This window comes from Salmo salar, chromosome 16, assembly GCF_965601325.2.
Source record: "Salmo salar chromosome 16, fSalSal1, whole genome shotgun sequence".
Lineage (NCBI taxonomy): Eukaryota > Metazoa > Chordata > Actinopteri > Salmoniformes > Salmonidae > Salmo > Salmo salar.
Window position 1 is genome coordinate 75,844,263 of NC_138306.1, and position 144,179 is coordinate 75,988,441.

General features: G+C 45.4%; 1 protein-coding gene and 1 pseudogene across 1 annotated transcript; one reads left to right on the plus strand and one right to left on the minus strand.

Moving 5' to 3' along the window:
- Positions 1-8,051: 8,051 nt before the first annotated feature.
- LOC145861051 (uncharacterized) lies at positions 8,052-73,214 on the minus strand (annotated as a pseudogene).
- A 50,804-nt stretch (positions 73,215-124,018) lies between these two features.
- On the plus strand, positions 124,019-127,382 carry LOC106574593 (transcription factor Sox-1a-like). Its single transcript, XM_014150569.3, has 2 exons — positions 124,019-125,432; positions 126,769-127,382. The coding sequence occupies exons 1-2, from the start codon at positions 124,446-124,448 to the stop codon at positions 126,796-126,798; spliced, it is 1,017 nt and encodes a 338-aa protein (XP_014006044.1). The 5' UTR covers positions 124,019-124,445; the 3' UTR covers positions 126,799-127,382.
- The last annotated feature ends 16,797 nt before the right edge of the window (positions 127,383-144,179 follow it).

Sequence of the window (144,179 nt, forward strand, 5' to 3'; positions counted from 1 at the left end):
GGCGGGGGAATCTATCAAATAGCGCACCTCTAACTTTGATTTGACTAAATTCATTAGTACTGTTCAATCACACTACGAAACGCTACCAAATAAACCACAATTCATTCATAATACTGTGAATATATATTGTTTTACAGACATATTGCTGCATTTTTTTCTGTTTTGTGCAAAATCGTTAAGAATAATATAAAACCAGTCTGCACACCACCAAGGTGAATTGGTTTAGTCTTGACTCTTGGTTAACAGTGTTGGGGGATGGGTAATGTATTGATGCTTGAGTGCCGAATCAACACAAATGTGTTTCTATTTGTCTTGTTACTTCTTTTTGATATTCATGAGTCTTATTTTTGTATATATATTTGTATATATTTTGTTGGTGGGGGTCTGTTTACTGATGGTCTATGTGTGATGGTCTGTTTACTGATGGTCTATGTGTGATGGTCTGTTTACTGATGGTCTGTGTACTGATGGTCTATGTGTGATGGTCTGTTTACTGATGGTCTGTTTACTGATGGTCTGTTTACTGATGGTCTATGTGTGATGGTCTGTTTACTGATGGTCTGTTTACTGATGGTCTATGTGTGATGGTCTGTTTACTGATGGTCTGTTTGCTGATGGTCTATGTGTGATGGTCTGTGTACTGATGGTCTATGTGTGATAGTCTGTTTACTGATGGTCTGTTTCCTGATGGTCTGTTTCCTGATGGTCTGTTTACTGATGGTCTATGTGTGATGGTCTGTTTACTGATGGTCTATGTGTGATGGTCTGTTTACTGATGGTCTGTTTACTGATGGTCTGTTTACTGATGGTCTATGTGTGATGGTCTGTTTACTGATGGTCTATGTGTGATGGTTTGTTTACTGATGGTATGTTTACTGATGGTCTATGTGTGATGATCTGTTTACTGATGGTCTATGTGTGATGGTCTATGTGTGATGGTCTGTTTACTGATGGTCTATGTGTGATGGTCTGTGTACTGATGGTCTATGTGTGATGGTCTGTTTACTGATGGTCTGTTTACTGATGGTCTATGTGTGATGGTCTGTTTACTGATGGTCTATGTGTGATGGTCTGTTTACTGATGGTCTATGTGTGATGGTCTGTTTACTGATGGTCTATGTGTGATGGTTTGTTTACTGATGGTTTGTTTGCTGATGGTCTATGTGTGATGGTCTGTTTACTGATGGTCTATGTGTGATGGTATGTTTACTGATGGTCTGTGTACTGATGGTCTATGTGTGATGGTCTGTTTACTGATGGTCTGTTTACTGATGGTCTGTTTACTGATGGTCTATGTGTGATGGTCTGTTTACTGATGGTCTATGTGTGATGGTCTGTTTACTGATGGTCTGTTTACTGATGGTCTATGTGTGATGGTCTGTTTACTGATGGTCTATGTGTGATGGTCTGTTTACTGATGGTCTGTTTACTGATGGTCTGTTTACTGATGGTCTATGTGTGATGGTCTGTTTACTGATGGTCTATGTGTGATGGTCTGTTTACTGATGGTCTGTTTACTGATGGTCTATGTGTGATGGTCTGTTTACTGATGGTCTGTTTGCTGATGGTCTATGTGTGATGGTCTGTGTACTGATGGTCTATGTGTGATAGTCTGTTTACTGATGGTATGTTTACTGATGGTCTATGTGTGATGGTCTGTTTACTGATGGTCTATGTGTGATGGTCTGTTTACTGATGGTCTATGTGTGATGGTCTGTTTACTGATGGTCTATGTGTGATGGTCTGTTTACTGATGGTCTATGTGTGATGTTCTGTTTACTGATGGTCTATGTGTGATGGTATGTTTACTGATGGTCTATGTGTAATGGTCTGTGTACTGATGGTCTATGTGTGATGTTCTGTTTACTGATGGTCTATGTGTGATGGTCTGTTTACTGATGGTCTGTTTACTGATGGTCTATGTGTGATGGTCTGTGTACTGATGGTCTATGTGTGATGGTCTGTGTACTGATGGTCTATGTGTGATGGTCTGTTTACTGATGGTCTATGTGTGATGGTCTGTTTGCTGATGGTCTATGTGTGATGGTCTGTTTACTGATGGTCTATGTGTGATGGTTTGTTTACTGATGGTATGTTTACTGATGGTCTATGTGTGATGGTCTGTTTACTGATGGTCTATGTGTGATGGTATGTTTACTGATGGTCTATGTGTAATGGTCTGTGTACTGATGGTCTATGTGTGATGTTCTGTTTACTGATGGTCTATGTGTGATGGTCTGTTTACTGATGGTCTGTTTACTGATGGTCTATGTGTGATGGTCTGTGTACTGATGGTCTATGTGTGATGGTCTGTGTACTGATGGTCTATGTGTGATGGTCTGTTTACTGATGGTCTATGTGTGATGGTCTGTTTGCTGATGGTCTATGTGTGATGGTCTGTTTACTGATGGTCTATGTGTGATGGTTTGTTTACTGATGGTCTATGTGTGATGTTCTGTTTACTGATGGTCTATGTGTGATGGTCTGTTTACTGATGGTCTGTTTACTGATGGTCTATGTGTGATGGTCTGTGTACTGATGGTCTATGTGTGATGGTCTGTGTACTGATGGTCTATGTGTGATGGTCTGTTTACTGATGGTCTATGTGTGATGGTCTGTTTGCTGATGGTCTATGTGTGATGGTCTGTTTACTGATGGTCTATGTGTGATGGTCTGTTTACTGGTGGTCTATGTGTGATGGTCTGTTTACTGATGGTCTATGTGTGATGGTTTGTTTACTGATGGTTTGTTTGCTGATGGTCTATGTGTGATGGTCTGTTTACTGATGGTCTGTTTACTGATGGTCTATGTGTGATGGTCTGTTTACTGATGGTCTATGTGTGATGGTCCGTTTACTGATGGTCTGTTTACTGATGGTCTATGTGTGATGGTCTGTTTACTGATGGTCTATGTGTGATGGTTTGTTTACTGATGGTCTGTTTACTGATGGTCTATGTGTGATGGTCTGTTTACTGATGGTCTATGTGTGATGGTTTGTTTACTGATGGTCTATGTGTGATGGTCTGTTTACTGATGGTCTATGTGTGATGGTCCGTTTACTGATGGTCTGTTTACTGATGGTCTATGTGTGATGGTCTGTTTACTGATGGTCTGTTTACTGATGGTCTATGTGTGATGGTCTGTGTACTGATGGTCTATGTGTGATGGTCTGTTTACTGATGGTCTATGTGTGATGGTCTGTTTACTGATCTTCTATGTGTGATGGTCTGTTTACTGATGGTGTCTGTGTACTGATGGTCTATGTGTGATGGTCTGTTTACTGATGGTCTATGTGTGATGGTTTGTTTACTGATGGTCTGTTTACTGATGGTCTATGTGTGATGGTCTGTTTACTGATGGTCTATGTGTGATGGTCTGTTTACTGATGGTCTATGTGTGATGGTCTGTTTACTGATGGTCTATGTGTGATGGTTTGTTTACTGATGGTCTGTTTACTGATGGTCTATGTGTGATGGTCTGTTTACTGATGGTCTGTTTACTGATGGTCTGTTTACTGATGGTCTATGTGTGATGGTCTGTTTACTGATGGTCTATGTGTGATGGTCTGTTTACTGATGGTCTGTTTACTGATGGTCTATGTGTGATGGTCTGTTTACTGATGGTCTGTTTACTGATGGTCTATGTGTGATGGTCTGTTTACTGATGGTCTATGTGTGATAATCTGTTTACTGATGGTCTATGTGTGGTAGTCTGTTTACTGATGGTCTATGTGTGATGGTCTGTTTACTGATGGTCTATGTATGATGTGGTGTTTTTGTTTCATGTCTATTTATTTTTGTATTGTGTGAGGCTCAGGTGAATTTGGTAACTTGATTCCACCAGCACTCTGGGCTTTTGTTCATAGTCCAGGAAGGATTTCGTATTTTTCATCCATATTTTGAGTACAAGACCTGATGTTCATGCACAAAAAATGATCACAAAAAGTAAAGAATAAAATGTAAAGACCACTTTCCCGATGCTGGCTTGGCACGCTCCCTCGTCAGAGGCCAACCTGGGAGTGGAGGGGCTGTTTGTCGCTAGCTAGCCTGGAACACATGGCCAGATGACAATTACATCTAGTCCTGAACAATCCACATAGCCTAACAGCACAGAGCCTCACAGACCTAACAGCACAGAGCCTCACAGACCTAACAGCACAGAGCCTCACAGACCTAACAGCACAGAGCCTCACAGACCTAACAGCACAGAGCCTCACAGAGCCTAACAGCACAGAGCCTAACAGCACAGAGCCTAACAGCACAGAGCCTCACAGAGCTTCACAGCACAGAACCTCACAGCACAGAGCCTCACAGAGCCTCACAGCACAGAGCCTCACAGAGCCTCACAGCACAGAGCCTCACAGAGCCTCACAGCACAGAGCCTCACAGAGTCTCACAGCACAGAGCCTCACAGAGCCTCACAGTACAGAGCCTCACAGAGCCTCACAGCACAGAGCCTCACAGAGCCTCACAGTACAGAGCCTCACAGCACAGAGCCTCACAGCACAGAGCCTCACAGCACAGAGCCTAACAGCACAGAGCCTAACAGCACAGAGCCTAACAGCACAGAGCCTCGCAGCACAGAGCCTCGCAGCACAGAGCCTCGCAGCACAGAGCCTCGCAGCACAGAGCCTCGCAGCACAGAGCCTCACAGAGCGTAACAGCTCAGAGCCCCACAGAGCATAACAGCCGAGCATAACAGCTCTCAGAGCATAACAGCTTAGAGCCTCACAGAGCATAACAGCTCAGAGCCTCACAGAGCATAACAGCCGAGCATAACAGCTCTCAGAGCATAACAGCTCAGAGCCTCACAGAGCATAACAGCTCAAAGCATAACAGCACAGAGCCTAAAAGAGCCTAACAGCTCAGAGCCTAACAGATCCTAACAGAACCTAACAGAGCCTAACAGCTTAGAGCCTAACAGAGCCTAACAGCATAGAGCCTACAGCTCAGAGATTAACAGCTCAGAGTCTAACAGCTCAGAGTCTAACATCCGAGAGCCTAACAGAGTCTAACAGCTCAGTCTAACATCCCAGAGCCTAACAGCTCAGAGATTAACAGCTCAGAGATTAACAGCTCAGAGATTAACAGCTCAGAGATTAACAGCTCAGAGATTAACAGCTCAGAGTCGAACAGCTCAGAGTCTAACAGCTCAGAGTCTAACAGCTCAGTCTAACATCCGAGAGTCTAACAGCTCAGTCTAACATCCCAGAGCCTAACAGCTCAGAGCCTAACAGAGTCTAACAGCTCAATCTAACATCCCAGAGCGTAACAGAGCCTAACAGCTCGGAGCCTAACAGAGACTAACAGCTCGGAGCCTAACAGAGACTGACAGCTCAGAGCCTAACAGAGACTAACAGCTCGGAGCCTAACAAAGACTAACAGCTCGGAGCCTAACAGAGACTAACCGCTCGGAGCCTAACAGAGACTAACCGCTCGGAGCCTAACAGAGACTAACAGCTCGGAGCCTAACAGAGACTAACAGCTCGGAGCCTAACAGAGCCTAACAGCTCGGAGCCTAACAGAGACTAACAGCTCGGAGCCTAACAGAGACTAACAGCTCGGAGCCTAACAGAGACTAACAGCTCGGAGCCTAACAGAGACTAACAGCTCGGAGCCTAACAGAGACTAACAGCTCGGAGCCTAACAGAGACTAACAGCTCGGAGCCTAACAGAGACTAACAGCTCAGAGTGTAACAATTCAAAGCCTAACAGAGCCTAACAGCTCAGAGCTTAACAGAGTCTAACAGCTCAGAGTCTAACAGCTCAGAGTCTAACAGCTCAGAGTCTAACAGCTCAGAGACCAACAGCTCAGAGACCAACAGCTCAGAGACCAACAGCTCAGAGACCAACAGCTCAGAGACCAACAGCTCAGAGACCAACAGCTCAGAGTGTAACAGCTCAGAGTGTAACAGCTCAGAGACCAACAGCTCAGAGTCTAACAGAGCCTAACAGCTCGGAGTTTAACAGAGCCTAACAGCTCGGAGCCTAACAGAGACTAACAGCTCGGAGCCTAACAGAGACTTACAGCTCAGAGACTAACAGCTCGGAGCCTAACAGAGACTAACAGCTCGGAGCCTAACAGAGTCTAACAGCTCAGAGTGTAACAATTCAAAGCCTAACAGAGCCTAACAGCTCAGAGCTTAACAGAGTCTAACAGCTCAGAGTCTAACAGCTCAGAGTCTAACAGCTCAAGTCTAACAGCTCAGAGTCTAACAGCTCAGAGTCTAACAGCTCAGAGCCTAACAGAGACAAACAGCTCAGAGTCTAACATCCCAGAGCCTAACAGTTCAGAGCCTTGCTATGTTTAACAGCTCACAGTCTAACAGCTCAGAGCTTAACAGAGACTAACAGCTCAGAGCTTAACAGAGACTAACAGCTCAGAGCCTAACCGAGTCTAACATCTCAGAGTCTAACATCTCAGAGTCTAACATCTCAGAGTCTAACATCTCAGAGCTTAACATCTCAGAGCCTAACATCTCAGAGCCTAACAGAGCCTAAAGCTTAGAGCCTAACAGCTCAGAGTCTTACAGCTCAGAGTTTAACAGCTCAGAGAAATAACATCCCAGAGCCTAACAGTTCAGAGCCTTACAGAGTTTAACAGCTCAGAGTCTAACATCTCAAAGCCTAACAGAGTTTAACAGCTCAGCGTTTAACAGCTCAGAGCCTAACAGAGCCTAACAGCTCAGAGACCAACAGCTCAGAGACCAACAGCTCAGAGACCAACAGCTCAGAGACCAACAGCTCAGAGACCAACAGCTCAGAGACCAACAGCTCAGAGACCAACAGCTCAGAGTGTAACAGCTCAGAGTGTAACAGCTCAGAGACCAACAGCTCAGAGTCTAACAGAGCCTAACAGCTCGGAGTTTAACAGAGCCTAACAGCTCGGAGCCTAACAGAGACTAACAGCTCGGAGCCTAACAGAGACTTACAGCTCAGAGACTAACAGCTCGGAGCCTAACAGAGACTAACAGCTCGGAGCCTAACAGAGTCTAACAGCTCAGAGTGTAACAATTCAAAGCCTAACAGAGCCCAACAGCTCAGAGTCTAACAGAGCCTAACAGCTCGGAGTCTAACAGAGCCTAACAGCTCGGAGTTTAACAGAGCCTAACAGCTCGGAGCGTAACAGAGTCTAACAGCTCGGAGCCTAACAGAGACTTACAGCTCAGAGACTAACAGCTCGGAGCCTAACAGAGACTAACAGCTCGGAGCCTAACAGAGTCTAACAGCTCAGAGTGTAACAATTCAAAGCCTAACAGAGCCTAACAGCTCAGAGCTTAACAGAGTCTAACAGCTCAGAGTCTAACAGCTCAGAGTCTAACAGCTCAGAGTCTAACAGCTCAGAGCCTAACAGCTCAGAGCCTAACAGAGACTAACAGCTCAGAGCCTAACAGAGACTAACAGCTCAGAGCCTAACAGAGTCTAACAGCTCAGAATCTAACAGCTCAGAATCTAACAGCTCAGAGTCTAACAGCTCAGTCTACCAGCTCAGAGCCTAACAGCTCAAAGCATAACAGAGCCTTACTGCTAAAAGCCTAACAGAGACTAACAGCTCAGAGCCAAACAGAGTCGAACAGGTCGGAGTCGAACAGGTCGGAGTCGAACAGCTCAGAGTCTCACAGCTCAGACTCTAACAGCTCAGATTTTAGCAGCTCAGAGCCTAACAGCTCAGAGTCTAACAGAGACAAACAGCTCAGAGTCTAACATCCCAGAGCCTAACAGCTCAGAGCCTAACAGAGACTACCAGCTCAGACCCTAACAGAGTCTAACAGCTCAGACCCTAACAGAGTCTAACAGCTCAGAGCCTAACAGAGACTAACAGCTCGGAGCCTAACAGCTCAGAGTTTAACAGACCCTAACAGCTCAGAGCCTAACAGAGACAAACAGCTCGGAGCCTACAGAGACTAACAGCTCGGAGTTTAACAGCTCAGATTTTAACATCTCAAAGCCTAACAGAGCCTAACAACTCAGAGTCTGGCATCTCAGAGCCTAACAGCTCAGAGTCTAACAGCTCAGAATGTAACATCTCAAAGCCAAACAGAGCCTAACAGCTCAGAGCTTAACAGAGTCTAACTGCTCAGAGTCTAACTGCTCAGAGTCTAACTGCTCAGAGTCTAACTGCTCAGAGTCTAACTGCTCAGAGTCTAACTGCTCAGAGTCTAACTGCTCAGAGTCTAACAGCTTAGAGTCTAACAGCTCAGAGTCTAACATCTCAAAGTCTAAGAGGTTAACAGCTCAGAGTCTAATAGAGACTAACAGCTCAGAGCCTAAAAGAGTCTAACAGCTCAGAGTCTAACAGCTCAGAGTCTAACAGCTCAGAGTCTAACAGCTCAGAGTCTAACAGCTCAGAGTCTAACAGCTCAGAGTCTAACAGCTCAGAGCCTAACAGAGCCTAACAGCTCAGAGCCTAACAGAGACTAACAGCTCAGAGCCTAACAGAGACTAACAGCTCAGAGCCTAACAGAGTCTAACAGCTCAGAATCTAACAGCTCAGAATCTAACAGCTCAGAGTCTAACAGCTCAGTCTACCAGCTCAGAGCCTAACAGCTCAAAGCATAACAGAGCCTTACTGCTAAAAGCCTAACAGAGACTAACAGCTCAGAGCCAAACAGAGTCGAACAGGTCGGAGTCGAACAGGTCGGATTCGAACAGCTCAGAGTCTCACAGCTCAGACTCTAACAGCTCAGATTTTAGCAGCTCAGAGTTTAACATCTCAAAGCCTAACAGAGCCTAACAGCTCAGAGCCTAACAGCTCAGAGCCTAACAGCTCAGAGCCTAACAGCTCAGAGTCTAACAGCTCAGAGTCTCACAGCTCAGAGTCTCACAGCTCAGAGTCTCACAGCTCAGAGTCTCACAGCTCAGAGTCTCACAGCTCAGAGTCTCACAGCTCAGAGTCTCACAGCTCAGAGTCTAACATCTCGAAGCCTAACTGAGTCTAACAGCTTAGAGCCTAACAGATAACCTGCTGGCTACCCGCGGACGTCCAGATCAGGGTCTGTCGGTTCCATCCCCCAGCACCACCGCTCCGACTCCCATGGAGCTGGGAGGTGCTGCGCTTAGGGAGAACGGAGGAATTTCCGCTTCATGCACCATCTGTGGCTGCAGAGGGCACACTGCTGGTCGGTGCTGGGGAGGTTCCTCTAGGAGTCGAGGCAGCAGGCAGGGCGCTCTCGCGTCACCCCAGGTGAGCCGGCACCATGCTCACTCAGAGCTCTCTGTTGCCCACATGTTTGAACGTTACTTTTCCTGAGTTTTCCCCGCATTCCCAGCACAAGGCGCTCGTCGATTCAGGCGCAGCTGGGAATTTCATTGACAGATCATTTGCCCATAGATTAGGGATCCCCATTGTTCCAGTGGATATGCCATTCCCAGTTAACGCCCTAGACAGTCGACCATTAGGGTCTGGGTTGATTAGGGAGGTCACCGCGCCCCTGGGCATGGTGACGCAGGAGGGTCATAAGGAGAGAATAAGTCTCTTCCTTATTGATTCTCCTGCGTTTCCCGTGGTGCTAGGCCTACCCTGGTTAGTCTGTCATGATCCCACTGTTTCGTGGCAACGGAGGGCTCTCACGGGGTGGTCACGAGAGTGCTCGGGGAGGTGTTTAGGGGTTTCCATTGGTGCTACTACGGTGGAAAGTCCAGACCAGGTCTCCACCGTGCGCATTCCCCCCGAATATGCCGATTTGGCTCTCGCCTTCTCCAAAAAGAAGGCAGCTCAATTACCACCCAATCGACGGGGGGATTGTGCGATAAATCTCCTGGTGGACGCTGCACTTCCCAGGAGTCACGTGTATCCCCTGTCGCAAGCGGAGACGGAGGCTATGGAGACATATGTCTCTGAATCTCTGCGTCAGGGGTACATTCGGTCCTCCTCTTCACCCGCCTCCTCGAGTTTCTTTTTTGTGAAGAAGAAGGAGGGAGGTCTGCGCCCATGTATTGACTATCGAGGTCTCAATCAAATCACGGTGAGGTACAGTTACCCGCTACCTCTCATCGCCACGGCGATTGAGTCAATGCACAGGGCGCGCTTCTTCACTAAACTGGATTTCAGGAGCGTGTACAACCTGGTGCTTATCCGGGAGGGAAACGGCGTTTAGTATCACCTCAGAGCATTATGAGTACCTCGTCATGCCGTATGGGTTGATGAATGCTCCATCAGTCTTCCAATCCTTTGTAGACGATATTTTCAGGGACCTGCACGGGCAGGGTGTAGTGGTGTATATTGATGACATTCTGATATACTCCGCTACACGCGCCGAGCATGTGTCCCTGGTGCGCAGGATACTTGGACAACTGTTGGAGCATGACCTGTACGTCAAGGCTGAGAAATGCCTGTTCTTTCAGCAGGTTGTCTCCTTCCTTGGGTATCGCATTTCCACATCAGGGGTGGAGATGGAGAGTGACCGCATTTCAGCCGTGCGTAATTGGCCGAATCCCACCACGGTAAAGGAGGTTTAATGGTTTTTAGGGATTGCCAATTACTACCGGAGATTTATCCGGGGGTTTGGCCAGGTGGCTGCTCCCATTACCTCACTGCTGAAGGGGGGTCCTGTACGTTTGCAGTGCTCGGCTGAGGTGGACAGAGATTTTGGGCACCTAAGGGCTCTGTTTACCTCGGCTCCCGTGCTGGCCCATCCGGATCCCTCTTTGGCGTTCATAGTGGAGGTGGACCCATCCAAGGCTGGAATAGGAGCCGTGCTCTCTCAACGCTTGGGCACGCCACCGAAGCTCCGCCCCTGTGCTTTCTTCTCGAAGAAGCTCAGCCCGGCAGAGTGGAACTATGATGTGGGGGACCGGGAGCTGTTGGCTGTGGTTAAAGCCTCGAAGGTGTGGAGATATTGGCTTGAGGGGGCTAAACACCCTTTCCTCATCTGGACTGACCACCGCAACCTGTAGTACATCCGGGCAGCAAGGAGACTGAATCCTCATCAGGTAAGGTGGGCCATGTTCTTTACCTGTTTTCTGTTTACTCTGTCCTACAAACCAGGTTCCCAAAATGTAAAGGCAGACGCACTGTCCCTGCTGTATGACACAGAGGAGCGGCCCATGGATCAGACTCCAATACTCCCGACCTCCTGCCTGGTAGCGCCGGTCGTGTGGGAGCTGGACGCGGACATTGAGCAGGTGTTACGTACAGAGCCCGCTCCCCTCCAGTGTCCAGCTGGGCGTCTGTACGTTCCGTCTGCTGTCCGCAACCGGCTGATCTATTGGGCCCACACATCACCCTCCTCTGGTCATCCTGGTATCGGTCAGACTGTGCGCTGTCTTAGTGGGAAGTACTGGTGGCCCACTTTGGCTAAGGACGTGAGGGTTTATGTTTCCTCCTGCTCGGTGTGCGCCCAGTGCAAGGCTCCTAGGCACCTGCCCAGAGGGAAGTTACAACCCTTACCCGTTCCACAACGGCCGTGGTCGCACCTGTCGGAAGATTTCCTGACCGATCTTCCTCCCTTACAGGGTAACACCACGATCCTGGTCGTTGTGGATCGTTTTTCTAAGTCCTGTCGTCTCCTCCCTTTGCTCGGTCTCCCTACAGCCCTACAGACTGCGGAGGCTCTGTTTACACACATCTTCCGGCACTACGGGGTGCCTGAGGATATAGTCTCTGATCGGGGCCCCCAGTTCACGTCGGGGGTCTGGAGGGCGTTCATGGAACGTCTGGGGTCTCGGTCAGCCTTACCTCGGGTTTTCTGAGGTCTTATTGCCAGGACCTGCCGAGGGAGTGGGCGGCGTTCGTGTCCTGGGCAGAGATGGCCCAGAACTCGCTTCGCCACTCCTCCAGTAACCTCTCCCCCTTCCAGTGCGTACTAGGGTACCAGCCGGTTCTGGCGCATTGGCATCAGAGCCAGATCGAGGCTCCTGTGGTGGACAACTGGTTCAGGCGCGCGGAGGAGACATGGGACGCCGCTCATGTTCACCTTCAGCGGGCCGTGCTGAGCCAGAAATCCAGCGCAGACCGTCACCGCAGTGAGGCTCCGGTGTTCGCACCGGGGGGACCGGGTCTGGCTCTCAACCCGAAACCTGCCCCTCCGCCTGCCCTGCCGGAAGCTGGGTCCGCGGTTTGTGGGGTCATTTAAAGTCCTGAGGAGACTGAACGAGGTATGTTACAGGTTACAGCTTCCCCCGATTACCATATTAACCCCTCGTTCCATGTGTCTCTCCTCAGGCCGGTGGTGGCTGGTCCGCTCCAGGAGTCTGAGGTGCGAGAGATTCCTCCGCCCCCTCTGGAGGGGGCCCTCTCGAGGGGGCCCCAGCGTATTCAGTTCGATCTATACTGGACTCAAGGCGTCGGGCAAGGGGCCTTCAGTACCTCGTGGAGTGGGAGGGGTACGGTCCAGAGGAGAGATGCTGGGTTCCGGTGGAGGACGTGTTGGACCCTTCAATGCTGTGGGAGTTCCACCGTCTCCGTCCAGATTGCCCTGCGCCTCGCCCTCCGGGTCATCCCCGATGCCAGCGTCGGCGCGCTGCTGGAGCTGCGCGTCAAGGGGGGGGTACTGTCATGACTTCCGCCGAAGTCGGTTCCTCTCCTTGTTCGGGCGGCGCGCGGCAGTCGACGTCGCCGGTCTTCTAGCCATCGCCGATCCACTTTTCATTTTCCATTGGTTTTGTCTATGTTTCCCACACACCTGGTTTTAATTTCCCAATTACTGGTCATGTATTTAACCTTTTATGGCTAGGGGTTCCGCTTGCGGAACGTTTCGACAACATCCGGGGAAATGGCAGAGCGCGAAATTCCCCAAAAATTATTCGAAATATTTAACTTTCATACATTCAGAAGTGCAATACACCAAATTAAAGCTTAACTTCTTGTTAATCTAGCCACCATGTTAGATTTGAAAAAGGCTTTATGGCGAAAGCAAACCATGCTATTATCTGAGGACAGCACCCCATCAAACAAACACATGACAATCATAATTAAACCCGCCAGGTGCGACACAAAACTCAGAAATAACGATATAATTCATGTCTTACCTTTGAAGATCTTCTTCTGTTGGCACTCCAATATGTCCCATAAACATCATAAATGGTCCTTTTTGTTCGATAAATTCCGTCATTATATCTCCAAAATGTCAATTTATTTGGCGCTGTCACGATTGTGTGTAGGAACGGACCAAGGCGCAGCGTGAATATCGTTCCACATCTTTTATTTGAATGTGAAACTTTGCAAGACAAACAATAAACTATAAAGAAAACACAAACCGTGACGACAGAGGTGCAACATGCACTAACTCAAAAATAATCTCCCACAAACACAAGTGGGAAAAACAACTACTTAAATATGATCCCCAATTAGAGACAACGATGACCAGCTGCCTCTAATTGGGAATCATACAAAAACCCCAACATACAAAAAAGAAACTAGAACACAACATAGAAAAAATAAACTACATAAAAAACCCCAGTCACGCCCTGACCTACTCTACCATAGAAAATAAGAGCACTCCATGGTCAGGACGTGACAGTACCCCCCCCCAAAGGTGCGGACTCCGGCCGCAAAACCTGAAATCAAAAGGGAGGGTTGGGGGGTGTCTGGTGTTGGTGGCGGCTCTGGTGCAGGACGAAGAACCCTCTCATCCTGCAAATCCGCCAGCATCGGTGGAGGCTCTGGACCGCCGACCATTGCTGGAGGCTCCGGGCCGCCGGCCGTCGCTGGAGGCTCCGGGCCGCCGGCCGTCGCTGGAGGCTCCGGGCCGCCGGCCGTCGCTGGAGGCTGCGGGCCGCCGGCCGTCGCTGGAGGCTCCGGACTGTGGACCGTCGTTGGAGGTTCCGGACTGTGAACCGTTGTTGGAGGTTCCGGACTGTGGACCGTCGTTGGAGGTTCCGGACAGTGGACCGTCGTTGGAGGTTCCGGACTGTGGACCGTCGTTGGAGGTTCCGGACTGTGGACCGTCGTTGGAGGTTCCGGACTGTGGACCGTCGTTGGAAGTTCCGGACTGTGGACCGCCGTTGGAGGTTCCGGACTGTGGACCGTCGCTGGAGGTTCCGGACTGTGGACCGTCGCTGGAAGCTCTGGACTGGGAACTGTCGCCGGAAGCTCTGGAACGGGAAGGCGCACTGGAGGCCTGATGCGTGGTGCAGGCACAGGTGGCGCCAGACTGGTAACACGCACCTCAGGGCGAGTGTGGAGAGCAGGCACAGGACGTACCTGACTAAGGACATGCACTTCAGGGAGAGTGCGAGGAGGAGGCACAGGACGTACCTGACTGAGGACACGCACTCCAGGGAGAGTGCGAGGAGGAGGCACAGGACGTACTGGGCTGTGGAGGGGCACTGGAGACCTGGTGTGTAGAACCGGTGCAGGATATACTGGACCGTGGAGGCGCACTGGAGGTCTGGAGCGTAGAGCTGGCACAGCCCTTCCTGGCTGAATGTTCACTTTAGCCCGGCAAGTGCGGGGCGCAGGCACAGGACGCACTGGGCTGTGAAGGCACACTGGCGACACAGTGCGTAGAGCCGGTGCAGGATATCCTGAACCGAGGAGACGCACCGGAGACCAGGAGCACTGAGCCGGCACAACCCATCCTGGCTGAATGCTCACTTTAGCCCGGCAAATGCGGGGAGCCGGCAACGAGCGCACCGGGCTGTGAATGCGCACTGGGGATACAGTGCGCATCACCGCATAACACGGTGCCTGACTGATCACACGCTCCCCACGGTAAGCACAGGGAGTTGGCTCAGGTCTAAACCCTGACTCTGCCAATCTCCTCGTGTGCACCCCCAAATTTTGGGGGTGAGCTGCCTCTCGTGCTTCCGTCGTTGCCGTGCTAATTCATTGTATCGTCGCTGTTCCTCTCTCGCTGTTTCCGCCTGCTTCCATGGCAGGGTCTTGTCCCCTGCCATTACCTCCTCCCAGGTCCAGGATGTCCTCCACTCCCTTTTCTTCCGGGCCCAGGATCCCTGCTCCTCCTGGGCACACTGCTTGGTCCTTTGGTGGTGGGAGATTCTGTCACGATTGCATGTAGGACCGGACCAAGGCGCAGCGTGAGTATCGTTCCACATCTTTTATTTGAATGTGAAACTTTGCAAGACATACAATAAACTATAAACAAAACACAAACCGTGACGACAGAGGTGCAACATGCACTAACTCAAAAATAATCTCCCACAAACACAAGTGGGAAAAACAACTACTTAAATATGATCCCCAATTAGAGACAACGATGACCAGCTGCCTCTAATTGGGAATCATACAAAAACCCTAACATAGAAAAAAGAAACTAGAACACAACATAGAAAAAAGAAACTAGATAAAACCCCCCAGTCACACCCTGACCTACTCTACCATAGAAAATAAGAGCATTCCATGGTCAGGACGTGACAGGCGCGTTTGAGTCAGAAAAACACTGGTTCCAACTCGCGCAACATGACTACAAAATATCTAATAAGTTACCTGTAATCTTGATCCAAACATTTCAAACAACTTTCCTAATACAACTTTAGGTATTTTTTTTACGTAAATAATCAATAAAATTTAAGACGGGATAAACTGTGTTCAATACCGGACGAAAACAAAGTGGAGCGAGCTTTCAGGTCGCGCGCCCCAACCACAACAGTACACTAGACTCGACCCTCGTTCTGAACAGCCATACTTCTTTATTACTCAAAAGAAAAACATCAACCAATTTCTAAAGACTGTTGACATCCAGTGGAAGCGATAGGAATTGCAAGCAAGTGCCTTAGAAATCTAGAGCCACATAGAAACGCCATTGAAAACACTGTCAACTCAACAACAACAAAAAATCCTGGATGTTTGTCCTCAGGGTTTCACCTGCCAAATAAGTTATGTTATACTCACAGACATCATTTTAACGGTTTTAGAAACTTTAGTGTTTCCTATCCGAATCTACCAATTATATGCATATCCTAGCTTCTGGGCCTGAGTAGCAGGCAGTTTACTTTGAGCATGCTTTCATCCAAAATTCCGAATGCTGCCCCCTATCCTAAAAAATTAACCCTCTGTTTCCATGTCTTTGTGTGTGTTTGTTTACTGTTAGGGTCGGTACGTTTCCGGCTGGTTTGTTCCGGGTGCTGTGTTCACCCATGTTGTATGGCAACCATTACTGTTCGCACATTGGTTTTGTTACTTTGTGCTATTTTCTGTAGTAAAGTGCTTGTTCACTCATCTCTGCTCTCCTGAGCCTGACTTCATGCACCAGCTACACCCACCGCCTGACACTCAGAGTCTAGCAGCTCAGAGTCTAGCAGCTCAGAGTCTAGCAGCTCAGAGTCTAACATCTCAAAGCCTAACAGAGCCTAACAGCTCAGAGCCTAACAAAGCCTAACAGAGTCTAACAGCTCAGAGTCCAACAGCTCAGAGTCCAACAGCTCAGAGTCCAACAGCTCAGAGTCCAACAGCTCAGAGTCCAACAGAGCCTAACAGCTCAGAGCCTAACAGAGCCGAACAGTCTAACAGCCCAGAGTCTAACAGCCCAGAGTCTAACAGCCCAGAGTCTAACAGCCCAGAGTCTAACAGCCCAGAGTCTAACAGCCCAGAGTCTAACAGCCCAGAGTCTAGCAGCTCAGAGTCTAGCAGCTCAGAGTCTAGCAGCTCAGAGTCTAGCAGCTCAGAGTCTAGCAGCTCAGAGTCTAACAGCTCAGTTTAACAGCTCCCTCCATACTGCCTGGGTATATTTATCCCTCCAGTGGCTCTTGCCAAGGGGATTTTGGATCACTCCGGAGCGAACATATAACTAAAACCCTGAAAATCCCCCAGAATGTTCTAGTCACCCCAATTACAAATCTCCTCACCATCGTAGTCATCAAAGGCCTAAGATGTTGAAGGGTTTGGGTTTTAAGTTGGGAAGAAGAGATGATCTCCCTGCACACAGTGATATGTCACATACAGATGTATTGGGATATACATCCATGCATGCATATTGTGTGTGTGTGTGTGTGTGTGTGTGTGTGTGTGTGTGTGTGTGTGTGTGTGTGTGTGTGTGTGTGTGTGTGTGTGTGTGTGTGTGTGTGTGTGTGTGTGTGTGTGTGTGTGTGTGTGTGTGTGTGTGTGTGTGGTGTGTGTGTGTGTTATTCTGCATCCATTTGCAACATTTTCATAGCAACACTTCTGAAACTGAATACAGAAAAATATTAACAACATTTTTTTTCATAACTTAAGGGGACTTGAACAAGTGTATAATGTTTTTCTGGCAGATTGACAGAAGTGCAATATTAGCTGAGCTGTACTTTGTGGGGGGTCTGCATTAGTAGAGAGCTGTACTCTGTAACCTCTCTGGTCCACAGGACTCCTCACCAAACCTTTTAGCTTAAATGTTGTTTTAGAGAAATGTCACTCACCGCAGGGTCTCTGAACATTCTATAGAACCACAACACTGTCACCCAGTATTATCATGTTCATTCCAGGTGTTTTTAAAACACCATTGAAAAGCACTTCATACCTGTAGTGCTTACATTCATTTTACATATACAGATGTAGGATTTTAATTTGACTAGTTTCTCACAGCAGGAAAATACATTATAATTAATAGATGTTTTTGTAGGGGTTAATAAAATATTTTGTGGGCAAATCAAGTCTGAAATGTTAAATTGGAAATTACAAACTTTTTAAACCAAGTTGTGCATTTCCTGCTGTGCTATTGACTAGTAAAGAGTTAGCTAAGTAGGCTATATTCTCTCTCTGGTCAAAAACATTTATCCATGTAATGTAGGGTTAGGATACTTTTCTTAGTGACATGGGAGAGTAAATATGACAGTTTTACGAGTGCCCTTTTTTATAAAACATGGCATAAATAAATACATTAATTGGGCATGTCAACTTTGATGGCAGAAACCCCCCCCCCCCACCCTCATTTTTCTAAAAGCTGTTTGTCACCCGTCCTCTGTCTGAATGGCCCTGCTAACTGTTCTTTAATCGACTGGTGTCAGCGTGAACTGCTGTGGTGGGGTGAGGTCTCGTGGGAGAAAGAGAGAGGGAAGTGGGGGGGGTATGTGGGGCGGACACTGCTCCCAGGGGGGTTCCCTATAAAGCTAACTTGGGTGGCCATTTTGGGAGGGGGACGGGGGGTTTGTGGGGGACGGAGGGCAGTTGGAATTCTGTGAATCTCCCGTCGGCAGGCAAGTCCATGAATACCAGTCCCACTACATTGTTGCGACTTGTATTGACTTAAAGAGAGCCAAACAATTCCCTTTTCAGAGTACACCTCATTGTCCTCCCACAGCGCTGGCTATGAATATTATCAATCCCTTAAATATTACCCTCTTTGTATCCAACGGCAATGGAGAGGTAGATGGCCATAAGAAAGTATAAATTAAATCTCTGTGGGCCTTTGTGAAGCAATAGAGAGAGGGGTGAGAGCGGGACTGGGCGGCTATTGAATGGGAGTGAATGATAGGGGCGTTTTGGGAAAATTACCCATCAGGCAACACAGTATCATCAACACAATTCCACTGGGGCCAGGTTGCCAGGTTTGGAAGATTGACACCAGCGGCGAACAGGGGCCGAGCGACTACGTCTCCTCTCACACGCAGGCAGCAGGCAGCTTGGGAAAATGAAGATGTTCATTAAAACAGGAAGGATTAGTCTTGGCTTAAATCATTATTATGGTAATACACGGGCTGGGAGAACAGATAAATGGAGACTCACCTTATCAAAACAAACAGCTTTAAGTGCAGGTCCTTCTGTGGGAAGGAAGGAACCTCCAGACTGCAGCCTTGTTGTTTTCTAGTCTTCTCCTCCCCAACACAACACGGCTGGCTCAGGGAGGAAGGGAGAACGATGGATGTTGTTTTCATATTGATGTATTTTCTTTCTATCTAGAATGGCTTTTTCTCTCCTCTGACTCTGTTTTAAAACAGGGTGTTGTATTCTAGGGAAGCTCCTCTTCATCTCAATGGGATTTTCTTGTTATGTAAAGGTTAAATGAAATAAAACGGTAATTGCGTAACAATTATTTAGTAATTACTTTTTGTTTTCTTGGTGATCACTATGTGGTACAAGGTAGTTACCAAACATATTGAATTTCTTGCAAGCTATACCACGTTAACTCCAGCTGAAATAAGATTTACCAAATAAATCCTTCCAGATAAAATGTATTTAATCTGTGTTTAGTTATCCCTCGCTAAATCCAGGCATCTAAAGTTTGTAATTTCCACTTTAAGATGTCAGACTTGATTTGCCCTTATGAAAAATGTATCAACCCCTACAAAAAAAATTGCCATTAATTATAATCCACATAATAATTCACATTTCCTGTTGCTGCAGGATTATTTTCCCGCTGTAGCAAAGTGGCTCAAATTAAGATCCTACATCCGTAGTTATACTAGAATGGTCACTCAGTTCAGTTGTCACTCCGATTCACTTAGGGAAGATTATCAAGAGGATGGAAGAAGTGTACTGGAGCAGAGTGAAAACCATGTGTCTGAACATTGTGTAGGTGTTGTATCCATCCAAGGCCTCCGGCATAAAGACGAACCACTCTCACATCAGCCTCCATAAAGCCTGCTGTTAGCGGAGGAGAGCGTCTGCACTCAGCTTTTGTGTTCCCTGACGTTTTCTGTTCTTTCCTCGGCGAGGTAGATGCATGGACTGTTGGGCTACTGCTGCAATGTTGTTTCCTACCTTAGAGTCTTAGACTGTGTCTTAGACACACACACACAAACACACACATTTCGTGTGCCCGGGCAGTGACAGAGAGATAACTTCCAACTTTGTTTTGACAATTTTGATTAAGCAGCGGAAAGGAACACCTGTACAGCAGTGGGAACAATACGCTGGGCCTTTAGAGAGATTGATTTTCTACATTAAAAAGGGCCCTTTGTCTAAAACCCAGGGCTGCTTTGTTATGCTAAAGAGAGATGGAAGATTTCCAATTCAATTTCACCTGAGCGCTGGTCAGCTATACGCTCCTCTTTTGTCCCGTCCCTCGAGCACGGTTCCTGTCTTTTAAACCGCAATTTAGCTGCCGTGGTGGACAGAGGGGAAATTGACAGGCGGAAGAGGGGTACTATCCCTCGCTCTTTCTCTCTCTGTCTGTCTGTCTCTCTCACATCATGATGGAAACATTATGGCCGCCATTCAGCCTAAGTAGAGAGAGAGAGAGATGTGACATAGTCAGATCCAACACCCCCATCCCCAACAGCCAGATTACTGAACTAATAACATTTACTACAGGGGGAAAACAAATTCTGTTAACTCTGTGATGAGTGAACCCCTTTTCAGGTGTGACAGTGTCACCCAGCCGTAGAGTCCTGATGTTCCTCATAGCCTCAGCCTCACAATGGCAATTAAATAGCAATCTCACAGAGTGGGCATATCTGACTGGACTTTCCAATCAAAAAGCGCAGCGCTACGTCTACCTGACAATCTACGTTAATGAGGTTTGAGAGTGAAGATTAAAAAAAGACATCTTCTGCGTATGAACTTTTTCAAGCTGCTTTGCCGTGACTGGTGGGTTACGGTGGGTATTGTTTGTTGGCTGTAGTGGCAGTGCTTGCTGGTGATGCTATTGAGCATGGCAGATCATGTATGGCTTGACCTTAGACTGGACACGCATAACCAACAAGACGCACGCTCACACTCACACACACACACACACACACACACACACACAAATATGATTCAACATATCCCAGCCTCTTGCTAGACTGTCATTGTAAGTAAGAATTTGTTCTTTATTGACTTGCCTGGTTAAATAAAGATACACACTACATGACCAAAGGTATGTGGACACCTGCTCGTCGAACATCTCATTCCAAAATCATGGGCATTAATATAGAGTTGGTCCCCCCATTGCTACTATACCAGCCTCCACTCTCCTGGGAAGGCTTTCCACTAGATGATGGAAAATTGCGGCAGGGACTTGATTCCAATCAGCCACAAGAGCATTGAGGTCGGGCACTGATGTTGGGCTATTAGGCCTGGCTCGCAGTCGGCGAGTCTGTATGTTGGCAGCAGCCTCTCTATGTTAGTGATGGCTGTTTAACAGTCTGATGGCCTTGAGATAGAAGCTGTTTTTCAGTCTCTCGGTTCCAGCTTTGATGCACCTGTACTGACCTCGCCTTCTGGAAGGACCCGGGGTGAACAGCCAGTAGCTCGTTGTGGCTCGTTAAGCAGACCGCACTACCCTCTGGAGAGCCTTGTGGTTGAGGGCGGTGCAATTGCCGTACCAGGCGGTGATACAGCCTGACAGGATGCTCTCGATTGTGCATCTGTAAAGGTTTGTGAGTGTTTTATATGACAAGCCAAATTTCTTCAGCCTCCTGAGATTGAAGAGGCGCTGTTGCGTCTGTGTGGGTGGACCATTTCAGTTTGTCCGCGATTGGTTGGCAATCAGGCCTACAACTGTAGTGTGCAAACTTGATGATTGAGTTGGAGGTGTGCATGGCCACGCAGTCATGGGTGAACAGGGAGCACAGGAGAGAGCTGAGAACACACCCTTGTGGGGCCCCAGTGTTGAGGATCAGCCGGGAAGAGATGTTGTTTCCTACCTTCACCACCTTGGGGCGTCCCGTCAGAAAGTCCAGGACCCAGTTGCACAGGGCGGGGTCGAGACCAAGGGTCTCGAGCTTAATGACGAGTTTGGAGGGTTCTATGGTGTTAAATGCTGAGCTGTAGTCAATGAACAGCATTCTTACATAGGTATTCCTGTTAACACAACGTGCCATTGGAACACAGGAGTGATGGTTGCTGATAATGGGTCTCTGTACGCCTATGTAGATATTCCATTCAAAATCAGCCGTTTCCAGCTACAATAGTCATTTACAACATTAACAATGTCTACACAGTATTTCTAACCAATTTGATGTTATTTTAATGGACAAAAAATGTGCTTTTCTTTCAAAAACAAGGACAAGGTCTAAGTGACCCCAAACTTTTGAACGGTAGGGTAGGGACCATACAGGTACCCACCTGCCTTTTCCTTATACAAAATGAAGACTATGTAGAGTGAGAGAGAATCTCAAGGACCTTAGCCAGTCTTTCTAGCTATCACTTCAAAACAGAGCCGTGTGGTTGTAATGCACGTAGTTTCTCCCCATCATTTCACTGTTTCTCTCTCTCTCTCTCTCGCTCTCGCTCTCTCTCATCAGCATGATCCCTCACTCTCTCTGTCGGCCAAGTATTAGTATTCTGCTTGTCTCTGCGCCCAGAGAGAATTAAGGAACAGCAAGAGGAGAATTTGAACGGCTTCCATAAAGTCTTAACTCTTTCAGAATCAGGAGAAAAAAGAGAGGAGGAATTAAAAGGAGGGAGGCGGAGGATGAAAAAGAAATAGTCATATCATCAGAAATGTTTATAAAAGTGTTGGATGAGAGGAAGGAGGAGAGGTTTCTGTGATTATGGTTTTAGGGGTGGGGGGGGGGGGGGATTTGATCATCCTAATCGTTGCCTAGGGTGACAGCGTTGTTGGATTCACACTAAGGGAAGACTGGGAACCGGACCAGGGAAAGCTTGTTCCGGTGTGGAGACGAGACAGACAGACAGTCAGATAGGGAATCAGACAGACAGACAGACAGACAGACAGACAGACAGACAGACAGACAGACAGACAGACAGACAGACAGACAGACAGACAGACAGACAGACAGACAGACAGACAGACAGACAGACAGACAGACAGACAGACAGACAGACAGACAGACAGACAGACAGACAGGAAATCAGAGTCAATGTTGGAAAATAGACAGTGACTCCTTGGCCTCCCATTGATTAATTAGGGAGGAGCAGAGAGGATGAGTATAGAGGAGGAATGGGAAGGAGAAGAACAGAGGAGAATTGGGAAGTGGAAGAAGAGTTGAGAGCAGGGTTGCGGTTAATTCCACAAATGTAATTCTCATTCATTTCTATTTCCCTGTAAATTCCATTTAATTCAATTCAAATTTCAGGTCAGTCTTTGAATTCAGGGATAATTCAATTCCTCTAAATTCCAATGTTAGGTAAATTCCAAGAATTGAATTCCCAATTCAATTGTATCCCCAATAATTCCACAAATTAAAATTAAATTCCCTCAGGCATTCAGGCTGATCATGCCAATATTCAAACAGCCTACAGATGTAGGATCTTAATTTGATCAGTCTTTTGTTGCTGAGGCTTTTCCTGCATAGCAGGAAATGCAAACTTGTGGAGTATTCTATGTTTAAAAATGCTTCTAAAGTTTGTAATTTCCACTTTAAAATGTTAGACTTGATTTTCCCTAATGGAAAATGCATCAACCCAAAAAATGTCCATTAATTATAATCCACATAATCATTCACATTTCCAGTTGCTGCAGGATTATTTTTCTGCTGTAGCAAACTGTCAAATGAAGATCCTACATCTGTAGTTATACTGGAAATGTAAAAAGTTCAAATGATTTAAAACAAATCATGCAGTACATTTTATATTAACTGCATTCATTCCAAATGTACAAATATTGAATTCCAATTCCAATTTTTTTTTTTTACAATTCCAATGAATTTTCAATTCAAACGGTCCATACAGTCTAATTGCAATTCCATAACTTGAAAACTTTTAAATTCAAATTTAATTCTCCACTTCATGAGTGAATAATTTTTTTACATTTCAAATTAAATTGGAATTGACCTGAAGCCTGGTTGAGATACAAATCAATGCACACCTATAAGTGTTGCAAACGTACATTTGCATAATGTCCATAAAAACATTAATAATATCCATATTGATATCCCCATACGTGTTAAAAAAATAATAATAAATGATGCCATTATTTAGAGGGCAACGCTACAAGTTAGTGAGTCATTGAGATCCTGTGTGTCCATGGCTACAGCCCAGAGGGAGTGGTGACCAGAGCAGCCTGGCTGCAGAACTGTTCTTTTCAAACGTTGGTGACAATGGTGACAAAAGCCTGGCCCTGGGTGACACTAGGGAAACCCCTTTCACTCTTTGGGAGCTCTGTGTTTGTGTGTGGCTTCGATATTACACATGTTTAACTGTGTTGGTACCTGTTATGGACAAAATAGGAGATCACTTTATACAGTAGTAGGCCTAAATACTGCCCCAGCCTCATGAACATATTGAGTACTATTTTCCTGCAATTAATAGAACGGAACAAATCCAATAACTGGTCCAGGTAATTTAAAGGTTGTGGAACTGACATTCTGCTGGGGGAAGAAACAACAACAACTACTCATTATTCTCCATGCAAGGGTTAGCGTTCACGGTATTTCTCCAACGGAGCTTTTCTCATTTTCCATTTAGCAACAAATTGACTGACAAATCCAGCAACAATGTGGATGGCGAACCCTGGAATCCCTCCCTGGATTTGTCGGTCCCCAACATGATCTGGGTGCTGTTTACCTCAGAGATGGGCTGCTTTATCCCTCTACAGTTACAGTATCTAATCTGGATAGAAACAAAACTAGCGCTAACGATAACTAGCACAACGCTAATACTAGCCCGGTTCTTCTGCATGTGACAGGCCCACTAATAGGATTTAATGGGGTCCATTTGCATGTCAGGGTTTTTGATTTTCTGAAGGAAAGAATGAAAGAAAAAGAAAGGAGGGAGGGAGGGGAAAAGGGGAGGAGGGGGAATTAAACGCTAAATGCACACTGCAGCACCAATTGGTTTCAAGAAGACAGTTTTCTGACAATCGTTGAAGCCCAATTATATTGGACTGGCTGTGTCTTTACTGAGTGGTATGCTACACCGAGCCTCCATTTTGAACAACAAACGTCTCTCATGCCAACCTTGTCAACTCTCGTATCCCACACATCTGTCTCCTTCAGAGAAGTGGAGCTTCTTCCTTTTGTGCTCCAGCTCTCGTTCGGTATGAAAGTTCTGAAATCCATACTCATGTACTGTCTTACTTTGACAGTAACAGGTAGGCTATTAATCAGATGGAAGCACGGCTCGGCAGCGCAGTAAAGATACTGCCACTTTAATGTGCCAATTTTCTAATAACTACTCTGGGACACATACCTGAATCAATCATCTCTACTTTGAGAGTCTACTGAGTCTACTGAGCTTTTGAATGGTTTTCTACTGTCTGTATTAACTGTTCAAACAGTGTAGGGCGTCTGTGTGTGTTTGTAGAGCGAGGATGACGTGACAGTCAGTCAGTGTAGCTGGATCTCATATTACTGTGTACCGTGAGAGGAACAAGTCTATGTCTCTTCCCGAACCACATCCTATTCCCTATATAGCACACTACTTTTGACCAGGACCCATAGTGACTCAATGTTCAATTCATATGCCTTGGTAGTTAATTGTCTGGTTGACAAGGCCAGTCTGGAGAGCCTGGTAAAGTGTTTTTTACGGCACATTGACATTACTAGATACAGAGTACTCATTGTTAGGCAGCATCTAAGATCTTGGTCAACATATGCACTTGATTTATCTTCAGCTCAGCAATTTTGGGGCTGTTCCATTTATTTAATTGTGGAAAAATAAACCAATTACAGCCCAAGTATTTGACATGTATGTGTTTGACCCAGGTCTGCAATACACTGTAAGTCCCAGTTGACTTAGTGTCCAGTCAACCAACAGTCGCCTAGTGAGTTATGTATCAGATTCCTTTTGGTCCTTTTTAAGAAGTTAAGAAGCTAGAAAGAGTGGTTTCCTAGAAGCTATATATTTACACACTGAGTTTTTATCGTGACAGTAATATCTAGCACTCTTCTTCACTATTCACTGTAGGACTGTCTTTGTAATGCGCCTCCCAAGCTTATCTGAACTCACAACTAGGAGGAGAAAAAGTTCTATTGTCTCCACATTCGTTTGAAGACCATAACTCAGACAACCATGAATTATTTCAAATACAACACTATAAGAAATGCCTAATGAATTAATATGTGTGCAGAGAAATGCCATTCACTCTGATATCAAAATGTAGCATAAAGCTATCCATTACCATAGTATATATATTTTTTTTATAGTTTGCGTTATTAATTTCATATTCTGATTTTAATTGGTTTGAATTTTCAATTAATAATCATATTCACAGAATAATCAGTTCACTGTGTGTGTGGGCTTACTGAACCGGAGTAGCTCAAATCAAGAAGTTGATGAAAGTTGAACAAACAAATCTATACGCTATTGTCATTTTTGTGTGTGTGTGTGTGTGTGTGTGTGTGTGTGTGTGTGTGTGTGTGTGTGTGTGTGTGTGTGTGTGTGTGTGTGTGTGTGTGTGTGTGTGTGTGTGTGTGTGTGTGTGTGTGTGTGTAGGCCCTCTCAGGTCAGGGCAGTGGGTAGGCAGTCATGCTTTGAGGCGGTGGTGGGCAGCCCCTCTCCTCGGGGGGTTCTATCTCTGTGTGGATGATTAGATGGCTTGGGTTGGATTCCTGATTCCTGAGCCAGAGCCAAGCTCTCCTACAGCCCAGAGGGATGAAGAGAGACTGGAAGAGAGAGAGAGAGAGAGGAAGCGATAGTGAGAGGGACAGAGAGAGAAGCTATAGCTCTATAGCTGTACCAGTAATCCCCCTGCTCTCTCAGGCTCAGTCCCCGGCCTGGGAGCCGCTGTTTATTGGCGTGTAATGGGATCAGGATGTGGCGTAGTCAATATCAGAGCAAACATCGGCGAGTAAAGTGGCTGATCCGGGGGGAGATGAGAGGACTAATCCCTCTACAGCCCTGAGGAGATGCTCTCCCTCTCCTCCTCTCTCCTCTCTCCTCTTCTCCATGGCTTTATTATCCCCCCGATTGGCTTACTCTGCAGGCAAACATGGGGAGTTGTGGCCGAGTGGGATGAGGAGAGGGGGGCACAGCCTGTGTGTGTGTGTGTGCGCCGTGGTAGATGCTTTAGATTTATCTGCTTAGTTGCCGAGAGATTAAACCTGATAATCCCCTTCCTAAACCAAGAACCTCCCCACTGGCGTCTCCTTTGGAATGACTTGAAGTGGCTGGATGTTTGAAATATAAGAAGCTCCACTCATTTTTGCCTTCTGCCGTTGTGCTTCGGTGATCAGAAAGAGAATTGATGCCCTTCTTATTGTCATAAATCTCAAATCTTTTCTTATCGTTCTGCTGTCATGCCCCCAAGGAGTGAGGTAATTGATTGGTGGGATTACTGTGGTAACATTTAATTTATTGTGTTTTTAATGCATGTATCTTTTCTAATCATCTTGTTGGCGGTAGGCGATGATAAGATGAATATACTGTAGGAGTTGACTTGGATAGGAGAGCTCTTAGAGTTTGTCCTTCAGTTGATTGACTGTCAGTACCTTTCAGTACTCAGAAAACAATTTCAATGTTGTCTGTAAGAAAAGGTGTGAACTATAATTGAAGGTCATTGAAAGCTAGATACCTAGAAACTCAGACAGCCATCTGAAAATTGCTGTTGATACTTTGAGAAGGAAGTTTATCACTCTGACTTTAAGTCAGACATGCGTGGGTTGTGCATATTGTGTATTTTTTTTAAAGTTCAGTTTGAGCTGATTCGAAGAAAGCCTTGAGTAAGATATTATTTAAAAAACTGCTCTCTGTATGAAGGCCTACAGCAGGGATCATCAACTAGGTTCAGCCTAGTGCTGATTTCTTTCTTGAGTGGATGGTCAGGAGGCCAGAACATCATTACAAATTGACTGTGAGAAACCCAAACCGATCAGCGGCGGTCAAATGTAAACATTGCTTACATTCACATTTCTCTCTATTATGTGAGGGAATAATTTGGAACAGATTTCTCCCAATTTCTTTTTTTTTACCTTGTCAGCTCAGGGATTTGATCCAGCAACCTTTCAGTTACTGGCTAAACACTCTAACCACTAGGCTACCTGCTGGTTACTGGCCCAGCGCTCTAACCACTAGGCTACCACTAGGCTAACACTAGGCTACCTGTTGGTTACTGGCCCAGCACTCTAACCACTAGGCTACCACTAGGCTACCTGCTGGTTACTGGCCCAGAACTCTAACCACTAGGCTACCACTAGGCTACCTGCTGGTTACTGGCCCAGATCTCTAACCACTAGGCTACCTGCTGGTTACTGGCCCAGCGCTCTAACCACTAGGCTACCACTAGGCTACCTGCTGGTTACTGGTCCAGCCCTCTAACCACTAGGCTACCTGCTGGTTACTGGCCCAGCACTCTAACCACTAGGCTACCTGCTGGTTACTGACCCAGCGCTCTAACCACTAGGCTACCACTAGGCTACCTGGAACTGATTTGCTGGTGTTTTTACAGCCTTTTTATGCCCAACAATAAAAAAATATGTATAAAAAATGGGGGTCAAATAAAATCACCCACGGCCGCAAGTTGACCTGACCTACGGTATGAGACTGAAGGTTACATTAAGATGTTTCAGGAAGAGTCCTTGTTACAGGAATGTCTGATGTCAACAGTCCTTAAGCATCACAATTCAACACAGAATGACTTTACTATCCCCCTCAGTGGGCAATTTACCATCGAAGACATTATTCAGGAACACAAGAACAATTACTGTACATCTAAATACATCCTTAGTACATGTAGAACAAATAAAGGAAGGGAAGCAGTGTTAGGGTACACACTAGTAGGTCTCTGTAGATAGAAGGTGCTCTTTGGTTAAAGGGGTTAATTAGCCTTTAAAAAGCAAGGAGGACCAAGGCACTCGTCACAGAATTCAAATACCTTTTATTTGTGAGTCATGTTCGATGGAACAAAGACTTTAAAACTCTGACGCGTTTCGGCAGCATGGCCTTCGTCAGGGAGTACAATACATTTTAATTATATGAAAAGGGACTTGTTCATCCTTACTACATGGTACACTTATGTGCTTTACCTGGTAACTTACCTTACCTGCAGTTACTATCAACAGAGTCATTCCATTTTAGTTACCAGATGACATATAGAGTTGCACTGTTTGGGCTGGGCGTAATGGCAGATGTCGCCAGGAACCTTTCCAACCATAATGTACCCAGTATGTTATGCACTGTATTCACACACACTGCATGTGGTACTCCTGGGCTCTGAGAGTCTTTGTATTGGTGTAGTTTGTTTACCTACTCCTGTGGGTTTATTTACCGAGCGTTTGCATGTGAAGACCTTGAATTACGAGCCACCCCACACATCGCCCAGGCGCCAAACATGCCATCTTCTCCCCACCCCGCTGCTCACAATTTCATGTCTTTTTTTTAACTCGCCTCAGCATGGTAATTTCTTTCATCCCTTTTTCTCTCTCCCTCCTCCTCCCTAATTTCTTTCTCTTTTTCTCCAGTTTGAGAAATACTTAGTGTTTACCTTTGGTGGTGACATACTAAACGAATCATAAAGGTGATTGTCCTTCTCTTTGTAGTTTATTAGAGACTGGTCCTGTATTTTATCACATGAAAATCATATAGACAATTTACAATTTCAAATGATCCAGTAGGTATACAATACCTTTTTGGTTTCTTTGGAATTCATTGAAACAAGCACCGCTGTGTACCCTTTGGTGCTAGGTACCAATTTGATGCTTTGTAAAATTGTGGAATTGTGGAAATCTTTGAATAGGAACAAAAATCAGACACTCTTTACCACAGTTTCTCTGTGTGTACCAGGGGAAATAGGTCTGTAAAGCAAAGCGTTCAGTGGGTTTTCACCAACAACCAATTCAGCAGGAAAAGTTCCGCCTCCATTCATTTTCAACGAGGGCACGCAGAGAAATGTGCGGGGGATTGTGGGAAGGCGAGCGGCGAGAACCCTGCTAGCGGAGGGGTAGAACAAGTTGAGCTCTGCTCTCCTTTATGAAAATTTAAAGTGGAGCGATGCGTTGGAGAGGAACGTTGTCAAGAGGAGGCACCGCCTCTAGTCAAAACCCACTGTAACTGTTCCCTACAGTAGCCTTCTCTCTCCCTTCAGTAGCCTACTGCAAATCAAAGCATTCCCTACCGTAGTCGCTCCCTACAGTACTGTAAACCAAAGCGTTCACTACAGTAGTGTAAACTAAAGTGTTCCCTACAGTACTGTAAATCCAAGCATTCCCTACAGTAGTGTAAACCCAAGCATTCCCTACAGTAGTGTAAACCAAAGTGTTCACTACAGTAGTGTAAACCCAAGCATTCCCTACAGTAGTGTAAACCCAAGCATTCCCTACAGTAGTGTAAACCAAAGTGTTCCCTACAGTAGTGTAAACCAAAGTGTTCACTACAGTAGTGTAAACCCAAGCATTCCCTACAGTAGTGTAAACCCAAGCATTCCCTACAGTAGTGTAAACCCAAGCATTCCCTACAGTAGTGTAAACCAAAGTGTTCCCTACAGTAGTGTAAACCAAAGTGTTCCCTACAGTACTGTAAACCAAAGTGTTCCCTACAGTAGTGTAAACCAAAGTGTTCCCTACAGTAGTGTAAACAAAAGTGTTCCCTACAGTAGTGTAAACCAAAGTGTTCCCTACAGTAGTGTAAACCCAAGCATTCCCTACAGTAGTGTAAATCCAAGCATTCCCTACAGTAGTGTAAACCAAAGTGTTCCCTACAGTAGTGTAAACCAAAGTGTTCCCTACAGTAGTGTAAATCCAAGCGTTCCCTACAGTAGTGTAAACCCAAGCATTCCCTACAGTAGTGTAAACCAAAGTGTTCCCTACAGTAGTGTAAACCCAAGCATTCCCAACAGTAGTGTAAACCCAAGCATTCCCTACAGTAGTGTCAACCAAAGTGTTCCCTACAGTAGTGTAAACCCAAGCATTCCCTACAGTAGTGTAAACCAAAGCGTTCCCTACAGTAGTGTAAACCAAAGTGTTCCCTACAGTAGTGTAAACCAAAGTGTTCCCTACAGTAGTGTAAACCAAAGTGTTCCCTACAGTAGTGTAAACCAAAGTGTTCCCTACAGTAGTGTAAACCAAAGTGTTCCCTACAGTAGTGTAAACCCAAGCATTCCCTACAGTAGTGTAAATCCAAGCATTCCCTACAGTAGTGTAAACCCAAGCATTCCCTACAGTAGTGTAAACCAAAGTGTTCCCTACAGTACTGTAAATCCAAGCATTCCCTACAGTAGTGTAAACCCAAGCATTCCCTACAGTAGTGTAAACCAAAGTGTTCACTACAGTACTGTAAACCCAAGCATTCCCTACAGTAGTGTAAACCCAAGCATTCCCTACAGTAGTGTAAACCAAAGTGTTCCCTACAGTAGTGTAAACCAAAGTGTTCACTACAGTAGTGTAAACCCAAGCATTCCCTACAGTAGTGTAAACCCAAGCATTCCCTACAGTAGTGTAAACCCAAGCATTCCCTACAGTAGTGTAAACCAAAGTGTTCACTACAGTACTGTAAACCAAAGTGTTCCCTACAGTAGTGTAAACCAAAGTGTTCCCTACAGTACTGTAAACCAAAGTGTTCCCTACAGTAGTGTAAACCAAAGTGTTCCCTACAGTAGTGTAAATCCAAGCGTTCCCTACAGTAGTGTAAACCCAAGCATTCCCTACAGTAGTGTAAACCAAAGTGTTCCCTACAGTAGTGTAAATCCAAGCATTCCCTACAGTAGTGTAAACCAAAGTGTTCCCTACAGTAGTGTAAACCAAAGTGTTCCCTACAGTAGTGTAAACCCAAGCATTCCCTACAGTAGTGTAAACCAAAGTGTTCCCTACAGTAGTGTAAACCCAAGCATTCCCTACAGTAGTGTAAACCAAAGCGTTCCCTACAGTAGTGTAAACCAAAGTGTTCCCTACAGTAGTGTAAACCAAAGTGTTCCCTACAGTAGTGTAAACCAAAGTGTTCCCTACAGTAGTGTAAACCAAAGTGTTCCCTACAGTAGTGTAAACCCAAGACAGTACTCCTGTCTCTAGCTCAGTGTCTCAGCAGGGTCTTCAACGGAGATGTCAGTGTTTAATGCACCCCCTGATTAGTTTACCTTCCTATGATTGGAAATTAATTAAACTGATTAAAACGGATCCCGCCAGAGGGGCCACACTCTGAGACACAGCTCAGTCCCCCGGAGGGGCCACACTCTGAGACACAGCTCAGTCCCTCGAGAGAACGAGAGAGAGAGCAAGGGAAAGAGGGGTAGAGAGCGAGAGTAAAATGAGAGGGAGAGAGAGAAAAATTGAGTGTGGAAGAGAAAGAGAGATCGAGAGAGAGGGCTTGAAGAGGAGAGAGGCTCATTTGAGTCCCGACAGAATGCAATCAGCTCTCCTGCGGCATCCTAATGAAATCAATAAGAGATGGGAGATGTTTGCGTTAACAAGGCAGCTCTCTGGTCTCACCCTCCTATCTGTTTAGACAATAGACTGAGTCTTGTTAGATCCATCAGCATCATTCAGGACTGCTCATCTAGGTGACCAGTGAGACAGGACAACAGATGAGTTTGGCAAAACATTGTTAGCGAGTTCAGTATGGACACTATTTCCCCCCAATTTGCAGCTGAGGCCCTCTGTCCTTCCGTCAAGCCCGTTCCCACTGACGACATCTCATTTAGACACAGGGGAACTATGTGCTGGCTACAATTTTTTTGCTTTGGGTAACCCGGTAATACATTTACATTTTAGTCATTAAGCATGTCTGCGCCGGGCTCCTAAAACTTCCCCCCACTGCCCTCTCCTCCTCTCGTCCAGGTGAATATTATTGGAGAGAGAGAGAGAGAGAGAGAGAGAGAGAGAGAGAACACACGGAGGTTTAGGGGGCAGAGAGATTATTAGGGAGGGGTTTCCATAGTGATGAGGCCCTAGCTCTCTGAGTGCTTCTTCCCAGAAGGCTAATTGGTATGCGTCTCTCGGCCAGCCTTCTCCCTCTTCCTAACCACAACCCCCTGCCTCTAACAACGTACACTACTGGAGACTCCTCTCCTCTTTGTTTCTACCCTTTCTTTTTTCTCTCTCTCTTTTACACACCCTCCTTCTGGTGCAGGCATGGACCCAGACACTGTACATCTAGAAGTGATTGACGAGTGACTGGCAGTGGCAGAAGATGTTCAGTGGTACTGTGGCAAGGCGGAGATTGTAGTAAAGGAGTTGTGCCTGTCTATGGATGGAGGCTGGCTGCTTGACTGGAAGATGCCTGGGTAGATGGTACCACAGCAGTTAGACACGTGGGGTCTCTGCCACCTGCTGCACAGAGCTATAGGACAGAAATGAGGACACCTCATGGGACAAACAACAACAACAGAAAACTACCAACGTTCAAATATGTTACAACGTGGCATTTCTTCAATTAGACAACCAGGAAACTAAAAAGAAAGAAATGAATGGAACCTGTGAAGGTTTAGCCACACCATCTTCCACCCATGCATGTTACTGTATAATAATCTCCCCATGTGGAGTCGTTTCACACTCTCCCAGGCAGGCACAAAATTCTTAACAGGTCGCCTCACACCCGCGTCTTCTCTGCTTGTAACCAGTTGATTTAATGTGCCTCCCACATCCAGCCAGGCGAGCATGTAAAAGACTAATTGACAAATGCTTTAAATCATTTCTAATTAGCACAAGTGCAATAATAATTGGCCGGGTAATGGGAGTGCTAATTAGCGGTAGCAGTGTGTGTGGGAGTTGTGTGTGGTTGAGTGAGCCCTGCAGGGGTGCAGATGGAACAGGGCCACTCGAGAAGAGGGGGCTCTTGTAGGGCCAAGGGGCCAGACAGAGAGGCCCTTTGTTCCCATGGCTGTCTTGCGGGTGGCCCCCCATCTCCGCCTGGGAGGAGAAGGACCAGGGGTTTTTGTCTCGCTGCTGCTAATTGAATCTGTAACCAGCCTCTGGACGCGGCCGGGCTGTGTTTTGGAGGAGCGTTGTCGACTGACTCGTCTCGCCATTTTTCTTTAAATATCACCTGCTGGAGAACATACGAGAAAAAGCTCTCACTGTGGCCACAGGAAACTGTAGTCTGTCTGTTGCCACTGCTTTCTCTGCTGAAAGAGGAAATCTCAGTGGACAATGGATTTGGAGGCTTACTTACATTACGGAAACCCAAACTACTCATTCCTTCATTGCTTTGTGTTGACATTTGATACCATGAAGGCGAATCCTGACTAGCTTGTGTAACTTGAAATTGTTCTTATCTGCCATTGATTCAGCTCAGGGTTTGACCATTTGGGACTATTCCATTGGTTCCATTGAACTGGGCAAACATAATGCATCTCATAATTTGATACCATTGAGTCTTGTAGAAATGCATATTTCATTTATAAAATATCCGTCTCAAAGGGCCACTTTTGGAATATGTGTTTGACCCAGGTGTGAAGCTGACTGTGATTGACATGTCTGTACTCTGTTACATACTCCCATCATTGATCACATGCAGTCTAACAGTTGGCTCTAATTGCTGTCTAATCATATGCTACATAGTGGATTGGAGACTAATTCCCTGCTAATAAGCACTTCATTAAGGTGTTTTACCACCTTGTCCCGGTCGCCAAATTATCCTAGAAATTAGCTGCTAACTGCTATGAGTATTTCAGTACTGATTTACTTTACAGTTTTGTTTCAGATGGTATTAACATAGACTTTAACGGTGGCTACCTGGTACCAAATTATATTTAGCTATATTTTTCCAAGAATCCCAAACTAAAAGTATTACTAAGTAGTAATGATGTCATTATTCTAATTAGATCTGTTCTATGTGCTCATACTATTGATAACATGTTAATGTACTTTTCAGCAGTCCACAAAGATGGAATATAGTGTAATAGCACTCCAGTTTTTGCTACCTAAAACATTGACATTTCCTCGCTATCTATGCTCTTCATTTGGTTGCTAATGTTGCATATCGCATCTTGTGCTAATTGGCTAATTGCAAATCCTTAAAGGGAAACTTCACCGCTAAACAATATGTGGGGTGTTTTTCCAGTCTCCCTACATACTTATGAGTGATGAGGTGTTTCAGACATAATTATGAACCATAGCAATATTTTAGAATTTTTGCACCGGGAGAGTTCAGCCAATGACATCATTGATTGAGCCTGCTGTCTGATCTTAAATGAAGTGAGTCATGTTTTGTAGCAATTATTGCGGCCTTTGTGTTTCGCCAATTGCACGATCACGCTAGTAGCGAGTAGATATTGTTGTCCTTGTTCATTAGAGCCATTGGCCACGACATTGCAGGATATCTCGGGTATTTGGGCTACTTCTAAATTGCACTGCGACCACCATAGCGTTTCTCTTAAAAATATATATATACAGACCAGTCAAAAGTTTGGACGCACCTACTCATTCCAGGGTTTTTCTTTATTTTTACTATTTTCTACATTGTAGAATAATAGTGAAGACATCAAAACTATGAAATAACACATATGGAATCATGTAGTAACCAAATATTTTATATTTGAGATTCTTCAAAGTAGACACCCTTTGCTTGATGACAGCTTTGCACACTCTTGGCATTCTCTCAATCAGCTTCACCTGGAATGCTTTTCCAACAGTCTTGAAGGAGTTCCCACATATGCTGAGCACTTGTTGGCTGCTTTCCCTTCACTCTGCGGTCCAACTCATCCCAAACCATCTCAATTGGGTTGAGGTCGGGTGATTGTGGAGTCCAGGTCATCTGATGCAGCACTCCATCACTCTCCTTCTTGGTCAAATAGCCCTTACACAGCCTGGAGGTGTGTTTTGGGTCATTATCTTGTTGAAAAACAATGGAGAGTCCCACTAAGTGCAAACCAGATGGGATGGCGCATCGCTGGAACCTCCCAGATCAACTGGCAGCGGCACCCTAGACCAGCGAGACCAGGAGGGCAAATGTTTTGCTGTCAGTAACTAGCTGGCAATATAAGCTCTCTTTTCACACGAGGCAGTGTTGTTCAGTACAGTATAGTTTTGTGATTGATTCGGCCATAGCGGCGCTTACTAGCCAAACTAGCCAAGTTGAGCTAGCTAGCTTTGTTTGCTATACCCAAAATGTACTGTAGCCTAATGCTATAGCTAGCAAGCTAACATTAGCTAGCTAGCCTAGCTAGCTTAAGTGCATCTTATTAGGAGAAAAACTGGAGAAATGTTTTGATGAAGAAGAGTAAAGGAATGACTTTGGCTTTATAACTCATATTAGTGTTTGAGTAACTATAACTTGTAATTAGCTAGCTAACATGTGACTGTGTGATATTCTGCATTGTGCTGCTACAGTAGGAATACAGACAGTACACAACGATTGCTCATGAAAGTCTTATAGCGTTTTTGTCATTCTCTTACAGACAATACTGTTTGGTGGCCTACAGATTATTTTTGGAGTTTGTTCTATGTGGGGAGAAGCTAGGAACCGAATCCCCTTGCCTGCGTGTGTTGTTGGGGCCATTTGAGCAATTTATCCCTCACATGATGGACAGTATGTTGGCTACAAATATGTTGATGACTCGAGAAGATGTGAAAGGTCCATAACAACAATCTCCCCTTTTATCAAAGTGATTGCAAACACCTCATTTCACCCACCAAAAACATCATATGCAAGTATTGCCTTTGTAGAACTGCAGTATTTATTATAGGTGTAGTAGTATATTTTTCTTCTACTATATATATGTGATACATTGCCATAACTGTTCCTGCATACTACTGTGTAAACACACCTCGGTCTCCAGAGCAATTCAACTTTGTCTTAATACAGTCTACCGTAAATTCCGGACTATAAGCCGCAACTTTTTTCCCAGCTTTGAACCTCGCGGCTTAAACAATGACGCGGCTAATATATGGATTTTTCCCGCTTTCAATTTTTTTTTCTCCAAAAAAACACATTCTGTGAAGTGCTCAGTTTTTTGGCGGCATGAAGCTTTCATTAGACCAATGAAATTGCCGAACGGGTTAAGGTCAAACAACTTTTTTGTTTACTGTTTAGATTAAATCGAGCGCTCTCAAACTTCCCATCATTCTGATTACGGTAGTCATTTTGTCACCCTCATCATGGCAAAGACACGGAGAAATGCATATGATGCAGCTTTCAAGTTGAAGGCGATTGATCTGGCTGTTGGAAAAGGAAATAGAGCTGCTGCACGGGAGCTTGGTCTTGATGAGTCGATGATAAGACGTTGGAAACAGCAGCGTGAGGAATTGACTCAGTGCAAAAAGACAACTAACTACTGCAAATTTTTTATTTTTTGTTACAAGCCGCGTTTCGTTAAAGCCTATTTATTTTTGTTACAAGCCGTGTTTCGTTAAAGCCTGTGTAAAGTTCATTTGTTTCAATGTACCGGTAGGCACCTGCGGCTTATAGACATGTTATTTATGTTTTATTATGTTCAAAATAATTTAAAAAAATTAAATTCAGTGGGTACGGCTTATATTCAGGTGCGCTTAATAGTCCGGAAATTACGGTATGTCTACTTATTTGCTACATTGACAGACTAATCTACTGTTTTATTGAAACATGTTTACTTGCCAACTTGCCAAGTTGAAATGATACACCAACTCCCTGCATCATTTGTTTTAGCAGTAAGATTGTAGCTAGTTACTTCTAAATGCATTTCATGAATATCACAATGAATTGATACAGAAGTTGAAGTCAACACTTTATTGGTTTCTGATGCAGCTGGGACCATTAGTCACTTGTCAGTACACTTGTGAACAATATAATATAGAATATTTGATCAAATACACCATTATATACATACACTGAGTACTCCAAACATTAGGGACACCCTCCTAATATTGAGTTATACCCCCGCCTTTTGCCCTCAGAACAGCCTCAATTCATTGGTTCATGGACTCCACAAGGTGTCGAAAGGGTTCCACAGGGATGTTGGCCCATGTTGACTCATTGTAGTTCTTGACACAAACCGGTGTGCCTGGCACCTACTACCATACCCCGTTCAAAGGCACTTAAATCTTTTGTCTTTCCAATTCAGCCTCTGACTGGCACACATACACAATCCATGTCTCAATTGTCTCAAGGCTTAACAATCCTTTTTTAGCCTTTGACCTGTGAACCTCCCCTTCATCTACACTGATTGAAGTAGATTTACCTGGATTCACCTGATCAGCCTATGTTATGGAAAGAGCAGGTGCTCTTAATGTTTTGTATTCTCGATGTATGTACAACAGCTAGCAATATCTAGACCACAATGCAGTTGTGAGCATACAAGGCATTCTATATTATACTACAACATCATAACTAAATATGGATCTTGTGTTTGCTGAATGTTCCAGGCAGGGTCCTGAAGGTTCTTCTGCTGGTGAACTTCGTCTTGTGTTGAGCAATGGCAGCTGGTCTGGCAGAACTTCATGAGCTCCATGACCTTGGACTAATAGACTATACACTTTGGCACTTGCCGGCCCTGTGCAGTCGTTTCCTCTTCCGAGTCAGATGATGTTGAGCTTGAGCTTGTCCCCGGCTCAAAGCTTTCATCCAGTAGGTCTACAGAATCTGTATTACTGAAGCTGGTGTCAAGGTCATCATCAGAAGCAGGATTAGTCTGTAGGACACACACTAGTCAGTGATTAGCCAACATTTTACTACTTTGTCCCCATCAATACATACTCAAACAATGTACTATATCCACCCATCCCCCCTGTGTCAATAGATCATGCATACTAACCTTCACACACAATACCCACCCCAACAGACACCAGTCAGTCACCCACACCATCCCCTCCTTACTAATAACTCTGCTTTTCTTCAATTTAGACTTCAAGCTTTGCATATACAATCAACTAAGCCTCCATAATACAGAGAAAACTACAGTAGAAGTTATAGCTTACTTATAAACACACCAACTATGACAACAAGACACAGACCAGGTTGATGCCTAGCTCCAGTATATGTATTTGCTCATCATGGAGTCATGGAAAGATTTAGAAAAGGTGACTTACACTAGTTCCTGGTGCTGAGCTTGATGTCGATGCTGCTGCAGATGTTGATGGGATCGGACTCTGTAAATAGAACACGTAAACCAGTCAAGTTAGCCTCTGCGGTAATTACTCTCACTCTCTGTCTCTCTCTCTCTCTCTCTGTCCCTCTCTGTCCCTCTCTCTCTCTGTCTCTCTCTCTCTCTCTCTCTCTCTGTCCCTCTCTGTCCCTCTCTCTCTCTCTCTCTCTCTCTCGCTCTCTCTCTTTCTCTCACTCACTCGCTCTCTCTGTCTCACTCTCTCACTCTCTCTGTCTCTCTCTCTGTCCCTCTCTGTCCCTCTCTGTCCCTCTCTCTCTCTCTCTCTCTCTCTCTCTTTCTCTCACTCTCACTCACTCGCTCTCTCTGTCTCACTCACTCTCTCTCTCTCTCTCTCTCTCTGTCTCACTCACTCTCTCTCTCTTTTTCACTCACTCTCTCTCTTGCTCTCTCTCTCACACTCTCTTGGTTTCTCTCTGTTTCTCTCCCTCTCTGTTTATCTCTCTCTTTGTCTCTCTCTGTCTCCCTCCTTCACCCCTCCCTCATCAATCACCACATATATTTGGCATGTCATTCAATTAGTTCGCCCCCCCCCCAAAAAATCTATTATGTCATTATTTTGCTTCAGCTCCCAATTTGATCTATACCTGTTCCACCACTATATGCTGTAGTCACAGCTAATAGCCCATCTCTCCCTGAGCTGACTGACCCATAATGGTTGGCATTGATTTTCAGACAAACTCTTGATAACAGACGTATATAACTTAAATCACAGTCAGAAATACACTAGTCATTACATACTACTTTACTACTACAAATGCATACTAGTGTCACAATGAGAACATGTACATTCTCTATGTACATTCTCTTAACAAACAGCATGTTTAAGAGATTGTATAATCCTTGAAACCATGGTTGACAAGTTACAAGTTATATTTATCTCTTCTGCTGAATGTAATGCATTGGTGCTTGGACTATCTGTGATCATTGGTTTTTAATCGGAGATGATGTCATGATGTCTGTCTCTGCCGATCGATGAGTTTGACAAGGCATCTGTCTACCTGCGTGGTGGCCAGGCAAATCACAGAGAGAGATGAGAGAATTGTCCTGTCGCAGCCTGTCTGTAAAATATGCCAACATATATAAAGATACGGTTTGGTCCCGTGGCCTTTCACTGACATTTAGAGCGTCTGGGCAAGGACATGCCCTTTTCTCTTTCTCCCCTGTTTCTCTGGGATAATCAGGTGGTTTGAAAGGAAGACCGATAAGGGCTTTGTTTGCGTTGACAATGTCCTGATGATATGGCCTGGGAAGATCACAGGCAAGACTCCCCTCTTTCTAAAGGAGGGAGCCACCGGAGAGAACTCATTACTTTAGTGCATCTGGGTTAATTAGCTCAGTCCCTCCTCAAGATTGAATGGAAGAATCACACCAGGATTTCTCCTAGAGGGATATTTAGACTTACGGCCAAATAGAAAATGTCGCAGAATTTCCTTAAGCCCCCAGAAATGTTTTGAAAGCAATAGTACCAGTGGAAATCATTTGAATCAAACCTGTGAAAAAATATTGATATTTACATTTTCATCTGTAAAATGTCAATATGGTTTAATAAAAAATGTACTGTAACTTGACCACATTTGGAATTAAGATATTGATTGTGACGTAAACGTACCTGGCCTAACATGATCCTGTCTCCTGTTCTTAGCACAATCGCTCTCATTTTGCTCACATTGATTTTCCCCCTTCTCTCCGTTTGGGTTTTCATGACAGTCTTTTGATCCTATTCTGTTTCAGAATCTGGAGCTTCAACCAGGTGCTCTCCCTCACCTCCATTTTACACTATAGATTACATTTATGTCAAGTTGTCTCTCCAAGTGCAGTAAGAAAAGATAAAAGCATTTTTTTAAATGCTCTCTGTGTTATTTCTAAGTGTGGAACTACAGTCCTACCACACTTAATAGCCTTTCAACCTGGTGGTTCTGCCACTCTTTGAATGAGGCATGTTGTTGTGTGGGGAAGTCTGTGAGCAGATGAAGTACATGGTGATGTGGTACTGAGGGCTTCAGTTCAGCTCTGGTTCTGCCTGTGATATCTGGAAGCACTAGGAGATCTGAAGGATACATATTTACTGAAAAGAATTAATAATTGCGGGACACTTAGAAATGCCCTTGTTTTTTTTAAAGAAAAGCACATTTTTTTGTCCATTAAAATAACATCAAATTGATCAGAAGTACAGTGTAGACATTGTTAATGTTGTAAATGACTATTGTAGCTGGAAACGGCTGATTTTTAATGGAATATCTACATAGGCGTACAGAGGCCCATTATCAGCAACCATCACTCCTGTGTTCCAATGGCACGTTGTGTTAGCTAATCCAAGTTTATAATTTTAAAAGTCTAATTGATCATTAGACAACCCTTTTGCAATTATGTTAGCACAGCTGAAAACTGTTAGGCTGATTAAAGAAGCAATAAAACTGGCCGTCTTTAGACTAGTTGAGTATCTGGAGCATCATTTCTTTTTCAACAGGACAATGACCCAACAAACCTCCAGGCTGTGTAAGGGCTATATGACCAAGAAGGAGAGTGATGGATTGAGATGGTTTGGGATGAGTTGGACCGCAGAGTGAAGGGAAAGCATCCAACAAGTGCTCAGCATATGTGGGAACTCCTTCAAGACTGTTGGAAAAGCATTCCAGGTGAAGCTGATTGAGAGAATGCCAAGAGTGTGCAAAGCTGTCATCAAGCAAAGGGTGGCTACTTTGAAGAATCTCAAATATAAAATATATTTTGATTTGTTTAACACTTTTTTGGTTACTACATGATTCCATATGTGTTAGTTCATAGTTTTGATGTCTTCACGAATATTCTACAATGTATAAAATAGTTAAAATAAAGAAAAACCCTTGAATGAGTAGGTGTGTTCAAACTTTTGACTGGTATTGTAAGTATTCAGTCCCTTTGCTATGAGACTCCATTGATCATCCTTGAGATGTTTCTACAATTTGATTGGAGTCCACCTGTGGTAAATTGAATTGATTGGACATGATTTGGAAAGGCACACTCCTGCCTATATAAGGTCCCACAGTTGACAGTGCATGTCAAAGCAAAAACCAAGCCATGAGGTCGAAGGAATTGTCTGTAGAGCTTCGAGACAGGATTGTGTCGAAGCACAGAGCTGGGGAATGGTACCAAAAAATGTTTGCAGCATTGAAGGTCCCCAAGAACACAGTGGCCTCCATCATTCTTAAATGGAAGAAGTTTGGAACCACCAAGACTCTTTCTAGAGCTGGCCGCCCAGCCAAACTGAGCAATTGGGGGAGAAGGCCCTTGGTCAGGGAGGTGACCAAGAACCGATGGTCACTCTGACAGAGCTCCAGAGTTCCTCTGTGGAAATGTGAGAGCCTTCCAGAAGGACAACAATCTCTGCAGCACACCATGACTCCATCTTGTTGCTCCCCTCCTATAGGCAGAAACTAAAACAGGAAGCGCCCGTGTTTAGGTCTATCCAACATTGGTCTGACCAATCGGACTCCACGCTTCAAGATTGCTTTGATCACGCATACTGGGATATGTTCTGGGTAGCCTCAGACAATAACATCAACGTATACGCTGACTCGTTGAGTGAGTTTATTAGGAAGGGCACTAGAAATGTTGTACCCACTGTGACTATTAAAACCTTCCCTAACCAGAAACCGTGGATTGATGGCAGCATTTGCGCAAAACTGAAAGCGTGAACCACCGCATTTAATCATGGCAAGGCGACTGGAAACATGACCAAATACAAACAGTGTAGTTATTCCCTCCGCAAGGCAATCAAACAAGCAAAGCGTCAGTATAGAGACAAAGTAGAGTCGCAATTCAACGGCTCAAACACGAGACGTATGTGGAAGGGTCTACAGGCAATCACAGATTACAAAAAGAAAACCAGCCCCATTGCGGACGTCAACGTCTTGCTCCCAGACAAATTAAACAACTTCTTTGTGCGCTTTGAGGACAATACGGTGCCACTGACATAACCCGCTACCAAAGACTGTGGGCTCTCCTTCTCCGTGGCCGACGTGAGTAAAACATTTAAACGTGTTAACCCTTGCAAGGCTTCCGGCCCAGACTGCATCCGTAGCCGCGTCCTCAGAGCATTACGCAGGCCAGCTGGCTGGTGTGTTTACGGACATAATCAATCAATCCCTATCCCAGTCTGCTGTCCCCACATGCTTCAAGATGAACACCATTGTTCCTGTTTCCAAGAAAGCTAAGGTAACTGAACTAAATGACTAGCACACGGTAGCACTCACTTCTGTCATCATGAAGTGCTTTGAGAGACTAGTCAAGGATCATATCACCTCCACCCCACCTGATACCCTAGACCCTCTCCAATTTGCTTACCGCCCCAATAGGTCCACGGATGATGCAATCGCCATCACACTGCACACTGCACATGGCACACTGCCCTATCCCATCTGGACAAGTGGAATACCTATGTAAGAATGCTGTTCATTGACTACAGCTCAGCATTCAACACCCTAGTACCCTCCAAAATCATTAAGCTTGAGACCCTGAGTCTTGACCCTGCCCTGTGCACTGGGTCCAGGACTTTCTGAAGGGCCGCCCCCAGGTGGTGAAGGTAGGAAACAACATCTCCACCCCGCTGATCCTCAACACTGGGGTCTCACTCAACATCAACAAAACAAAGGAGATGATCGTTGACTTCAGGAAACAGCAGAGGGAGCATCCCCTATCCACATCGACGGGACAGTAGTGGAGAAGGTGTAAAGTTTTAAGTTCCTCAGCGTACACATCATGGACAAACTGAAATGGTCCACCCACACAGACAGTGTGGTGAAGAAGGCACAACAGCACCTCTTCAAACTCAGGAGGCTGAAGAAACTTGGCTTGTCACCCAAAACCCTTACAAACTTTTACAGATGCACAATCGAGAGCATCCTGTCAGGCTGTATCACCGCCTGGTAAGGCAACTGCACCACCCTCAACTGCAAGGCTCTCCAGAGGGTAGTACGGTCTGCTCAATGCATCACCGGGGGAAAACTACCTGCCCTCCAGGACACCTACAGCACCCGATGTCACAGGAACGCCAAAAAGATCATCAAGGACAACATCCACCCGAGCCTCTGCCTGTTCACCCCGTTATCATCCAGAAGGCGAGGTCAGTACAGGTGCATCAAAGCTGGGACCGAGAGACCGAAAAACAGCTTCTATCTCAAGGCCATCAGACTGTTAAACAGCCATCACTAACATAGAGAGGCTGCTGCCAACATACAGACTCAAATCACTGGCCACTTTAATAATTGGATTTAATAAAGGTATCACTAGTCACATTAAATAATGCCACTTTAATAATGCTTACATATCCTACGTTACTCATCTCATATGTATATACTGTATTTTATACCATCTATGCTGCGCGGCCATCGCGCATCCATATGTTTATATGTACATATTCTTATTCCATCCCCTTACATTTGTGTGTATAAGGTTGTCGTTGTGAATTTGTTAGATTACTTGTTAGATGTTACTGCACTGTCGGAACTAGAAGCACAAGCATTTCGCTACACTCGCATTAACATCTGCTAACCATGTGTATGTGACCAATAAAATGTCATTTGATTTGATGAAAACCTTCAGGACCTCAGACAGGGGCCAAAGGTTCACCTTCCAGCAGGACAACAACCCTAAGCACACAGCCAAGACAACGCAGGAGTGGCTTTGGGACAAGTCTCTGAACGTCCTTGAGTGGCCCAGCCAGAGCCCGAACTTGAACCCGATCGAACATCTCTGGAGAGACCTGAAAATAGCTGTGCAGTGACGTTCCCCATCCAACCTGCCAAATCATGAGAGGATATGCAGAGAAGAATGGGAGAAACTCCCCAAATACAAGTGTGCCAAGCTTTCATTAGGCCCTAATCTATGGATTTCACATGATCGGGAATACAGATATACATCTGTTGGTCACAGATACCTTAAAAAATAAGTTAGGGGCATGGATCAGAAAACCAGTCAGTATCTGGTGTGACCACCATTTTGCCTCATGCAGCACGACATCTCCTTCACATACAGTTGATCAGGCTGTGGCTTTTGGAATGTTGTTTCACTACTTTTCAATGGCTGTGTGAAGTTTCTGGATATTAGCTGGCACTGGAACACACTGTCGTACACATCAATCCAGAGCATCCCAAACATGCTCAATGGATGACATGTCTGGTGAGTATACAGGCCAGAACTGCAGGTCAGAACTGGAAGAACTGGGACATTTTCAGCTTCTAAGGACTGTGTACAGATCATTGAGACATGTGGCTGTGCATTATAATTCTGAAACATGAGGTGATGGCAGCGGATGAATGGCATGACATTGGGCCTCAGGATTTCGTCACAGTATCTCTGTGCATTCAAATTGCCAATGATAAAATGCAATTGTGTTCGTTGTCCGTAGCTTATGCCTGCCCATATCATAACCCCACCGCCACTATGGGGCACTCTGTTCACAACATTGACATACATGCCATACATATGGTCTGCAGTTGTGAGGCTGGATGGACGTACCGCCAAATTATCTAAAACGATGTTGGTAGAGAAATTAACATAGAATTATCTGGCGACACCTCTGGTGGACATTCCTGCAGTCAGCATGCCAATTGCAAGCTCCCTCAAAACTTGAGACATCTGCAGCATTGTGTTGTGGGACAAAACTGCACATTTTAGAGTGGCCTTTTATTATCGCCAGCACAAGGTGCACCTGTGTAATGATCATGCTGTTTAATCATCTTGATTATGCCATATATGTCAGGTGGATGGATTATCTTGGCTAAGGAGAAATGCTCACTACCTGGGATGTTAACAAATTTGTGCACAACATTTGAGAGAAATAAGCTTTGTGTGCATATGGAACATTTCTGGGATCTTTTATTTCAGCTCATGAAACATGGGACCAACACTTTACATGTTGCGTTTATATTTTTGTTCAGTGTAGTTTCTGTCTCTGTTTCTCTCTCTCTCTTCTCTCTTTCTCTCATTTCTCTCTCTGTCTTTATCTCTCTCACTTCATCTCTATCACCCTATCCCCAGCTCTTCCATTCTTCTCTTGATTTTCTCTCATCATTTCAAGTATAGTATTTGAATGATATCGGCATTGATTGAAACAGCATTACACACGTAATTGTCAGTTGTGTTGAACTCTTCCCAACAGTAAGTCCCTAAAGGTGCCGATTGTTGGCACATCCTTCCTCAATAAATAGCAAGTTAAAAAGTGGGAGTAAGAAATAGGACTGTAAAAGATAAAGCATTGTGCATTGTGATCAGATTTCCATCACACTGTACTGTAGGCCATATGTAATGTGTGGGATGGGATAGAGCCTAAACAACAGAGGCAGCAGCAGCAGAAGCAGGTTCATCTGTGTGGTGTGTTGTCTTTGTTCAGAGGCTATGTCATAAAAACTTCATCCCAGGGTAATGTAGGTGGCTACACAGCCATCTAGCCTAGAGGGGAAAGCAAGACTAATCTTTTCTTCAGTCGGGCCTTTCTGTTCAGACTGTCAGTCAGTGTCTCAGCGAGTGGGGGAATTCGTCAAAGGACGAGCGACAGAGTGTGATCTGAGTAGCAGCAGTGTGTCAGTGTTTGAACTGAAGCTCAGCTCGCTGTAATCTGTCTTTTTACTCCGGGTGAATATGCTCCTGCCATGGGATCAGTCATCTGTTAATCTGTAATCTCCTCTGTTGAGGGAATGTAGGACTCACTTTAGGAGGGTTTACTTTAGAGGAAACCCCAACATATTCCCTCCCTCCTAGACACGAAAAGAATAAAATAAGATTATCAACGTGAGAAATACTCCGGGAGAAATGTGAAGTTTTCAATCTCTTATATTCTTCCTAATTCTGCACATAAGTGATATTTGAATGCTTCTGAGTATATGGCAAAGCCATATTTAAATGACGGAATATTCAATTGTTAAGAGGCCGTTAGAGACCAAAATTTGCCACATTTTAGGGATAATGCCATTGCTTTCCAAAAGGAACAGCGGCAAAATGCTATGGTATTTCATTTCCTGTCTTGAGAAATTAGAAGCAGAACACCATTTGGGAATGTGTTTCTCTACCTTTGATGCATTACATTCCAAAAAGCAAAGAAAAGCGATATGTTAACCCCGATCTATAACGTATTCAAATGAGTGAGGATGTCACTTAAAGTAGTGGGCCCAGTAATTGTAGCTCCAAATTTGTGTCATATTTCCGTTCTCGGTTGCTTTTAAAGGCTCCATCACACCGATGTATAATGCATTTTGAAATATATCAATTTCGTCTAGGAATCCCCCAACGTATTGGCAACACACATAATGATTCACTTTAAAGGGCTTGGTCGGACTTCTAACCTATGTAAATAGTACACTCTGAGATGACTCTAATACCTGATAAGAGGGTGAAAATGCCATCACATTACAACCCTCCATCAGAGAGAGAGAGAGAGAGAGAGAGGAACTGGAGCTGGACCCGCATATTAGAACCACTTTGGATGATTACCAGGGCTCTGATTGGTCAGAGGAGTCAGGAGGCGGGGTCAGGAAGAGGGGTGTGGGAGGGCGTGGTTCTGTTAGAAGTGCTGATGATGGCTGTGTAGCTGTAACATTCTCTGTCCCAGCTCGCTAATATCTGTTGAACTGACGCGTTTTTAGACATGTGGCGTCGGTTTGAAAGTGTGTTGCTAGATCCAGATAGATGGGTTACAGACATTCACATGAGCTGGACATAATATATCAAGCTACACATTTTATTCTTATTTTACCGGTTATGTTTTCTTTACACCTAGCAAATGTCTTGTTCATTTCAGTTCGAATACTTTTTTTCCCTTTGTCTTTTCCACGTATTATCAAGTGATTAGAACATTTCACATCAATAGATTGCCCCTTGATACTTGTCTTATTCACATCAGATCTTTGTGTCAGTGTTCCTGAGTATTTTTAAAAGATGTCATGATTGTAATAAGCCATATCAATGATATGGAACCATATCTCTAGGACTTCTACTACATCACAACTCGATCCTTCAGAATATTATCTTGAATATTACTATCCTTAAACCTCTACCATTTTATGTTGTTTTTTATATATATGTAGATAATATATTATATATATTTGGCACTTCTGCATACTGCTTTCTGTATTTATTGTGTAAGGATTTTGCCTCAGAGCATATTTGAAGTGTTTTATTCTCACATAGAATCTATTTGTCATGCTTGCTCAAGAAATTACTAAAAAAGCAAGGGATTGCCAGTTGTGATATTGTGCTGTATTCTTCATACGACTGTGAAAATTGGCAAACATTCATATCCCTGTGAATACACTGTTTAGATTATATTTACAAACAATATTTGTTTAGTCCTTATTATTTTCATTTAGGGAAATATTACACTTTTTTTGCTGGCTCATTTATTTGAAATAGCAGACTGTTATGATAGCAGAAAACCATTAACGTCACAATGCTTTTTATCTTCAAATGAGCCATTTAAATATCATTAAATAGACACACACTAACTGTTCAAATCCGTTTCTCCATTTTTACTTCTTTAGAAAAAGAATTACTAGCATTTTTGCTGTCAGAATAATAGCAAATATCCCATTTAAAATATTGTTAGGACACACAAATGCTGGATGGTCTTTTCATGTAATTCAGTTTTATTCATCCAGTGTAAACAGGCCAGATGATAATTAGGCTCCAGTCTGTTTAGCTGAATATCAAAATATCAGCCATTTATACCCTCCATTGACTAGCATTTCTTTTTTTATATTGAAAGTCATTTCATGATTTGAAAACTATAAATGATAGCTGAACATTGTTTGCTGGTTTGTGCTATTAACTATTAAATGAATGAATTGATTAACCATTCCAAGTTATAATTATTTATTGGAGGTGATTGATTGGGAATTGGAAAATTGATGCTATACATTTACGGTATCCATGTCTCTTTGGTTATGGCTCCCGAGGCAGGGAGAAAAGCTAAAGGGAGAAATAGCATTGAAAGGAAAGCCATTATGTCAGAGTAGAGCAGAAACAGAGAGAGAGAGGAGAGAGTGTCTGGGAGCAGAGCTAGGCATTAAAGTGGAAGCCTCTCTCTCTCCTCTTCAGTGTCAGTGACTTGGCTAGATGAGCAAGGAGCAGCACTTACAGTATAACGTCGGTAATTTAGGAATGCTTTATTGCTGGGTTTGTCTCTCCTGAAATGACAACGCTACTGTCATTGTGTAGTCGTGTGTAATTGTGTTGTTTCCTACTCTGTGATTGAGCTGAAATAGAGGCAGCCTTTCTCTCTCCTCTCTCCCCCCTCTCTCTTTCTCCTATTTCTGTCTCTCTCTCTCCTCTGTCTCACTCTCTCTCGCTCCTCTCTCTATATCTCTCTGTCTGTCGCTCTCTCTCTCTCCTCTGAATTAAATTTCAATTTTCTATTTAAGGGCTTTATTGGCATGGAAAACATATGTTTACATTGCCAAAGCAAGTGAAATAGATAATAATAATAAAACAATAAAAAAATTCAACTCTGTCTCTCTCGGTCTCTCTCTCTCCTCGCTCTCTTCTCTCTGTCTCTCCCTCTCTGTCTCCCTCTCCTCTCTCTCTCCTCTCCTTTCTCCTCTCTGTCTCTCTCTCCTCTCTGTCTCTCTCCTCTCTGTCTCTCCTCTCTCCTCTCTCTCCTCTCTGTCTCTCTCCTCTCTCTCTACAGTATCTTAGAGGTAATTGCAGCTGCTTCTGCACTGCTCTTTATTTCGTCTTTCCTTTCATAAGGAAGGAGTGGTTGAAAGAACAGCTGACAGAACACATGCTTGTTAATATACTAGAGAGCTGTATCACTCCCTTGGCCAGGGTGATAATAGTGCACCAAAACGTTGTTTTTGTTATAATATTATAGAAGAATTAAATATGACGATAAAACAGAGTAATACACATGGTAATATTCATTGAATGATAATTGATGATTCGTTGATGCAATAAAAAAATGCTTCTATGCATAATTCATCTACAATAAATGCTGAGTTTTTTCCTGGAAACACTCAGATGCTGACATACATGACAAGATGGCACCAGACTGTTACGGCCCTGGCTCAAGGTTTTTAACAGGCTAAAACAAATAGCTTTCCTTTGTACCATGGAGACCACGGGGCCTGTGTTCTTGGTTTCTCTGGTAACCAAAGTCTTTCTCTATTGGTTTAGGTACTCAACTCCCTGCTAGAGACAAAATGAGGTCTCTGTTGGTTTAGGTACTCAACTCCCTGCTAGAGACAAAATGAGGTCTCTGTTGGTTTAGGTACTCAACTCCCTGCTAGAGACAAAATTAGGTCTCTGCTGGTTTAGGTACTCAACTCCCTGCTAGAGACTAAATGAGGTCTCTGTTGGTTTAGGTACTCAACTCCCTGCTAGAGACAAAATGAGGTCTCTATTGGTTTAGATATTGAACTCCCTGCTAGAGACAAAATTAGGTCTCTATTGGTTTAGATATTGAACTCCCTGCTAGAGACAAAATGAGGTCTCTATTGGTTTAGGTACTCAACTCCCTGCTAGAGACAAAATGAGGTCTCTATTGGTTTAGATATTGAACTCCCTGCTAGAGACAAAATGAGGTCTCTATTGGTTTAGATATTGAACTCCCTGCTAGAGACAAAATGAGGTCTCTATTGGTTTAGATATTGAACTCCCTGCTAGAGACAGGGTCCTGCGCTAGTAATTTCTTATCAGAAAATCACATTCAGCCTCCCAACCCCTCAGAGTAGAGGAGAGTAGAGAAGAGATGGGGGAGGAGTTAAAGGGGAGGAGAGAAGAGTAGGGGGAGGAGTTAGGGGGAGGTGAGAGGAGTAGAGGGGAGGAGAGGAGTTAGAGGAGAGGAGAGTTGGGGGAGGAGTTAGAGGGGAGGAGAGAAAAGTAGGGGGAGGAGTTAGGGGGGAGGAGAGAGGAGTAGGTAGAGGAGTAGGTGGAGGAGTAGAGGGGAGGAGAGAAGGGTAGGGGGAGGAGTTAGAGGGGAGGAGAGAAGAGTAGGGGGAGGAATTAGAGGGGAGGAGAGAAGGGTAGGGGGAGGAGAGAAGAGTAGGGGGAGGAGTTAGAGGGTAGGAGAGAAGAGTTGGGGGAGGAGTAGAGGGGAAGAGAGAAGAGTAGGGGGAGGAGTTAGAGGGGAGGAGAGAAGAGTAGGGGGAGGGGTAGAGGGGAGGAGAGTAGAGTAGGGGAGGAGTAGAGGGGAGGAGAGTAGAGTAGGGGGAGGAGTAGAGGAGAGTAGAGAAGAGTAGGGGAGGAGTTAGAGGGGAGGAGAGAAGAGTAGGGGGAGGAGTTAGGGGGGAGGAGAGAGGAGGGGAGGGGAGGAGAGAAGGGTAGGGGGAGGAGTTAGAGGGGAGGAGAGAAGAATAGGGGGAGGAGTTAGAGGGAAGGAGAGAAGAATAGGGGGAGGAGTTAGAGGGGAGGAGAGAAGAATAGGGGGAGGAGTTAGAGGGGAGGAGAGAAAAGTAAGGGGAGAAGTAGAGGGGAGGAGAGAAGAGTAGGGGGAGGAGTTAGAGTGGAGGAGAGGAGAGTAGGGGAGGAGTTAGAGGGGAGAAGAGAAGAGTAGGAGGAGTTAGAGGGGAGGAGAGTAGAGTAGGGGGAGGAGTAGAGGGGAGGAGGGAATAGTAGGGGGAGGAGTAGAAGAGAGGAGAGAAGAGTAGGGGGATGAGGAGAGGAGAGTATGGGGGAGGCGAAGAGGAGAGGGGAGCAGAGGAGAGTGAGGGAGGAATAGAGGGAAGGAAAGGAGAGTAGGGGAGGGGAGTAGAGGAGAGGGGGAGAGGGGGGAGAGTAGGGAGGGGAGAGTGGGGGAGAGGAGAGGGGAGGAGAGGGGGAGGGGAGAGTAGGGGAGAGGAGAGGGGAGTGGTGTAGAGGAGAGGGGAGTGGTGTAGAGGAGAGGGGGGGAGGGGAGAGGGGGGGAGAGTAGGGGAGAGGAGAGGGGAGTGGTGTAGAGGAGAGGGGGGAGGGGAGAGGGGGGGAGAGTAGGGGAGAGGAGAGGGGAGTGGTGTAGAGGAGAGGGGAGGAGAGGAGAGTATGGGGGAGAATAGAGGAGAGGGGAGTGGTGTAGAGGAGAGGAGAGGGGGAGGGGAGAGGGGGAGGGGAGAGTAGGGGAGAGGAGAGGGGGGTGGTGTAGAGGAGAGGGGGAGGGGAGAGGGGGAGGGGAGAGTAGGGGAGAGGAGAGGGGGGTGGTGTAGAGGAGAGGGGAGGGGAGTATGGGGGAGGAGTAGAGTAGACGAGAGGACAGGGGAATAGGGCCTCTCAGTAGGGTCTGGAAGTGTGTGGGTCTGAGGAGTGGAGGGACCCCCTTCTTACTTTTTTCTCTGAAATAATCTTTGTTAAAATGGCAAATGGAATAATTGAAGGAAATCCAGTACTTAGAGATTTTGCAATAGTAACAATTGTGGCATAGTGTCTGGAAGGACAGGTATTATATCATCCAGGAACATCCACCCCACAGAAACACAATGTTGTCTTAACGGGTAAACCAATCTCCTGATTAAATAAAATAAATGTTACTGGGTAACGAACGACAAATCCTTATTAAAAACTGATTTTTCATTTTGTTTTACATATGCCTTGGGGAAAATGTGTTTGTGTAAAATTCATTCTTGCACATGCAGTATGTGAAATACTCAAAATAAATCTACCAGTAAATTGATCTGTGAAGAATTAAATCTACCAAATCACCAATGCTGTTCCTGGAGAGCTACAGGATGTGCAGGCTTTTATTCCATCCCAGCACTAACGCATCGGATTTAACTAATCAACTGGTCATCAAGACCTTGTTCAGTTGAATCGGCTCTCCAGGGTCGGGTTTAGTGACTACTGATCTACTGCCGTGGGTTTGGTCAGTTCCCCTTTAAGACGTTGCTTTTATCTCAAAGCTAAACCACTGGGTGTCACTGTGCTCTCTGGGCCTGGTTGGAAACAAGGCTTACTGATACTGTGTTACATCAAGTAAATTAGGGGGGGACGAACTCAATATACTTTAAAATGACTAAAACCATTTGAAACTGTGTAGAAATGATAATGGCCCTTCCAGTTTGTTGATTATGTCCAGCTTGCCAATAATCAGCTAAATTAAAACTAAACACTCAGGGGCTACCGTAAATTCCCCAAAACGATGGATAGAGGACTATCTGTTACAAATGTTGATGCCGAGGAAATATAACACATTTTCAGTGCGGTCTTCCTGACCTCGTTGATGACCGAATGTGTCTCCTTGGGGGAAATGATTTCACACCCCTGATATAGACAAACACAGTTTCCATCAGTAACAAAATAGAAAAGAAAATAATACTTCCAATGTCCTCCAGGAACAAATGCTTTTCACACAGGTCTCTCTCATACATCACACACACACCCAGTTACTGTTGACCTTGGTAAGACTGAATGTTCTGAATTCAAATGTGATAATGCCTGAATCAATGTTGAAAATGTGTCAATGGCAACACCTACAGTAAATGCTGGAATCTGAAAGATGTTTTGGGTCTTTATATGATTGGTAAGTTTTGTGTCCTCACAATGTCTCTCCACAAAGAGGAGGACTTTCAATGAAGTGGTACAGATGTAGGATCTTATTTTGATCACCCTGTTGCAGGAAATGTTTAACTTTTAGTGTACTTAAGGTTTAAAGAGGCTTCTGAAGTTTGTAATTTCCCTTATAAAATATATCAACCCCTACAAAAATGTCCATTAATTATAATCCACATAATAATTCACATTTCCTGTTGCTGCCATATTGTTTTCCTGATGTAGCAGAACTGTCTCAAGTTAACACCTTTAAACTACGTGAGACTGATTTCAGGAGAGGAACAAGAAAATAAAAACATGGGGTTGTGCAACGTAATACAAATAGTTGCTATACATAGTGATTGCTAGGGAAAAATATGAACTGTAGTGTTCTGTAGTGGTAATATAAGTAAGTGCCCCATAACAGTAAGTACTAGCCTGTTACTGACTGACTACACAGCAGTCGGTTTTTCCAGTCTTGTTATTTGGCCAATAAGATATTATTTACATTGGACCCAGGTGTGGTAGTCTCGTTCCACCATCCTGATCTCACCAGTTTACAGGATCAGGCTAAGGTTGATGTGAAGTTGACTGAAAAACAGTCGCTCATGTGACCATGGAGATTTTGAACGCCCTCCTTATTCCACTTAAACACACCCTGCCTGCCTGCCAGCCTGCCTGCCTGCCCCAAACCAAACCCAGCCCAACCCAGCAGCTACTGAATTAATGAAACATTTGCGGTATTGCCATAAGAATCTCAGTTTCCGCCTGGGGTTTCTGGGAACTACCCTTTTAGATGAATAGATGCCACCCACAGCACTCACGCCACACCTCAGTCACACACATGCAAACACACAGACACACACACACACACACACACACACACACACACACACACACACACACACACACACACCTCTGCCATAAGTGCACACCAATTATGCACACCAACAAGGGCTGCATTTACCTCATATCGCAAATCAGCTTTTCCAGGCAGATTGAGACATATAGGAGTCCCCCCGTTGAAAGTGAGTGACTTGAGGAGAATGACGGAGGCCGTGCTAGGCTGTAAATCAAGCCTGACAGCCCGGCAGAGGGAATCGACAGAGAAGCATAATCACTCAGGGCTAACATCCAACAGGAATTATTGATCCAGAACCACCGTAATCCCCTTCACATAACACAGGCAATTTCATGTAATACCTGTAATAAAGCTGCATTCAAACTCAAGTAGCCATCAAGGGGCTTTGTGTCTGATTCAGGACGTGAGGGCCTAGGCGCATCAGAAGGAGTGTATCAGGGCCAATAAAAACATAGCCAGCTATTTTCTGACGTTTTTTCCCCCGAGGGTTTTGATAAAGCTTGTTTTAGACAACCAACAGAAAACCTGTGTTTTGTGGTGAGTGGGTATTTTATCACTTTGAGAATTATAGGGCTCTGAAGTTTATGTTCAGTAGAAGATAGAATAAAGATATGTTTACGAATGAAAAAGCTGCATTGTAGATGGATGTTTTGCTATTAGGGTAAAAAGAAAGAAACAGTGTCCACAAATGGGATCGAACACCCGACCTGGGATCGAACACCCGACCTGGGATCGAACACGCGACCAGTGATCGAACACGCGACCAGTGATCGAACACGCGACCAGTGATCGAACACGCGACCAGGGATCGAACACCCGACCTGGGATCGAACACCCGACCTGGGATCGAACACGCGACCTGGGATCGAACACGCGACCAGTGATCGAACACGCGACCAGTGATCGAACACGCGACCAGGGATCGAATACCCGACCTGGGATCGAACACCCAACCTGGGATCGAACACGCATCCAGTGATCGAACACGCAACCAGTGATCGAACACGCAACCTGGGATCGAACACGCAACCTGGGATCGAACACGCAACCTGGGATCGAACACGCAACCAGTGATCAAACACGCAACCTGGGATCAAACACGCAACCAGTGATCGAACACGCAACCTGGGATCGAACAGGAAACCTGGGATCAAACACGCAACCTGGGATCGAACACCCAACCAGTGATCGAACACGCAACCAGTGATCGAACACGCAACCTGGGATCGAACTCGCAACCTGGGATCGAACTCGCAACCAGGGATCGAACACCCAACCTGGGATTGAACACGAAACCTGGGATCAAACAGGAAACCTGGGATCAAACAGGAAACCTGGGATCGAACACGCAACCAGTGATCGAACACCCAACCTGGGATCGAGCACGCAACCTGGGATCGAACACCCAACCAGTGATCGAACACCCATCCAGTGATCGAACACCCAACCAGTGATCGAACACCCAACCAGTGATAGAACATATAACCAGTGATCAAACACGCGAACTGGGATCGAACACCCAACCAGTGATCAAACACGCAACCTGGGATCGAACAGGAAACCTGGGATCGAACAGGAAACCTGGGATCGAACACCCAACCAGTGATCAAACACGCGACCTGGGATCGAACACGCGACCAGTGATCGAACACGCGACCAGTGATCGAACACGCGACCAGTGATCGAACACCCGATCTGGGATCGAACACCCAACCTGGGATCAAACACCCAACCAGTGATCGAACACGCAACCAGTGATCGAACACGCAACCTGGGATCGAACTCGCAACCTGGGATCGAACTCGCAACCTGGGATCGAACTCGCAACCAGGGATCGAACACCCAACCTGGGATCGAACTCGCAACCAGGGATCGAACACCCAACCTGGGATCGAACACGAAACCTGGGATCAAACAGGAAACCTGGGATCAAACAGGAAACCTGGGATCGAACACGCAACCAGTGATCGAACACCCAACCTGGGATCGAGCACGCAACCTGGGATCGAGCACGCAACCTGGGATCGAACAGAAAACCTGGGATCGAACACCCAACCTGGGATCGAACACCCAACCAGTGATCGAACACCCATCCAGTGATCGAACACCCATCCAGTGATCGAACACCCAACCAGTGATCGAACACCCAACCAGTGATCGAACACCCAACCAGTGATAGAACATACAACCAGTGATCAAACACGCGAACTGGGATCGAACACCCAACCAGTGATCAAACACGCAACCTGGGATCGAACAGGAAACCTGGGATCGAACAGGAAACCTGGGATCGAACAGGAAACCTGGGATCGAACAGGAAACCTGGGATCGAACACACAACAAGTGATCAAACACGCGACCTGGGATCGAACACGCAACCAGTGATCGAACACGCGACCAGTGATCGAACACGCGACCAGTGATGGAACACGCGACCTGGGATCGAACACGCGACCTGGGATCGAACACGCGACCAGTGATCGAACACGCGACCAGGGATCGAACACCCGACCTGGGATCGAACACGCAACCTGGGATCGAACACGCAACCAGTGATCGAACACGCAACCTGGGATCGAACAGGAAACCTGGGATCAAACACGCAACCTGGGATCGAACACCCAACCAGTGATCGAACACGCAACCAGTGATCGAACACGCAACCTGGGATCGAACTCGCAACCTGGGATCGAACTCGCAACCAGGGATCGAACACCCAACCTGGGATCGAACACGAAACCTGGGATCAAACAGGAAACCTGGGATCAAACAGGAAACCTGGGATCGAACACGCAACCAGTGATCGAACACCCAACCTGGGATCGAGCACACAACCTGGGATCGAGCACGCAACCTGGGATCGAACAGAAAACCTGGGATCGAACACCCAACCTGGGATCGAACACCCAACCAGTGATCGAACACCCATCCAGTGATCGAACACCCAACCAGTGATCGAACACCCAACCAGTGATAGAACATATAACCAGTGATCAAACACGCGAACTGGGATCGAACACCCAACCAGTGATCAAACACGCAACCTGGGATCGAACAGGAAACCTGGGATCGAACACCCAACCAGTGATCAAACACGCGACCTGGGATCGAACACGCGACCAGTGATCGAACACGCGACCAGTGATCGAACACGCGACCAGTGATCGAACACCCGATCTGGGATCGAACACCCAACCTGGGATCAAACACCCAACCTGGAATCGAACACGAAACCTGGGATTGAACAGGAAACCTGGGATCGAACACCCAACCTGGGATTGAACACCCAACCTGGAATCGAACACGAAACCTGGGATTCAACAGGAAACCTGGGATTGAACACCCAACCTGGGATCAAACACCCGATCTGGGATCGAACACCCAACCTGGGATCGAACACCCAACCTGGGATCGAACACCCAACCTGGGATCGAACACCCAACCTGGGATCGAACACGAAACCTGGGATCAAACATCCAACCTGGGATCAAACACCCAACCTGGAATCGAACACGAAACCTGGGATTGAACAGGAAACCTGGGATCAAACACCCAACCTGGGATTGAACACCCAACCTGGAATCAAACACGAAACCTGGGATCGAACACCCAACCTGGGATCGAACACGTAACCTGGGATAGAACACGCAACCTGGGATCGAACACGCAACCTGGGATCGAACACGCAACCTGGAATCGAACACGCGACCAGTGATCGAACACCCAACCTGGGATGGAACAGGAATCCTGGGATAGAACACCCAACCTGGGATCGAACACCCAACCTGGGATCGAACACGTAACCTGGGATAGAACACGCAACCTGGGATCGAACACGCAACCTGGGATCGAACACGCAACCTGGAATCGAACACGCGACCAGTGATCGAACACCCAACCTGGGATGGAACAGGAATCCTGGGATAGAACACCCAACCTGGGATCGAACAGGAAACCTGGGATAGAACACGCAACCTGGAATCGAACACGCAACCTGGGATCGAACACGCAACCTGGAATCGAACACGCAACCTGGGATCGAACACGCAACCTGGGATCGAACACGCAACCTGGAATCGAACACGCAACCTGGGATCGAACACCCAACCTGGGATGGAACAGGAAACCTGGGATCGAACACCCAACCTGGGATCGAACAGGAAACCTGGGATCGAACACGCAACCAGTGATCGAACACGCAACCTGGGATAGAACACGCAACCAGTGATCGAACACGCAACCTGGGATAGAACACGCAACCTGGGATCGAACACGAAACCTGGGATCGAACAGGAAACCTGGGATAGAACACGCAACATGGAATCGAACACGCAACCTGGGATCGAACAGGAAACCTGGGATAGAACACGTGACCTGGGATAGAACACGCGACCTGGAATCGAACACGCGACCTGGGATCGAACACGCGACCAGTGATCGAACACGCGACCAGTGATCGAACACCCGACCTGGGATCGAACACCCGACCTGGGATCGAACACCCAACCTGGGATCGAACACCCAACCTGGGATCGAACACGCGACCAGTGATAGAACACGCGACCAGTGATCGAACACCCGATCTGGGATCGAACACCCAACCTGGGATCGAACACCCAACCTGGGATCGATCACCCAACCTGGGATCGAACACGAAACCTGGGATCGAACAGGAAACCTGGGATCGAACACGAAACCTGGGATAGAACACGCAACCTGGGATCGAACAGGAAACCTGGGATAGAACACGCAACCTGGAATCGAACACGCAACCTGGGATAGAACACGCAACCTGGAATCGAACACGCAACCTGGGATCGAACACGCAACCTGGAATCGAACACGCAACCTGGGATCGAACACGCAACCTGGGATCGAACACGCAACCTGGAATCGAACACGCAACCTGGGATCGAACACCCAACCTGGGATGGAACAGGAAACCTGGGATCGAACACCCAACCTGGGATCGAACAGGAAACCTGGGATCGAACACGCAACCAGTGATCGAACACGCAACCTGGGATAGAACACGCAACCAGTGATCGAACACGCAACCTGGGATAGAACACGCAACCTGGAATCGAACACGCAACCTGGGATAGAACACGCAACCTGGGATAGAACACGCAACCTGGAATCGAACACGCAACCTGGGATCGAACACCCAACCTGGGATCGAACATGAAACCTGGGATCGAACACGCAACCTGGAATCGAACACGCGACCAGTGATCGAACACCCAACCTGGGATCAAACAGGAAACCTGGGATCGAACACGAAACCTGGAATCGAACACGCAACCTGGGATCGAACACGCAACCTGGGATCGAACACGCAACCTGGAATCGAACACGCAACCTGGAATCGAACACGCAACCTGGGATCGAACACGCAACCTGGGATCGAACACGCAACCTGGGATAGAACAGGAAACCTGGGATAGAACAGGAAACCTGGGATAGAACAGGAAACCTGGGATCGAACACCCAACCTGGGATAGAACAGGAAACCTGGGATCGAACACGCAACCTGGGATCGAACAGGAAACCTGGGATCGAACAGGAAACCTGGGATCGAACAGGAAACCTGGGATCGAACAGGAAACCTGGGATCGAACACACAACAAGTGATCGAACACCCAACCTGGGATCGAACACGCAACAAGTGGTCGAACACCCAACCAGTGATCGAACACGCAACAAGTGATCGAACACCCAACCAGGGATGGAACAGGAAACCTTCTGATCCAGAGTCATGGATTAAGCCCATCCACCTGTTGCCCTTAGTGGCCGGTTTTGAAGGCATTTCCCGACGTCCTCAGGACATGGATAGACGTCCAATCTCCATTACCTAGCTGGTGTGTGTGTGTGTGTGTGTGTGTGTGTGTGTGTGTGTGTGTGTGTGTGTGTGTGTGTGTGTGTATGTGTGTGTGTGTGTGTGTGTGTGTGTGTGTGTGTGTGTGCGTTTGCGTGTGGCATGTGGCGTGCGCGTGTGTGCGGGGTTGGGTAATTACTGCTGAGTAGACGTTGGCCCTGGACCTCTCCCTCCTCCTCTCCCCCCTTCTCCCCCCTGTGTATCACTGCATAGGCCTTATCAAAGCCTCACCACCCTGCTCATTAATACATGGTCCAGACTGCTGCCGTCTATATATCATTGTCTTTCACTGGAGGCGTCCTAATCACTCTGGTATTATCAGGCAGGGAGCAGCAGGCAGGCAATCACGCTGACAGGCAGCCGGGAATCATGGGAGATGTGGGACAGGGTTAAACGAGGCTGACAGTGGCGATAATGCTGACTCGGCTATAAATTAAGATGGGTGGATGATAACAGACAGAAAGAGAGGTGGGGGGGGTTACAGAATGACAGACCCTGGGGTTCAGGCTTGGTTAATGTGAACTTTAACATACATACTCATCTCTGTAAATGTGAGGAATGTGGGGAGAAAACAGTTCTGGTATGGCAGCAGTTGAGAGATGAGTGATGCAGGGAGGCATTCATTCAATCTCTTCTCTCTCTCTCTGTCTCTCTGTTAGACTGTGAGTTGCTGTCAAATCGGAAGCAGGAATCTGATGGAGCAGAGCAGCCTGGGAAGTTGTGATAGTTGTCTGTGACAGGGAATTGGTTTGAGTGGGCCAATAAGTTGTCTCTGACAGCAGTCGGAGGGGGAGAGAGCTGTAATGTGTGGGTTATAATCAGACAGACGTTTTGACTAGCAGCCATACAGGCCCAGCAGTGGTGTGAATCTTGCCTGGACATTTCCCCATCTCCCCCTCATTGTCACTATCTCAGAGAGGGGGGAGGAAGGGAGAGAAAGAGAGAGAGAGAGGGGTGGGGGGGATATAGCAAGACAGTTCCTTATCAGATCCAGTCATGAAGTTTTTCATTCTTAGACAGAGAAAAAAGATCAGACAGAGCACTATCTATCTATCTATCTATCTATCTATCTATCTATCTATCTATCTATCTATCTATCTATCTATCTATCTATCTATCTATCTATCTATCTATCTATCTATCTATCTATCTATCTATAATATAGATAATTGTAGTTGATTTGTAGAATGTGTGTTAGGTTGATAGTGTGTTTCTGAGTGTACGTGTGGCTCAGTGTCTGTGATCTTGAAGCTCATCAGCCTGTAGTGTAAGTTGGAAACACAACAGAGATCGCTCTAGACAAACAGAGAATACCTTGGTTCCTGTCGTCCGCACCAGTTCATGTGGATGGCAGCTCTGAAGTCACTCCCGGACACATGGCCCTGCCTCTGTTGTCTCTGTAAGATCCACTAGTTCCAGCTTCATTGCAACACTGAACGTAACCACAGTATAGGTATGTCATTAGAAAATATATTTTTCATTCAGTCTTAAATTAGGCCAGGTTAGTGTTGCGTACTGTGAGGTTGATTTGAAAAGTAAGCAGATACAAACGCCTAATAAGACAGGGACACAAACTAAACTATTTTAGGGTTTTCTTTTTCCCGATATAGAAACATGTCTTTTAGAGAAGGTCATTTTATTAATCTCTTATATTTGTGTAGTGAGAAACACTTCAGGTATAAAATACTACTAGAAAACCCTTTATGCTTCCCACAAATAAATCATGTGAATCACAGTGTTTTAGAATGAGGTCAGTCCAGCTCTCCTCACTGTTCACCAAACCAACAACACCTAGCACCATCTTACTGTACCACGTACAACCTGCCTGTTACTGCTCTTCCCCTCCTCCTTTCTCCTCTTTCATCCCTCCTTTTCTCTTAGAGAGGGAGGTGGCTCTTTCCCTGGGCCCTGTTTGTCCCTGTAGAGCTGAGCCATGCGTTTGGCAGTGGCATAATCATGCCTTCACAGGTTGGTCCTCAGGGAGCGAGGGAAGGAGAGGCTCCTGATAATCACCCCCCTCCACCACCACTGGGAAACAAGAAAAATGGCACAATTCAATGTGAAACTAATGTGCTTCATACAATTACTGGATGAATCATTTTATTCTATTACTGGACCCCGAGAGAGAAAGGAGAGAGAGCGTAGAGAGAGAGGAGAGAGAGGGGAGAGGAAGGAGAGAGAGCGTAGAGAGAGAGAGGAGAGAGAGGGGAGGGAAAGGAGAGAGAGCGTAGAGAGAGAGGAGAGAGAGGGGAGAGGAAGGAGAGAGAGCGTAGAGAGAGAGAGGAGAGAGAGGGGAGAGAAGGGAGAGAGAGCGTAGAGAGAGAGAGAAAGGAGAGAGAGCGTAGAGAGAGAGAGGAGAGAGAGGGGAGAGAAAGGAGAGAGAGCGTAGAGAGAGAGGAGAGAGAGGGGAGAGAAAGGAGAGAGAGCGTAGAGAGAGAGAGGAGAGAGAGGGGAGAGGAAGGAGAGAGAGCGTAGAGAGAGAGAGGAGAGAGAGGGGAGAGGAAGGAGAGAGAGCGTAGAGAGAGAGAGGAGAGAGAGGGGAGAGAAGGGAGAGAGAGCGTAGAGAGAGAGAGAAAGGAGAGAGAGCGTAGAGAGAGAGAGAGAGGAGAGAGAGGGGAGAGAAAGGAGAGAGAGCGTAGAGAGAGAGGGGAGAGGGGAGAGGAAGGAGAGAGAGCGTAGAGAGCGAGAGGAGAGAGAGGGGAGAGGAAGGAGAGAGAGCGTAGAGAGAGAGAGGAGAGAGAGGGGAGAGAAGGGAGAGAGGGCGTAGAGAGAGAGAGAAAGGAGAGAGAGCGTAGAGAGAGAGAGAGAGGAGAGAGAGGGGAGAGAGAGAGAGGAGAGAGCGTAGAGGAGAGAGGAGAGAGAGGGGAGAGAAGGGAGAGAGAGCGTAGAGAGAGAGAGGAGAGAGAGGGGAGAGAAAGGAGAGAGAGCGTGAGAGAGAGAGGAGAGGAGGGGAGAGAGGGGGAGGGGAGAAAGGGAGAGAGCGTAGAGAGAGAGGAGAGAGAGCGGGAGAGAGAGGGAGAGAGAGCGTAGAGAGAGAGAGAAAGGAGAGAGAGCGTAGAGAGAGAGAGAAAGGAGAGAGAGCGTAGAGAGAGAGAGAAAGGAGAGAGAGCGTAGAGAGAGAGAGGAGAGAGAGGGGAGAGAAGGGAGAGAGAGCGTAGAGAGAGAGAGAAAGGAGAGAGAGCGTAGAGAGAGAGAGGAGAGAGAGGGGAGAGAAAGGGGAGAGAGCGTAGAGAGAGAGAGGAGAGAGAGGGGAGAGAAAGGGGAGGAAGAGAGAGATAGCATCATCAGGCAAAGATCTGCGTTCGGGGAGCATCTCTAAATGCCTTGTTAACGCAGCAGGTCAAAGGTCACCAGACTTAATTATACCGTAACTGCAGAGAAACGGCCAAATTATCAAATAGGCAGAGAGAGGAATATCCTGATAGAAATAGCAGGAAATTACAACCTTTAACAATATTGGAGAATGCTCATTTCAGCAGACAATGCTTGGCGAGAACCACAATCACAAACGACCATCCTAAATCCTCCTCACCCCACACACCCCTACACCCAAAGGCCTCTGCTTGGGTCCTTGAAAAGAACATACGTAAAAGAGGAAGAAAAAAATATTACATTCAAAATGCACGTTGCTGAAAATGAATGGTACTAGTAAAGATATTAGAACAAGTTCATGGTTAACTCTTTTTAACATCAACCCAGTCTCTACCATGTTCTGTATCCCTTTAACCCCAACCCAGTCTCTACCATGTTCTGCTATCCCTTTAACCCCAACCCAGTCTCTACCATGTTCTGCTATCCCTTTAACCCCAACCCAGTCTCTACCATGTTCTGTATCCCTTTAACCCCAACCCAGTCTCTACCATGTTCTGTATCCCTTTAACCCCAACCCAGTCTCTACCATGTTCTGCTATCCCTTTAACCCCAACCCAGTCTCTACCATGTTCTGTATCCCTTTAACCCCAACCCAGTCTCTACCATGTTCTGCTATCCCTTTAACCCCAACCCAGTCTCTACCATGTTCTGCTATCCCTTTAACCCCAACCCAGTCTCTACCATGTTCTGCTATCCCTTTAACCCCAACCCAGTCTCTACCATGTTCTGCTATCCCTTTAACCCCAACCCAGTCTCTACCATGTTCTGCTATCCCTTTAACCTCCTCTACTTGGGGTTGTCACTAGTTACCGAAGCCACAAAGTCAAAATTGTCTACATTGTAAAAATGTATGAAAATAAAAATGTGTTTTTTGCTCGTAATTTAAGTTTAAGGTTAGGCATAAGGTTGGCAGTGTGGTTAATGTTAGGTTTAAAATCACATTTTAAGCAGAGAAATTGTAGCCCTCTAGTAGACCCCCGTCCATCTTCCTCCATGTCAATTACAGGACTTATTAAGTCATGCCTCAAAAGTTCAACAGAAACAACGCTCGGTCAACGACCTACAAGACCAAGAAGTGGTGAGGCTGTGGGACTATGGGATAAAAGCTAATGTGATGATCTGTGAGGTTAGACTCTAGACACGGCAGAGTGGCAGCCAAGGCACCATGCTGACTGTCGTCCCCAAACAAAGCAACCCCGATCCCCTGGAACAGAGGAGGGATTTAAAACAAGTAGAGGGGGGTATGTTCATAATGGCTCCTTCTGAAACCCTCTCCTTAAAGTGATCTCTGCTTCTCCTCCTCAGGATAAAAAAAAAATGATGCGTTAAGAATGGAGTAAGAAAAGTGACATTTTAATGCGTCCCCCCATACCCACCCCCTCGCCGACCCCCTCCTGAGACGCTGCTAGTTGATTTGGTATTCATGCTGTGCAGATTAATCAAGTGGCGGTGCCTTAGCCCTGGACGGCCTGCCATTCTCTCCCCCCCCTGCCAATCTGCATATCTGCATATTACCGCCGCGCGGCCTTTAATTTCCTACAGGAGCAGATAATGATCACCTTGTTCAGACAGAAGGGAGCCTTTGTCAGGGGAGAGGGGCCTGATATTTCATATGGGGAGCTGAGGCAAGGAATCACTGATTAATGCCATGTTGAGCAGATTCGCCGCCCGAGAACCTTTTCATTACCGTACGGGACGCAGCGGATGGGGTGAGGAGGGAAGGCAAGAAGCCCCCCTCGCCCGCTCGCCCGGCTGGCAAAGACTTCTGCTCGCTAGATTTATTGATTTTATTTTCTATTTAATATGGCTGAAACCATCTGAAATATAATAACTGCCGTAAGACGGGGCAAGGAGAGGAGGGGGCAGGCGGAGGAGGAGGATGAATACGAGAGGGATGAGAGAAACGTAATGATATGGGGGTATGAGAAAGCATTCATACCCCTTGACTTATTCCACATTTTGTTGTTACATCCTGAATTTAAAATTGATTATATAGATTTGTTTACTCACCCATCTACACGCAATACCCCATAAAGACAAAGTGAAAACATGTTTTTCGAAATGTTGGTAAATTTGTCCTTTTAGGGCTAGGCGTCCCGCTAGCGGGACAACTTCCGGTGAAACTGGAGGACGCGCAATTCAAATAAATAATCATAACAATTATGGATATTAAACATTTAGGTACATATAAGTGTCTTATATCGGTTGAAAGCTTAAATTCTTGTTAATCTAACTGCACTGTCCAATTTACAGTAGCTATTACAGCGAAATCATGCCATTCGATTGTTTGAGGACGGGGTCCCACATCAAAATATTTTTCCACCGGCACAGGTTTCATAAACTCACAAATAGCGATTAAATATTCACTTACTTTTCGAAAATCTTCCTCTGATTTGTCATCCAAAGGATCCCAGCTATAACATGTTGTTTTGTTAGATAAAATCCTTATTTTTATCCCAAAAAGTCTGTTTAGTTGGCGCCATCAATTTGAGTAATCCACTCGTTCAACTTGCAGAGAAAGGAATCCAAAAATCTACCCCTAAACTTTCTTTCAACAAGTCAAAATACGTTTCTGTTTACTCCTCAGATACCCTAAAATGTAATCAAACTATAATATTTCTTACGGAAAGAAGTATGTTCAATAGGAAACCGATTTTAGCAGGTGCGTCCTGTCTTCATGGCGCGCGCAAACACGAATTTCCAAGACTGTGTCCCTGTACTAAAACTAGCCCCTAATTAAAAATTAAATACAGAAATATCTTATTTGCATAAGTATTCACACCCCTGAGACAATACTTTGTAGAAGCATCTTCCTTGCAGATTTTCTGAAGCTCTGTTAAATTAGATGGGGAGAGACGGTGAGCAGCAAAGTCTGCATGCTGGGGGTCATTGTCAAATCAAATCAAATGTATTTATATAGCCCTTCTTACATCAGCTGATATCTCAAAGTGCTGTACAGAAACCCAGCCTAAAACCCCAAACAGCAAGCAATGCAGGTGTAGAAGCACGGTGGCTAGGAAAAACTCCCTAGAAAGGCCAAAACCTAGGAAGAAACCTAGAGAGGAACCAGGCTATGAGGGGTGGCCAGTCTTCTTCTGGCTGTGCCGGGTGGAGATTATAACAGAATATGGCCAAGATGTTCAAATGTTCATAAATGACCAGCATGGTCAAATAATAATATTCACAGTTGTTGAGGGTGTAACAAGTCAGCACCTCAAGAGTAAATGTCAGTTGGCTTTTCATAGCCGATCATTGAGAGTATCTCTACCGCTCCTGCTGTCTCTAGAGAGTTGAAAACAGCCGGTCTGGGACAGGTAGCACGTCCGGTGAACAGGTCAGGGTTCCATAGCCGCAGGCAGAACAGTTGAAACTGGAGCAGCAGCACGGCCAGGTGGACTGGGGACAGCAAGGAGTCATCATGTCAGGTAGTCCTGAGGCATGGTCCTAGGGCTCAGGTCCTCCGAGAGAGAGAAAGAGAAAAAGAGAGAAAGAGAGAATTAGAGAGAGCATACTTGAATTCACACAGGACACCGGGTAAGACAGGAGAAACACTCCAGATATAACAGACTGACCCTAGCCCCCCGACACATAAACTACTGCAGCATAAATACTGGAGGCTGAGACAGGAGGGGTCAGGAGACACTGTGGCCCCATCCGACGATACCCCTGGACAGGGCCAAACAGGAAGTATATAACCCCACCCACTTTGCCAAAGCACAGCCCCCACACCACTAGAGGGATATCTTCAAACACCAACTTACCATCCTGAGACAAGGCCGAGTATAGCCCACAAAGATCTCCGCCACGGCACAACCCAAGGGGGGGCGCCAACCCAGACAGGAAGACCACGTCAGTGACTCAACCCACTCAAGTGACGCACCCCTCCTAGGGACGGCATGGAAGAACACCAATAAGCCAGTGACTCAGCCCCTGTAATAGGGTTAGAGGCAGAGAATCCCAGTGGAGAGAGGGGAACCGGCCAGGCAGAGACAGCAAGGGCGGTTCGTTGCTCCAGAGCCTTTCCGTTCACCTTCACACTCCTGGGCCAGAATACACTCCATCATAGGACCCACTGAAGAGATGAGTCTTCAGTAAAGACTTAAAGGTTGAGACCGAGTCTGCATCTCTCACATGGGTAGGCAGACTATTCCATAAAAATGGAGCTCTATAGGAGAAAGCCCTGCCTCCAGCTGTTTGCTTAGAAATTCTAGGGACAATTAGGAGGCCTGCGTCTTGTGACCATAGCGTACGTGTAGGTATGTACAGCAGGACCAAATCGGATAGATAGGTAGGAGCAAGCCCATGTAATGCTTTGTAGGTTAGCAGTAAAACCTTGAAATCAGCCCTTGCCTTAACAGGAAGCCAGTGTAGGGAGGCTAACACTGGAGTAATATGATCAAATGTTTTGGTTCTAGTCAGGATTCTAGCAGCCGTATTTAGCACTAACTGAAGTTCATTTAGTGCTTTATCCGGGTAGCCGGAAAGTAGAGCATTGTAGTCCAACCTAGAAGTAACAAAAGCATGGATTAATTTTTCTGCATCATTTGTGGACAGAAAGTTTCTGATTTTTGCAATGTTACGTAGATGGAAAAAAGCTGCCCTTGAAACAGTCTTGATATGTTCTTCAAAAGAGAGATCAGGGTCCAGAGTAACGCCGAGGGCCTTCACAGTTTTATTTTAGACGACTGTACAACCATCCAGATTAATTGTCAGATGTAACAGAAGATCTCTTTGTTTCTTGGGACCTAGAACAAGCATGTCTGTTTTGTCCGAGTTTAAAAGTAGAAAGTTTGCAGCCATCCACTTCCTTATGTCTGAAACACAGGCTTCTAGCGAGGGCAATTTTGGGGCTTCACCATGTTTCATTGAAATGTACAGCTGTGTGTCATCCGCATAGCAGTGAAATGTAACATTATGTTTTCGAATGACATCCCCAAGAGGTAAAATATATAGTGAAAACAATAGTGGTCCTCAAATGGAACCTTGAGGAACACTGAAATTTACAGCTGATTTGTCAGAGGACAAACCATTCACAGAGACAAACTGATATCTTTCTGACAGATAAGATCTAAACCAGGCCAGAACTTGTCCGTGTAGACCAATTTGGGTTTCCAATCTCTCCAAAAGAATGTGGTGATCGATGGTATCAAAAGCAGCACTAAGATCTAGGAGCACGAGGACAGATGCAGAGCCTCGGTCTGACATCATTAAAAGGTAATTTACCACCTTCACAAGTGCAGTCTCAGTGCTATGATGGGGTCTAAAACCAGACTGAAGCGTTTCGTATACATTGTTTGTCTTCAGGAAGGCAGTGAGTTGCTGCGCAGCATTTTTTTCAACATTTTTTGAGAGGAATGGAAGATTCGATATAGGCCGATAGTTTTTTATATTTTCTGGGTCAAGGTTTGGCTTTTTCAAGAGAGGCTTTATTACTGCCACTTTTAGTGAGCTTGGTACACATCCGGTGGATAGAGAACCGTTTATTATGTTCAACATAGGAGGGCCAAGCACAGGAAGCAGCTCTTTCAGTAGTTTAGTTGGAATAGGGTCCAGTATGCAGCTTGAAGGTTTAGAGGCCATGATTATTTTCATCATTGTGTCAAGAGATATAGTACTAAAACACTTGAGTGTCTCCCTTGATCCTAGGTCCTGGCAGAGTTGTGCAGACTCAGGACAACGGAGCTTTGGAGGAATACGCAGATTTAAAGAGGAGTCCGTAATTTGCTTTCTAATGATCATGATCTTTTCCTCAAAGAAGTTCATGAATTTATTACTGCTGAAGTGAAAGCCATCCTCTCTTGAGGAATGCTGCTTTTTAGTTAGCTTTGCGACAGTATCAAAAAGAAATTTCGGATTGTTCTTATTTTCCTCAATTAAGTTGGAAAAATAGGATGATCGAGCAGCAGTGAGGGCTCTTCGATACTGCACGGTACTGTCTTTCCAAGCTAGTCCGAAGACTTCCAGTTTGGTGTGGCGCCATTTCCGTTCCAATTTTTTGGAAGCTTGCCCGTTTATGTTCCTGTTGGAACATAAATCTTTGCCACAGTCTAAGGTTGTTTGCACTCTGACGTAGGTTATCATCAAGGATTTACCAGTCTCAAAGTCCCTTCCGCTGAAAAGTACCCCCATAGCATGATGCTGTCACCACCGTGCTTCATGGTAGGGATGGTGTTAGACAGGTGATGAGCTGTGCCTGGTTTTCTCCAGACATAGTGCTTTGCATTAAGGCCAAAGAGTTACATTTTTCTCATCACACCACAGAATATTTTGCCTTAAGATCTCAGAGTCTTTCACGTGCCTTTTTGAAAGCTCCAGGCGTGCTGTTATGTGTCTTTTTCTCAGGAGAGGCGTCCGTCTGGCCACTCTCCCATAAAGCCCAGATTGGTGAAGTGCTGTAGAGACTCTTGTCCTTCTGTCAGGTTCTCCTATCTCAGGTAAAGAACTCTGTAGTTCTGTCAGAGTGGTCATTGGGTTCTTGGTCACCTCCCTGACCAAGGTCCTTCTTGCCCAGTTGCTCAGTTTGGTCAGACGGGCAGCTCTAGGCAGAGTCTGGGTAGTTCCATATTTTTCCATTTCCCAATGATGGTGATCACTGTGCTCTTGGAAACTTTCAACACTAGAAATTGTTTTATACCCTTCCACAGATATATGCCTCATCACAATTATATCTTGGACATCTACGGACAGTTCATTGGACTTCATTGTATAGTTCCTGCTCTGACATGCACTGTCAACTGTGGGAACTTATATAGACAGGTTTATTTATTTATAAATCATGTCCAAATAATTGAATTGGACACAGGTGGACTCCAATCAAGTTGTAGTGACATCTCAAGGATGATCAAAGGAAATTGGATGCACTTGAGCTCAATTTGGAGTGTCAGACCAAAGGGGTATGAATACTTATGGAAATGAGATATTTCTGTATAGAATTATCAAAACATTTGCTAACTTTTCTCAAAACATATTTTCACTTTGTAATGATTGTGTATTGTGTGTAGACTGGCGTGTAGAAAAATATATTTAATCTATTTTGATTTCAAGCTGTAACACAACAAAATGTGGAATAAGTCAAGGATTATGAATACTTTCTGAAGGCACTGTAGATGGCCAAGGGTTATGAATACTTTCTGAAGGCACTGTAGATGGCCAAGGGTTATGAATACTTTCTGAAGGCACTGTAGATGGCCAAGGGTTATGAATACTTTCTGAAGGCACTGTAGATGGCCAAGGGTTATGAATACTTTCTGAAGGCACTGTAGATGGCCAAGGGTTATGAATACTTTCTGAAGGCACTGTAGATGGCCAAGGGTTATGAATACTTTTTGAAGGCACTGTAGATGGCCAAGGGTTATGAATACTTTCTGAAGGCACTGTAGATGGTCAAGGGTTATGAATACTTTCTGAAGGCACTGTAGATGGTCAAGGGTTATGAATACTTTCTGAAGGCACTGTAGATGGTCAAGGGTTATGAATACTTTCTGAAGGCACTGTAGATGGCCAAGGGTTATGAATACTTTCTGAAGGCACTGTAGATGGTCAAGGGTTATGAATACTTTCTGAAGGCACTGTAGATGGCCAAGGGTTATGAATACTCTCTGAAGGCACTGTAGATGGTCAAGGGTTATGAATACTTTCTGAAGGCACTGTAGATGGCCAAGGGTTATGAATACTTTCTGAAGGCACTGTAGATGGTCAAGTGTTATGAATACTTTCTGAAGGCACTGTAGATGGCCAAGGGTTATGAATACTTTCTGAAGGCACTGTAGATGGTCAAGGGTTATGAATACTTTCTGAAGGCACTGTAGATGGCCAAGGGTTATGAATACTCTCTGAAGGCACTGTAGATGGTCAAGGGTTATGAATACTTTCTGAAGGCACTGTAGATGGCCAAGGGTTATGAATACTTTCTGAAGGCACTGTAGATGGTCAAGTGTTATGAATACTTTCTGAAGGCACTGTAGATGGCCAAGGGTTATGAATACTTTCTGAAGGCACTGTAGATGGTCAAGGGTTATGAATACTTTCTGAAGGCACTGTAGATGGCCAAGGGTTATGAATACTCTCTGAAGGCACTGTAGATGGTCAAGGGTTATGAATACTTTCTGAAGGCACTGTAGATGGTCAAGGGTTATGAATACTTTCTGAAGGCACTGTAGATGGCCAAGGGTTATGAATACTTTCTGAAGGCACTGTAGATGGCCAAGGGTTATGAATACTCTCTGAAGGCACTGTAGATGGCCAAGGGTTATGAATACTTTCTGAAGGCACTGTAGATGGCCAAGGGTTATGAATACTTTCTGAATAAACTGAAGTTGGTCAAGGGTTATGAATACTTTGTTGAAGACACTGTAGATGATTTTATAGCCTAGTGTTACTCTTGCCCATATTTCTCAAAGATTCCACTTAAAGAGTGTCAAGATGGGCTGCTGGAAATGTGACTCTGTGTTGTAATGTACAAAGAGGAACTTAACAAGAACTACAGTAGAAGAGGTATTGCCAAGAACTACAGTAAAAGAGGTAATACCGAGAACTACAGTAGAAGAGGTACTTACCGAGAACAGTAAGAAGAGGTACTTACCAAGACCTACAGTAGAAGAGGTAATTACCGAGAACTACAGTAGAAGGGGTACTTGCCGAGCACTACAATAGAAGAGGTACTTACCGAGAACTACAGAGGAAGAGGTCATTACCAAGGACTACAGTAGAAGAGGTACTTACCAAGAACTACACTAGAAGAGGTCATTACCAAGAACTACAATAGAAGGAAAGTAGGCCATACTTTCTATTACACAGTCTCTGTAGCAGAGTAACTACTGTCCATAACCAATGAATGTTCCCTTTCTACAGGTTAGTGATTATTATGCAGTATACCAGGGTTGGGGCCAATTCTAATTGAAGTCAGTCATTTCAGGAAGGGATTTGAATTTAAATCAGAAAATGTAAACACTTTTCACATAAATAGCTTCTCTTTTTGAACTCATTGAGAAGTCATTGATATTAGATGGCCTTTTTTCAATTATTGAATTGGAATTTCAGTTTAGTTCCTGAATTGACTGCCTTGAATTTGAATTTACTCCAACCCTGAAGAATACCACTTTTGTTTTGGGGGGAATTGACTCCAACCCTGCAGAATACCACTTTTGTTTTGGGGGGAATTGACTCCAACCCTGCAGAATACCACTTTTGTTTTGGGGGGAATTGACTCCAACCCTGCAGAATACCACTTTTGTTTTGGGGGGTATTGACTCCAACCCTGCAGAATACCACTTTTGTTTTGGGGGAATTGACTCCAACCCTGCAGAATACCACTTTTGTTTTGATGGGAATTGACTCCAACCCTGCAGAATACCACTTTTGTTTTGGGGGGAATTGACTCCAACCCTGCAGAATACCACTTTTGTTTTGGGGAGAATTGACTGTAACTTTGACATCAATAAATTGCCAGAATGCCTGGTTAACTGGACCGAAATCATATTTATGGCTTGACTACCCTGCATGCCCAGTAGAATGTTAAAATCAGACACATCAACATCATTTGTATCACATTTGTATAACATTCCAGTGGATTTGTTGAACAAGAAAAAGCTTCTTTCTGATTAATTCCGGTACACATTATCCCAGGAGGCCTTGAAACCTCCTGACAGATGAGTGTTATTGTGTTATACTCAAAGCAGCATCTCACAGTGTCTATCTGTCTGTCTCTCTGTCTGTTTGTCTCCAGGGGCCAGAGCCCTGGTTATGAAGATGGGAGGCAAATGTAATTGATTTGTAGCAGCGGTCGTAATCCTGCAAGATTTATGTAAGCCCTTCTTTACATAGCAGAAGTCTCTTGACTAATTAAACGCAGCTGAAAGGAACAAAGTTGTTTGTCTGCCGCCTGGATCACTGGGGGCTTCTTCCTTCCTCACGTTGTAGGAGATGACATGGGGGGGCTCTGTGCTGAAAAATCGATTGAGTTTTTGTACAGGCAGGTTCTCAGACACCTGCATGGTCTCGAGGACCCACCCACAACAGAAGTAAACAGCAGTTGTTTGTGAACATTGGATATGGAAGGATTGGGATGATGACGCTAGACCTCTTTATTGATTTCAGGATGTTTTGAGTCGTTGAGACGTTGTTATTTTTTAAGGACCTGGTTGTGGAGTTGTGTCAGGATGAACAAAGCAATATTGAATCGTCATTGAGGAGAGTAGCCATCTGTCTACCTGTCTGTGTCTGTCAGCACTCAGACAATATTGTACAATAGCCTATTTGTGTCACTTCAACTCTTAATTCTTTCTCTCTCTACATATACACACTGAATGAGCTCTTTAGAGCCTATATTGCTTTTATACATCTATGAAAACAACATCAATCATTGTTAGAGCATCTCTAAGTGGCTTTTGTTTGACATCTGCTTGTGGACACAGTGTGTAGAACACATGCCAATGGAAGCCATTCAATATGGTTAGGAGGGATCAGCACACCACAGAATTGACTCTTTCCATGTCATTAGATTATGAGCTTAATCCACCCAACTGTTGACTAGATTACCGTATGGGACGGCGGATCTGATCAGATTACAGACCCCAAGGTATTCACCCCTTCAATGCCAAATTGAAGAACAAAACAGTTAAGGCATGAAAGAAAAATGTGTAAAGAATAACAGTGGTTGTGATGGTGGAACCCCCCTGGCAAACAGATGCTAGGTTCCTTCCCAGCAATGTTTATATTGAAAACTGTTGACTTCCTTTGTTGATAATTAACTCTGTATAACATTGCCCCCCCCCAACAACAACAAAAAATATGGGGGAAAAAATGGAAAAGAATTGTGGAATTTGTTTGAAATACTGCCAAAGGCTCATATGCTTCTGGTTCACAGTTGAATTAGTGAAAGCAATTCCTCCAGCTAAACTTCTAGCATGTTACTTTTGAACCATTCCGTGGTTTCAGATCAGTGCCGATAGAGAACAATGGAAGAGGAGATCTCTTAACACTACTACTGAGATACAGCATTGATGGATTCTGTCTGTCTGTCTGTCTGTCTGTCTGTCTGTCTGTCTGTCTGTCTGTCTGTCTGTCTGTCTGTCTGTCTGTCTGTCTGTCTGTCTGTCTGTCTGTCTGTCTGTCTGTCTGTCTGTCTGTCTGTCTGTCTGTCTGTCTGTCTGTCTGTCTGTCTGTCTGTCTGTCTGTCTGTCTGTCTGTCTGATGATTGTCCTCGCTGTGCTAATTATCAGTGCGTAATTAGCCTGCTAGGGCCTAGGTGAGTGGCCTTGCTAAGGATCCTTCCTTTCACACCCCCTATATGTCAGCTGAAGATGTCAGATGGAAAATGCTAATCTGTCGTGTTTCTATTGTAGTCAGACCTTAGATGAGATGAGAGAGAGAGAGAGAGAGAGAGAGAGAGAGAGAGAGAGAGAGAGAGAGAGAGAGAGAGAGCTGTGAACGATCTGAGAGACAAGGCAAGAAGGGCCTTCTATGCCATCAAAAGGAACTTCAAATTTGACATACCAATTTGGATCTGTCTAAAAATACTTGAATCAGTTATAGAACCCATTTCCCTTTATGGTTGTGAGGTCTGGGGTCTGCTCACCAACCAAGAATTCACAAAATGGGACAAACACCAAAAATATAATCCATGTACAATGTAAAAATAATGCATGCAGAGCAGAATTAGGATGATACCCGCTAACTATCAAAATCCAGAAAAGAGCCGTTAAATTCTACAACCACCTAAAAGGAATCGATTCCCAAACCTTCCATAACAAAGCCATCACCTACGGAGAAATTAACCCGGAGAAGAGTTCCCCTAAGCAAGCTGGTCCTGGGGCTCTGTTCACAAACACAAACACACCCCACAGAGCCCCAGGACAGCAACACAATTAGACCCAATCAAATCATGAGAAAGCAAAAAGATAATTACTTGACACATTGGAAAGAATTTACAAAAAACTGAGCAAACTAGAATGCTATTTGTCCTTAAACAGAGAGTACACAGTGACAGAATACCTGACCACTGTGACTGACCCAAAATCAATTGCTATTGAGAAAGGCCGCTGAAGGCAGACTTGGCAGACAGGCTATGTGCACACTGCCCACAAAATGAGGTGGAGACTGAGCTTTCCACATAGAGATTTAAGGCTGCATTGCGTTCCTATTATAAATCAAGGTCACTGAGGGTTCTATTCAAAGCTCCCTCGTGTTTGTGTTGCTGTACTGTCTGCATGAGCTGAAGTACTCTGCCCCTGACGCCCTCTGCTCTCTCCTCCACTCACACAGCTTACAAGTTGATGCTGAAATATAATGCAATAGAATTTGACTCTATTCAATTCCATCATATGTGGAAAATTGCCTGCTTATGTTCATGTTATTTTGCTCCCTCCAACATTGTTCCGTTATTGTATTGTTATATTGTCAGATGGTGGCTGTTGTATCAGATGTAAAAGCAGTGTTGGCAGATTCTCATTCCCTCACAAGGCCATGAGTTTTCTCAATTTTATTTGTTCACGTCTCTCAATAGGGGAGGTTAACTGATCAGATGACTGCAGGTCAACGGTTCCCAAACTCTCTTTATAGAGTGGTCCAACCAACCAAGAGCCACACAAAAAAACATTGCGGTGACTTTACCCTTCTTAGAGCTAGATCCATTTCTTCTCCACTTCCTGTCTGAATGATGTGCCCAAAGTAAACTGCCAGTAGCTCAGGCCCTGAAGCCAGGATATGCATAAAATTGGTACCATTGGAAACAAAACACTTTGAAGTTTGTAGAAATGTTAAAATAATGTAGGAGAATATAACACAATAGATATGGTAGAAAAAATCCAAAGAAAAACCAGCTCGATGTTTTTTTGAGAGACCGTCTTAGAAATGCAAGAGAAAGGTCATATCGAAAATGAGCTCCCTGGATGCAATTCCTATGGCTTCCACAGGATGTCAGGAGTCTATGTTCAAGGTTTCAGGCTTGTAACTTCAAAAACAAATAAGAAATATCAGTTTTAGTAGAAGGACAGTCTTGGAAATTCGTGTTTGTGAGCGCCATGAAGACAGGACGCACCTGCTAAAATTGGTTTCCTATTGAACATACTTCTTTCTGTAAGAAATATACAGTTTGATTACATTTTAGGGTTTCTGAGGAGTAAATAGAAACGTATTTTGACTTGTTGAAACAAAGTTTAGGGGTAGATTTTTGGATTCCTTTCTCTGCAAGTTGAACGAGTGGATTACTTTTTGGGATATAAAGAAGGATTTTATCTAACAAAACAACACTACATGTTATAGCTGGGACCCTTTGGATGTCAAATCAGAGGAAGATTTTAGAAAAGTAAGTGAATATTTAATCGTTATATGTGAATGTATGAAACTTGTGCCGGTGGAAAAATATTTTGATGTGGGACCCCGTCCTCAGACAATCGCATGGCATGTTTTCGCTGTAATAGCTACTGTAAATCGGACAGTGCAGTTAGATTAACAAGAATTTACGCTTTCAGCCGATATAAGACACTTATATGCACCTAAATGTTTTAAATCCATAATATTTATGATTATTTATTTGCGCCCTTCAGTTTCACTGGAAGTTGTCCTGCTAGCGGGACACCGATCCTTAATGGCAGTGATGGGGGAGGACTCTGAGAGTGTACAGGAATGTCCACATTGTCCTTGAGTGGAAAGTTTCTTACAACACTAACAATGATCAAAATAGTGTCAAATCAAATCAAAATCAAATCAAACTTTGTCACGTGTGCCGAATACAACAACGACCTTACCATGAAATGCTTACAAGCCCTTAACCAACAGTGCAGTTCAAGAAGAGTTAAGAAAATATTTACCAAAAAAAATAAAGTAAAAAATAAAAATAAATAATAAAAAGTAACACAATAACATAACGATAACGAGGTTATATACAGGAGGTACTGGTACCGAGTCAGTGTGCAGGGGTACAGTTTAGTTGAGGTCATTTGTACATGTAGGTAGGGGTGAAGTGAACATGCATAGATAATAAACAGCGAGTAGCAGCAGTGTACAAAACTAAGGGTGGGGGGTCAATGTAAATAGTCCGGGTGGTCATTAGATTAATTGTTCAGCAGTCTTATGGCTTGGGGGTAGAAGCTGTTAGGGAGCCTTTTGGTCCTAGACTTGGCACTCCGGTACCGCTTGCCGTGCGGTAACAGAGAAAACAGTCTATGACTTGGGTGACTCGAGTCTCTGACAATTGTATGACCTTTCCTCTGACACTGCTATTAGCAGTTGATGTTATTCTTCAATAACACAAACTCCAAAGCAAATCATGGGGAGAAAACATTTTTTTTGGAGAAGGACAAATCATAGATGTTATGCTGGGAGGTAGATGTTCAGTCTCCCCTGTCCTCAGCTTTTCTCCACAGAACAAAGGAACAGGATGCCATTTATAACCCCCCACCCTAGCCTGGGGTTGACCAATCAGAAGTCCTTGCAGTACAACTGGGCCAATGGCCAAATAACAAGGATCCTGCTCCAGACTCAATGTACAGACCGTAGTACACGTACCACACGTAGCTCTGAGTTCAGGAGTGACATTCCACAGATTCTAAACAGCTGTTGAACTGAAGACTAACTATTTACATTGACAATTCCCTGTTGATTGTTAATTCTAGTACTCTCGTACTCTCATCCTCTGCGTTGTGTATTTATCTTCAAAATATTCTTATACCGCCTATTATATAGGTCCTGGATAGCAGGAAGCTTGCCCCAGTGATGTACTGGGCCGTAAGCACTACCCTCTGTAGCGCCTTACAGTCAGATGCCGAGCAGTTGCCATACCAGGTGGTGATGCAACCGGTCAGGATGCTCTCAATGGTGCAGCTGTAGAACTTTTTGCGGACCCATGCCTGGGGACCCATGCCAAATCTTTTCAGTCTCTTGAGGGGGAAAAGGTTTTGTCGTGCCCTCTTCACGACTGTCTTGGTGAGTTTGGACCATGATAGTTTATTGGTGATGTGGACACCAAGGAACTTGAAACTCCTGACCCGCTCCACTGCAGCCCCGTTGATGTTAATGGGGGCCTGTTCGGCCCGCTTTTTCCTGTAGTCCACGATCAGCTCCTTTGTCTTGCTACTTTGAAGTTTGGCCTGTGTGGACTGCGTGTGCTGTGTGAGTTTATGTGCTGTGTGTGAGTTTGTGTGCTGTGTGTGAGTGAGTGTGTGTGTTGTGTGTGAGCATTAGATGCTGTATAGACAAATGGTGCAGTGATCTGTGTTGCTGATCACCTGTCGTCTTTGTATTGACTCTACTGACGTGAATAAGATTTGAAATGTGAATGTGAATCAACTCTGAATTAAATCCCAATCAAATCTGGATCTGGATCCAGAGAAGTTTAATGAGTCATTGTTTCAGTGGATTGTGTGGAATTTCCTTTCCACTGGAGACTGACATGTAATCTTTCACTATTTACTGTGAGGATACAAATTGTATTTGCAGTCCTGCGGTACATGGATTATTGGGTCTGTTTGCTGCATACTGTACTGAGGCATGGTCGTCAGCTTTCACACCTTTCATCCCTCACTCTTTGCCCCCTTACGCAACACACACACACACACACACACACACACACACACACACACACACACACACACACACACACACACACACACACACACACACACACACACACACACACACACACACACACACACACACACACACAGGCAGAACGACACAGAGCTCAAGCCTTTCCCCAGCCTTTGATTGTGGAATTTCCTGCCCAAGGACATCCGCCATTCAAATGTCTTTTCACAATTCACTTCCCAACTCGAAATTTCAAATGCCAGGGCTTTCAATTAACATTGAGCTCATGTGAAGCACCTACAGCCCCTTGTCTGTGAAAAGCAGTACAGAATGGGTTTTGTATGGCGCTCAAACACATAATAAACCGATGGGAGGATTTGCAAGATTATGAGGCGTCCTTCAAAGTTTTTTCGTCTTCTCATTTTCCCTTTTAAAACGATTACATTTGTCATTCTTATTTGTGAGCCTTTCACCCTTCTCATTGTGAAATTGCCCCATGGTCTTGTTACAATACTGTAATTGTGAGACACACATAAATAAATAATCATTGTCCTTGGGGCATAACTGAGTTTTAGCAAATGAAACAGTCTCCTATTAATTTTCAGTTCATGTCAATACCATGTTGTATTGAATTTCCTATGCTGGAATCTAATTTCAATGACTTTTTGGAAAATATTTAAACATACGGCCTATCTTTATGAATGGTGATTCTTTAGACTGTATAGAACTAATGTAAAATGATTTATTTTCTAACACCATGGTCAGAACACTTATTTTCTTTAAGGAGGCATTATACTTTTTCATGCAGTGTAAATTAAATGTGTGGGAATAAGCCAGTTGTCTTTTATCTGTGGGTTCATTCTTAAAGGGATACCTGCCACCAAACCCACAGTTCAGAAGAAATAGAATGGACATTCCCATTCACTGTAATGGACCAGGAGCCATATTGAATGTGCCATTTAACTACAATGTTTTCAAGCTCACCATATCATCTCTCAGAATTCTGTTCTAGAAATGCAACAATGGCAAATTCTATTGAGCCTGGAAAGAAGTGGACGGTGCTCAACCGACTTGAGTCGAGGTGCAACCAAAACATTTTAACATCGTTAGAAAGGAAAAAGCACAACTCTCTCTGACCATTCAAAAATCATTGTTTCATTTTAGCAAAGTTAAAAAGCTTGGTTCTGATGAAGGTCGTGGCTGAAACGTCAAGCATTTTAACTTTGCTTAATTAAATCAGTGCGTGTTTAAAGCGCAACTGAAGGCAATAAACAACTTCTCTGATAGAAAACGGCCTATGTGGCATCGATATTAGTCAGTAACATTTGTTCTAGTGACAAAATTGACTACAAAGTGGAAATAGGATCCTTTTATTCATAAAGTCAGTCTCGTCCAAAACTGAGTTTTATAAGTGAGTTCGTCATGACTTACTGGAGGGTTGGGTTTTGAGTTCGACAATGCTCAATTGCCCACTAACACTGGATACACAGCTGCGGGGAGTGCGCTCTATTCAATCCTACCGCAGAACACACAGGCAGTGAGACAAACCTGCCCAGTAGCGCAGCTGACCTTGTTTACATAAGAGAACAGGTCACTATTTCTATACTTGAGGAATACTGCACCAAACACATTAGCTAGATGTAAAAATGGCGGCTTAAACCTCCTCAGCAAAAACGTCAAAATTAATTACAGATTTCTTGAGTTATGTTAGATCCATTCTGTTTTGAGAAAGTAATACTGGCTTTGTTTCTATGGTGTCTCATGGGGGACAAACATCAGCTACTGCCACATCGAAACACAACCCCAAGACTGAAATCTCGTTTTACTTGATGAGCAACAGAGAAACGCTTGCGTAATCGGAGCGTTCAGTTACTCTTTAATGGCGGGAGAGCATTGCACCTTTTCCTTTCCAAATTCTGTTGAGCCGCCATCATATTGTGTGTATGGTGAAAAATCTTTAGATCCACATGTCTGTCTGTATGTTTGTCTGTTCTAGCTATTCTGTTTCTATACGGCTATAACCTCCTCACTCACTACACACCTGGCAGAATTATTCATTCATTTAACAGGAGCCTGTTTCAAGAGGTGCGGGTTCAAAGGCTTTAGGATTCAGTGGAACATGGCTTTGGGGGAAAAAATTGAGCCAAAGTGCACTTCAGCATCCTAGCTGCATCCGACACATTTCTGTGGAAGAGATGAAGTGTGTGTGTGTGTGTGTGTGTGTGTGTGTGTGTGTGTGTGTGTGTGTGTGTGTGTGTGTGTGTGTGTGTGTGTGTGTGTGTGTGTGTGTGTGTGCATGCCTGTGTGCATGCATATGTGTGTTTCCATGGTTGTGTGTGTTGCACAGCCTACAGAGCCCTGTGATTACCTTACCCTCTACATTATCTGGAGTGCAGAGGCGCTGAAAGCAGTCGTGGCTTAATCTCCCTCCCTATTTACGTCTCTCTCTCGCTCTCTCTCTCTCTACCGCATTAACTTCCTTTAAGATTCACTTAAGGTGATGTTCCACTTTGAAGATAATGTTTTGTGACTGGTAGCCTACAGGGTTGGGGCTGTAATCATAGCTGCTGGGTGTGTGTTGTGTTGATAGTGGGATTGGGGGGGGTGTGAAGAGGGGTCTGACATGGAGAAGGGGCCTCAAACCCAGCTACTTCTATACAAACCTTATAGCATCAAACAGGAAGCAGCTCTTTGTAGGTGTTGCGTCTGTTCTCTTCCCCCCTGAACCTCTGTGTATAGGTGTTGCGTCTGTTGTCTTCCCCCCAGAACTGCGACTCCAGTTCAGTTCATTTTGCTGTTGAATTAACTATCCACCTGGTTTCAAATGTTACATACAGGTAGTGGTGATTGTCCCAATGAATCCCAGTAAATACTAAGTAAAATAGGTATTTTATTCATCATTAAAAAGTAAATAACAGGTCAAATGAAGTGAATCTACAACTCACTAGATGTATCAGGGGAGAACCCATGTGCTGTATCACCCCCATAATAACTCCATCCTCCCTTTATGAGCAGCAGTTGATCAGGGGGCTGAGATGAGATGAGAGGAGTACACGAACGAGATGGCCAATTTGTTCCACATGGCGATGTCCTGTGTCACTGCTGACAGGGGGGTTGGGAGGGGGTGGAGGAGCGGCCCCCAGGTTGGCAGCTGTGCTCCAACTCAAAGCACCACTCCCCCACACTCTCCCAGGCACCCCCACCACTCTCCCAGTAGCCCCGGGGGCCAGAGCAGCAGGTCACATATCAAAGGGTCCAATCCGCTGGCTAATGAAGCAGCTCAGTACCTAGCGGCCCTGAAGACCTCGCTAACGAGCTCCGGTTGCTAGTCTCTCTCTCTCTCTCTCTCTCTCTCTCTCTCTCTCTCTCCCTCCTCACCTCTCTCTCTTCCTCCCTCCCTCTGTCTTTCTCTCTCTCTCTTGCCAATTAGAACCCACGCGCATCACATGACATGACATCAGAGCCCCCTCTGAAATGAGCTGCATTTTTAATTTGCCCATGATTACATCATTCATTAATCATGGAGAGACAAGTCCAAATCCTGAGCGTGTGTTATGGGGGCCAATTGGCAAGAGGTAAGCATATCTGCATTCATTATTTACCTGTGCTGGAAAATAAGAGGGGGGATGAGGGACGAGGGACGTGGTACGTATTTTAAGAAGAAAAAGGATATCATGTGAACTACCTTTATGTATGTAACCAAGGATAACTAACAAAGAAACAAGTGGTTTGAAAAATAATATAATCATTTGTATAAAAATAATGTTATTTCAATGAGTGCTTAGCGAGTTGCTTTGTCTTCCTAATGCAAGCCCTTTTGCAAGAGGAACTCTGATCTCTAGTTTATTTCATTACAATGTTGCTGCCCTCTGCCATGCTATGTCACTGTAATCCAGGATATGAGTGGGTAAGAGAGTTAGGCAGTTGACTGAGAGGGAGGCTGCTTTAGACAGGCAGCCCAATTCTGATATTATTTTTCACTAATTGGTCTTTTGACCAATCAGATCAGCTCTGAAAAAGATCTGATGTGAAAAGATCTGATGTGATTGGTCAATAGACCAATTAGTTAAAAAATAGATCAGAATTGGGCTGCCTGTCTAAACTCAGCCAGAGAGGCAGGCTGCAGCTACAGTTGAGAGGGAGAGAGAGAAGCAGGTTGGGGCTACAGTTGACTGAGAGAGAGGCAGGTTGCAGCTACAGTTGACTGAGAGAGAGGCAGGTTGGGGCTACAGTTGACTGAGAGAGAGGCAGGTTGCAGCTACAGTTGACTGAGAGAGAGAGGCAGGCTGCAGCTACAGTTGACTGAGAGAGGCAGGTCGCAGCTACAGCTGACTGAGAGAGAGAGGCAGGTTGCAGCTACAGTTGACTGAGAGAGAGAGGCAGGTTGCAGCTACAGTTGACTGCGAGAGAGGCAGGTTGCAGCTACAGTTGACTGAGAGAGAGAGGCAGGTTGCAGCTACAGTTGACTGAGAGAGAGGCAGGTTGCAGCTACAGTTGACTGAGAGAGACAGGTCGCAGCTACAGTTGACTGAGCGAGAGAGGCAGGTCGCAGCTACAGTTGACTGAGAGAGAGGCAGGTTGCAGCTACAGTTGACTGAGAGAGAGAGGCAGGTTGCAGCTACAGTTGACTGAGAAAGAGAGGCAGGTTGCAGCTACAGTTGACTGAGAGAGAGAGGCAGGTTGCAGCTACAGTTGACTGAGAGAGAGAGGCAGGTTGCAGCTACAGTTGACTGAGAGAGTGAGGCAGTTCGCAGCTACAGTTGACTGAGAGAGAGTGGCAGGTCGCAGCTACAGCTGACTGGGGGAGAGGCAGGTTGCAGCTACAGTTGACAGAGAGAGAGAGGCAGGTTGCAGCTTCAGCTGACTGAGAGAGAGAGGCAGGTTGCAGCTACAGTTGACTGAGAGAGAGAGGCAGGTTGCAGCTACAGTTGACTGAGAGAGAGGCAGGTTGCAGCTACAGTTGACTGAGAGAGACAGGTCGCAGCTACAGTTGACTGAGCGAGAGAGGCAGGTCGCAGCTACAGTTGACTGAGAGAGAGGCAGGTTGCAGCTACAGTTGACTGAGAGAGAGAGGCAGGTTGCAGCTACAGTTGACTGAGAAAGAGAGGCAGGTTGCAGCTACAGTTGACTGAGAGAGAGAGGCAGGTTGCAGCTACAGTTGACTGAGAGAGAGAGGCAGGTTGCAGCTACAGTTGACTGAGAGAGTGAGGCAGTTCGCAGCTACAGTTGACTGAGAGAGAGTGGCAGGTCGCAGCTACAGCTGACTGGGGGAGAGGCAGGTTGCAGCTACAGTTGACAGAGAGAGAGAGGCAGGTTGCAGCTTCAGCTGACTGAGAGAGAGAGGCAGGTTGCAGCTACAGTTGACTGAGAGAGAGAGGCAGGTTGCAGCTAGAGTTGACTGAGAGAGAGAGGCAGGTTGCAGCTACAGTTGACTGAGAGAGAGAGACAGGTTGCAGCTACAGTAGACTGAGAGAGAGAGGCAGGTTGCAGCTACAGTTGACTGAGAGAGAGAGGCAGGTTGCAGCTACAGTTGACTGAGAGAGAGAGGCAGGTTGCAGCTACAGTTGACTGCGAGAGAGGCAGGTTGCAGCTACAGTTGACTGAGAGAGAGAGGCAGGTTGCAGCTACAGTTGATTGAGAGAGAGAGGCAGGTTGTAGCTACAGTTGACTGAGAGAGAGGCAGGTTGCAGCGACAGTTGACTGCGAGAGAGGCAGGTTGCAGCTACAGTTGACTGAGTGAGAGAGACAGGTTGCAGCTACAGTTGACTGAGAGAGAGGCAGGTTGCAGCTACAGTTGAGTGAGAGAGAGGCAGGTTGCAGCTACAGTTGACTGAGAGAGAGAGGCAGGTTGCAGCTACAGTTGACTGAGAGAGAGGCAGGTTGCAGCTACAGTTGACTGACTGAGAGAGAGGCAGGTTGCAGCTACAGTTGACTGCGAGAGAGGCAGGTTGCAGCTACAGTTGACTGAGAGAGAGGCAGTTTGCAGCTACAGTTGACTGAGAAGGAGAGAGGCAGGTTGCAGCTACAGTTGACTGAGAGAGGCAGGTTGCAGCTACAGTTGACTGCGAGAGAGGCAGGTTGCAGCGACAGTTGACTGAGAGAGAGGCAGGTTGCAGCTACAGTTGACTGAGAGAGAGGCAGGTTGCAGCTACAGTTGACTGAGAGAGAGAGGCAGGTTGCAGCTACAGTTGACTGCGAGAGAGGCAGGTTGCAGCTACAGTTGACTGAGAGAGAGAGGCAGGTTGCAGCTACAGTTGACTGAGAGAGAGAGGCAGGTTGTAGCTACAGTTGACTGAGAGAGAGGCAGGTTGCAGCGACAGTTGACTGCGAGAGAGGCAGGTTGCAGCTACAGTTGACTGAGTGAGAGAGACAGGTTGCAGCTACAGTTGACTGAGAGAGAGGCAGGTTGCAGCTACAGTTGAGTGAGAGAGAGGCAGGTTGCAGCTACAGTTGACTGAGAGAGAGAGGCAGGTTGCAGCTACAGTTGACTGCAAGAGAGGCAGGTTGCAGCTACAGTTGACTGACTGAGAGAGAGGCAGGTTGCAGCTACAGTTGACTGCGAGAGAGGCACGTTGCAGCTACAGTTGACTGAGAAAGGCAGGTTGCAGCTACAGTTGACTGCGAGAGAGAGGCAGGTTGCAGCTACAGTTGACTGAGAGAGAGGCAGGTTGGGGCTACAGTTGACTGAGAGAGAGGCAGGTTGCAGCTACAGTTGACTGAGAGAGAGAGGCAGGCTGCAGCTACAGTTGACTGAGAGAGGCAGGTCGCAGCTACAGCTGACTGAGAGAGAGAGGCAGGTTGCAGCTACAGTTGACTGAGAGAGAGAGGCAGGTTGCAGCTACAGTTGACTGTGAGAGAGGCAGGTTGCAGCTACAGTTGACTGAGAGAGAGAGGCAGGTTGCAGCTACAGTTGACTGAGAGAGAGGCAGGTTGCAGCTACAGTTGACTGAGAGAGACAGGTCGCAGCTACAGTTGACTGAGCGAGAGAGGCAGGTCGCAGCTACAGTTGACTGAGAGAGAGGCAGGTTGCAGCTACAGTTGACTGAGAGAGAGAGGCAGGTTGCAGCTACAGTTGACTGAGAAAGAGAGGCAGGTTGCAGCTACAGTTGACTGAGAGAGAGAGGCAGGTTGCAGCTACAGTTGACTGAGAGAGAGAGGCAGGTTGCAGCTACAGTTGACTGAGAGAGTGAGGCAGTTCGCAGCTACAGTTGACTGAGAGAGAGTGGGAGGTCGCAGCTACAGCTGACTGGGGGAGAGGCAGGTTGCAGCTACAGTTGACAGAGAGAGAGAGGCAGGTTGCAGCTTCAGCTGACTGAGAGAGAGAGGCAGGTTGCAGCTACAGATGACTGAGAGAGAGAGGCAGGTTGCAGCTAGAGTTGACTGAGAGAGAGAGGCAGGTTGCAGCTACAGTTGACTGAGAGAGAGAGACAGGTTGCAGCTACAGTAGACTGAGAGAGAGAGGCAGGTTGCAGCTACAGTTGACTGAGAGAGAGAGGCAGGTTGCAGCTACAGTTGACTGAGAGAGAGAGGCAGGTTGCAGCTACAGTTGACTGCGAGAGAGGCAGGTTGCAGCTACAGTTGACTGAGAGAGAGAGGCAGGTTGCAGCTACAGTTGATTGAGAGAGAGAGGCAGGTTGTAGCTACAGTTGACTGAGAGAGAGGCAGGTTGCAGCGACAGTTGACTGCGAGAGAGGCAGGTTGCAGCTACAGTTGACTGAGTGAGAGAGACAGGTTGCAGCTACAGTTGACTGAGAGAGAGGCAGGTTGCAGCTACAGTTGAGTGAGAGAGAGGCAGGTTGCAGCTACAGTTGACTGAGAGAGAGAGGCAGGTTGCAGCTACAGTTGACTGAGAGAGAGGCAGGTTGCAGCTACAGTTGACTGACTGAGAGAGAGGCAGGTTGCAGCTACAGTTGACTGCGAGAGAGGCAGGTTGCAGCTACAGTTGACTGAGAGAGAGGCAGTTTGCAGCTACAGTTGACTGAGAAGGAGAGAGGCAGGTTGCAGCTACAGTTGACTGAGAGAGGCAGGTTGCAGCTACAGTTGACTGCGAGAGAGGCAGGTTGCAGCGACAGTTGACTGAGAGAGAGGCAGGTTGCAGCTACAGTTGACTGAGAGAGAGGCAGGTTGCAGCTACAGTTGACTGAGAGAGAGAGGCAGGTTGCAGCTACAGTTGACTGCGAGAGAGGCAGGTTGCAGCTACAGTTGACTGAGAGAGAGAGGCAGGTTGCAGCTACAGTTGACTGAGAGAGAGAGGCAGGTTGTAGCTACAGTTGACTGAGAGAGAGGCAGGTTGCAGCGACAGTTGACTGCGAGAGAGGCAGGTTGCAGCTACAGTTGACTGAGTGAGAGAGACAGGTTGCAGCTACAGTTGACTGAGAGAGAGGCAGGTTGCAGCTACAGTTGAGTGAGAGAGAGGCAGGTTGCAGCTACAGTTGACTGAGAGAGAGAGGCAGGTTGCAGCTACAGTTGACTGCGAGAGAGGCAGGTTGCAGCTACAGTTGACTGACTGAGAGAGAGGCAGGTTGCAGCTACAGTTGACTGCGAGAGAGGCACGTTGCAGCTACAGTTGACTGAGAAAGGCAGGTTGCAGCTACAGTTGACTGCGAGAGAGAGGCAGGTTGCAGCTACAGTTAACTGCGAGAGAGGCAGGTTGCAGCTACAGTTGACTGAGAGAGAGGCTGGTTGCAGCGACAGTTGACTGAGAGAGAGGCAGGTTGCAGCTACAGTTGACTGAGAGAGAGAGGCAGGTTGCAGCTACAGTTGACTGACTAAGAGAGGCAGGTTGCAGCTACAGTTGACTGAGAGAGAGGCAGGTTGCAGCTACAGTTGACTGCAAGAGAGGCAGGTTGCAGCTACAGTTGACTGAGAGAGAGAGGCAGGTTGCAGCTACAGTTGACTGAGAGAGAGGCAGGTTGCAGCTACAGTTGACTGAGAGAGAGAGGCAGGTTGCAGCTACAGTTGACTGAGAGAGAGAGGCAGGTTGCAGCTACAGTTGACTGCGAGAGAGGCAGGTTGCAGCTACAGTTGACTGAGAGAGAGAGGCAGGTTGCAGCGACAGTTGACTGAGAGAGAGAGGCAGGTTGCAGCTACAGTTGACAGAGAGAGAGGCAGGTTGCAGCGACAGTTGACTGCGAGAGAGGCAGGTTGCAGCTACAGTTGACTGAGAGAGAGAGACAGGTTGCAGCTACAGTTGACTGCGAGAGAGGCAGGTTGCAGCTACAGTTGACTGAGAGAGAGGCAGGTTGCAGCTACTGTTGACTGCGAGAGAGGCAGGTTGCAGCTACAGTTGACTGAGAGAGAGGCAGGTTGCAGCTACAGTTGACTGCGAGAGAGGCAGGTTGCAGCTACAGTTGACTGAGAGAGAGAGGCAGGTTGCAGCTACAGTTGACTGAGAGAGAGAGGCAGGTTGCAGCTACAGTTGACTGAGGGAGAGGCAGGTTGCAGCGACAGTTGACTGAGAGAGAGAGGCAGGTTGCAGCTACAGTTGACTGAGGGAGAGGCAGGTTGCAGCTACAGTTGACTGCGAGAGAGGCAGGTTGCAGTGACAGTTGACTGAGAGAGAGAGGCAGGTTGCAGCTACAGTTGACTGAGGGAGAGGCAGGTTGCAGCAACAGTTGACTGCGAGAGAGGCAGGTTGCAGCGACAGTTGACTGAGAGAGAGAGGCATGTTGCAGCTACAGTTGACTGCGAGAGAGAGGCAGGTTGCAGCTACAGTTGACTGAGAGAGAGAGGCAGGTTGCAGCTACAATTGACTGAGAGAGAGAGGCAGGTTGCAGCTACAGTTGACTGAGAGAGAGAGGCAGTTTGCAGCTACAGTTGACTGAGAGAGGAAGGTTGCAGCTACAGTTGACTGGGGGAGAGGCAGGTTGCAGCGACAGTTGACTGCGAGAGAGGCAGGTTGCAGCTACAGTTGACTGAGAGAGAGAGGCAGGTTGCAGCTACAGTTGACTGAGAGAGAGGCAGGTTGCAGCTACAGTTGACTGCGAGAGAGGCAGGTTGCAGCTACAGTTGACTGAGAGAGAGGCAGTTTGCAGCTACAGTTGACTGAGAAGGAGAGAGGCAGGTTGCAGCTACAGTTGACTGAGAGCGGCAGGTTGCAGCTACAGTTGACTGCGAGAGAGGCAGGTTGCAGAGACAGTTGACTGAGAGAGAGGCAGGTTGCAGCTACAGTTGACTGAGAGAGAGGCAGGTTGCAGCTACAGTTGACTGAGAGAGAGAGACAGGTTGCAGCTACAGTTGACTGAGAGAGAGAGAGGCAGGTTGCAGCTACAGTTGACTGAGAGAGAGAGGCAGGTTGCAGCTACAGTTGACTGAGAGAGAGAGGCAGGTTGCAGCTACAGTTGACTGAGAGAGAGAGGCAGGTTGCAGCTACAGTTGACTGAGAGAGGCAGGTCGCAACTACAGCTGTCTGAGAGAGAGAGGCAGGTTGCAGCTACAGTTGACTGAGAGAGGCAGGTTGCAGCTACAGTTGACTGAGAGAGAGAGACAGGTTGCAGCTACAGTTGACTGAGAGAGGCAGGTTGCAGCTACAGTTGACTGAGAGAGAGAGACAGGTTGCAGCTACAATTGACTGAGAGAGAGAGACAGGTTGCAGCTACAGTTGACTGAGAGAGAGAGACAGGTTGCAGCTACAATTGACTGAGAGAGAGAGGCAGGTTGCAGCTACAGTTGACTGAGAGAGAGGCAGGTTACAGCTACAGTTGACTGAGAGAGAGAGAGAGGCAGGTCGCAGCTACAGTTGACTGAGAGAGAGAGGCAGGTTGCAGCGACAGTTGACTGCGAGAGAGGCAGGTTGCAGCTACAGTTGACTGAGAGAGAGGCAGGTTGCAGCTACAGTTGACTGAGAGAGAGAGGCAGGTTGCAGCTACAGTTCTCTGAGAGAGAGAGGCAGGTTGCAGCTACAGTTGACTGAGAGAGGAAGGTTGCAGCTACAGTTGACTGAGAGAGAGACAGGTTGCAGCTACAGTTGACTGAGAGAGACAGGTTGCAGCTACAGTTGACTGAGAGAGACAGGTTGCAGCTACAGTTGACTGAGAGAGAGGCAGGTTGCAGCTACAGTTGACTGAGAGAGAGAGGCAGGTTGCAGCTACAGATGACTGAGAGAGAGAGGCAGGTTGCAGCTACAGTTGACTGAGAGAGAGGCAGGTTGAAGCTCCAGCTGACTGAGCGAGAGAGGCAGGTTGCAGCTACTGTTGACTGAGAGAGAGAGGCAGGTTGCAGCTACAGTTGACTGAGAGAGAGAGGCAGGTTGCAGCTACAGTTCTCTGAGAGAGAGAGGCAGGTTGCAGCTACAGTTCTCTGAGAGAGAGAGGCAGGTTGCAGCTACAGTTGACTGAGAGAGGAAGGTTGCAGCTACAGTTGACTGAGAGAGAGACAGGTTGCAGCTACAGTTGACTGAGAGAGAGACAGGTTGCAGCTACAGTTGACTGAGAGAGACAGGTTGCAGCTACAGTTGACTGAGAGAGAGGCAGGTTGCAGCTACAGTTGACTGAGAGAGAGAGGCAGGTTGCAGCTACAGATGACTGAGAGAGAGAGGCAGGTTGCAGCTACAGTTGACTGAGAGAGAGGCAGGTTGCAGCTCCAGCTGACTGAGCGAGAGAGGCAGGTTGCAGCTACAGTTGACTGAGAGAGAGAGGCAGGTTGCAGCTACAGTTGACTGAGAGAGAGAGGCAGGTTGAAGCTACAGTTGACTGAGAGAGAGAGATGCAGGTTGCAGCTCCAGCTGACTGAGAGAGAGAGGCAGGTCGCAGCTACAGTTGACTGAGAGAGAGAGGCAGGTTGCAGCTACAGTTGACTGCGAGAGAGGCAGGTTGCAGCTACAGTTGACTGAGAGAGAGAGGCAGGTTGCAGCTACAGTTGACTGAGAGAGAAGCAGGTTGCAGCTACAGTTGACTGAGAGAGAGGCAGGTTGCAGCTACAGTTGACTGAGAGAGAGAGGCAGGGTGCAGCTACAGTTGACTGAGAGAGAGAGACAGGTTGCAGCTACAATTGACTGAGAGAGAGAGAAAGGTTGCAGCTACAGTTGACTGAGAGAGAGGCAGGTTGCAGCTACAGTTGACTGAGAGAGAGAGAGAGGCAGGTCGCAGCTACAGTTGACTGAGAGAGAGAGGCAGGTTGCAGCTACAGTTGACTGAGAGAGAGGCAGGTTGCAGCGACAGTTGACTGCGAGAGAGGCAGGTTGCAGCTACAGTTGACTGAGAGAGAGGCAGGTTGCAGCTACAGTTGACTGAGAGAGAGGCAGGTTGCAGCTACAGTTGAGTGAGAGAGAGGCAGGTTGCAGCTACAGTTGACTGAGAGAGGAAGGTTGCAGCTACAGTTGACTGAGAGAGAGGCAGGTTGCAGCTACAGTTGACTGAGAGAGACAGGTTGCAGCTACAGTTGACTGAGAGAGAGGCAGGTTGCAGCTACAGTTGACTGAGAGAGAGAGAGAGGCAGGTCGCAGCTACAGTTGACTGAGAGAGAGAGGCAGGTTGCAGCTCCAGCTGACTGAGCGAGAGAGGCAGGTTGCAGCTACAGTTGACTGAGAGAGAGAGGCAGGTTGCAGCTACATTTGACTGAGAGAGAGAGGCAGGTTGAAGCTACAGTTGACTGAGAGAGAGAGAGGCAGGTTGCAGCTCCAGCTGACTGAGAGAGAGAGGCAGGTCGCAGCTACAGTTGACTGAGAGAGAGAGGCAGGTTGCAGCTACAGTTGACTGAGAGAGAGAGACAGGTTGCAGCTACAGTTGACTGAGCGAGAGAGGCAGGTCGCAGCTACCGTTGACTGAGAGAGAGAGGCAGGTTGCAGCTACAGTTGACTGAGAGAGAGAGGCAGGTTGCAGCTACAGTTGACTGAGAGAGAGAGGCAGGTTGCAGCTACAGTTGACTGAGAGAAAGAGGCAGGTTGCAGCTACAGTTGACTGAGAGAGACAGGTTGCAGCTACAGTTGACTGAGAGAGACAGGTTGCAGCTACAGTTGACTGAGTGAGAGAGACAGGTTGCAGCTACATTTGACTGAGAGAGAGGCAGGTTGCAGCTACAGTTTACTGAGAGAGACAGGTTGCAGCTACAGTTGACTGAGAGAGAGACAGGTTGCAGCTACAGTTGACTGAGAGAGAGGCAGGTTGCAGCTACAGTTGACTGAGAGAGAGAGGCAGGTTGCAGCTCCAGCTGACTGAGAGAGAGAGGCAGGTTGCAGCTACAGTTGACTGAGAGAGAGAGGCAGGTTGCAGCTACAGTTGACTGAGAGAGAGAGGCAGGTTGCAGCTACAGTTGACTGAGAGAGAGAGGCAGGTTGCAGCTACAGTTGACTGAGAGAGAGAGGCAGGTTGCAGCTCCAGCTGACTGAGAGAGAGAGGCAGGTTGCAGCTACAGTTGACTGAGAGAGAGAGGCAGGTTGCAGCTACAGTTGACTGAGAGAGAGAGGCAGGTTGCAGCTACAGTTGACTGAGAGAGAGAGGCAGGTTGCAGCTACAGTTGACTGAGAGAGAGAGAGGCAGGTTGCAGCTCCAGCTGACTGAGAGAGAGGCAGGTTGCAGCTACAGTTGACTGAGAGAGAGAAGCAGGTTGCAGCTACAGTTGACTGAGTGAGAGAGACAGGTTGCAGCTACAGTTGACTGAGAGAGAGAGGCAGGTCGCAGCTACAGTTGACTGAGAGAGAGAGGCAGGTTGCAGCTACAGTTGACTGAGAGAGAGAGGCAGGTTGCAGCTACAGTTGACTGAGAGAGAGAGGCAGGTTGCAGCTACAGTTGACTGAGAGAGAGAGGCAGGTTGCAGCTACAGTTGACTGAGAGAAAGAGGCAGGTTGCAGCTACAGTTGACTGAGAGAGACAGGTTGCAGCTACAGTTGACTGAGAGAGACAGGTTGCAGCTACAGTTGACTGAGTGAGAGAGACAGGTTGCAGCTACAGTTGACTGAGAGAGAGGCAGGTTGCAGCTACAGTTTACTGAGACGGACAGGTTGCAGCTACAGTTGACTGAGAGAGAGACAGGTTGCAGCTACAGTTGACTGAGAGAGAGGTAGGTTGCAGCTACAGTTGACTGAGAGATAGAGGCAGGTTGCAGCTACAGTTGACTGAGAGAGAGAGGCAGGTTGCAGCTACAGTTGACTGAGAGAGAGAGGCAGGTTGCAGCTACAGTTGACTGAGAGAGAGAGGCAGGTTGCAGCTCCAGCTGACTGAGAGAGAGAGGCAGGTCGCAGCTACAGTTGACTGCGAGAGAGGCAGGTTGCAACTACAGTTGACTGAGAAGGGAGAGGCAGGTTGCAGCTACAGTTGACTGAGAGAGGCAGGTTGTAGCTACAGTTGACTGAGAGAGAGGCAGGTTGCAGCTACAGTTGACTGAGAGAGAGAAGCAGGTTGGGGCTACAGTTGACTGAGAGAGAGAGACAGGTTGCAGCTACAGTTGACTGACTGAGAGAGGCAGGTTGCAGCTACAGTTGACTGAGAGAGAGAGACAGGTTGCAGCTACAGTTGACTGAGAGAGAGAGGCAGGTTGCAGCTACAGTTGACTGAGAGAGAGAGGCAGGTTGCAGCTACAGTTGACTGAGAGAGAGAGGCAGGTTGCAGCTACAGTTCCCTGCTGAGCCCGTTGACCACACCAGATTCCTCAGTTGCTTCCAGCAGAAATATGAGCAAACGGTTTATCTGCGTTTCCATGCAGCGATTGACAAGATAGACCTCTTTTGAGTGGAGCCATTTTCCCTCCCAGTGTTCAGCTGGCATGGTGTTATGTGACCCCATTCCCACAGCATCTGATAGACCAGATAGAAACAGAACAAGCTGGGGGATGGCATCAATTCAGATGCTCCTGACTGAAATCTATCATATAATGAGCCAGGGCCATCAAACGCTGGTCATCAGAGGGGAGTCTGAATTAAGCTCTCTGTCCTGTTCTCCCCATGCTTTACCCAGGGCTTTCAGCCCCGGCCCCACAGCGCAGGCAGCAGAAGGTCCCTGGAACGAGGCAGCGAGGGCTGTGAGGCCTGTTCTCGGGTGATTGGGGGTAATTTGGAGAGGATGAATTGTAGCTTTGTGCCGTGGGCCAACTCCATGACAGGCACCTGTTGGACTGTCAAACTGAGCTGGGAGAGAGAGAGGTGGAATGAGAAGGGGAAAAAGAGGGAGGGTGAGAGGGGGAAAACAAGATAGAAATGAAGCGATAGAGAGAGAGAAATATAGGACAGAATAGAGAGCGAGAGAGAGAGAGAGAGAGAGAGAGAGAGAGAGAGATATGTTCCAGCAGGCTAGTCTTGAACAATGGGAAAGACAGCTGTCATACAGAACTAGGAACCCTGGACAAATGACCAGCCATTCAGATCATTCTGGTGGGGTACACACACACAAGTGAGTACCAGTAGGAAGCCAAGGAGATCCAGAGAGGGGACATGACCCACCTGGGGCAGGGGATAAGTGTCCCACCTCTCCCCCATTTTACTCTGAAGCACCAGAGAGAGTCACAGACCTGCAGCGACAGAGTTCCCCAGGGAGTTAACCCCAATAATGCACAGAGACCATAATGATGTTCCATATTTCAATGGAAGCATCTCTTGATATAAGAGCCTATCTGAACCCCTCTCCTGTATCTTTAACCATTCACCAGGCTTCAGTCTAACAGATGGTCTCACGCACAACAAGTTAACAGAACAGAATTAGTACCCAAACAGCAGCTAACCAGTATAACTCATCTTATTGACTGTAGTTTTTTGGATGGTCTTTCCTTCAAGTTCTAATTCCTAAATGACCAATTTACTGTTGATAATTCCGTATCCATGACTAAAGACTGTTGCTGAGGTCAAATGTATCCCCTGAAATTAGTCTACGTGCATTTCTCTCCTTTCTCTACTATATTAACCAGTATCTCTCTAAGGAGCCTGGAATCCTCCTCCATGACCAGTCGTTTTTCAGTCAGGTTTTGTCTCCTCTCTGTTTCTGCACTTGTCTATACTGATTGCGTAACTCCTCACACCCGCTGGTTGGTTGCCTGCAGTCTCGCGGTTTTAATTATAATTGCCATCTCAGCCAATTATGCATTAATAATCAGCAAATTAGCCATGATTAATCGGCATTAGGTGAATGATTATGGAACTAAAGATAGATAATCAGCTGGCGCGGCTGGAAATACAGGGTTTAACACAGTAGGAGACTTCATCTGGTGGAAACAGACATTCTCTTGGTTGTCTTCCTCGCTCAGCAGGGTTATATTCTGTGTGTGTGTGTGTGTGTGTGTGTGTGTGTGTGTGTGTGTGTGTGTGTGTGTGTGTGTGTGTGTGTGTGTGTGTGTGTGTGTGTGTGTGTGTGTGTGTGTGTGTGTGTGGACATGTTCAACTATACTTGTGGGGACCAGAATAGTAAACAAACAAACATTTTTCCAACTGGGGACACGTTGTTAGTCCCCACAAGGTCAAATGCTATTTCTAGGGGTTAGAATTAGGGTTAGGAGCTAGGTTTAGGGCTAAGGTTAGGTTTTCAGGTTAGGGTAAGGGTATGTGTTAGGGTTAGGGAAAATGGGGTTTTGAATGGAACTGAATTGTGTGGCCTCACAAGGTTAGTTATACAAGAATGTGTGTGTGTGCGTGTGTGTGTGTGCGCGCGCGCGCGGGGGGGGGGGGGGGGGGGCGGGTGTGTGTGTGTGTGTGTGTGTGTGTGTGTGTGTGTGTGTGTGTGTGTGTGTGTGTGTGTGTGTGTGTGTGTGTGTGTGTGTGTGTGTGTGTGTGTGTGTGTGTGTGTGTGTGTGTGTGTGTGTGTGTGTGTGTGTGTGTGTGTGTGTGGAGAGAGAGAGAGAGAAATATATATAATCCATGCTAGCTTTACAACCCTGAGTGATGGGTTGTCTATTGTTACACACACTGAACAGGGACATGGGTTAATACAACGTTAACACAGCCAACCTCTATAAAATGGTGTTGTGACCCCCATCAATAGATACGCTGTCAGTCACACTGTTTATCTCTAAATAGGAAAAAGCTGCCAACTGTGCACTTTATCAGGACAATATGTTATGTGCCATATGGAAGTCTACATTCACACTGAATTGATAAGGAAATGTAAACAGTGAATTGATAAGGAAATGTACACTCCAGGAAAGAGGATGTTGATGATGTATATAATGTTTATAACTAGCTAGGTATAACAGGCATGATGTTTATAACTAGCTAGGTATAACAGGCATGATGTTTATAACTAGCTAGGTATAACAGGCATGATATTTATAACTAGCTAGGTATAACAGGCATGATGTTTATAACTAGCTAGGTATAACAGGCATGATATTTATAACTAGCTAGGTATAACAGGCATGATGTTTATAACTAGCTAGGTATAACAGGCATGATGTTTATAACTAGCTAGGTATAACAGGCATGATGTTTATAACTAGCTAGATATAACAGGCATGATGTTTATAACTAGCTAGGTATAACAGGCATGATGTTTATAACTAGCTAGATATAACAGGCATGATGTTTATAACTAGCTAGGTATAACAGACATGATGTTTATAACTAGCTAGGTATAACAGGCATGATGTGTACACTAGCTAGATATAACAGGCATAATGTTTATAACTAGCTAGGTATAACAGGCATGATGTGTATAACTAGCTAGGTATAACAGACATGATGTGTATAACTAGCTAGATATAACAGGGATAATGTTTATAACTAGCTAGGTATAACAGGGATAATGTTTATAACTAGCTAGGTATAACAGGCATGATGTTTATAACTAGCTAGGTATAACAGGCATGATGTGTATAACTAGCTAGGTATAACAGGCATGATGTGTATAACTAGCTAGATATAACAGGGATAATGTTTATAACTAGCTAGGTATAACAGGCATGATGTTTATAACTAGCTAGGTAGACCAGGCATGATGTTTATAACTGTCACGGTTGTCGTTGGGAAAGGAGGACCAAAATGCAGCAGGTATGTGGTTGCTCATCTTGAACTTTCATTAAACTCAAAAATGAACACCAAAATAACAAAACGAACTCACGATCAACAAACAGTCTTCTCAGGCTCACATACGCTAGACAAGAAACAATCTCCCACAAAACCTACACCAAACAATTACCCATATATAGGACTCTCAATCAGAGGCAACGAGGAAGCACCTGCCTCCAATTGAGAGTCCCAACCTCCCCATTAACCTAACATAGAAATACACTCACTCGACTAAACATTGAAATACCTAAACATAGAACATAAACCAAAACCCGGAAATAATAAATCAAACGCCCTTCAACAAACACACCACCCCGAACCACATAAAACAAATACCCTCTGCCACGTCCTGACCAAACTACAATAACAATTAACCCTTATACTGGCCAGGACGTGACAATAACTAGCTAGGTATAACAGGCATGATGTTTATAACTAGCTAGGTATAACAGGGATAATGTTTATAACTAGCTAGGTATAACAGGCATGATATTTATAACTAGCTAGGTATAACAGGCATGATGTTTATAACTAGCTAGGTATAACAGGCATGATGTTTATAACTAGCTAGGTATAACAGGCATGATGTTTATAACTAGCTAGGTATAACAGGCATGATGTTTATAACTAGCTAGGTATAACAGGCATGATGTTTATAACTAGCTAGGTATAACAGGCATGATGTTTATAACTAGCTAGGTATAACAGGCATGATGTTTATAACTAGCTAGGTATAACAGGCATGATGTTTATAACTAGCTAGGTATAACAGCCATGATGTATATAAGTAGCTAGGTATAACAGGCATGCTGTTTATAAGTAGCTAAGTATTGCAGACGGGTTAAGCACAAAGTGTATGAGCTGTCATTGTCATGGAGGTCTGGCCGGCCATCGCCCCTCCACTCCTCCCCACCACGCTGTGTTTGTCCCTTGTCCCTTTGTGTCCCTGTCAAAGGCCTGATCCCCTTGTCATTATTTGCTCCTTTATCTTCCTCTCTGCCCGTTCTGATTAGGGTCAGTGGAGTCTGACCAGCAGTGTTCTGGGGGATGCTATCCATTACCGTGTCACTGTGGATAGGCCCAGCATGGGTGAGGTGTGGTGTCAACACAAGCCTCCCCGACAAAATCACCAACCCGTCTCCAGCTAATTATCCCAGTTCAAGATAATTAAATAGGGGTTGGAGGAAGGCAGTGCGTGTGTGTGTGCGTGCGTGCGGCTTATTAAGTAGGTCTCATAATTATTTACATTTTAATCATTTAGCAGATGTTCTTATCTAGAGTGACTTACAGTTAGTGCATTCATCTTAAGATAGCTAGGTGGGTCAACCACACATCACAGTCATAGTAAGTACATTTTTCCAAGTCTGGGCAAAACAGTCAAGTGCGAGTGTTGGTCAATGAAAGGCATTTATCTATTATTTTCAAGAGACCAGAGGTGGCAGAACGGAGTGCTCTGGTTGGGGTGTAGGGTTTGAGCATAGCCTGAAGTTAGGGAGGGGCAGTTCCTCTCCGTAAGCAAGTACCATGGTCGTGTAGTGGATGCGAGCTTCAATTGGAAGCCAGTGGAGTTTGCGGAGGAGTGGGGTGACATAGGACAACTTGGGAAGGTTGAACACCAGGTGGCTGCATCATTGTTGATAGGTTGCAGGGGTTTGATGGCACAAGCAGGAAGCCCAGCCAACAGTTAGTTGCAGTAGTCCAGACAGGAGATGACGAGTTCCTGGATTAGGACCTGTACGGTTCCTGTGTGAGGTACGGCCGTACTCTGCAGATGTTGTAGAGCATGAACCTGCAAGAGAAAGTCAATGCTTTGATGTTTGCGAGGAAAACAACAGGGTGTTGTCCAGGGGGGAGGGGAACACCGTGGAGTTGTCAACTGTGATGGAGAAGTCTTGGAGCAGACAAGCCTTCCCCGGGAGGAAGAGCAGCTCCCTCTGGTTGAGGTTGAGCTTGAGGTGTTGGGCCGACATCCAAGCTGAGATATCCACCACCTGGGTGTCAGAAGAATTTATATTGAATTTATTATCACTTCAACTCTGTATGTATTTCTTACTTTTCTTCTGAGTGGCAGCCTACGGGTACATGTTTTATAAACTTATAATTTGATAAACCCCCCCCCAACAAACAAAAAAATTAAGAAGGGGGAAGGAGAGATCTGCATAGCAATGACAGGACAGACCATGTGAGGATATGAGTGAGAGAGTAACTATGGGATCAAACTGAATTTCCATGCTCTAAATATGTTAAGGTAGTTCCACTGGTCACACCAAGTCATTTCAACGTGGAGAATTGGGTAATAATTGGTAGATATGTTGCTCAATGAGATTCCAACCTATTTTCCCCCACTCAAAAAGACAGCGAAAAGTTTGTTCAATTTCCAACGTGTTAGCACAATGCTTTCAAACATCTAAAAGCGCAACCAAATTCCAATGGAAAATCTATTTCTAATTTTAGGTTTAGTTGACACATAAATGTGGTAACACTGCGTTCAACCATTTAAAAGCATACCCAAGGATATATGGAATACAATGTCAGATGTTTTGTGTTAAACAATTGAATGTGTTATCACTGTGCTTGGTGTAGTAACACAACCAAATAACCTGGATTACAGTTAGTTGAGATTACATTAAAGTACATGTTACAAGTGATCAATGACGTTTGAGATTTTGTGCAGATTAAATACAGAAATTGTGAATATTTCCACAGACCTGGGAACTTGAACACACACGCTTTCTATGATTACATAAGAAGACATTGTTAAAGTAACCTCAATGTGGCCATGGATGTGTTACTCATTTTAAAATTGAATAAATACTTTGACATTCATTTGTAAGATATCTTTAACTAAAGCCCAGTAAGTGGAACTCAGTGTCCCTGGACCATGGAGCTGTAGGGACATTTACAACATGAAGCACTGCACATTTAATGATAGGAGTTAAACAAGAATGATCCTTGATGGAAAATGGAGAGAGTGATGGCGAGAGAGAAATGGCGTGACAGCGGGAGAGAAAGAAATGGAGAGAGAGAAGGAGGAAATAAGTAAGAGAGAGAGAGAGAGAGAGAGAGAGAGAGAGAGAGAGAGAGAGAGAGAGAGAGAGAGAGAGAGAGAGAGATGCATATCAAGAGACCAAGTCAGTACGGTTCAAAGCGAGAGTCCTGAAAAGTGAATGATCGAGAAAACCGATAGAATGAATGAGGGTTGAGAGATTTTGCAGTCATACATATTCCAACTTCGGTGTGCTTCTGTGCTGACCTGTTGCTGTGTGTGTGAATGCAGTGTGACTGAGCTCAGGCTATTGCGGCAGCACTGACACCAGGCCTTTCTCTCTGCCTCGCTGCACTACCCATTGTCCCACCGGCTTTGGGAGAAAGAAAAAAATGCTAGCCAGAGGAAACCAATAGAGAATCGCTTGTGTTGTCGATTCTGGAAAAGAAACAGCATCCTGGTCCTCATCTGTGGGCATTATTTGTCACCAAGTTTGACCTCCCTTTAACTCCATACTGTGTTAAGCTCTTAACCTCTGGCTCTGGCCATGAAAGAGTTAAGTAATATTTAATGTGGGGTGGCGTTGTATCTAACTCAGTTAGAAAATGGTAATTGGTAATTAATGGTAATTCAATCGATTGTGAAGAGAAGTTAGCCAAGAGCAAAATATAGGGATTAAAAGATGTATTTAAAGTGAATATGTTACCCTTAGATATCTATAACTTCAAAGGTCAAAATGATATACAATAATTACAGAAGTAGCAATAGGGATCTACATGGACATTTCAATATACCTGATTCAAAATCCACATTTAGATCATTGTTTAAACTTCACACAGCATGTTGACCCAATGTCTTGTAGACACCAGAACAATAAGAAGTACCTTGCATTATGTCAAGTATACTGTACATTCACTATGTCTACGCATCGTCTTGGAGGAGGAACATGGATGCTCAATAACATGTTCCACAGTGTTTCATATGAAAATAAAAGGTTTTCCTATTTAAAAATACAAATCTCCTCGAAAGCGTCTGAATATCACGTACAGATTCAGTTTGGTCTTCATTTCACGTGTCTCACAGTAGGTTACAATACAAGGTTTGAACAGTAAACCTCTTCTCTCATCCCTATGCATTTATTGTACATTATTCCTGGCATGATGATCTGTTCCTGAATGGAAGAGTAGGGCCTGAGCGCTCTCAGAGGACTGTGGAGAGTGGACCTGTGCCATTGTACTCTGGTAATGACCTGCTTTTCTCTGGCCGCCATGGGCTTATTTGTTTAGCCCCCCGTTCTCAAGGCTGCTGCCACAGCGGTGTGAGGATAATGGAGGAGTGTTTTTGTTCCGTTCCTGCGTTGGGGGAATATAATCTAGTGTAAACAGTAGCATGTCTCCCAGGTTGAGAGAGGATGAATGGAGCGGTGTGGTTGATAGTGACAGTGGAGAGAGGAGCGGTGAGCAGCTAGAAAGAGAGAGAAAGGCGGGGGGAGGAGAGGATGAAAGTGGAGAGAGAGAGATGCAAATAGAGAGGGAGAAGGAGAGAGAGAGAGAGAGGAAAAGCAGGGAGGAAAAGTGAAGAAGGGGCAGGTCGTAGGTTACACCCCAAATTAAACCAGGCCAACCCTATCATTTGGAGTGGCACTTCCCTTGTGTGTCCATGCGCTCTCAATGAAACATGATGCACATCCTCAGAGCAATGAAATCACATATTGTCCCAGTCGGCTATTACACAATGCATTATGTCACCAAAACAAATCCTTTATCTTCCTCTTAGCCAAAGTAGAAAACACTTTACAGATGAATTTATACTTATGTCACCCCATAGTGCGTAATAAGGCATGCTATAAGCATTCAAAACAGCCCATGACTTCTAATTACACCATACTAAATGGAAGTATTTCTACTCATTATGCAGTACCCCCAAGTGGTTGAGAGAAAATATTTCCCACCCAAAAAGAATATTGCATGCTGCTTTTCTTAAAATGAAAATTACAGAAGAATACTTTGTCGATTTATGGCGTAACATTTTTTATTAGGATTTGTAAAAAAAAAAAATATGACAATGATTTTTCCCCCACCTCCCTCCTGCTTGCTGCTCTGTGTCTGGCGTGCAGCAATGCACCCTGGGAGAACAAAAAACAACAAAAGAAACAGACCCAGAGCCCCAGTGATAATGGTTCAACTGGGAGAATAAAGCTCCTCTCTGTTTCCCACATGCCATCCAGCTCCCAGCGTCCACTCTGTTGACACTGGCAGCACAATGAGCACTATAGTCCCCTCCAATACATCTTTTATAGGAGCATTCTGGCCCCTGAATGTACAACCGGGGCTGCCCTGTCTGTATAAGCCATGTGAATATTGGCCAAGACTGCCTCTGCTTTGTTCAGCATTATTCCCCATTATTCCCCACAATAGATATCAACACTTTGGAAGTCATTTTAAAAAGGGGGCGAATCAAAATAGTGGCACTTTAAGGCTTTTTGTTTCTCTTCTACACACACGCCCTTGCACTGCATTCTCTCCCCCCACCCACCCATGGATCATTCAGCTCCAGACACCTCTATTATTCAGACAAATTAAATAAACCACTCTATCAGGCTAGGAGGATCCACCGGTGGCCAGGGGCAGGCTAGTGTGGAGGAGCAGAGAGCCAGGGGCAGGCTAGTGTGGAGGAGCAGAGAGCCAGGGGCAGGCTAGTGTGGAGGAGCAGAGAGCCAGGGGCAGGCTAGTGTGGAGGAGCAGAGCAGAGAGCCAGGGGCAGGCTAGTGTGGAGGAGCAGAGCAGAGAGCAGGGGCAGGCTAGTGTGGAGGAACAGAGCAGAGAGCCAGGGGCAGGCTAGTGTGGAGGAGCAGAGAGCCAGGGGCAGGCTAGTGTGGAGGAGCAGAGCAGAGAGCCAGGGGCAGGCTAGTGTGGAGGAACAGAGCAGAGAGCCAGGGGCAGGCTAGTGTGGAGGAGCAGAGCAGAGAGCCAGGGGCAGGCTAGTGTGGAGGAGCAGAGAGCCAGGGGCAGGCTAGTGTGGAGGAACAGAACAGAGAGCCAGGGGCAGGCTAGTGTGGAGGAGCAGAGCAGAGAGCCAGGGGCAGGCTAGTGTGGAGGAGCAGAGAGCCAGGGGCAGGCTAGTGTGGAGGAGCAGAGAGCCAGGGGCAGGCTAGTGTGGAGGAGCAGAGAGCCAGGCAGGATAGGGAGGCAGGGAAGGAGATTCAGGCAGGCAGGGAGAGGAGGCAAGCAGGCATGGAAGGCTGGGGAGGAGAGCCAGCGAGGCAGGCAAGCAGGCATGGAAAGCTGGGTAGGAGAGCCAGCGAGGCAGACAGGCAGGCATGGAAGGCTGGGGAGGAGAGTCAGCGAGGCAGGCAGGCAGGCATGGAAGGCTGGGGAGGAGAGTCAGCGAGGCAGGCAGGCATGGAAGGCTGGGGACAAGAGCCAGCAAGGCAGGCAGGCTGAGACGGGAGAGCAGGTATGCAGGGACGAGAACCAGGTGAGCAGGGTTGGACAGGCAGGCAAGCAAGCATGCAAAGCAGGTACTCTGAGGAGAGGGAGGCAGGTAAGGACGCAGGTAGGCAGATGGGAAAAATAAGGAAAGGCAGGCTGGCTCCCATTCCATAGACCCCTGGCCAGCTGTCTCCAGGGTTACTGGGAAGAAGTGATGGACGACCAGAAAGTACCTGGAAATACCTGGATGAAGACAAGGAGCGGATGTCACACTCCTCCTCTTCTCCCTCCTCTTCATCCCTCATTTCCTGGGCACCATGGAAAGGACCCCCCCTCCGCCTAAAGAGCAGCAGGTATATGTTTTTTCTTTCCTCTTGGGGGGGGGGGCTAATTGACAGTCTTGGGGTGAGGAGAGGGGGAGGGGTAATTTGGAGTGTGTCGGACGAGCAGGGAGAGTGTGACAAGGTCTTGACATGTTTGGTTAAGAGAGACTGTGTCTTCAAAGTTAATCAAGTTCTCTCTGACATTGGATTAGGTGCTGCTGTAGACCTTCTGGATTAGGAAAAGTGCATGCTTTTAACAAGGAAGAATGACTCCTTTCTATCGGTCTATATGTCTGTGATTGTTAACGAGATTTGATTAATATCTCTGTAAATATTCCTTCTCTGTAATATTTCTATGGGTAAATCACAAACCCATAACGCACTACATTCTTATAGCCGCTCTGTGTTAGTGCAGTCTTCATGTTCGCAGTATTTATTGTCATTTGATTTGTAATGATTCAAAGAAAGAGAACTGTTTCAATTCTGAGTGATTTATTGCATGAAGTGGCTACTAGGAGCCAACTAGGATTTGATTGAAAATAAAACAAATTATAAAAAATGTATACAATGATTTAATCAATCTTGTATTTAATGAAAATAGGTATTGGTTAACTGAAACTAACTATATTATTATAAGCATATCTAAAAGTCTCTTGTTCTTCCGTTTTGCTTCAATAATAGATACTCTACATACTGTTACTTCAGTCTATTCTTTTCAAAAGATGCATTTTGATCATGTGGATAAAAAAAGAACCGAAAGATGAATCAGTGCATATCTTGATTTCCAAATGAGTTTAAAGGTCACATTATGAGAATGGCAACCAGAGGGCATGCTTTCATCCTCCCCGGCTTCTGAAGGCATCTTAGAGGCAGTAAGGGCCGCTCATGAAAAAAGAAAGGAGTGCAGAGAGAAAGAAAGGGGTTGTGAGGATTGGAAGGAAAGGGCAGGTGTAAAAGAAGGAGCTTTGAAACCAGCAGGTCTTGGCTGGAAGGATGACCTCATTTAGAATGCTGGAAGGATGACCTCATTTAGAATGAGAGGGAGTCTGGAGTGGCGATAGCAAGAGAGCCACCCAGCTGGGCCTGCTCAGCGAGCTCCGCTCTGAGGCCCACCACAGGGAACACCATGAAAATACACACACACACGCAAGCACACATACACCAGTCCCCTGCAGCCTCACTCCCCAGCCTCCCAGGCCCTTTATTTACCCAAAGGAAAGGGCCCACAGCGGCCGCCACACAGACGGGGGGCTGGGACTTCAAATCCACTCCAACACGAAGAGAAGAGGAATGGAGGAGGGCAAAAAGAAAGAAATAAAGAAAGATGAGTTTGGGTCCCTAATTTGGCCCAGGGGATATAGGGAGAGAGGGAGAGACGCCCAGGTCCAATATTTAGGCTGGGGGACAGGGTTAGACACAGAGCTCCAGCAGCCCCCCAGGCCCCAGCCCCCCAGGCACCAGCCCCCCAGGCACCAGGGGAAGCGGAGTAGGCTGAGTGGGCTGACGGCGGAGGAAGCGGAGGTCAGGGGGAAACGTAGCTTTTTATTTGTGTTGTTACCGTGTCAGATCCAATTTGCAGCGCTGTCAGGAGGGGGTTAAATGAGATTACCAGCTTTGGACACTGTTACCAGACTCTGCTGTCACTGCTGTTGCTAGCTGCTGGGCATGCTAAATGACTATTTAATAGTCAGCTGTTTTAGCCCTTTTGGGATAGCTAGGCTGGCAGAAGGGCTGGAAAAAGCACTATTCAGCAACAGTTTGGAACTGGTGGATTTTGTTTGTTTGAATTCTCCTACTTTTCACTTTTTTGTAACCTATTTTATGTCTCAAATGAATAAGGACAGTTCAAATGGACAATCATTGGCCTTGGTTGAATAAACAGACATTTTCTCAATTCTGTTTAATGTGTGGGTTTAAATGGCAGCACTGTTGATACCCCTGATGTATTTACCCTTGTGGGTAGTATGTTCACTTTCTCCCTGTGTCCATTAAGATTCTAAATCTCATACCAATTTTGCTGTATTCTTTGACTCTGTAGTTATTGTAGGTTTGAGGTACATAGGTGGGATTGTGATAGCATGGTTTGGGGAGGAAGTGGCTGGGGTTGGGGAGACATGGGTAGAGGGAGAAAGGGGGCAGTGGGATTGACATAAATCCTGTCGGTGGTGTATCATCGCTCATAATCCTTTCATGCTCCATTAATCCCTCTTCGCCAGGGTCGCCTTCGCCACGGCCCTCCTCCTAATAACCATAATCTCATTACACAACAAATCAAAACTTTCCTATTTATCTGCAGATTTCAAATGAAACTAATAAGGCTTTACCCATACAGTCCCCCTGTCCCCCTGTAACCCCCACCACCCGCCACCCTCCCAAAACCCTAATCATATTTCTGCCTATCTAAAAGCAATCAGTGATTGTGTTAGCTACGGAGTACGGAGCGCTACTGACAATACCAGGGGAAAGGAAAGAGCCCAGCTGGACTAATTAAATTAAATGCTAGGCTGCCAGAGCTTCGTCGCTCCTATCGCTAGCTCTCCCTCTCAGTCTTTCTCTCTCTCTCTAGCTTGTAGCTCGTACCGTGCGGGCCTGGTGAGAAGGGGTGCAGAATTAATAAGCATTACGGTGCGATGCGGGAGATGATATCATAATGGAAGCAGAGCTTTGATGTGAAGAGTCCCTCATTGAAATTCAATGTACCATAATGTACCATAGTGACAGATGCCGTGGAGATGTGTGGTAGCCGCTGGGCCAACCAGAGAGAGGAATTTTGGAGTATCTGTCTCTGGTTGAGGGTTTTGGTTTTAATGTGTGCGTGAACGGGCACAGGTGTGGTGGCACAGGTAGTGTTGAGTTGTTGGTTTGGGTTTGTGTGTCTGGACACAGGTCTGGTTGGTAAGACAGGCAGTGTTGAGTTGTTGGTTGGGTTTGTGTGTCTGGACACAGGTCTGGTTGGTAAGACAGGTAGTGTTGAGTTGTTGGTTTGGGTTTGTGTGTCTGGACACAGGTCTGGTTGGTAAGACAGGTAGTGTTGAGTTGTTGGTTTGAGTTTGTGTGTCTGGACACAGGTCTGGTTGGTAAGACAGGTAGTGTTGAGTTGTTGGTTGGGTTTGTGTGTCTGGACACAGGTCTGGTTGGTAAGACAGGTAGTGTTGAGTTGTTGGTATGGGTTTGTGTGTCTGGACACAGGTCTGGTTGGTAAGACAGGTAGTGTTGAGTTGTTGGTTTGGGTTTGTGTGTCTGGACACAGGTCTGGTTGGTAAGACAGGTAGTGTTGAGTTGTTGGTATGGGTTTGTGTGTCTGGACACAGGTCTGGTTGGTAAGACAGGTAGTGTTGAGTTGTTGGTTTGGGTTTGTGTGTCTGGACACAGGTCTGGTTGGTAAGACAGGTAGTGTTGAGTTGTTGGTTTGGGTTTGTGTGTCTGGACACAGGTCTGGTTGGTAAGACAGGTAGTGTTGAGTTGTTGGTTGGGTTTGTGTGTCTGGACACAGGTCTGGTTGGTAAGACAGGTAGTGTTGAGTTGTTGGTTGGGTTTGTGTGTCTGGACACAGGTCTGGTTGGTAAGACAGGTAGTGTTGAGTTGTTGGTTTGAGTTTGTGTGTCTGGACACAGGTCTGGTTGGTAAGACAGATAGTGTTGAGTTGTTGGTTTGAGTTTGTGTGTCTGGACACAGGTCTGGTTGGTAAGACAGGCAGTGTTGAGTTGTTGGTTGGGTTTGTGTGTCTGGACACAGGTCTGGTTGGTAAGACAGGTAGTGTTGAGTTGTTGGTATGGGTTTGTGTGTCTGGACACAGGTCTGGTTGGTAAGACAGATAGTGTTGAGTTGTTGGTTTGGGTTTGTGTGTCTGGACACAGGTCTGGTTGGTAAGACAGGTAGTGTTGAGTTGTTGGTTTGGGTTTGTGTGTCTGGACACAGGTCTGGTTGGTAAGACAGGTAGTGTTGAGTTGTTGGTTTGGGTTTGTGTGTCTGGACACCGGTCTGGTTGGTAAGACAGGTAGTGTTGAGTTGTTGGTTTGGGTTTGTGTGTCTGGACACAGGTCTGGTTGGTAAGACAGGTAGTGTTGAGTTGTTGGTTTGGGTTTGTGTGTCTGGACACAGGTCTGGTTGGTAAGACAGGTAGTGTTGAGTTGTTGGTTGGGTTTGTGTGTCTGGACACAGGTCTGGTTGGTAAGACAGGTAGTGTTGAGTTGTTGGTTGGGTTTGTGTGTCTGGACACAGGTCTGGTTGTTAAGACAGGTAGTGTTGAGTTGTTGGTTGGGTTTGTGTGTCTGGACACAGGTCTGGTTGGTAAGACAGGTAGTGTTGAGTTGTTGGTTTGGGTTTGTGTGTCTGGACACAGGTCTGGTTGGTAAGACAGGTAGTGTTGAGTTGTTGGTTTGGGTTTGTGTGTCTGGACACAGGTCTGGTTGGTAAGACAGATAGTGTTGAGTTGTTGGTTTGAGTTTGTGTGTCTGGACACAGGTCTGGTTGGTAAGACATGTAGTGTTGAGTTGTTGGTTGGGTTTGTGTGTCTGGACACAGGTCTGGTTGGTAAGACAGGTAGTGTTGAGTTGTTGGTTTGGGTTTGTGTGTCTGGACACAGGTCTGGTTGGTAAGACAGGTAGTGTTGAGTTGTTGGTTGGGTTTGTGTGTCTGGACACAGGTCTGGTTGGTAAGACAGGTAGTGTTGAGTTGTTGGTTTGGGTTTGTGTGTCTGGACACAGGTCTGGTTGGTAAGACAGGTAGTGTTGAGTTGTTGGTTTGGGTTTGTGTGTCTGGACACAGGTCTGGTTGGTAAGACAGGTAGTGTTGAGTTGTTGGTTGGGTTTGTGTGTCTGGACACAGGTCTGGTTGGTAAGACAGGTAGTGTTGAGTTGTTGGTTGGGTTTGTGTGTCTGGACACAGGTCTGGTTGTTAAGACAGGTAGTGTTGAGTTGTTGGTTTGAGTTTGTGTGTCTGGACACAGGTCTGGTTGTTAAGACAGGTAGTGTTGAGTTGTTGGTTTGGGTTTGTGTGTCTGGACACAGGTCTGGTTGGTAAGACAGGTAGTGTTGAGTTGTTGGTTTGGTTTGTGTGTCTGGACACAGGTCTGGTTGGTAAGACAGGTAGTGTTGAGTTGTTGGTTTGGGTTTGTGTGTCTGGACACAGGTCTGGTTGGTAAGACAGGTAGTGTTGAGTTGTTGGTTGGGTTTGTGTGTCTGGACACAGGTCTGGTTGGTAAGACAGGTAGTGTTGAGTTGTTGGTTTGGGTTTGTGTGTCTGGACACAGGTCTGGTTGGTAAGACAGGTAGTGTTGAGTTGTTGGTTTGGGTTTGTGTGTCTGGACACAGGTCTGGTTGGTAAGACAGGTAGTGTTGAGTTGTTGGTTTGGGTTTGTGTGTCTGGACACAGGTCTGGTTGGTAAGACAGGTAGTGTTGAGTTGTTGGTTTGGGTTTGTGTGTCTGGACACAGGTCTGGTTGGTAAGACAGGTAGTGTTGAGTTGTTGGTTTGGGTTTGTGTGTCTGGACACAGGTCTGGTTGGTAAGACAGGTAGTGTTGAGTTGTTGGTTGGGTTTGTGTGTCTGGACACAGGTCTGGTTGGTAAGACAGGTAGTGTTGAGTTGTTGGTTTGGGTTTGTGTGTCTGGACACAGGTCTGGTTGGTAAGACAGGTAGTGTTGAGTTGTTGGTTGGGTTTGTGTGTCTGGACACAGGTCTGGTTGGTAAGACAGGTAGTGTTGAGTTGTTGGTTGGGTTTGTGTGTCTGGACACAGGTCTGGTTGGTAAGACAGGTAGTGTTGAGTTGTTGGTTTGAGTTTGTGTGTCTGGACACAGGTCTGGTTGGTAAGACAGATAGTGTTGAGTTGTTGGTTTGAGTTTGTGTGTCTGGACACAGGTCTGGTTGGTAAGACAGGCAGTGTTGAGTTGTTGGTTGGGTTTGTGTGTCTGGACACAGGTCTGGTTGGTAAGACAGGTAGTGTTGAGTTGTTGGTTTGGGTTTGTGTGTCTGGACACAGGTCTGGTTGGTAAGACAGGTAGTGTTGAGTTGTTGGTTTGGGTTTGTGTGTCTGGACACAGGTCTGGTTGGTAAGACAGATAGTGTTGAGTTGTTGGTTTGAGTTTGTGTGTCTGGACACAGGTCTGGTTGGTAAGACAGGTAGTGTTGAGTTGTTGGTTTGGGTTTGTGTGTCTGGACACAGGTCTGGTTGTTAAGACAGGTAGTGTTGAGTTGTTGGTTTGGGTTTGTGTGTCTGGACACAGGTCTGGTTGGTAAGACAGGTAGTGTTGAGTTGTTGGTTTGGGTTTGTGTGTCTGGACACAGGTCTGGTTGGTAAGACAGGTAGTGTTGAGTTGTTGGTATGGGTTTGTGTGTCTGGACACAGGTCTGGTTGTTAAGACAGGTAGTGTTGACTGGCGATGAGAGCGATTCACACTCAACTTTGAGATGTCTGTGGTGTTTCTTAAGATAACTTTTTCGATTTTCAACTGAGAATGGCACAGCAGTCAGGGAGTAAACAGCACTTTCCTATAGCAGTTTCAGTTGCGTTTCTCATGACAAACATATGCATACTGTGTTTTCCAAGACATATATCCATATATAATGACATAAATATATTTTCTCCGAAACTGGGACTTTTTGCAATTTATCCTGAGATGGCTCTGAGAAATCTGACCGTACATTTTTCCCATTTTTCCTCTCATACTCCCGTTGTGGGAACAAAACGAACCGCCGAGCAGTGGTCGGACTAATAGATGCCGCAAAAGTGCATTAGCTAATAAGCATGTAAGCAGCAAAGTGGTTAACAGGGATACTTTCTCTTTCTCCCCTCCAGACTGGCACATAGCAACCATTATGCCTTCTCTCTCTGAGTGCAAAGAGCTTTTAATATAGCCTCTGACCCAGGGTGACGAGACGTCGACAGAAAGACTCTCTGTCCTAGTTTGGGGCTTCGTTCTCTGCCCATTATGGTCGCGGCCTATTACTTGAGTAATGAGTGACATGAGGTCTAATTATAAATGTGCTTGGAGATGCTGGGTTATTAAATGTAAAGAGCTAGCTGGCAGTGCCAATAACAGGGCTCCGCTAAGTGATGTCTGTGAACTGCTAGAAAGCCCTCACATTCATTACATATCAATCAAAGAAGGTGTAGTGATTAATTGATGAACGACTGAGACAATACTTAACAGCCCCTCAAAAAGCACTTCTCTAACAACATTAGAGAATTAGTAAAAATTGGAGGAGAAAATGAATATTCTGTAGGGGAGAGTGGGGTAAAATGAGCCATTTTTTACATTCAGCATCACTCCATCAAGGGAAATATAGTATTCTTTCTAACAAATATATCTAAATATATTGCAGGATGTTGTGTCCCTGGAAATAATTAGAATTCATGTAAAAATGACTGTTTTGAAAAGCAGGTCAAAGAAAGTAGTCTCTTGGCAAAACTTAATCCGGGTATAGGGTGAATTGAGCCGCCTTGGGGTAAGTGGTTGATGATGTCCTGTGACAGTGGGTGATGGTGATGGTAGGTCAAAGTTTAATTCATGGAATAGAGATGAGGTATATTGTATATCTTATATGTATGCCTCCATAGAGCTCTCTGTTCAATATCACTTACCCTTCCATTTTGTGACCAGTTGTCTGGGACAGGGATGTTGTTTCAATCTGCCAATTCACAGGCAAGTTCTCCACATCTGAGGCTACTAAGTCCATGAAACTGGTCTGCAAAATTCTTGCTATGTTTAGGCAAGCTCAGACTCCATGTCATCAGATTAGACCTTGTGTACCTCTACTACTCTAGCGTAGCCTCTCTTTCACACTTTCACTGTCTTTTTTGTCAACGCACCTCTTCACTGTCATTCAGTCTATTTTTTCATCCCTTGCTGCTGCTCGAAATGACTTCTTCTTCCCCCTCTCAATTCCTTGGCTGCTCTCTCAAGAACCTCAAGGGGGCTAGACCCTTGCTTGTTTTACTTTTGTATACACATATGCATGACATATTGCATAAATACTATGCATATTATGCATAAAGCTGACAAAATATAATCCTGTTTTGTGGTGGTATGGTGGCCATTGGCTCAAACAATTTGACTATATTAGCCCACACAGCTACAAGGATGCACTTTCATTCTAGGTTTAGGACCTCATATATTATAGCTTATAGAGACCCCAACTGATGTATAAAACAATCTTAATACTATCTACTTTGGTTTAAATACAAGCGCCATGAAACCTATAACACAAGAAATTAATTTGACTTTGTCAAAATGAGTTGTTGGACCTAACTTGCTTATGACTTTTTCCATGTAGGTACTTCCTTCATAGACCCCATGAAATGATGACCTCTTCCTAAACATGTGGTCACATGATTCATTTTGTGTATGGTTTCCTGGAAACAAGGGCTGCTCAACTAACCCTTTGGCTCAACTTACCCCACTCTCCCTAGCATATCCGTACTAAATGTATCTGTGCATTCTGAAGGTATGGTGTCAGATTATTATGGAAAGAACACCTGAAGCTACTTTTGAAGGCTGGATCTTTCTGAACTCTCAGGGTACATCTATTGTATAAATGGATAACTGTCAAATAACAGCTCATGAATAAATATACATTTTAAAATGACTAGTGGCCATAGTATAGTACCCTTAAACTCAACTCTGGACCTTGAAGCCAGTTCCCCTGCATTTTTTTTATTATTCCACTCTAATTAGGGATTTAGACCTGGGACACCAGGTGTGTGCAATTAATTATCATGTAGAACAGAAAACCAGCAGACTCTGGACCTCGTAGGGTAAGAGTTGAGTACCCCTACAATAGTACAAAATCTATTTAGTAATTCAGTTATATTAAATGAAACTCTTATGTGAAAATTGTACGATGTATTGGTTGCAAAACAGGTTGAATTGGAAATACAGTATATATCGGTATATTCCGTGTATATACTGTATTAATATACTGGTGTACTTATACAGTATATAAGCAAGACCTTCAGTTACATAGGTGTCATGGTCTATCTATCTATCTATCTATCTATCTATCTATCTATCTATCTATCTATCTATCTATCTATCTATCTATCTATCTATCTATCTATCTACCTAAACAATTCAAAAGCCATAGAATGACATTGACCTTACTGGATATTGAGTTCAATAAACAAGGACAGAAAGCTCAATATGAAGAACGAAGCACTGGGATTTTCTTTTTATCATTAACAATGTTTTCAGATACATTACGTGCACTTTGACGGTACATGGAGAGTTGACCTTGAGTCAGGGAGAGAAGATCTTCTGTTCTGTTTTTAGTGGACAGTACTAGGTTCAGGAGCCACCGTTGCAGTGGTTAAACCCAGTTTTTGTGATGTGCTCTGTTAAACTTTTTTCTCCGATTTTTACAGCAACATTTTTCATAAATGGACCAGATCCCTTTGAGTTCAATTCACACTCAGAATTTGCCACACGTCACATTCAGTTGCTACAACACTATGGAGTGACTTTTTAAGGTCCTTGTCCAAGAACAAGTGTGGAACCAGCCAAGTATTGATCTGTTCAGATTACTATGTGCTGCAAAGTGTATGGATTCTTTGTTACCAAATACTACAGACAGACACAGACAGACAGACAGACAGACAGACAGACAGACAGACAGACAGACAGACAGACAGACAGACAGACAGACAGACAGACAGACAGACAGACTCCATCAAGGCTGTATCTCAGTAGTAGTGTTAAGAGATCTCCTCTTCCATTGTTCTCTATCGGCACTGATCTGAAACCACGGAATGGTTCAAAAGTAACATGCTAGAAATTTTGCTTGAGGAATTGCTTTCACTAATTCAACTGTGAACCTGATGCATATGAGCTTTGACAGTATTTCAAACAAATTCCACAATATTTGTACATACAGTGCTTTCGGAAAGCTCGAAATTCGAAAGCTCAAAGCTCGAAGACTCGAAATTGAGCTCAGGTGCATCCTGTTTCCATTAAGCATCCTTTGAGATGTTTCTACAACTTGATTGGAGTCCACCTGTGGTAAATTAAATTGATTGGACATGATTTGGAAAGACACACATCTGTCTATATAAAAGGTCCCACAGTTGACAATGCATGTCAGAGCAAAAACCAAGCCATGAGGCTGAAGGAATTGTCCGTACAGCTCCGAGACAGGATTGTGTCGAGACACAGATCTGAGGAAGGGTACCAAAGCATTTCTGCAGCATTGAAGGTCCCCAAGAACACAGTGGCCCAATCATTCTTAAATGGAAGAAATTTGGAACCACTAAGACTCTTCCTAGAGCCAAACTGAGCAATCGGGGGAGAAGGGCCTTGGTCAGGGAGGTGACTATTTGTCACTTTCATAGAGCTCGAGAGTTCCTCTGTGGAGATGGTAGAACCTTCCAGAAGGACAACCATCTTAGCAGCACTCCACCAATCAGGCCTTTATGGTAGAGTGGCCAGACGGAAGCCACTCCTCAGTAAAAGGCACATGACAGCCCGCTTGGAGTTTGCCAAAAGGCACCTAAAGGACTCAGACCATAAGAAATAAGATTCTCTGGTCTGATGAAACCAAGATTGAATTCATGGCCTGAATGCCAAGCATCACGTCCAGAGCAAACCTGGCACCATCCCTACGGTGAAGCATGGACTGGGAGACTAATCAGGATCAAGGGAAAGAAGAACGGAGCAAAGTACAGAGAGATCCTCGATGAAAACCTGCTCAGACTGGGGTGAAGGTTCACCTTCCAACAGGACAACGACCCTAACCACACAGCCAAGACAACACAGGAGTGGCTTCGGGACAAGTCTCTGTGGCACGGTTGTCGTAAGAACGGGACCAAGGCGCAGCGTGTGTAGAGTTCCACATCTTTATTCCAAAGTGAAACTTCAAGCAAAAACAAATAAATCAAATAAACGAACAACTAAACGTGACTACGTGGTGCACAGGCACAAACACAAAACAATATCCCACAAGCACAGGTGGGAAAAATAGCTACTTAAATATGATCCCCAATTAGAGACAACGATTACCAGCTGCCTCTAATTGGGAATCATACAAAACACCAACATAGAATATATAAACTAGAACACAACATAGAAATATAAACTAGACTACCCCTAGTCACGCCCTGACCTACTACACCATAGAGAAACAAGGGCTCTCTATGGTCATGGCGTGACAGTACCCCCCCCCCCAAAGGTGCGGACTCCGGCCGCAGAACCTGAAACCAAATGGGTGGTTAGGGGGGGTGACTAGTGTCGGTGACGTCTCCGGTGCGGGTCATAGTCCCCCCCCAGACCCCGGATCCGACCATGGCAGAGGTCCTGGGTTGGACGCCGTGCCTGGACAGGGCATCGGCGCAGAAGAAGGCTCCGGCCATGGAGCTGGACCGGACGCTGTGCCTGGACTGTGCACCGGTGCAGAAGAAGGCTCCGGCCATGGAGCGGGACTGGACACCGAGCCTGGACTGAGCATCGTCGCAGAGGAAGGCTCCGGCCTTGGAGCTGGACTGGATGCCGTGCCTGGACTGGGCACCGGCGCAACGGAGGGCTCTGGCCATGGAGCAGGACTGGACGCCGTGCCTGGACTGGCCACCGGCGCAGAGGAAGGCTTCTGCCCTGGAGCTGGACTGGACACCGTGCCTGGACTGGGGATCGGCGCAGAAGAAGACTCTGGCCTTGGAGCTGGACTGGACGCCGTGCTTGGACTGGGCATCGGCGCAGGGGAAGGCTCCGGCCATGGAGCAGGACTGGACGCCGTGCCTGGACTGGCCACCGGCGCAGAGGAAGGCTTCTGCCCTGGAGCTGGACTGGACACCGTGCCTGGACTGGGCATCGGCGCAGAAGAAGACTCTGGCCTTGGAGCTGGACTGGACGCCATGCTTGGACTGGGCATCGGCGCAGGGGAAGGCTCCGGCCATGGAGCTGGAGGTTCCGGACCGTTGATCGTCGCTGGTGGTTCCGGACCGTAGACCATCGCAGGAGGTTCCGGACCGTGGACCGTCGCAGGAGGTTCCGGACTGTGGACCGTCGCAGGAGGTCTCGGACAGTGGACAGTCACAGGAGGTCCCGGACTGTGGACCGTCGCAGGAGGTTCCGGACTGTGGACCGTCGCAGGAGGTTCCGGACTGTGGACCGTCGCAGGAGGTTCCGGACTGTGGACCGTCGCAGGAGGTTCCGGACTGTGGACCGTTGCAGGAAGCTCTGGACTGGGGACCGTTGCAGGAAGCTCTGGACTGGGGACCGTCGCCGGATGCTCTGGACTGGGGACCGTCGCCGGAAGCTCTGGACTGGGAACCGTCGCCGGATGCTCTGGACTGTGAATGCGCACTGGAGGCCGAGTGCGTGGAGCCGGTACAGGTGGCACCGGACTGGTGACACGCACTTCAAGGCAAGTGCGAGGAGCAGGCACAGGACGTACCGGACTGGAGAGGAGCACTGGAGGCCTGACGCGTGGAGCCGGCACAGGTGGTACCGGACTGGTGACACACACCCCAGGGCGAGTGCGAGGAGCAGGCACAGGATGTACCGGACTGGGGAGGCGCACTGGAGGCCTGATGCGTGGGGCCGGCACAGGTTGCACCGGACTGGTGACACGCTCTTCATGGCGAGTGCGAGGAGCAGGCACAGGATGTACCGGACTGGGGGCACGCACTTCAGGGCGAGTGCGAGGAGCAGGCACAGGACGTACCGGACTGGGGAGAAGCACTGGAGGCCTGATGCGTGGGGCCGGCACAGGTTGCACCGGACTGGTGACACGCTCTTCAGGGCGTGTGTTGAACAGAACACACTTGCATAACATCTCTCTCATCTCTCCCCATGTGGTCTCTGGCTCTTCCCTCTGCTCAGCCAACCAGCTCCATGTGTCCCCCCCCAAAAAAAATCTTGGGGTTTCTGTGGCCGTGGTCTGACGACACGCTCCTCCAGAGTTTGCCATTCGGGCTCTGGCACTCTCCTCGGCTCGACCGGCCACCCCTTGTGCCCCCCCCAAAAAAAAATCTTGGGGTTGTCCTTGGGCTTTCTGTGGCCGCGAACCCCGGCGTCGTCGCCTTCCTCCATCATTACCTTCCGTCTGCCGCCAAGGAAGGGTCTCGCATCCACCCATCACTTCTTGCCATGTCCAAAACTCCTTCACCTGGTGGACACGCTGCTTGGTCCTGGTTTGATGGGATATTCTGTCACGGTTGTCGTAAGAATGGGACCAAGGCGCAGCGTGTGTAGAGTTCCACATCTTTATTTCAAAGTGAAACTTCAAGCAAAAACAAATAAATCAAATAAACGAACAACTAAACGTGACTACGTGGTGCACAGGCACAAACACAAAACAATATCCCACAAACACAGGTGGGAAAAATAGCTACTTAAATATGATCCCCAATTAGAGACAACGATTACCAGCTGCCACTAATTGGGAATCATACAAAACACCAACATAGAAAATATAAACTAGAACACAACATAGAAATATAAACTAGACTACCCCCTAGTCACGCCCTGACCTACTACACCATAGAGAAACAAGGGCTCTCTATGGTCAGGGCGTGACACTCTGAATGACCTTGAGTGGCCCAGCCAGAGCCTAGACTTGAAGCCAATCAAACATCTTTGGAGAGACTTGAAAATAGCTGTGTAGCAACACTCCCCATCCAACCTGACAGAGCTTGACAGGATCTGCAGAGAAGAATGGGAGAAACTCCCCAAATACAGGTGTTCCAAGCTTGTAGTGTCATACCCAAGAAAAATTGAGTCCGTAATCGCTGCCAAAGGTGCTTCAACAAAGTACTGAGTAAAGGGTCTGAATAGTTATGTAAATGTGACATTTCCTTTTTTAATTTGTTATAAATTTGCTAAAATTATAGGTTATTGTGTGTAGATTGATGAGGGGGGAAAACAATTTAATACATTTTAGAATAAGGCCGTAACGTAACAAAATGTGGAAAAAGTTAAGGGGTCTGAATACTTTCCGAATGCACTGTATATATGTAGCATAGCTCTATACAGTAACCGAGTACAATAACAAGGAAACTTCATATTAAGTGTTGCCAAGAATTCAATTAAACCTATAAAACACATGTTAAGATTAGAGAGCCGTGTCCATGACAACAACATGTCTTCTGGCTACGGGCCTACATGTTCTCACTCTCAGCCCTGTCAATGCTCTTAAATCCAGCAGGAGCTGACATCTGCTGCGACAGCAAGCTTACACAAACTGCTCTGCCAAAACGGCCTTTGATGCCATTAGCCCCTGCCGGGCGCTAACATGTTGTTTTAGGAGCTTCAGCTGATGCTACAACACAGGGGAGAGACAGGGGAGAGAAAGGCTGTGTAGGGCGCTGGGGCTGTGGGCTTAGAGATTCCACAGCTAACAGGGGGGTGAAGCCAGAGAGGCAGAAGAGAGCTGTGAACATCACTGTGTGCTTATCTATCCAGGGTGCTTTGATCCTCCAATGAGAGATGGGGGTGGGGGGGGGGGCTGCTGCTCCCTGTTAGGGCTCAATAGGCATCACTCTCAGAACATAGAAATACACTTAATAGAATGGACCTTCACATTTTTTTAAAGTGTTGTAGACTTGGAAACTTTTGATGAATCCAAGTCTACAACAGGTCTTAGAATCAGGTGGATATCTAGGTGTTCTTCACTTGCACCATGTTGGATTAACAGTGAAACATGTTTCTAGAGCTGTGTATTTTCTATTTGTTCCGTACTACATGTGTTGACACATATTTATAATACCACGGAGAGGAACCTTTAGCAATAGGTTCAACTGTGGCTTTTTTTCTTTGACCCTAATAGCAGGAGCTGCTCCCCTGTTTGATTTACGGTGCCCTTGAACACCATTTGTTCAATGGCTTTTAGAGGGGGCTCGTGAGGGTTGATGTGTCTAAATATGGTTGGGGACGGAACAGGCCACTCCTGCTTTTATGCGTTCGTCTCCCTCTTTTCTAGATGCCTCCAGGCCTGACCCCAAATGCCCTGCCTCTTAGCAACAAAGCAGTAGATAGGCGCTTCATGGGGGACCATTACACTGAGTACTCTGAACAGCGACAACGCAGGCCTTGATCGAGACGGGGGAAGTGGAGCGACAGACATACGAGCAGAACTGTGTGCTTTAGCCTACATGGACTAGCTCTCTGATGAAAATGTATTTTCTCTCAGGGAGTCTAACCTGGCTAAATTAAGATTACATGGAAATATGAGTATTATGATCAATGCTGTTCAGCACGACATTGACGGTACTCAAAGACGTACTCAAACGAAAGACTCATACTGGTACCTGTAAATAGGCCCGGAGGCATGAGAAAAAGCTTTGAAACCAGAGAATGCCAATGTTACCAACTGCGTTGGCGCAGTCCATCCTATAAGTTGTCTAAAAGGAATTGGCCATATTATAAAGTGATGATTCACTCGAATTTCGAATTGTGTCAAGCACAACCTCTCGTTGTGCGTAGTCTGAAGTGAAACTATCCCTTCAACATGAGGCATGATGGGTAAAAGGTACTTCAGTGAGTGGACTGTAAACTCACTGAAGTACCTTGAAGGCTTGAGATAAATGTCTATTGGTTATATTTCTATATCTCTGTCTCCTGTGTGAAATGGACAAATGCCATGGGCCTGTGTAGACCAAACAAGGCTAAATTAGGTGAATGAAATAGGACTCTATAAATGTCTATGGATAACGGGAAGCACGTTCAGTCTGCTTCAGTTCAGAATGTGATAGAGATGTGTGAGACTTTTAGCCCCCAAGGCAATAGCATATGACTGTCATTTTCACAAAGGGCAATATTTAAAAACAGATTGCAGACATGTTAAACCTAACTGCCATCACCTGCCAGGGGTTGGAAATGGCAACAACAACAAATAAACACTTATCAAGAAAGAGGAAACCCTATAGAGGAGAAGCTGGAATTGTTGATTCATAAACCCAGTGAAGACGGTACCAAGAAAACTGTTATTGGAGCTGAAGAATGTTAAGACTAGAGGCTCCAAGACATTTGTATCTTGATATTCTCAGAGCATGTAACAATTACATTAATATAAGGTTACTGAAATATCCGGTTTTACTTTTGCAGCAAACCTGAACATTACGTTGAAATGATGGATAATCTCCTGTCACAAAATACAGAATGACTGTAACCCATATAGTCTGGGGTTAAGTTATGATAATAAGATCGTACAAATTCCCAACAGGGACGAAACAGACGTGTAGCCTAACAGTCGAGCTGAACAAGATGAATCGGCGGATTTCTTACGGTGAAAAGCATGGTGTAGTATACAGTTGGTACTCCGGCTCCCCCGTCGAGCTCCCCAACTCCCAGCTGTCTTCGCACAAGTGATTTGTTTTCATTCATCCTTCGGCAGGGAAGGAACCAAGAAGGAAGACACGAAAAGCTGTCAGATAGATGTGAATTCCCACGGAAATTCAATTTCGAGAGAACCAACTATTTTTAATTGTCCATTAGATATTTCAATTATTTTATTTGCTTCTCGTGTCCTGTCAGTATGTGGTGTTAGTGAATTTGCGTTGGGCATGCCCATCAAGGCCACTGATGAATAGTTGAATTAGATCTCATTCTTTTCTTATAAAAGAAATAATTAAAAAGCTGGGGATATTTTCTAAAATTCTTTAGAGTGAGACTATAGAGCTAGAATTCACATGACTTGGATCCCATTGAAAAGACACCTTTATTTCCTCCAGTCTATTATGTATAATGAGTAATGAAGTAGCCACATGACAGACAAACCGCCACAAATAATGGCATCATTAGTGTGTGTGTGTGGGGGGGGGGGGGGGGGTATAATGTTTCACGTGAACGTGTACCTTGCTGCTTGGAGTAATATAGTCATAATGGGTGTATAATATGTAACTGTAATAACATACTGTAAGTGCCCAGACAGGATAAATTCCAACAATAAAGTTCGTCATAATACCGGTTTAAAATCCATAGAAAACTCGAATAAAGAGAAACGTGATCATTTTTAAAATATGGAAATACATTTTAAAAAATACAGATACATTTAAAGTTCTAAGAATAGCAAATGTTCTAGCTCTATCCTATATTGTGAGTGTTCATGATGCGCGCTGTGTTGGAGGAAGGAATAGAGCAACAGACAGATGTAGGCTAAAACTCGCAACATGGTAGCATGCGCCCCTGTATCCACGCCCGCCCCCACGTGCCAATTATCTTCCCAAAACTCGCTGAGAGGCGACAGAAGCACCTGACAGATGTTGACCGTTTAAAGCCGCGCATTCTCGCGAGTTCAAGAGACACTCCACGTGCACTTTAGGGACTGGATGAAACGGAGAGACGGCACTTTAGCAGCATCGGATGAAGGTTTTGGAACAAGCTCTTGTCAATGGTTAAATACTGACAGAATAAGTAAAGCATTCAGCAATATGATGAGGATTTTTCCTACTCCAATTCCAAATGTTGATGCCAAAGACATTTCCTTTTTTAAAACAGACTTTGGTTTTGGAGAAATACTTGGAAAATACTTTGAAACTGATTTACCAAACTGATGTGTTTTCAGCCCGAGCAGGAACACAGACATTAATTAGCATGACCTTTTCATTTGCATTTGAATCGATAAAAAGCACAGAAATCATAAATGTAATCATTATTCAAAAGTGTTCGTAGGCCATAGTAATATGATAACAATAGCGTAATAATAATAGGCAATTAATAACATAATAATCATAATCATAATAATAATAATTGGGTATAAAATGCATCTGTATTTTGTATGCTTTATTTTAGTTTTTTTGATCGATTGTTCAATGTTTACAGTAACAATTGCAGGAAAGCACATTTAATGGGAAGCACATTTAAGGCGGCAGGTAGCCTAACGGTTAGGCGCGTTGGACCAGTAACCGAAAGGTCGCTGGTTCGAATCCCAGAGCGATTAGGTGAAAAATCTCTAAACGTGCTCTTGAGCAAGGTACTTAACCCTAATGGCTCAGGATAACTATGTCTATGATAGTGTACTGACAGCAAGCATCATGCAGGGTTGGGTCAAATCCATTTTCAATTCAGTCAGGTGAATTCAAATTTAATTCCTGATTCGACCTATTTTTTGTCATTGGTAGACATGGAATTGACAGTGTCAAATTGCCATAGCCGTGGCAGTTGCAAGGAGGCCTGCCTATTCATTGCAACGTATATTTTACATCTCCTTAGATAACATGTAATTTACCCAAGCTTACAATGCTGAATGTCAGGTTGACACGGGGATGGATAAGCAAATAGTCAACGAATCGCACCTGAAAAATTGTCACTTTGATAAATCATGAATTTCCCATGTAAACTTGAGCTACATCTAGAAAAATTGTCACTTTGATAAATCATGAATTTCCCATGTAAACCTGAGCTACACCTAGAATGTAAATATGCAGATACTGCCACTATCAACTGCGTTACAGAATTCGTCAAATTACGAATAATGTTTTGGACGTATCGGCTTTCATTATTTAAAGACTCTGGCACTGTGTTTCAAGGGCTTTAATATAAAAATGAGTATTTCGATTTGAGTTAGTATTTCGTTATTTTTCATATAGGTCTGTATCAGTGAATAAAAAATAAAACATTCATTACTCACTAAATAGCCTGCTTTTTGGTGTGTGTTTGTTGCAGGCCTATAAGTAGCCTGCGTGTGAGAGAGACCACTGAGAGCGAGTGCAGTGTGGTAGCCTACTGTTTCCTTCAGTTCTGCGAGCGCTGTCTTTCAGCACCACGGCGCGCGTTCATGGAATGTGCGCACCCGCCGAATTGAGTCTCCAGTAGACGGCGATCAAGCTCTGCCACTATAGAACCGAGCCTTTCTCCTGAAGATGTTCTTTCATACTCGGTGTCAATTGTGACCTTCTCTGTTTGGCCTCGATAATTAAAACGTAGTAATACAGCAAGGTATTGGCCAATAGGACTCTATACTTGTTTTGCAATCATTCGCCCTTGTGAATTTGTGAATAATTTCTGAATAACCACTCAAGGTCTGGTTCGAAAAACCTATTTTAGATAATTAATTGTTTTAATGTTTTACGTTGAATAGGTTATACAATTCACAAGCATATTTTTTATGTAAAATGTTAGATAACTGGTTGAGTTTCTTTCTGTCATTAATTAATTGATTGATGTGGAATTGGTTTGGTGGACTGCCAACCCTTGAATAGAATATAGACAGACTTTGCTATGGGGCTATGGAAACACAAAAACAAATGATATAGCCTTAATGAAATTAGATGAATTTGAATCGACATAATCCACAATTACAATGTAAATTACAACGTACATTTACTTTTAATCCGCCTGTCTGCATATTTCAAGACATGTGATATGAGGATGCAGTGAGATACCGGATGGGTTGGACAACACTGTTCTCGTTAATTATCTTTTTTTTAAAGTATTCTTAAAAACTGTAAATAACCAATCCTCCATCTTTAAGACAATGGAAAAATCATAAGCTTCATTATCTAAATATTGAAAGAGCGTGGGCGACGGAGAGGAACAAAATGGTGCAATTTGAGGACATGTGGCGGAGAGTAGCGCAGGCACAGGAAATAGGTTTGAGAACAGGTGGGTATGAGCAGGTGTGATGTCGTTGATGTTTGTGTGTATTTTGTATGTGCAGGCTTTGTATTGTAAAAATAAATAAAAACGATTTAAAAAAATCAATTAGCATAATAAAAATATCTCTGACATGTAAAGTGATGGCGTTTTAAGTCTAGTTTTGTTTATTGAAGCCATATGTTAGATAAAACCATGAGGCAGGTCACTCAGAATTGCATGCTGCAATTTATCTGTATTTACCCTGCTTGGCCTATAAACGCCCAGAGATTGCAGGGGGAGAAATGTCTCCCACAGAATAGTACATCGACGAGAAATACTATATTGCTTTCTCTCATCATGGGTGACTCCCATGTGGTTCTAGCACAATGTCAATTGTAGCAATCCCCCCTCCACCGCTTTTAGACAAAAGGGGTTTGGCTGGCACGTGCTCTGGGCGTCAGTCACCTGTTTCTTAGCAACCGGCACAACAGGAAAATACCTGTGGCTCCAAATAGGCTGTTATTGAGAATGGGACTAGGCCTATCCTTTCTCTTATTTGCAGATACCCCAAGAAAATTATCACAGAGAAATCCAAATGAAAGCACATTTAGATGTAGTGTTGATTTCTCCAAGTAGGGCTTGTGTTGATTTTTTATCTTCTCGTATTTTATAGTGCCTTTTTCTTGTCCTGGGAATTTATGGGCAATGGGAATTATCCTATTTTATTTCAATATTGTGCTGATTCCAAAATGATTAAAATTGCTTTAAAACAGTATCTTTCAATAGAACGAATTCAAGATTATTTCCATGTCATGACTATAGATAGACCGTCTACCAATTATAATGATGTAATCACCTGGCTATGAAATGCATATGTAGACCTAGCCTACATTCATTCTTGTATAACCAATCAATGTCATTCTCGACATAAGCTTTGTTTTGGAAAGGGGGGGGGGGGGGGGGGGTCACACTGTTGACCGCGCGCATCTGTTTGGGGGAATTTTGGTCTAAAACTGTCCCTTTCCCTATGCATTATCATCACGGCCATAATCTTTCTAAAATAACCAAACTTGTCAAAGTAGGTTATTATTATTTACGTTCCCTTATGGGAGTTGGAGGTAACCCACTGCTTGCGGGTGAGTAGCTCTAGCCCTCCTATGTCACCTGACCGCGAGACTGCATGCAAATCACGCCTTTCCTAAAGCCCCATTGGCCACCACCACCTCATTTAGTCGCTGTCAACGCGCATCATATGGGTAAGCTCCGTAACTTTACTACTATAGGCACAGAAAGTAGCTCAAAGAGACGCTTTTCATCGAGCTGGATGTGGAAAAAACAAGAGAAGAAAACGACTAAGACAGAGAAGGAAGGAAAAGTTTATCGAAGTACCTTTTACTTTGGATTGTATTTCTTCGTTCCATTTTTTTATATTTTTTTTCCGGGAGGGTTGATTTGCGCAAGTGACGGTGTGTGCCAGCAGTGTGGAGGTGCCGTGACTGAATGTTTCCGTGTATTGGTTGAAAAAGTTAACGCCAGGTGAATGTATAGTATGATGATGGAGACTGACCTACACTCCCCAGTGCCCCAAACGAACACGAATTCGGGGCACACGGGAGGATCAAACAATGGGAACAAAGTCAACCAAGACCGCGTAAAGAGACCGATGAACGCCTTCATGGTTTGGTCCCGGGGCCAGCGGCGGAAGATGGCTCAGGAGAACCCCAAAATGCACAACTCCGAGATCAGCAAGCGACTCGGCGCCGAGTGGAAGGTGATGTCCGAGGCGGAGAAGAGACCGTTCATCGACGAGGCGAAGCGGCTACGAGCTATGCACATGAAGGAGCATCCGGATTATAAATACAGACCGAGACGGAAGACCAAGACACTGTTAAAAAAGGACAAATACTCTTTGGCCGGTGGGCTGCTCACCGGGACAGGGGGTGGGGGTGTCGGTCTAGGGATGAGCCCTGGTGTCGGACAAAGGTTAGACAGTCCCGGGGGTCACGGGGGTGCGTCTGCTGCCAGCTACGCGCACATGAACGGCTGGGCGAACGGTGCGTACTCGGGGCAGGTGGCTGCAGCTGCGGCGGCCGCGGCCATGATGCAGGAGGCTCAGCTCGCCTACAGCCAGCACCCCGGCAGCGGGCACCACCACCACTCACACCACCACCACCCGCACAACCCCCAGCCCATGCACCGCTACGACATGTCGGCCCTCCAGTACAGCCCCATCTCGAACTCTCAGGGCTACATGAGCGCCTCTCCGTCCGGCTACGGCGGGATCACCTACACGCAGCACCAGAGCTCTGGTGTCGCCTCGTCCGGGTCGATGGGCACGCTGGGCTCTCTGGTGAAATCGGAACCGAGTGTGAGCCCTCCCGTCTCTACTCACTCGCGCGCCCCGTGTCCCGGGGACTTGAGGGACATGATAAGCATGTATTTACCGACGGGGGAAGCTGCAGGTGACCCGTCCGTTCAAAGTAGACTTCACGCGCTGCCGCAGCACTACCAGAGCTCCACGACAGGGGTAAACGGAACTGTTCCATTGACACATATTTAGAAAGAGAGAGAGAGAGAAAAAAAACATGACTGCGATACCGCAACAAAATCACATAACCAAATATTTACCTCTTTTAGAATGTTGCTATCTTTTTTTGTACAGGCTATTGGTTATTGTACATTGAAGGCGAATATCTTAATTTAAAAAAACAATAAGAATACATTAGACAAAATGAACTTTTTCAGTGGGGTATTGTCTGTCCACGTTTATGAAACGCGAGTAGGCCTAATTGCGCATTGGGTTTACATGCTTTCTAACTGATGGGGATGCCAAGTTTTGAGACGATTTAGGTTGTGAAGTATTTACATTTTCTGTGGAAACATAACCGTTAATAAGGACATTTAAATGAGATAACCGTGTGATTAGAATGAATGTGGAAAATGTTTTTAAAAGTTTACAAGATTTCCATTCATTTCACGTTTTCTCTTGTTTGTAAACACGTGGGTTACTGTATCTGAACCATTTGTTTTTGTTGTTGTAAAAAAAGAAATCATGTAAATTGTGAATAAATACTAGATGAGATTGATAAGCAACTGTAAATAATTTACTAAATGCAATTCTGCCAGGAAATAAAACAATTTTGCGTTGAAGTATGAGTTAAATAAATTTCCCAGATGTTTCACTGGTTATGGAAAAACGTGTTAGTTTCGTTACTTTGGATTGTATAGGTTTTCTACTTGACACAGTATGAGTTAACAATGTTAAGGCTAATTAATATTTATATAATTGACGGCAGATTAACAAGTTATATAACAACAAATCTACGAGATGCTGGCTCTAATGGTTGTCTGTCTAAACCAAAATCGGGTTAAAACTGACTGAAAAGTGACTGAAATCGAGTAGATTACATATGGCAAATATGCTTAAATAAGGATGAATTAGTAATGGTGGACGTAATTACTTGTCACACAACCTTGACGGTTTGGTGCTCGGTTTAAGCACGAGACAGGACATCAGACAGGGTTATAGGCCTATACATGAATTTATTTGGAAGTGCAGCAGCAATAGCTTTAATGATAATATCATGTATCATATCAGTATTCAGCATGTTTTGGAATAAATATGCTCGGATATGTGATAACTGGTTTGGTCTACTGAATTACGATAGGCCCACTAGCGTTTTAATGCTCATAAAGTGTTTATATATATATACATATAATGTAGCATATCATTATTATTAGCATGTCATTACTAGCATTATGCTATTGTTATTAATATGACTGATTAATCAAATAGCTGTAAAATATATATCAGATGCTCTTTGAATGTAATTTAATAATATATCATATATCTTTCGTTTTAGTACCTAAAGAAAAGGACGACGTTGTGGTAGTCGCGAGGAAGGGAACAAGACAGGCTCGAGTCACAACACCTGTTGACTTGGCTAATGTCTCGTGGGAGGAACTTCGTCTCGTTCGACTAATGTTTTGATTTTCTTTTTTTTAAACGGGCTTCTTTTGATTCTCTGTCCGGTCACATCTTTTTTGACCAACAGGAAGACGCTCCCGCCATCGGTCAACACTAGTTAGGCCTACTGATGACAGAATCACCCCTTTTAAAATAAGTTATCTGACTGTCTGTTTTTGCTCTTCTAATATCCCATATAATTTGCCTAATAATGTAAACTTAATTGTGGACCAATTGTGATGATTTGACATGTGCGTTCTGGCTATTTGTTGATCATGCAATATAACTATGAATACTTTTTTCATATTCCCTTTTTCATGTTTGTCATTATACTCATAAGTTAACTCACAATATTTCAGTCATTTCCACATCTCGTCATGTGCGTAAAGATTTTACTTTTCATGGACATAATTATTATTTTCAAGAAAGTACAAAAACACTTGTATTGGTCTAAAATAATCTCATAAACTATAATATTCAAATGAGGGAATAAACGAAATGAGGGAATAATCTCTGCTCTCATTTTATTTCATTCATTTACATTGAACTTTCAGAAAGCGTTGTTATTCAAACTTTTCCAGCACTTGTTGCAATTTTGATGTAGATGACAGACACAAACTGGAAGAATCTGTCCGCCAAGCTGGAGAAACATAGGCCCAATATCATTAACTGAAGGTGCAATCTGCAATGGCATTCTTTTTACATCTTGTTGGTAGAGAATTTTCAGACTTGCGTCATATTGACCTTTGATACTCGTTTCCCCCATGATTTTTGTTCGCGGTCCAATCAAGTAAATTCATTGAAAAGTGAGAGGATTACAAATGAGAAGTAAAGATGCTTATTTTGTCAATGATGCTTTCTTTAGAGACGGGGATCTTGGACGCAAGGCTTGCTCCCAAATTAATCCAAATTCAATGAAATGTGAATGGATGCAGATACAAAGAATATACAATTATTCATTGGTCATTTAATTAACATTCTCAATTTATCCTTGCTCACTGCTTCAGCGTATATACGAGAGACGCTGTAAAGGCGCACGTGGAAAAAATCCTTTCAGCTTCAGCTAAATCTGCCTGGAGATCTGGTTGACATTTCTTGTCCTATAGGCCTACCTCGGCAATGAAGTGTGAAGTTTTAAGGGGATAGACATAACAAGTTAACAATCGATTAGAGCGGAGTAACTGATCAATAATCGGTGTGTATATCTTCATTTACTCCGTGCGTACTCCTTTTATTTCATTTTGCAAACACATGAGTGAAGTTGATGATTGAATCAGTGTGCAGTCAAGACACCATCGCACAGTGCCTGTTTGGTCGTCATGGGGGATTAGTGTTACTGAGCGGAGTAGTGGAGAGGGTTTTGTGTAAGGTAGACAAGGATTAGACGATCAGAAGAACTAACCCCGGGGTCAGAGGCAAGTCAAAGACTCTCACAATTGCGCACCGGAAGTCCGGAACCATGACGTTAGTCCGGTACCCCAAGCTTCGCCAGCCACGAAGCAAGTTGCACAGGTCCTAAACAAAATACAATATAGAAATGTGGGCAAGTTATCAAAGAAAGTATTTCAGATCGCCTTTTATCGTTTATATTATCAGATCTGGACCTTCACGCTTCAGTCCATTCGCGGCAGTGCTCTATAGGCTAATAACAGTTCAATAGCCAGGCATATAACCGTAACATTTGGCCTTTGCCTTACGGTCAATACCGAGCTGTTCATTCAAAATTATGGCTGAGAGTTGGAAAATCTAAAAGTCTGTATAAACTATTTTAGTGTATCCTACATCCCACTTCTTATACAGTGATATTTTAGATTGGATTCCTAAATATGGTGTACAAACTGGATTGTCACTCTGACAAAACATACTTAAGAAATATTCAACCAGCCCTAGTCTAAATTCAAATAATAGTATATAGACCACTGTTCTATTCAATTACCAAAGGCCATCACACTATTTATCCTCAACATTTGTTTAAGAGTTGTCTAAGAGTTGTTCTCTGGAATCCAATCTTTAACGTAATAGAGGTAAAATGCGTTTCTAAAAGCATCATCAGATACAAATGACATGTATCGATTTAAATGTTGTTCTAACCTACCCTACTTTAACCTATCCTACTACACACAATGGAATCCCCACTACATTTCATTTGAGTCTTATCGTGTATCTAAAGTAGAGACGCACAAAGACTGGAGCAAGTCCATGGACCGTTTCCAAATCCAAAATAAACGTTCTGCAAAATTTCACCCACAATAATTACCCCATTCTTTGTGAAAAGTGTGTGTGTGTGTGTGTGTGTGTGAGAGAGAGAGAGGCAGCGGAGGCCCCTGACCATTAAATCTCCCCACCACGAGGTATTCTTATCTTGTAGACACCGATACATTCAGCACCAGGAAGCCTCCAACGCGCGTTAGTATTTGCCATCCAGTAAACCCCCGATCTCTTGCACTCGGTGTCCTAAATGTGGATAATTAGCATCACTTTATCACGCCTCCGCATATTTTCTTTTCGCTCCTAAAAACCTCTTCGCTGCCATTGGTTGCCTTTCTGTCACAGGAGATTATGGAGACAGATTGCAAAAACCGAATGTGCTGAAACCAGATTAGCGCGGAATAGAAATAGCAACCGGGCCAATAAATTCCTCGCGAGGGCCTTATCGTGCAATTACACGTTGACATGTTTAACAATTTTTCAGCCTCTTAATCCTCCGCCCCTTCCAAGAGTCGACGTTTTGTGCCGTGTGTGTATGTGTGTGTGTGTGTGTATGTTCGTGTGTGCGCGCGCGCACGCTTTCTTTCCACCCTAAATAGAATCCTCTAAATGTGAAAGAAAACTGATAAATACTTGGGAAACATTTGATAACAACATTTAGGTAGTTTAGATACAGACCATATCACTGATTTGAACGCTATTCACTTAATGGGCGCATTCCAAAATAATCTCGGCCAATGAGACCCAACAAGACGTATGGGCATGTATGGGCACGTATGGGCATGAATATTGGACATCAACTCGGGTTTGCATATTGTCAGTTGACAATCTATTAGATTTCATTATATAATATCACGAAGCCCGAACATAAAGCTTCGGTCAATATTCATTTTCTTTATCGTCGGCTTGACTGACTGATATAGCCAGATACCATTATTCAAGCAACACTGACAGACAAAAGTTAAACAGAAGTATTTTAATGCGAACATTTTATGGGAACATTTTTGGATGGCTCTATGTAATGTTAGTGATTTGTTTGGTTTTATAGTTGGCCCGCCGTCTGCAGAGGGTCTTCCGCTCTTGTGAAGCCTGGGTAGAGGTGATTGTGAGCAGCTCTGCTGGAATTTGGCTGGGCCTGGTCTTGGAGCGCTGCCCCATGCTGACTCCCCATGCATTGAACGGGGCCCTCTGTGTGTGTGTGTGTGTGTGTGTGTGTGTGTGTGTGTGTGTGTGTGTGTGTGTGTGTGTGTGTGTGTGTGTGTGTGTGTGTGTGTGTGTGTGTGTGTGTGTGTGTGTGTGTGTGTGTGTGTGTGTGTGTGTGCTTGCGGTTGGAAAGTTTCACTCAGTCAACCGTGCTCTCATTGGCTTCACAAAGCAGATTACAGGCCTCAGCGAATTCCTGAAGGCAGCGAGATGCGACACAGGTGCAAGGGAGACCGGGAATCCCTCATTGGCATAGCGGGGCAACTATTGGGGACAATCCACGGGACCACACAAAAACCCTCACACTCTGTCCGAGCACAGCCGAGAGCTTGAAATGCGATGCATGGAAAGAAATTCAACTAGAGAAAGATGGCAACACTTTGAGTGTTCAGGGGAAAAAAACGTTAGTTACAGTTTAAAATGGACCATTTTTTATAGATGTGTCATCTTTCTTGCTTTTATTTTGATGTTAGGCTGCATCCACTGACTCATGAAATAATCATTTCGATAATTATATATTTCTGATAGGCATGTACTAAAGTTCATCACGTTGACAATAGCTGTATACATGTCTTGCAATTTCACGAAGCTATTTGCAAATTCCAAAATCATTCTTTTACACAGAACTCGACAATCCATGACTAGGTTCTAGTTTCATTCCAATAATGTTTTTTGGGAAATTGGGAATGTCAATGAAAGCATATTACCATTCATAACCTTTAAATGATTTAAATCTCTTTCTCTCTCTTTACTTCCCCCCACAAAATGCTCCAACGCAGTCAGCCTGTCACGGAAAGCAAAGAGCGCTAGACCTATGCCATCATGACTTTATATTCAATTAGAACAACTTCTAACTATCAATTACCGACGAAAGCCACAAAATCCCCCGGGGACCGCTAATCACCGTGACCGGTCTCAGTCGGTCCTCAGAGCCATTGAACAGTGCGGCAGGGGGACTGGGCATAATTAGGATTCTCAGCGCGTAGCCCTCCCTGGTGGAAGAATGACTGACTGTTGCCTTCTATTTGATTTTACAAGAGGCCTCTCTCTAAATGATCAAGCTATTATAGGCCTACCACGATTTCACGGCTAATCTTTCTGAAATTGTCTTTTAAAATGTCGTGTTTATTGTCGTCGTTGTCTCTCTCTCTCTCTCTTCTGCATTTGAATTACACCTACAGTTCAGAAAAGTTCGTTTTCTTTCATTCCACAATTATCGTGGATGTGATTGAAGTAAAGCATGTCGAAACACGCTGCTGCATTAGCCTTTATTGCATTATAAGCCTTTATGGAGTCAGTAACGGTTTGAAATCAGAGGTAAGGGAGAACTCCCCACTCTAACAATCTGAAGTGTCCGGATCAAGTCTAGGAGGGGGGGGGGGGGGGGGGGTTCTAGGAGTGTTTGAAAACGCCCCAATGGGACTCCATGGAAGCGGCGGCATTTGTGAGTTTTCCCCCCTCTAAGTTTCAATGTTCATTCCGCTAAGGGAATCTGCCGAGTCCATCACCTGAGCTCCGAGCCTCAGTCACCCAGCTCAACCCCCGCCATCCTCGGGTGATTAGCGGACAAAAGAGGTTCCCCTGGACCGGTTATGGTAGTCAATCAAGCAGAACGGGCTATGCAAATGTCTTAGAAAGGCGAGAAGACGGCGAACAGTGCTCCCAATTGTTCGGCACATTTCACAGCACCACGCAGCTGCACCTCTGCGGTTGTCCGGGATTTAAGTGTTCCTACTAGGATACCCCATCCATCCTCCCCAGTCCCCACCCCAGATTGGAAGAAAGAATGAAACTATAGAATGAAACTATTAAACGTTTGATACAAAATTTTTATTTCTATTATAGGACCTATTAATCAAAATAACTACAATCAGGCTGTATAACACGTTAATGATACTTATTAGTACTTGAAAATAAATAAATAAATAATGGACAATATCCTCTATTGTTGCCTGCGTTTTATTAAACAATATGTTTAGGCCTACATGTAATTTCCCATTCTTCAAGCACAACAACTACATGTTTCCAGCATGCAGCACAGAAAACAAGGGGAATGTTAAGGTAGCCTAATGACCACTTAGGTGCTGTTCTATACAATTGCCACTAAGTAGATACTGTTCTCTCAGTTCATGTCACTCCAGGCATAAATACCCCCTTTACACCAAGCTGGGAGACCCACAGCCAGCAGGGAAAGCTCATAGAAGTAATTCTATTTCTGCTTCAATTCTTACATGGAGCTGTCCAGGTGCTGAAATTTCATATAGGCAGAGATCCCTGCAGATGCATTGTTTTAATCCCTTATCTTAAACAACATACTGGCGATGACATTTTCCAATTCTGATTCTGATTTTAATTCTGTGAACTAAGAGCTTTTGGGTTATTGTTTCTTTATGGAAAGGCAAACCTTTGCATCGAAAAGTAAATTATGATAAGAAACGTGTGAATCTGTCAAATAAAATAATGATACAATAAGGTGTAGGAGTGGAAGATTGAATGTTTCAATGTGGAGTTCATTCAAATCAAACCAACTGCTGCTCCAAGTGCCTATAGGCCAGGCCCAGCCAGCATGAGGCTCTCTGAGAAGCTGCTCCATGTGCCTATAGGCCAGGCCCAGCCAGCATGAGGCTCTCTGAGAAGCTGCTCCATGTGCCTATAGGCCAGGCCCAGCCAGCATGAGGCTCTCTGAGAAGTTGATCCACTTTTCAAAAACTATACCTGACCAAAAAAGTCGAGCATTTATCCCAACGTGAACACAATTTGACTCACTCAGTAATCACTATTCACCCGGTCATAGGTGCTAGTGAGATGACTCGTTCTCTTTCCCTCTGCTAGCCTGCTGGAGCTATAGAGCCGGAGCTGGGTAATTTGCAGATAGCAGGTGGGTCAAACTTCACACATTTCCCTCCACGTCTTGGCCTTTTTTCTGCCATTCCCCTGTCGAGCTGCCAAAAAATAAACGGCTGCAAATTAGCGTCAATTATGACGCTGGCTGTGTAATTTAGTGGCGTTTTGACACGGAAAGCCGGCAGATGTGGAGAAGTCAGAGAGAGATGGTTCCCCTGGGGCCCTTAATTAAATCATACTAATCCACTGACCTGAGGGTTAAGGCACAGGGCAGAACTGCCTTAGTCTGCTGGAGACACTGGGAGAGGGACAGGGTGAGAGAATGAGAGGGTGGTGGGAGGTGTTGTACGTGTGTGTGTCCGTGTGTGTCCATGAGAGAGAGAGAGAGAGAGAGAGAGAGAGAGAGAGAGAGAGAGAGAGAGAGAGAGAATGTAACCGTATTTGCCTGTGTCTGAGCTTGTACAGTGCCTTCGGAAAGTATTCAGACCCCTTGACTTTTTCACATTTTGTTACGTTACAGGCTTATTCTAAAAAGGGATTAAATTGCTTATTTTCCCCATCAATCTACACATAATGACAAAGCATAAACAGGTTTATAGAAATGTTGGCTGATTTATAAAACAATGAATTAAAAAAATGTACATAAGTATTCAGACCCTTGACTCAGTACTTTGTTGAAGCACCTTTGGCAGCAGTTACAGAATAAAGTCTTCTTGGGTATGATGCTACAAGCTTGGCACACCTGTATTTGGGGAGTTTCTCCCATTCTTCTCTGCAGATCCTCTCAAGCTCTGTCAGGTTGGATGGGGACTGTTGCTGCACAGCTATTTTCAGGTCTCTCCAGAGATGTTTGATCGGGTTCAAGGCCAGGCTCTGGCTAGGCCACTCAGGGACATTCAGAGACTTGTCCCGAAGCCACTTCTACATTGTCTTGGCTGTGTGCTTAGGGTTGTTGTCCTGTTGGAAGGTCAGCGTTCTGGTGCTGGTTTTCATCAAGGATCTCTCTGTACTTTGTGCCGTTCATCTTCCCCTCGATCCTGACTAGTCTCCCAGTCCCTGCCGCTGAAAAACATCCCCACAGCATGATGCTGCCACCACCATGCTTCACCGTAAGGATGGTGCCAGGTTTCCTCCAGACGTGATGCTTGGCATTCAGGCCAAAGAGTTCAATCTTGGTTTCATCAGATCAGAGAATCTTGTTTCTCATGATCTGAGAGTCTTTAGGTGCATTTTGGCAAACTCCAAGCGGGCTGTCATGTGCCTTTTACTGAGGAGTGGCTTCCGTCTGGCCACTCTACCATAAAGGCCTGATTGGTGGAATGAGATGGTTGTCCTTCTGGAAGGTTCTCCCATCTCTACAGAGGAACTCTAGAGCTCTGTCAGAGTGACCACCTCCCTGACCAAGGACCTTCTCCCCTGATTGCTCAGTTTGGCCAGGCAGCCAGCTCTAGGAAGAGTCTTGGTGGTTCCAAACTTCTTCCATTTAAGAATGATGGAAGCCACTGTGTTCTTGGGGACCTTCAATGCTGCAGAAATATGTTGGTACCCTTCCCCAGATCTGAGCCTCGACACAAACCTGTCTCAGAGCTGTACGGACAATTCCTTCAACCTCATGGCTTGGTTTTTCCTCTGACCTGCACTCTCAATTGTGGGAACTTATATAGACAGGTGCGTGCCTTTCCAAATCATGTCCAATCAATTGAATTTACCACAGTTGGACTCTATTTAAGTTGTAGAAACATCTCAAGGATGATCAATGGAAACAGGATGCACCTGAGCTCAATTTTGAGTCTCATAGCACAAGGTCTGAATACTTACGTAAATAAAGTATTTACGTTTTTATTTTTAATACATTTGCAAACATTTCTAAAAACCTGTTTTCTCTTTGTCATTATGGGGTATTGTGTACAGATTGCAGAGGATTATTTTTATTGAATCCATTTTAGAACAAGGCTGTAACATAACAAAATGTGGAAAAGTCAAGGGGTCTGAATATTTTCCGAAGGCATTGTAAGTGTATTTGTCTGTCTGTGCGAGACTGTACGTATATTTGCCTGTGTGTGTGAACCTGCGAGTGTATTTGCCTGTGTGTGTGTGAACCTGCGAGTGTATTTGCCTGTGTGTGTGTGAACCTGTGAGTGTATTTGCCTGTGTGTGTGAACCTGTGAGTGTATTTGCCTGTGTGTGTGAACCTGCGAGTGTATTTGCCTGTGTGTGTGTGAACCTGCGAGTGTATTTGCCTGTGTGTGTGTGAACCTGCAAGTGTATTAGCCTGTGTGTGAGCCTGTAAGTGTTTGTATTAGCCTGTGTGTGAACCTGCGAGTGTATTAGCCTGTGTGTGAGCCTGTAGATGTTTGTATTAGCCTGTGTGTGAACCTGCGAGTGTATTAGCCTGTGTGTGAGCCTGTAGATGTTTGTATTAGCCTGTGTGTGAGCCTGTAAGTGTTTGTATTAGCCTGTGTGTGAGCCTGTAGATGTTTGTATTAGCCTGTGTGTGAACCTGTAGATGTTTGTATTAGCCTGTGTGTGTGTGTGAGCCTGTAAGTGTTTGTATTAGCCTGTGTGTGAACCTGCGAGTGTATTAGCCTGTGTGTGAGCCTGTAGATGTTTGTATTAGCCTGTGTGTGAGCCTGTAGATGTTTGTATTAGCCTGTGTGTGAGCCTGTAGATGTTTGTATTAGCCTGTGTGTGAGCCTGTAGATGTTTGTATTAGCCTGTGTGTGAGCCTGTAAGTGTTTGTATTAGCCTGTGTGTGAGCCTGTAGATGTTTGTATTAGCCTGTGTGTGAGCCTGTAAGTGTTTGTATTAGCCTGTGTGTGAGCCTGTAGATGTTTGTATTAGCCTGTGTGTGAGCCTGTAAGTGTTTGTATTAGCCTGTGTGTGAGCCTGTAGATGTTTGTATTAGCCTGTGTGTGAACCTGTAGATGTTTGTATTAGCCTGTGTGTGAACCTGTAGATGTTTGTATTAGCCTGTGTGTGAGCCTGTAGATGTTTGTATTAGCCTGTGCTGTGAGCCTGTAGATGTTTGTATTAGCCTGTGTGTGAGCCTGTAGATGTTTGTATTAGCCTGTGTGTGTGTGAACCTGTAGATGTTTGTATTAGCCTGTGTGTGAGCCTGTAGATGTTTGTATTAGCCTGTGTGTGTACCTGTAGATGTTTGTATTAGCCTGTGTGTGAACCTGTAGATGTTTGTATTAGCCTGTGTGTGAGCCTGTAGATGTTTGTATTAGCCTGTGTGTGTGTGTGTGTGAGCCTGTAGATGTTTGTATTAGCCTGTGTGTGTACCTGTAGATGTTTGTATTAGCCTGTGTGTGAACCTGTAGATGTTTGTATTAGCCTGTGTGTGAGCCTGTAGATGTTTGTATTAGCCTGTGTGTGTACCTGTAGATGTTTGTATTAGCCGGGTGTGTGGCCTGTGTGTGAGCCGGGGGCCTGTAGATGTTTGTATTAGCCTGTGTGTGAGCCTGTAGATGTTTGTATTAGCCGGGTGGCCTGTGTGTGAGCCGGGGCCTGTAGATGTTTGTAGCCGGTGTGAGCCGTGTGTGAGCCGGTGTGTGTGAACCTGTAAGTGTTTGTATTAGCCTGTGTGTGTACCTGTAAGTGTTTGTATTAGCCTGTGTGTGTACCTGTAAGTGTTTGTATTAGCCTGTGTGTGAACCTGTAGAGTGTTTGTATTAGCCTGTGTGTGAACCTGTAGAGTGTTTGTATTAGCCTGTGTGTGAACCTGTAGATGTTTGTATTAGCCTGTGTGTGAGCCTGTAGATGTTTGTATTAGCCTGTGTGTGAGCCTGTAGATGTTTGTATTAGCCTGTGTGTGAGCCTGTAAGTGTTTGTATTAGCCTGTGTGTGAGCCTGTAGATGTTTGTATTAGCCTGTGTGTGAGCCTGTAGATGTTTGTATTAGCCTGTGTGTGAGCCTGTAGATGTTTGTATTAGCCTGTGTGTACCCTGACATATGTTTATGTATGTGCCTCCGTGTGTTGGTGTTTGTGTGTTGAGACTGAGGCAATATGCAAATCTCAGGGAGGGGATTTGCCTAACCAGAGAACCATGCTTGTTAGTGATACCCTGGCTAAAGATTTTCACAAACACCCACCTCCTTGATCCACTTTCATAGTTATTATTACACTGTCCGCACAGCGCTGAGGGAATCTTCACTGGCAGCGCTACACCTCGGATCCATCCGGGATTAAACATGTTGGTGGGAACAGTCAGGAGGTATTTACGTTTTCTCATTATAGCTTTATAATCTGACTCCTCGCTGTATAAACAACACACACATAGGCTTAGTCAGCCCAGGCAGTACCCCGATACTGTTTTACATCCTCTTCCTTTTCCATCTAGCTCATTTCTGACTTGGAGAGGATCCAATGGGATTTTACTACACATTCTGGATTTCTTCTTGTATGGACATAACTATAGAACAATATATTTTAGCGCAAATCGTGGCTAAAAAGGAAATCACAAATGAATGTAATATGCGATGTGTGAGTTTGTACCCACTCCTCTTTTCAGAACCGAACAAACGACTGATCTTGAAATGTTGCTATTATGGAAGATGTGTAATCATGCTGCTGCAGTCAGCAGCTCCAGTAACTTTACACTGTTGTGAGTGGGACAATGTTTTAAATGCCCTAAACTCAGGTTTTATAAGCCCATATAATAGAGAGTAAAGGAATCTGTTATAATTGTCTTATTCAGTATAGTTTTTATCCAAATGCAAACTAATAAATTAAACTGAATAACTAAATGAAATAAATGTATTCATTCTTTACCTGTATGTTATTACATTTGATTGCATATATATTTAATCATTGTGTGTGTGTGTGTGTGTGTGTGTGTGTGTGTGTGTGTGTGTGTGTGTGTGTGTGTGTGTGTGTGTGTGTGTGTGTGTGTGTGTGTGTGTGTGTGTGTGTTGGGGAATAGCCATCCAGTGTATCAGCATATACAGAGAATGTACGTAACACATCAAAAGGCTGTCTGGACCTCTTTAAATCCACCTATCACATCATTAGGATCTTTTTGTTTACAAAGCCCTGCTCCACAAGCTTCCAACTTACCTAACTTCACTGTAAAGATTTAAAATGACAAGTTATCAAAGCCGTTCACAGGGTTGGTTTACTCTGGAGACTCTTTTGGTGTCTAGAGAGTTAGGTAAATCAGCCTTTCACTTCCTTGCACTCTATGTTTGGATTCATTTCCAAAAGACGTTTTGATTGGATGCTTTGGTGTTTCTAGGGCAATTCAGACAGCTGACAGAGGATTTTTATAATGCTGAATGTGTTTGTTTTAAATGACTGTGTTTTGCATCTTAATGTGTATTTAATGTGTTTATTGTGTATATTTATGTATCTACTGTATAGTTGCCTACTGATGTGTTCATTTTTGTATTGTGCAGGGCTTATTTGCAAAATAGACTTTAGTCTCAATACGAGTTCCCTGTTAAAATAAAGGTCAATAAAATACACATTGACACTGGAATTGCCACAATTGATCCACATTCTAGTCAGCAAAACAACACTATAGCCAGCAAATGAAATCCAAGGTGAGTGTATGGTGAGAGATTCAAAGGGACATACACAACAAGGCTACCCATCCCTGTAGCTGTGGGGAGTTATCACACAACAGCAAAGTGTTTAGAAATGCCTTAAAAACCATTTGAAGATGTATTATTGGTTCCTCCATTGCTGCCAATGGAAGCCCAATGTGAAGTACATGGGTGTTTTTTTACATCTCCAAATTCCCAGCGTTGCTAAGGTGCTTTGGGGAAAGGATTAGACAGTGCTGGCAGAGGGGAGCAAGCCTTGCTGATTTCCTACCAGCAAGAGGAGACAAAGAAGGAAGGAGAGAGAGGAGGAGGAGAAGAAGTGAGGGGGAATGAAGGGAGCAAGAAGAACAGGTTGTATAAACATGAGTGGAGAAGAGAGAACAGAGCGACTCTAAACAGGAATTAACTCAGAGGAAAGGAAGGTTTCACCGTCTCACCACCAACGGTGTGAGACCTGTCACCGCACGCGCACACACATACACACACACACACACACACACACATGCTCTTTTTACCTCTTCAGGCACTCTTACTCAAGACAATCACACACATTATTCTCTTGCAGTGACATCACAATAAGGTAAGGTCATGTAAACTGTTAGAGGTGACATCACAATAAGGTAAGGTCATGTAAACTGTTACAGAGGTGACATCACAATCAGGTAAGGTCATGTAAACTGTTAGAGGTGACATCACAATAAGGTAAGGTCATGTAAACTGTTAGAGGTGACATCACAATAAGGTAAGGTCATGTAAACTGTTAGAGGTGACATCACAATCAGGTAAGGTCATGTAAACTGTTACTGAGGTGACATCACAATCAGGTAAGGTCATGTAAACTGTTAGAGGTGACATCACAATAAGGTAAGGTCATGTAAACTGTTAGAGGTGACATCACAATAAGGAAGGTCATGTAAACTGTTACTGAGGTGACATCACAATAACGTAAGGTCATGTAAACTGTTACTGAGGTGACATCACAATCAGGTAAGGTCATGTAAACTGTTAGAGGTGACATCACAATAAGGTAAGGTCATGTAAACTGTTAGAGGTGACATCACAATAAGGTAAGGTCATGTAAACTGTTACTGAGGTGACATCACAATCAGGTAAGGTCATGTAAACTGTTAGAGGTGACATCACAATAAGGTAAGGTCATGTAAACTGTTAGAGGTGACATCACAATAAGGTAAGATCATGTAAACTGTTAGAGGTGACATCACAATAAGGTCTATGTAAGATCATGTAAACTGTTCTACTTATCTATTTCATCATTCATCCATTTTCTCAACAGGTTAACAGACAGCACAAGTCAGAGAGCTTGTCCAGGGCCAAGGGGGTCAGACCAAGCCGGCAGGCCTCTTTGATAGGTGGAGCCCTCTCTCCCTGCAGCGTCCTATTACAGCAGGGAAGGAACTGGATATGGCCCTGTTTGTAAAACTTGACACAATGAACTTGACAGACAGACAGATTTCTCCTCTCTCCCTGCCCGTTTAGGGTTACTGTGATCTCATTATGGGGCTTGAAAGGGGACAGGTAATGCTAGCTGGGGTGGCATGGCGTGGCTCTAGCAGGGCCCCGGCCCCAAGACTTTATTCTCCAACCCAAGCCTTGATTACCTGAACCGCCCAGGCTCCATTTCAACCACTTATCTCAGCCAGAAATAATCATCTGATCAGCCACTGCCAGGGCCACAGGGGGCCACAGAGAGAGGCTGCAGGGGCATCAGGTCATTTTCCAGCAGGTTAAATACTAGCCAGCCTCAGAACCATACTGTGTAGTGATAGACAACTCATCTATACATGTATGGACAATGGCAATAACAGAGTTGGTTTAAGAACATACAGAATGAATACATAGTCTACATACAACACCCGATCTGTTTTGGATCAAAATATTACCTTGTAATGATGTGTCAGAACATTCACACTAACTACTGCATCCTTTATGTCGTCCTTACTGGCACCATATAAATATCATTCAAATTCTGTGACAGGCACCCTTACTGAACGATAACTGTGCTTTCTTGAATAGATTTGTTATTCACTTCCCAGCCGCTGTAAGTGGTGTGTGTTCTGTAACGTTCAATTGGCCGGGATGCGAAAATATCGAACAAAAACGCTACACGGAAACCACCATAACAGACATTGAAAAAAGCATATTGCATGAAAGGAAGTAGGGAAGGAGGCTTCGGGAGGGAGCATTTGAGTGTATTTTTGACCTCCCTGAGGAAAGTGGCTGAAACTCCAACCTCTCGATCGCTACAGTCCTATTCTCCTGTACCAATTTAGCAGGGCCCCCTGCATCCCTGCCTAGCCTCTAACACAGAGCCAGGGACAATAGGCCCCCACTGTGCTGGTCTGCCTGGCTCTCAGCTGCCAGGAGAAGTGCATGCTGGAGCCACAGGGACGCATTATGGACATATTATTCTGCCCCACAGTCTACCAGGGCCTGGCCCAGTGGCCCCTCATGGCCTTCAACGGCCCTCCAGCCACACTAAGTGCAGAGAAGGGAATTAAGTGACATTTTCTCCGAAGTTGTGACCTTTGTTTTTGCATTGACTCGAGCGACATTAAAAACACACAGGCACACACATACATTTACAAGTACACACACTCTCTTCCACGCATACACACACATTCTGCAAGTATACTAGAACACGGAGAACAAATGAACTATCTGAAGTGCTTATGTCTCTCTCTGTACACACAAACAAACACACACACACACACACAAACACACACAACTCCAGCACATGTTGAGCAGATTAATAAGGGGTGTATATGCAGCGTGCTGCATAGAGAGATGAAGTTAATCAACACATCTTAGTTACTCTCTGTCTGTCTGTCTTTCGTGCACCAATGAGATCCCAACTCCTCCACTCAGCACCGCTTTGCTTCCGCTGCTGCAGCCCAGATTCTGTGCCTCTCCCTGGGCTTGGCTCCCATCCACCTGGGGGATACTGGAAGCAGTCAGGCTGTGAAACAATTTCCACAGGAGCCTTCCTTCCTTCACTGGGGTGGAGGAGACAATGTTCCTCTTAGTGTGGGATACAGTCACTTCCGTCACAGTTCAACAACCAACACATTCTGGACATTTGGAGGTGGGGGGGGCATACCCAGACTTTGTGAAAATTGGTAGAATATTCTCTGAGTTGTTTCATCTACTTTTATCGTAGAGCACAGAATGGTTGTATAGAGAACATCCAGAACATTCTGGAAACTATAGCAAAGTGACCTGATGAAGAAGAGTGATTTGTAGTGATAGTCTGTTAGACAACGTTTTGACACCGTCAGAACGTCAACTTGAAAGTCTGTTGTGACCAGACTGAGAGCCAGTCTGTGTGGTAGGATTCAGACCTTCAAAGGGCATCTATTACCTCTGTCCATCTGGCTACTACTTGGCTAGGGTACACAGCTGTGTCCAGGGAATCCTCATTGGCTCCAGGTGGATTCAAAGGATCAAATAAATGACATATGGTATTCTTTCATTTCACCCCAATGTCTCTTTCCCTAAGATTGCCTTCCGATCAATCTGTCCCTCACAGACAGCCAGCCAGCCAGCCAGACAGGAGACTCACAGACAAGTCAGCCAAGACAAGACAAGACTTGATTCACACAGACTCGCTCTTTACAGCTATAAAAACTCCTCCAAACTAGAGAGCAGCTCATGTACTCTTCATCGCAGGCTAAACGAGCATCATTATCATAGGGACCGTCTTCTCTTCTCTCCGCAATTGATAGATCAGCAATCAGCCCCTGAACAGTTGGCTCCCCTCTGGCTCCGGATCATTTTGTACCTTTTAACCTCGGAGCAGAGCAGCCCCAGCTTTTAGTTTGACAGGCAGTAAGAGCCAGGAGAGTCTGTGTAATGGGATGCTCACAGCAGGGTGGATCTGCCTGAGTCTGCCTGACTGTGGCAGGGGAACAGGGGAAAGGAGAGAGGACAGGAGAGAGGGGTAGGAGAGAGGGAGAAAGGGAGAGAGGGATAGAGGGCCCTGGCTGCATAATGTCATCTGACTGCAGGAGAATATGGATCAGAGGGAAGATGATAGAGTGGATAGGTCGAGAGCTTAAAACTGGCTCCTGTGGATGGTGAATAGAAGGGCTAGATGAGATGGAGGGAGGGAAGAGGGAGAGAGCGAGATAGAGTGAGGCCGTCTCACCTCAACTCAACTCTGTGGGGCCTCCAAGCCCAGAGACGACATGGCTCTTTTGTAGTGGAAAATAAAAAGTGAGAGTGTATGCTAACCTGTCTTTCTTTTATTCTCTCTTTCTTCCTGAAGGAAAGGAGACGAGCAGAGGGATCCGTTTCATACTATGGAGATGAACCGTGGGTAGAGAGAAAGCACAGTAACAGTTCCCATGTGCTGTGAAGTAACACTATCCCCTCTTGAGTGAAGAACCCATGAAATGTACCTAAGGAGAACCACGACACAGGATGTCACCTAAAGTATTGAAACAGAGCAGGGAGTTGGAGACAGTACAGATATGGAAATGTATAGATCACCCAACGTCAAGACTGATGTGTTACTCCACAATTGGCATCTTCATAGTGCAGTGACTCTGACTGGGTAAACTCCCAGCCCCTGGCTTCTCTCTCTCTCTACACAACACTGGATCTGAGAAAAAGAGAAATATCTTTGTTTTGAATCTGATGATAACTATTTATTTTCCAAGCTGTCGAGAAAAAGTCTCCCTCCTGACTTCCTCTTGGGGGTTTTTAGACACTCCTAAAGCGGTGCAATAAAACCACGTCTCACTTTCCTCTCATCACAGTGCTACTAACACACAGCTTGACACTAATGTATGTTGGTGATAAAACATAAAGTCTCCCAGTACTCCCCTGTGACTTCCTGACTAACACAGACAGCCAGAAGAGTCCCATTCCACACTATGAATAAAATCATTTATTCTGCTTCTGTTTATCTTGTTTTGTTCTACTGCAGTATTTTGTATTTTTCTACTCCAATTTGACTTCCTAAGAAGATTAAAGAAAGTTAATTTTGTACATTTACCTTCTAGATATAAATTAGGACCACAGGAGGTTGGTGGTTCCTTAATTGGGGAGGACAGGCTCGTGGTAATGACTGGAGTGGAATCAGTGGAATGGTATCAAATACATCAAACACATGGTTTCTATGCGTTTGATGTCATTCCATTCGCTCCGTTCCGGACATTATTATGAGCCGTCCTCCCCTCAGCAGCCTCCTGTGATTAAGACCTAAAAGATACTGGAGGCCATGCATCCATTCTTTTTCTGAAAGACAAAAGGTTGGACCAACCGACAAAGAGGACTTAGTTAGGGACTACTTGGAATTGCAGTAGGCCTAGGTCCTACATCAATACATCAACACAAAGGAGTGGTCATTACATTAACTTTGATCAGGGCCACTTCCTAATTAGTGATAAATAAGACCTATGTGTATGTACGTTAAGTACCCATACAGCCTTCTAATCAAGCGCTCCCAGTTGACGGTGTTATTGTTCGATGGTAGGACCGCCG

Coding starts and splice junctions, on each gene's coding strand:
- LOC106574593 (XM_014150569.3), top strand. CDS start 124,446: ATGTATAGTATGATGATGGAGACTGACCTACACTCCCCAGTGCCCCAA. Junction 125,433..126,768: donor ACCAGAGCTCCACGACAGGG/GTAAACGGAACT, acceptor CTTTCGTTTTAG/TACCTAAAGAAAAGGACGAC.